The following is a 105927-nucleotide window of genomic DNA, read 5'->3' as shown; positions in this document are numbered from 1 at the left end:
GTACAGGTCTTTCAGCAAGGTGATGTACCTATTTACTATGCCTCCCCACGGGACAGAGTTAGACACCAGGGTCGTTTTTTAACGTGGAGAAAAGGTACAAAAATAAAAATTGTCTCAGTCGTGAAGGATTTCTCCTCCACCGAAAGAGAACAAGAAAATGAAGTGCAGCATCTGAAGAACAGATACTACACTTTGATCTTTTTATTTATTTGCTTCCCCACTGAGCAAATTAGGCAGGAGGCCGTTTTTTAATGTGGAGATAGGGGGAAGGGGGAGGGAAAGGGGGATCCAGCTCCCGAGAGGAGGGAAGTGGGAGCTGGATTAGAAACTGTTGGTATGAAGGGTTGCCCCTTCAGTGACCAAGGTCAGATATGTGGGGTTACCCCCACATATGGTCTTTGCTAGTCATAGCTGGTCTGTGCTAGTCATAGCTTTGCAGCATCTGCCGGAACAGATGGTATTTATTTGCTTCCCCACCGAGCAAATTAGGCACAAGGCCGATTTTTAATGTGAGTTAAGGGGGAATGGGGACCAACTCCCCGGGGAGTAGGGGAGTTGGATAGTGACAATTGGTATGAAGGGTTGCCCCCTACATTGACCAAGGTCTTATATGTGGGGTCGCCCTCACATATGGTCTTTGTTTGCAGTATCTGCCGGAACAGATACTACACTTCCTATTTACTATGCCTCCCCACGGGACAGAGTTAGACACCAGGGTCGTTTTTTAACATGGAGAAAAGGTACAAAAATAAAAAATTGTCTCAGTCGTGAAGGATCTCTCCTCCACCGAAAGAAAACAAGAAATAGAAGTGCAGCATCTGAAGAACAGATGGTATTTATTTGCTCCCCCACCGAGCAAATTAGGCACAAGGCCAATTTTTAATGTGAGGAGTGAAGGGAGGGGGAAGGGAAAAAGGGGACCAGCTCCCGAGAGGTGGTAAATGGGAGCTGGTTAAAGGTCAGGCATGTGGGGTTGCCCCCACATCTGGTCTTTGCTAGTCATAGCTAGTCATAGCTTGCAGCATCTGCCGGAACAGATAGTATTTATTTGCTCCCCCACCGAGCAAATTAGGCACAAGGCCGATTTTTAATGTGAGGAGTGAAGGGGAAATGGGGACCAACTCCCCGAGGAGTAGGGGAGCTGGATAATGACAATTGGTATGAAGGGTTACCCCTACATTGACCAAGGTCTTATATGTGGGGTCGCCCCCACATATGGTCTTTGCTTGCAGTATCTGCCGGAACAGATGGTATTTATTTGCTCCCCCACCGAGCAAATTAGGTACAAGGCCGATTTTTAATGTGAGGGGTGAAGGGGAAATGGGGACCAACTCCCCGGGGAGTAGGGGAGCTGGATAGTGACAATTGATATGAAAGGTTGCCCCTACATTGACCAAGGTCTTATATGTGGGGTTGCCCCCACATATGGTCTTTGCTTGCAGTATCTGCCGGAACAGATGGTATTTATTTGCTCCCCCACTGAGCAAATTAGGCACAAGGCCGTTTTTAATGTGAGGTAAAAACCAGCTCCCCTAAAAGTAGGCAAAAAGGGGGCACTCTGGTTACCAAAAATAATAATTGTCCCAGTATAGAGGGTTTCCCCTCCATTGACTGGTACAAATTATCTTAAGTGCAGCATCTGCCGGAACAGATGGTATTTATTTGCTCCCCCACCGAGCAAATTAGGCACAAGGCCAATTTTTAATGTGAGGAGTGAAGGGAGGGGGAAGGGAAAAAGGGGACCAGCTCCCGAGAAGTGGGAAATGGGAGCTGGTTAAAGGTCAGGTATGGGGGGTTGGCCCCACATACCTGGTCTTTGCTTGCAGTATCTGCCGGGACAGATACTACACTTTGATCTTGGCCCGAAGGCCAAGGTGATGTATATAGAGTCAACTCCTTGGTTCTCAAGGGCAGTGAACAGTGAATCAAACTTTATAGAGTTGAAATCACAGAGGGATATTGTATTCATCGGCTTTTTTTCTTGCAATTGACTGACAGTCTGGATATGGTCAATGGTGGAGTAACCTGCTTGTTCTCACGATTGATGGCTGTCTAGTGTTCCTAGCATACGTCTTAGCAAGACTTGAGAGAATAACTTGTATGTCACTGGCAGAAGGCTGATTAGCCGATAGTTCTTAATATCTCCTTTCTAATGAATGATGACCACTGATGCATTCCTCCATTTATCTGGAACTTTTCCACTGGAGAGACACTTATTAAACAGTCTTGTAAACATCTCAACAATGGGTTCACTACCGCTCTGTAGAACTTCTGCAGTAACACCATCCTCTCCTGCAGCCTTGCCTGACTTCAGTCGCTTAATAGCTGCTCTCACTTCCAATGGGAGGATGGGTGGAGGATGTTCCTCAGATGTGCTCATGCCATGAAGGATTGGAGTGTGTCCTGGTTGCCTGGTGACATAGGGGTTAGCATAGAACTCCTCACACCTTGAAACAATTCTGTCTAGGTCATGGATGAGAGTGCCATCTTCTTCTTTGTATAGTATATATTCATTGAAGATCTCCAATGAATATCTACTACCTGTGATGATCTACAGTAGTGAAACATGGGCCCTGACAACTCGCCTAAGTGAAATCTTGACAGTGGCACAAAGGAAAATGGAGAGGATAATGTTAGGCATCACTCTACAAAACAAAAAGACAAACATCTGGATCCGCCAACAAACAAGAGTTATTGACATCAATACTGTCATCAATACATCCAAACACAGATGGGCAGGGCACGTAGCCAGACAACGTGACAACAGATGGTCCATCAAGATAACAGAATAGACACCTCGCGAACATAAAAGGCCAAAGAGAAGACAAAGACCAAGAACAAGATGGAAAGATGACCTGATACAATAGATGGGTTCCACATGGCAGCGGATAGCTTGGGGCAGAGATAGAGCGCTAAAGTCCAGGGAGGGGTTCCTCATTGAGTGATAAAACCCTTATTGATATATATATATATATATATATATATATATATATATATGATGATGATGATGATGATGTTTGTCCATCGCTTACAAAGATAACCGTGATCATACAATTGTTCTGTGGGTTCGAAGATGGCTTGTTAAACCAATTCGAGTTCTGAAGTATTTATCGCATGTTAGACACCTGTGGTATAATTCTGTATCAGAGATGTTGATTGCTCTGTCTTTTCTAATGTCACATTTTCTCTTGTGTTCTTCATTGCATGCAAATTCAGTAACTGTAGCCCCTTTTTGAGTTGCGGCACACAAGGATAGTTTTCCCATGAAAAAACAAACAGTTCACCGTAAAGGAGCTGTTTTGGGAGCCTTGAATGAGGCATGTGGCATGTGTGTTCTGCCCAATGCACCTGGCACTGCTGTAACATGGTGTGTACTGAATGAAGGGTCAACCGGTCTAGAACCTCTGTGTCTGGTATGTTGTCTTGCCACTTGATTTTTAATAATCTATGGAGGCAGCTCATATGAAAATGGTTCAGTTTCTTGGCATGCCTGGCATATCCAGTCCAAGTTTCGCAAGCATACATAAGGATGGTAAGAATCACAGCTTGGTATACCTACTTGGAGTTTGGTCCACAGCCTTTTTGTTCCAACACGGTGGTTCTGAGACATCCAAAAGCAGATCTTGCCTTGGCTATCCTGCAATAAACTTCATCATTTATGTGTACTGCCCTTGAAAGAACGCTGCCCAAGTAAGTGAAGTTTTTAGGTTGGTTTCACAAACTGAGCTCTGAGGCTCAACAGACCTTTTTCCAGGAGCAGGCTGGTCCATTATTTTAGATTAATAGTCTTTTTTTTTTTCATAGGCATCACCACTTATCAAGGCCAAGACGCCACTCGAGGATAAGGGTTAAAGAGTGTACGGTAGAAATTGGACAATATAGTAACCGTAAGTAATGGAGATTCGGTAAATTTGTTAACTTATATGGAACAGCTCATCAAAAACTTCTTTACGTTAGACTTGAAGACAACCATATTGTAGTCAGCTGGAAAGCAGAAAAACGGAAGACAATTCCATAGGCCTGCAGTTCTAAGAAAGAAGCTTTGCTCATGGAATCTACATTTAGGTTTAGGCACAGATAAAGAGTGGGGGAAATTAGTGATAGTGTTTTCTGCTAGATTGGTGTTCCTTGTGAAAGTTTGGCGAGGGGGGGGACCATAGAATGGAGCTCAGCCGAGCACTTGCTATGAAAATGATGATAAAGCAGAGACAAACTCGCAACATCTTTTCTGTGAGAAAGAGGTTGCAGGGAAGAGAAAAGGACATCCCCCACAAGGCTACAAAGTCTATTTTGAACTGTATCATTGCAGGATAAGTCCTTTCTAGCAGCTCCTGCCCAGATTTGGCAACAGTACTCCATCCTTGGACGTACCTGGCTGTTATATAGATAGAGAATTGCATCAGCGGTGAGATATCTACTGGATCGATAGAAGGACCCCACCATTTTTCCAGCGGCCTTGGCAACGGATTTAATGTATGTGTTCCATTTAAGATCAGGAGTAAAGGTCAAGCCCAGAAGCTTGTCAAAACATGAGGCCTCCCCAAGACGAGAGCCATTCATTTCAATTGATGCCAGACGGAGATCAGAGCGTTAATGATGTCAAACCAAAATTGTCACATGCCTTAGAAAAACGATCAACAATATATTACATGCTTGCCTCTGTGTTGGCATTGGTGGCATAGTCACCAACAAACAAAAAGTTTTGTATGATGGTGGTCTTAATCCTGGTGACAGCACTAAGTTGTTTTAAGTTGAACAATTTGGCATGTATCCGAAAGTTGATGCTTACTCCTGGATCTCATGCGTTGAATGCATCAATTAACACCACTGAGAACATCATGCTGAATGCATTGGTGCAAGTACACAGCTCTGTTTGACACAAGCATTGACTGGGAAGTCATCGGAAGCCTCTTCATCCTCTATGACACAAGCCATCATCGCATCATGAAATTGTTTGATGAGTGAAATGAATTTGTCAAAACATTCAAATTTGGCCATGATCTTCAATAGACCTACCTGGTTTACAGTGTCAAAGGCCTTAGTCAAATTGAGATGTTGTGTAAAGGTCCTGGTATTTTCTTGCCATTTTTCCTGGATACCATATCAACTGTACCACACCCCATATGAAAATCACATTGACTTTCCAGATGTTTGGTCAAACGCCTGAGTAGCAGCCTTGCAAGAATTTTACCATCTATGTTGAGAAGAGATATTCTTCTGTGGTTGTCACAGCTCTGTCTGTTTCCTTTCCTCTTGTAAATATGCACTATGGATGCAGCTTTTAATTCCTGGGAAATTAGGTCCTTCATCCAGAATAAGAGAAATAACTCATGTAGCTTTATATATATACTAGCAGGGCAGGTGAGAAGCTTTGACTTATCATAAAATATGCTTAAATATGATATTTTAATTCGTCCAGATTTCATATATATTTTTATCGAGTTATGATTTCAATATTTAAAAAAAAAAAAACGCATTTGGGTGCCATCAGCTAGAATCGAAACCGAAAGCAAAACTGTAGCATTCAAAGCTGGTGATATACCATTGTACCAACGTGATACGTATATTAATTAATTAAAAATAAACTAAGATGTATGTACAAAATGCATAACTATTTTTTCAATTTTGACCCCTTTTCGACCTCTTAAAAACTATTTTAACTGGCTAAAGACCAATAAAAGAATGGTCTATAAAAAATCCAATCATTTGAGGCCACTAGTGCCACTCTGCGATTTTTAGTTTTGAAAGAGATAGAGTTTGAAAATATGGAGGCAGACAGACAGACAGACATAGTGAGTTTTATAAATTATATATATATATGTTTGGACCCTTGAAATGCCCGGTTTATTTGAAATTACCGTGGATAGGGGAGGGGAGTAATATAATTTCAAAAAAGATTCAAAGTATTTACGATTGCTTCAATTCGGTGACCTTGCGTGTGGTATATACTACGAGACCTGCTTTTCCGTCTTTCCGCAAGGATAGTTTGCCTTACATCCAAAATAGTAATATTGTATATCAGTTTAAATGCCAGTGTGATGCTGGTTATGTTGGGCGAACATCCTTGCACCTTTTGACTCGTATAAACCAGCATGTTCCATCGAAGATCAGACACGGGAGGATGGGGTTCGGAGGTCTCCCTCCTTCTGCAGCCTTGGACTCTGCTATTGGCCAGCATTTGGTTGACAACCCGTGCTGTGCCGATAGATATAAAATAGATTGGTTCGAGGTGCTACATAGAGCGGACTCCAAAAACCATTTAAAGATTTTGGAGGCTGTCTCTATCGCGGTGCGTCAACCTTCTTTGTGCCGGCAAAAAGAAACATCTAACGCATTGTTTCTCTTTGGGGAACTTTGAATTTTTTCTCCCGCTTTTTTTTTTTTTTTTTTTTTTTTTTTTTCTCCCTCGTTGTGCCAACATTTTTAATCGTTTTTTAAACGTAAATAAATTTAATTAATGCCCCCGTACGTTGGTACATAAAATAAGTTCCCCTATAGAACTCTTTATTTTCGCCACAATATTATTTAGATTGCTATCGATTTGCTCCTGAAGAGATGATAGCCGAAAGAGCTCTCGAGAAACTGCCGCCTACCATTTTATTTAAAACCATATATATATATATATATATATATATATATATATATATATATATATATATACAGGGTGTCCACAAAGTCTGGCTACATCCTCCTGTAGATTATGTAGCCAGACTTTGTGGGCATCCTGTATACATACACACACACACACGCACATACACACACACACGTGTGTGTGTGTGTGTACATATATACAGGGTGCCCACAAAGTCTGGCTACATAATCTTCACAGTGATGACCCCGACGTGATGTGCCGGTTGTCTGTAAAGGAAAAGAGTTCTGGAAAAACGAGGAAAAAAGGGGGTTCAATGCCATTGTTGTTTGTTGAGTTTCTTGTCAGTAGTAGTTCACTTGTTGTTTTTCTCTGTTGAAAAGTTAGCTTTTTGGGGCCGAATTTTAGCTCGCTGGTTTTTCTGTGCTGTGTCGGGTTTTACAAAAAATGAAGAAAAAATGTTCGCCATTCAGAATTGCTTGTATATCACGTCGGGGTCACCATTTTAGGGTTTTAAATGCTTTTAGGGCACAACCTAATGAAATAAATAATTCAATACAAACTTCTGAAATGACGTATGCAACAACTTCATAAAAGGTAACACAGGAGAATATGATATGTTCCTTGTCAAAAGCTGGACTCCAGCTACTTGGTGCTATCGCGGTAGTTATTCCCAGTGGAGTCGTCAATACCATTAGAAATAACACAGAGGTGGAGAGAGCGAAGAAAAAGGGTTTGTTCTGTTTGGTGTCTCTCTTAGTAAGGACGAATTCTTCTTCCTTAAACCGGATGCTGGCCGAATTCTTTAGAGGATAGGAAGGATCAATGTGCCGTACCCCTGATTGGTCAGTATGTGGCCAAATAACACAGGGGAGAGGCATTGATTCGTTAAAAGAAAAAAGTCCCATTTGTTTCTGCTACACAGGTTCGCAGTATCTCTTCTTTAGTGCAAAAATGCATGTACGAACAGACCTGCCATGATTGTCTTACACATTCTGGTTTAAGAAATAAAAATTAACTCATACCCAAAAGTTCATATCTCATAGAAAGGTGTTACAGGCAGACATGTTAAACCGTTTGTTTGTAATTTCGATTTCCATCTATTATTTCTATAAATAAAATAGAGTTGTGTCCCTTAGATTTTTGTCACAGACAGCATAACGACCGGAAATTCACTTGTTGATGAGGACAATAGTTCAAAGAGAATATTATTCCTATTTACTTGCCTCTCCACGAGGGCAGAGTTAGACACAAGGTCAGATTTTAAGGTGGGGTAAATCCATCTTCCTAAAAAGGGGCCCTCTAGATAGGAACAAAAATAAAAATTATCTTAGTCATGAAGGATTTCTCCTCCACTGACCGAGAGCAGAAAATATGAAGTGTGGCATCAGAACAGATACTACACTGTGATCAAAGAGAATATTATTGCTGAAGCCTGAGAAACAATAAGTAACACCCAAGGAAGTTTCAAATTACTACATAGGAACAGAAAAATTGCTCTAAATATCGACCCCTCTGAATAATTCTGTTTCAACTGACCGCCAAAAGAATGAATGTTAAAATAATAATAATCAAATACAGTAGAACCCCAGGATACGTTTTTCCTAGGCTACAATGTTTTCTGGGGACCCCCTGGTTACGGTATTTGCCTCGCCTTACGGTATTATTTATGATGTTATTTGATGATATACATGTGTATTATATACTGTACTGTATTTTGGGTCCTGGATATGACCTTAAACTATATCCAGTGGTGAGGCCCCAGCTTGTGGGCTTTGGGGAGTGTGGAGCCACCCTTCAATTACCATTGCTCTCAGGTCCACTCTGACCCGGAGTGGTAGTACCTGTTAGGGTTCCAACTATGGGTTAAATAGAAACTGACTTGAAAACAACAAATATATTCTATTAAAAATTTTTTCTTCAAAATCTTTGGATTCAGCATTAAATAACCCGAAAACAACCAACCAACAACAACAACAACAACAACTGTATTTTGTTACTCATTTTTCATGCTGTATCCCGGGGTTCTACTATATATAAAAGGCCATATGTCTGTCTGTTTGTCTCCATATTTTCAAACACCATCTCTTCTGAAACTAAAAGTCGCAGAGTGGCTCTTGGGGCTTCAAATGATCGGATTTTTTACAGATCATTCTTTTATGGGTCTTTAGCCATTTAAAATAGTTTTTAAAGGGTTGAAAAATGGGTCAAAATTGAAAAAAATCATTGCACAATTTTGTATATTCATCTTAGTTTATTTTTAATTTTTAATCATTGGTACAATATGCAAGTGACCTCCCTTGAGTGTAGGGCGATAATATGGATTTACTCACGAAAAATGATAGCAGAAATTAGTAACATACCATAGCCTATGTATCAATGTTTTTATTTTAGTAAGAGTGGAGGCAATAATGTAAGTTAAATCATGGTTGTTGAAATTAGTAACAAATCAAAAAATTTTTAATCAGTTCATATGCGTGCCATGTTTTTTTTTTTTTTTACAGTGATCACCACTTATCAAGGCCCGGAAGCCACTCAGGGATAAGGGTTATTGCAAGTACATTACGTTAGTGTGGAGATTTGATGAAGTGTTTACTTAAGGGGGCGGTTCATTAGGAATTTGTTAACGTTGGACTTGAAGACATCCAAGTTGTAGTCCGGTGGGAAGCAGGCAGACGGAACAGAGTTCCACAGGCGTGCAGTTCTAAGAAAGAAGCTTTGTTCATGGAATCCGCGTTTTGATTTAGGCACAGATATAGAGGGGGGAAATTTTTCACAGTGGATTCAGCTAGACGGGTGTTTTTCGTGAAAGATTGGCGAGGGGGGACCAGAGATTGGAGTTCAGACGAGCACCTGCCATGGAAATAACGATAAAACAAGGATAGGCTCGCAACGTTTCTTCTGTGGGAGAGAGGTTGCAGGGTAGAGAAAAGGGCATCCCCCACTAAGCCACGAAGTCTATTTTGTACTCCGTCAAGGCAGTTGGTGCAGTGGTAACGTCACCAGCTTTGAATGCTACAGTTTTGCTTTCAGTTTCGATTCTAGCTGATGGCACCCAAATACTTTTTATTTTTACTTTTGAAATCACGACTCTATAATAATATATACGAAATTTGGACAAATTAAAATATATTTAAGCATATTTTACGACCGAGCAAAGGCAGGCACCCCCGTTCCCCGCTAGTGTGCTTAATATTGAAAATGGCTATATCTGCTTTGTGGGTGGATCATGTATAGTTTTTTACTTTTAGGTGGACACACATATGAAGATGGACATGTGCTGACTCACTCGCCATGATTGTATTACAGTCTTCTGACCAAACAAAACCTGAAGTTTATAAACGAATAATAGACATTTATTATTTTCTGTAGTTTACAAATGGTGTCCGTCTACTTAGGTGAATGATAGACTTGCAGAATTGAATCTTTGTTCAACCAGACTGATACAGAAGCCCCGTTAACAACTACCTCTTAATTTTTTTTTTTTTGGATTCTTTTCACCCTTGGCTGATTCTGGCCCTTTTGTTGATGGCCATTGTTCAGACACCCGGAGGAGATATTCACTGAAGATAATATCTAACTGATCTTCGAACATTGTTTCTAGCACAAAGCCAAATCCTAGAGGTGTTATAATATGAGTAAGCATAGAGAATGTAGGTATAAATTTTACTTGGGGTGTTTTCGTGCGTGCAAATGTATACGCTCTTATCTGTCGGTTTCTCTGTATGTTAGTGACACACGCTGATTGAAATATCTGCCGTAGTTCAATAACAAATTAACAAATTCAATTTATCAAAAATATCATTATTTTGACAACCAATCGTCAGTTGTGGAGATAGAAAGATGTGGGTGGGCTTGGCGTGGTGGAGATGGTGGTGATGGAATGCAATTACACACGTGCCTGGTCTGCATTGACTCATCTCTGCCTTTCTGCTGTTGATTCAAAATAATCCGTTTCTATTGTCATTCCATAAATCAGAATTCCCATTGTCATTTTGTTTAGGATTAACGTCACACCCTAACCCGACGGTCAGTTTATGGGATGTATTTACGTCATTGTTCTGTTGGATATTCTTTAGGGAAATCTGGTGTTTTCTGTATTGGTCCGATTCAAAAGCCCAACCACAATCCAACATCAGGATTCTTCCCTCAAATGAAGCACTTATTTCTTCCAAACAAAGAGAATACTTTTTGCATGGTCTGACTCTGGTCAGAGATATTTTCAACTCTCTGCACCCCATCTTCTTCTGGCCAAGCTTGTTCATTAAATCCTTTCAGTTTATAGAGACGTTGAATCTCTACGGTTCCAGGTGATGATTGTCTGAAGATAGCGATTTCAATCCTGCCCAAAGCCGGCCAGAGGCTTACTTGGCCAAAAACGACTACGGAAGACAGTAATTGCAGTGAATGCAGTCAGGAGATTCAGAGTTCCTATCCGACGAAGGCCAGAGGAATAGTTGGCAGAAACGTCATGAAACACCTAATAAAAGATGAGGATAATTGTCTGCAATAAATAAAATTAATAAATAAAAATTAATAAATAAAATTAATAAATAAAATTAATAAATAAAAATTAATAAATAAAATTAATAAATAAAAATTAATAAATAAAAATTAATAAATAAAATGAATAAATAAAATTAATAAATAAAATTAATAAATAATACTCATTTCAATGAATTCCAATTAAATAATATAAATCCTTTCAGCTTGCAGACTCATCCATTTTTTTTTTTTGTCTCTGAAATCTGAAAGAACAGAAAAGTAATACTAAAACACACTTACTCCGTTAAGACAAATGGCATCAACATGAGTTTTGCAAAAAAAAAAAAAAAAAAAAGCAGTCAATTTTTTTAAAATTCACTCCTATTATGACCCCTTAAAATTTATTGTTTTGGGCTCAAATTAAGTTATTAAGTTAGATTCATGTCCAAGGAACCTATATCTAAAATTTCAAGTGTGTAGACCCAAAATTGTTGGAGGAGTTTGGTAGAGTTCTCAAAGGCCAAATCGTTGAACTTTGACCCCTTAAAAGCCAAATTTCTGGCCAAAAACCGATCAAATCGATTTTCCCAAATCTCAGTACCCTGTATATCCAATTTGGAGTCTGTAGACTAAAAACTGACAGAGTTATTGCATAGGGAAATGTACATAGACACACACACACAGACACTTTCACTTTTATACTAGCATGGGTGCCCGGTGTTGCCCGGGTGTTTGAAGGTGTATGCTGAGCAAAAAAAAAAAAAAAAAGTCAATTTTTTTAACTTTGACCCCTATTATGGCCCCTTAAAATTTAGTCTTTTGGGCTCAAATCAAGCTATTAAGTTAGATCCATGTCCAAGGAACCTTTATCTAAAATTTCAAGTGTTTAGACCCAAAATTGTCGGAGGAGTTTGGTAGAGTTCTCAAAGGTCAAATTGTTGAACTTTGACCCCTTAAAAGCCAAATTTCTGGCCGAAACCGATCACATAGATTTCCCCAAATCTCAGTACCCTGTATATCAAATTTGGAGTCTGTAGACTTAAAATTGACAGAGTTATTGCCTAGGGAAATATACACACACAGACACAGATACACACACAGACAGACAGACACTTCCACTTTTATATATATATATATAGATAGATAGGTTTTATACTAGCGGCAGCGCCGCGTCGGCACACACAACGCCTACACAAACACAAAATTGAGTACACTCAACATTGTCTTACCATCATCAACGCTTACCCTGTGAACTCGGAGTATGGAAAATTCTTATATGCACAAAACAAAATCACTGAAAAAATAAAAATACCCTAAGGGTAAGGATAATGAGTAAACGTTGGATAAAATGATGGTTAAAATTATTACAAACTTGCCAGGATTCGAACCTAGAATCTTCTGATCCGTAGTCAGACACATTATGCATTGCGCAACAAGTCATGTCCGTATGCTGAAAGATATTACCGCGACTGTATACAGACAGTGCTAAATTCCATTGATATGGGCAGGTAACTTTTTTGACAATTGCACAAAACGCCCCAAAAACCCTTATCTCAGGCTTTTTGTGTGACTCGGCGTTGTTCGTTACGAACCATGTATAGATAAGGACAATCTAGGGACTCACAACTTTCAGGGGAAAAAAAAATTTTCAATTCGGTGGATTTTTTAGAAAGTTTTATTGGTACACAGACACACACACACACACACATACAGAAATAAGTACCTATTTACTATGCCTCCCCACAGGATAGAGTTAGACACCAGGGTCGTTTTTTAACGTGGAGAAAAGGTACAAAAATAAAAATTGTCTCAGTCATGAAGGATTTCTCCTCGACCGAAAGAGAACAAGAAATGGAAGTGCAGCATCTGAAGAACAGATACTACACTTTGATCTTGTTGTATTTATTTGCTTCCCCACTAAGCAAATTAGGCACAAGGCCGTTTTTTAATGTGGAGAGAGAGGGAGGGGGGAGGGAAAGGGGGATCCAGCTCCCGAGAGGTGGGAAATGGGAGCTGTTTATTTATTTGCTTCCCCACTGAGCAAATTAGGCACAAGGCCGTTTTTTAATGTGGAGAGAGAGGGAGGGGGGAGGGAAAGGGGGATCCAGCTCCCGAGAGGTGGGAAATGGGAGCTGTTTATTTATTTGCTTCCCCACTGAGCAAATTAGGCACAAGGCCGTTTTTTAATGTGGAGAGAGAGGGAGGGGGGAGGGAAAGGGGGATCCGGCTCCCGAGAGGTGGGAAATGGGAGCTGGATAGTAACTGTGGTCGTAGGGTGATCCCTACCTTGACCAAGTTCCGATACGTGGGGTTACCCCCACATATGGTCCCGAAGGCCAAGTAGTAAGTAATAATAAATAGTAATAAGTAAATAAACATTTAGAATTTTATTAATAGTATAGATTAATATCAACAAGCTACAAGTGATTCAAACTGTTCAACAGAAACTGTAGATATATCCTGAACCAGCAGGATAACTATATTTTCCAAAATAATAACACTATAAACATTTTTGTATTGGGGTGCATAAACACTCCATGGGACTAACCATGTGTTGAACATCCAGGTGACTAATGCAGGGTTAATTCTCGCATTAAATCAGCAATATGTGTGACAAAGGGGTAAGAACTGCTGTTTTCTAGCTCAGCTGCTTGGCCTGGGTCGTACGTGAAGATTTGCAATTCTCTCATAGCATTCATCATCATCCAATTGTTAATTTATTCATCTCATTAACCTTTTATCCTCGAGTGGTTTTTAGCCTTGATAAGCGTGGACCTATATTAGTGAAAAGATTAGGTTGGAGAAGGAAGTTCTTGCAGAATTTTTAATTTTGATTTCAAATGATGCATTTTCAAATAAGCTTTTGTTATAATGACATAACCTTATATATCATTTTAAAGAGCGCTAGTCGCTCTATCTAATCGTTTATATATTACAATAGTTTTAAAGCTATTATGTCTTCTTTTCAGAACGTTGAATACCAGATGAAAAAATGAAAAAAAAAAGAAGCAAATTCGCCTAATTTTCTAATTTCAATTCAAACTAGGCCAAAAAGCTGCTGAAACAGCTCGCGATATATCAACAAAGGATTAGGTCCAGTGCTGAATGGACAGCACAAGGATAGTTTAAGAAATTTTATCGTGCCAATGAGTCGTGAAGATGATGAACATAGTGGTCGGCCATTGGAGGTTTACAACGATCAGTTAAGAGCCTTAGTCGAAGCCAATCCATGCACAACTGTTTGAGAACTTGTTTCTGAATTATATTAAACATGAATTTATATTATATGACGATTTTCAACCACTTGAGAGAGATTGGAAAAACAAAAAAAACTTGATGAGTGCCTCATAAATTGAGCGACAATCAAAAGAAACGCCATTATGAAGTGTCCTCTTCCCTTCTCGTTTTTACACAACAAGAACGACCCATTTCTCGACCGAGTTGTGACTTGTGATGAAAAGTGGGTTCTTTACAACCATTGGCAACGCTCAGCTCAGTGATTAGATGCTGACGAAGCTCCACGACACTTCTTGAAGCCAGAGTTGCACCAAAAGAAGGTCATGCTGACTGTTTGGTGGTCTGCAACCAGTCTCATCTATTAATTTTGTGAATGCAAGGAAAACCATTACGGTAGATAAGTACTGTCGACAAATGGATGAAATGCATCGGAAACTTCGAAAACACTATCCAACATTAGTCAACAGAAAAGGCTCAATTCTCCTCCACGACAATGCTTGACTATATTGCTAAACCGATCCTGCAGAAATTGAACTAATTGGGCTATGAAACTGCCTCATCTGCCGTACTCTCCAGGCTTTTCGCTTACTGACTACCACTTTTTCAAGCCTCGACAACTTTCTGTATGAGAAATGCTTTATCAACCTAAGCGATATTAAAAACTTAAAAATTAGAGACTTCATCGCCTCCAGAACAAAGTTTTTACGTTACTGGCATAAAAACCACTTGTTTTGCATCGGCAAAAGTGTGTTGATTCCGATCAGTAAACTTTTGTTTAATCCGAGATATGTTCATCTGAATTTAAAAAGTTAAAATCTGTAGGAACTTTCTTGCCAACCCAATTTCAAAAAAGAAAAAACAAAGAACAAATGATGTGAAATTGTTGAACTTTATTTAATTCCAAAGTTTTGATCACATTTACAAATAGGTGGAAGTGCAGATGAAATTAATATTTTATCAGCAGGTGCATAAAAAAAAAACAAAAATAAATAAAATGCCATACGTATCAGTCATCTCCCACCCTAAAAAAGAATTTACCAAATTTATTTAATTCTCTTGTGATAGTGAGATCAACAATTTTCGCAGAAGGTACAAAAAAAAAAAAATCTTAAGTTTCCCTGTAAAGGCTTTCACAAGAAATTGCATTGCACGATGAGGTCTCAACTGGTGCGGCCACGTCACCTGGCATCAATCATCTGAAACGCTTGGAAGTGTCCGTCACATCGATGTCGTCCAAAGCTACTTATGACATGAAATTCAGTTGATAATGACCTGACCTTAGCAGGAAGCACAGGCAAAATAACAAGACAAAAATTGCGAGTCATTTATGAAGCATCTAACCTCATCATGAGACACAAAGATGAAAATTAAAAACAAAAACTTAAGCAGAAATATATTATATATATATATATAATATATATATATATATATATGTGAATAAATTTTTGGGAGGGGGGGTACAAAATTTAATAATGGCTGAAAAAAAGCCCAATTAACATGATGTATTTTAAAAAATAAAAATGAAAAAGGGCTAGCTAACCGGGTTTTGTGCCTCGCTCAACAGAGCTAAAATCAAGGAAAAATTGCGATTAAAAGAAAATGTCATCATTATGGCAGGGGAATATATAATTAAATAAATAAACAGAGAAACAAAAAGAAAATCTTTTAGGACTTAAAATGATTTCTATCTGATTCTTTCCCCCATTTATTCATTGTTTTTAAATATATATTTTTTTCTCCCCCGCCATATTCATGGCAATTTTTTTTTATTTAAAAATTGCAATTTTTCCTCGATTTAGCTCTGTTGAGCAAAGAACGAAACCTGGTTAATTAGCCCTTTTTCATTTTTATTTTAAATTCATCATATATATATATATATATATATATATATGTATATATATATATATATATGTATATATATATATATAAGGTGCCCACAAAGTCTGGGTACATAATGTAATCAGACGACTTTGTGGACACTTTATGTGTGTGTATATATATATTTCATTAGTTCTTGCCCAAAATTCACCCTATATCAAACCAAAATTAAAAAAAAAAAAAAAAAAAAAAAAAAAATTTATGATGTACTTATAACAAAATGAAAATATATTCCAAATAATACGTAAATTGATCAAGCAGTTTTATTTTTAAAAAAGAAAAACAAATTTTATGAGTAACTAAAGAATGACTGTGTCGCAATGCTATTTTGAAAACAATCTAAATTATTTTCTATTTTTATTTTATTTTTTTTTTTTTTCCAGATATAATCCGAAAATTATTTTTGCCCATAGAAATTTTTGTGAAGCCAATGCAGAAAACAGGTTCAGTACTTAACTGACTGAATAACCTGCAATATAAAAAAAAAAAAAAAAAAAAAAATTTTTTTTTGAAGGATAGGGTGAGAGATGTGTATATGCATCCCTAAAACATAATTACACTAAAAAAAAAAAAAAAAAAAAAAAAAAAAAAAAAAAAAAAAAAAAGAAGAAGAAGAAATACAATGTGTTAAGATTTTGATAATTTGGCAATGATTGCTTTGGTTTGGAAAACAAAAAAAGAAAGCAAAGTAATCGACCATAAAGAGCAACCCAAGGATTCTATCCAAGAGGTAGGGTAGAGCATCACTCCTTTCCCAAGATTACACCACTTTCTCTTGATTCTTACCATATAATGTTGAGCGTTTAGCAGGTACCATTTTTTGAGTTTTTGGAATAACTCAACTGAAGATTGAAACCTGACGTCTTAGCATCATGCTAAATAAGAAATAATGAGTTTAATTTGGAGTTTTTAATGCCGCATGAAAATAGAGGAGAAAAAGGAGAACTGAAAAATATAATGCCCTCAGCAGCTTAGTATATAATAATATACGCATCCCTCCATTCAGTCTGACCAGTAGCTGCACTTGTAATTGTGAGGCAAGGGTTATGCAATTCTAAACCATACCTGTCCTGAATTGGCACTGCTTGGGTCCAGTGGCAAGGAGAGGCCCGAGACTGACTGGAAACAATGCCAAGATAAGCAGAGAGCACATACAGTACCTGAAATTCCCAAATGGTCACCCATTTTAGTACTGACCAGGCTCAACATTGTTTAACTTCTGGCGTGTCAACTTGATTGTGCTTTATATATATATATATATATATATATATATATACATATATACACACACACACACACATACTTACTTACATATATAACAAAGAAATTAATAATGCTGTTAATAGTCTGAAAATTAGAGAAAAAACGAATCTTCTAGAAATATGTGTATCAGTTTATCCCCCCCCCTCCCAAATTGTAATTGAATCATAAAATGATAAAGCCTTGAATTTAATACCTTATTTATTAACTCTATTAGATATTTTAAATATAAAATGTTGAGCTCCATTTTCGCTTTTGAAAATCGATTCCTATTAGAATGGATTAGAATAATATAAATTTGTTTTCATATAATTTTAAGCCATTTACTGCACTAACAGCGAGATTAAAACACCACATCCACAATTAAAAAACAGCTTTCTAATATACTGATCATGTGTATGCAATCGGTGACCAAAGATTTACTAATTTGCATATTGCTTAGCAAAAGGACATCTCATTAATTAGTTTTCTAATTCAAGGATCGTTTTCATTTCAATATAAGTTTTATTTAATATTTTTCATATGGTTTTATTTTGAAATTTATCTTAAGAGTTTGTACAAAATTTTGGCCAATGTCACCTCCAACCTTCTACAGGTGTATAATATTTAGGAATCTGCACGGAATTGCGAATGGAACACTTCATTTAGTCTACGGATATAGCATCGATTGTTTTGTCCTGCATTAAAGATTGAACCTTCAACTGGCAGAAGAGGTTCATACTTTATCTGGTCCTTGCAGACAATTCTCCTATGAATTTTGAGAGTTTTAAAACAGAACGCGAGCATGCTACCCCTATGGATTGAATAAGGGTTAATTTTGAAATTTTTTTTTTATTCATCTGTACATTTTGTTTGCTTCATTCAATTTTTTTGAAGCCGAAAGGCGAAACATGTACATAGAATATATTACAACCTCTTTCCCGTCTTGTGAGCTTAGCTCTGTTTCAAACTATATCGGGAACTTTTTTTCTCTTGTATAACAAAACACTACATCTATTATATAAATAGTAAATGTCTGTCTGCCTAGCTAAAATTTGAAAAATACACAACGAACACCCACAAAGTTGGTTAAAAAGAAATAAAAGAACCAGTGTAACCCTGGATATATAATATCTAAAAATTTAAAGAAAAATACCCACTATTTGGAGGTCAATCCAATACCAATCATATTGTGGAGTTTACGATCACATTTGAAATTTATAAACAGGAAATAAGTTTTATTTTAATGCATATACAATGTGTCCCAAAATAATCTGACACATTTGTTGGTCAAAAAAAAAAAAAAATAAATAAAAAAAATTAAATAAAGAAAATATTTATCTATTTTTTAATTGTACATAGAATGCCATTTTATTTTAAGTAAGTCAAAATTCATTTATATATGTATTTATGCATTTAAAATTTCTTTTGAATACCCTTATGAATTGGCCTGTTAAATGTGGTGATATTAGTTGGCCTGGAAGATCACCTGATCTAAACCCTTGCTTTTTTTTCTTGTGGGGATATTTGAAGTCAAAATTATTCAGCCACCACCCTCGATATCTTGAAGAATTAAAACGAGCTATTTGTTCTGAAATTGCTGCTATTCCATCCAAAAATAATCCATCAACTTATTAAAAAGTTTTGTGAACATCTACAATCGTGTGTTGGCAATGATGAGAAAAATTTGGCCGATTTAATATTTAAGACTGTGAAAAATAAAATGGTATTCTACTTCTACCTATATAAGAGTCAGATACTTCTCAACAGGGAGTACTGCTGTTAGATTATAAAAGGTTCCACTCAGAGTACTCTTTGTTTCCGATAAGTACAAAATCAACTTTGTAATCTCATACAAGATATCTCTTTACTTATCTACAATTCCTTTTTCACAGAAAAGACATTATTAGTCTTTCTATTTCTCGTCAAGACTTCTGGTTCCTCCTTGTAAAACATTCACAGCAAGAATTTATCAATCACCAATGCAAAAAAAAAAAAAAAGAAAGAAAAAAAATTAATTTCTCCCTCATTAAATAGAATGTTCATGAATAAAGTTTATTTCCAAGAACTTTTCATCGGGTAAACACATTGCCACAAGATTACTTCCCTTATGGCTGCAATACCGCCATCGTCAAATCTAATGCAAATTAACTTTTGTCATAAAATTTTACACAACTTATCAAATTTTATTCACCATTTCTAATCCTCTCATAATACTTATTTAATTGACAATCTATCTATCTTGTTAACTCTTATCCTCCAGTGTTTTTTAGCCTGGATAAATGATGCATCCGTAAATCTATATAAATAAAATAGTAGAAGTATGTTGTTGTGTCTGTCTAAATATTTAACCGATAAACTCTTAAACTATTGGTCACATATGGAATGGAAATGGCATTATATGGGTTTAACCAGCTTTCTCCAAAGGCGGAAATTCCATGGGAGTATGAAATTCACAAGTGGTCCCCAGTCACATGTATATTCTCCATTAGGGGAGATGACGATGTTAGGATTTTGCAACTCTTGCAGGAAGGTGTCGACGTCCTCCTACATGCAGCACCTGGAATTTCCTAAATTGGTCACCCATCTGGTACTGACCAGGCTATATGTTGCTTAATTTTGGTGATCTGACGAGAACCAGTGTGTCAACGTGATTATGCCATATATGGTCACACAACACTGAAATTAACAATAAATAATAATCTCGTACACCAAGGATGGTTTATAACGAGTAAAATCTTTGTTTGGATGGATAACACGGACAGAAATATGTCAGCAAGTTGAAAAATAAAATGTTTGTTTCAATTTGCCAATATATTTCTATTACTTTTGCACATCGAGAAATCCATTCAAAGCTTAAAGTCGTTTAATTTTAAATCTTTTATCTATCTTTTGGTTAGCTCAAATGGTAGGGAATATGGTTAAATGAGGGAATGCAGCTGGAGTGCAGAATGTTTTGGTTTTGATTCTAGCTGATGGCACCTAAGTCATTTTATTGTTTAAACTTTTGAAATCAGTACAATATATAGAAGTTATAAAGATATATATGGCAGTTAAGCTACACAGAATATTCCGCGTTTCATCCACACTAGGATTCGTCAGGCTTATGCAAAGAGTTGTGGTTGTCTTGTGTTTTTTTATACACACATTCTATTGTCATCTTGCATTGTTTTGGAAAACTATCTACCCCTTATGATACGAAGTAAACATTATAGACAGAAAAACGTTATAGATTAAGATGACTCAAAGACGCAGTACATATGCTGGGAAACGATGACCTAAGAAGACAGTATAGAATTTAATACAAAACAGGAACCATTAATTCTAAATAATAGATTAGAATATTATGTTTAAAAAAAAAAGTCAGTTTGGATTGACCTTGCATGTCCTTTGGTGTCAGTTGTTGCCTCCATACAAGGATTTGAAAGCTTAACCTTATCATTAGAGTTGAAATTAAAAGTTAGTTGCTGCAGGAATTTTAGATTAGCTAGATGTTATGCAAGTTATCAATAAATAGGAGCATTTAGACATGTTGGGGTTGGTTCTGAAAGAAATTAATAATAAAATAAGAAATTGGAGCTGCAATAGTTGGTGGGGTGTGGGGGGGGGGACACCTAATATTTCTGAATTTTTTAAAAATGATTGGTTATTCATATTATTTGGATTCTTCAGGCTACTGTTCTCATCTTGAGTGTCATTTTCACAATGTTGAAGAAGGTCGGAGGTTACATTGATTGAAATGTGAAAATGACATTCAAACAATAGCCCGAAAAATCCAACTAATTTGAAAGACTAACGTTTTCAACCAGAGTCAAAAGGCACCCTTTTCATTAGATACTACATAGAGATGTAGAGGAGGATGTCATTCCTTTCCCAGAATTATAAAATGAGGATCAAAGGTGAGTGTTTAGCAAAAAAAGGCCTCGAGTTATTTTTATTTTTTAGTTTGACTCAATCAAGGATTGAACTTTGGTCTTCCAGCTAATTAGCGAACACTAATTATTATGCAAAATGTGTAATCTACTTTATGGATATACAAGTGTCAAAAAAGACCATACGTCACTGATAGCATGAAAAGTGATCTTTCAATAGCTCAAAGCTCAATACTTATAATGCCTCAAAATACATATGGATTTTATTAGTAAATGTGAATAAAAGGTAGTGTATGAAGATGTGTATGATATCACAGAATCCACCTAAATTTCACCATGCTGAGTTTTATGAAAAAAAAAAAAAGACATAAAAATAACATCATTGAATATTAACATTCACATCAGGCATTTTCTTTAAATTCTTCACATCAAGCTTAACATATTAAATGGTGCCAGAAGTGGGATACTTACGTACCTATAACATTTAAGAACTCATAATAGAAATATCAGATAATAATAATGTGCTTGAGATGATGAGCTGGAAATTAGGACTAGAATAATTACTACAGCAATAATAAAAATGATTTGTATTTTATTCAAGAACAAACAACAACAGTATTGGTTTACAGCATAAAAAGAAATAGCTTTTTTTCTTTGCTTATATATATATATATATATATATATATATATATATATATATATATATATATATAATTACAAGTATAAAAGCTATAAATATTACTTAGATTTACTATAGAACAATATAGTAAATTTAATCCATTATATACATAAATTTGGATTATCTGAAATGTATAAGTAATACATATATATATATATATATATAAGTAATGTATATATATATATATATATATATATATATATAAGTAATGTATATATATATATGTATGTATATATATAAGTAATGTATATATATATATGTATGTATATATATAAGTAATGTATATATATATATGTATGTATATATATAAGTAATGTATATATATATATGTATGTATATATATATATATATATATATATATATATATATATATATATATATATGCAGCATTATTTCTTTTAAGCAGGTTGCATTAAATAATATAAACAATTCCTGTTTGCATATTTTGGTTTTGATCTCTAATTTACTTGCTTCAGGCAAGAACTGGATGATGTAGCTAGCTGCTGTAGACTTTTTTTTTTTTTTTGAGTACTTTCAGATCCATCTGGATCAATCGTCAGGGATATTTTTTGCTTGAAGCAAGAAAATAAGAAAGAATGAAAACCAAAATATGTAGACAGGATCTGTCTATTTAACGAAACTAATATATATATATATATATATATATATATATATAAATTATTTTTTTAAGCAAGATATAAGCGTGTCTATGGATATATTTCATGTGCGTAAAAATATTTCAATAAAATATTTGAATATTTTATAAATAAAATAAAATAAATAAAAATATGTCTCATCAAAAAGAGAGTTTGTGACATAAAAACAAAAAATAAAAGGGGAAGTAATCTTTCTTTCCTACTTAACACTTAGGAAGCAATAATTAAAATACAAAAATAAGCGACAGTTCAAAACTGCTTATATATTGCTTAACCCCCCCCCCAAAAAAAAACAAAAAAAAAAACCCAGGTGTTTTATATATATATATATATATATATATATATATATATATATATATGAATATACTAATACACTTTTGAGGAATAGATAATCTGCAGTAGAGTGTTCAGATAAGCTCAATTTATTGATATATATTTTTTTTTTGAGGGAGCAAGGGGAATTTTTCTCGGATTGTGTTTTTTCTAGTGTTCAATAGGTTTTTACAATAAAATATGGTAAATTGCTTACATAAATGTTGATAATGAGATCAATAATTGAAACACTAACATTTATGTAATCAATCCACATTATGTATGTATATACATACATACACACGCGTAAGCAATATTGTAACAAAATAATGGCTAGGTGAGACATAAAATAAAAAAACAATTTGTGCTCATAGTTAAATTTGTGATTATAGCCATGCTAAACAAACATCTCAGAAGTGATTTATTACAAATATATGTTATGTATAAAACTGTTTTATTTATTTTTTTTTATTATTGTAGATACTATTGTTTGCACTGATAATATAACTAAAACGATTTATCTAATCCACAAGCCTGGATATAAACAAAGACCACAAAACAAAAAGTGAGACTTGGAGTCAATTTTCACATCTTTTATTTCATGGTATTCTGTTTAGATCCAAGCCAGCGGACAAAATAAATGATTTAGCAATAGCGTGCAAAAAAACCCCCCAAAAAACAGTTCCATACATAATATACCGTTAGTAATTATAAATTTCCAATATTAAAATATATAAACATACAGATGGTTGGTGGGAGGGATATATTCAACAGTATTATATTAATAACGACTGGATTTCCTTTCTTTCTTAGCAGTTTATCTTTATTCATTTGTAATGTTTCTCACGGGTTAATAACAGCTTTTTATTTTTTTATTTTATTTTTTTTTAACTTCTACTTATTATATCTCAAGATATATTTTACCGAAATATAATATCGATTGAATAAAGCGCATTTCACATAAAAGGATTTTTCCAGTTTTTCATTTATATATAAATATAAACTTTGAGATATGCACGCCTTTACATTGAAAAATGTAAACTTCATACTAACAAAGGGTGACTAGAAAACAATTGCTAACAATGACAATAATAATAATAATGATGATAATAATATGATTTGTAGAATTCAGCAATGAACCATGTGTTTGTCAAAGAAAGCATGAAAAGCTGCTTAGCATCCATTTGTAAATTTGGAAGAAGAAAATCCACAAATGAATTTTCCAAAAATGCAAATTTCTTTTCTCACTGAACGTGTTACGTTTGTTTTAAGCTCATTCTTCGAGGATTTTTATCACAGAATAGATTTTGTTTATCAGAAATTCATTCAAGCAAAGGGCATTTTGAAAATATAAGAGTAGGGAGGCAAAAGAAAAAAAAAATGAGTGAAAAGCAACAAAGAAAGAAAAAGGAGTGGGAGAAGAAAAAAGAGGGCAAAATGGCAGAGGGAGAGAGAGACAAAGAGGAAGGATGGAGAGAGAGAGAGAGAGAGACAAAGAGGAAGGATGGAGAGAGAGAGAGAGAGAGAGACAAAGAGGAAGGATGGAGAGAGAGAGAGAGAGACAAAGAGGAAGGATGGAGAGAGAGAGAGAGAGACAAAGAGGAAGGATGGAGAGAGAGAGAGAGAGACAAAGAGGAAGGATGGAGAGAGAGAGAGAGAGACAAAGAGGAAGGATGGAGAGAGAGAGAGAGAGAGAGAGAGAGAGAGAGAGAGGAAGGATGGAGAGAGAGAGAGAGAGAGAGAGAGAGAGAGACAAAGAGGAAGGATGGAGAGAGAGAGAGAGAGAGAGAGTGAGAGAGAGAGAGGAAGGATGGAGAGAGAGAGAGAGAGAGACAAAGAGGAAGGATGGAGAGAGAGAGAGAGACAAAGAGGAAGGATGGAGAGAGAGAGAGAGAGACAAAGAGGAAGGATGGAGAGAGAGAGAGAGAGAGAGAGAGAGAGACAAAGAGGAAGGATGGAGAGAGAGAGAGAGAGAGAGAGAGACAAAGAGGAAGGATGGAGAGAGAGAGAGACAAAGAGGAAGGAAGGATGGAGAGAGAGAGACAAAGAAGAAGGATGGAGAGAGAGAGACAAAGAGGAAGGATGGAGAGAGAGAGACAAAGAGGAAGGATGGAGAGAGAGAGAGACAAAGAGGAAGGATGGAGAGAGAGAGAGACAAAGAGGAAGGATGGAGAGAGACAAAGAGGAAGGATGGAGAGAGACAAAGAGGAAGGATGGAGAGAGACAAAGAGGAAGGATGGAGAGAGACAAAGAGGAAGGATGGAGAGAGACAAAGAGGAAGGATGGAGAGAGACAAAGAGGAAGGATGGAGAGAGACAAAGAGGAAGGATGGAGAGAGACAAAGAGGAAAGGGCTAGGGAGAGAGAGAGACAAAGAAGAAAGGGCTAGGGAGAGAGAGAGACAAAGAAGAAAGGGCTAGGGAGAGAGAGAGACAAAGAAGAAAGGGCTAGGGAGAGAGAGAGACAAAGAAGAAAGGGCTAGGGAGAGAGAGAGACAAAGAAGAAAGGGCTAGGGAGAGAGAGAGAGACAAAGAAGAAAGGGTTAGGGAGAGAGAGAGAGAGAGAGAGACAAAGAAGAAAGGGTTAGGGAGAGAGAGAGAGAGAGAGAGACAAAGAAGAAAGGGTTAGGGAGAGAGAGAGAGAGAGACAAAGAAGAAAGGGTTAGGGAGAGAGAGAGAGAGAGAGACAAAGAAGAAAAGGCTAGGGAGAGAGAGAGAGACAAAGAAGAAAGGGCTGGAGAGAGAGAGAGAGACAAAGAAGAAAGGGCTAGGGAGAGAGAGAGAGAGAGAGAGACAAAGAAGAAAGGGCTAGGGAGAGAGAGAGAGAGACAAAGAAGAAAGGGCTAGGGAGAGAGAGAGACAAAGAAGAAAGGGCTAGGGAGAGAGAGAGACAAAGAAGAAAGGGGGAGGGAGAGAGAGACCTAGAAAAAAGGGGGGAGGGAGAGAGACAAAGAAGAAAGGGGGAGGGAGAGAGAGAGACAAAGAAGAAAGGGGGAGGGAGAGAGAGAGACAAAGAAGAAAGGGGACAGAGAGAGAGAGACAAAGAAGAAAGGGGACAGAGAGAGAAAAAAGGGAGGAGAGAGACAAAAAGAGGCTGGAGGAGAGAGACAAAGTGAGCAAAAAAGAGATAAGGGCGGAAGAGAAAATAAGTTAAGAACAAAGAACTGAAAGAAAAAAAAGCATAAAGTCATTTCATTTGATGTGTATCAGTGTAACAAATAAAATAAAAATATTTCTAAGAATTCTTTTGTTTTGAAATCAAGCCCTTTTGTCACAACATGGTTCCCTTTAAAAAAAATATGAATTTAAAAAACTATTTGTGCATAACTTGGCCAGTTCTTATACATGTACCAAATCAAGGGTACATGTATGAACACAAATTATATATATATATATATATATATATATATATATATATATATATATATATATATATATATGTGTGTGTGTGTATTTAGGCAGCATTTTTTCTCTTAGGTATATTTCATTAAATTTTTTGTCTATTCTATTTTTCATCCTTTTTAACTTCTGAATAATGGTCTTCACTTCTGGCAGGAACTGGCTGATGTAATCGCCATATTTATCATAAATCTGAGTACTTTCCAATCTCTGATGATGAATCCCGAAGGATTGAAAAGTACTCACTCATGATAAATATGACAGTTACATCAGCCAGTTCCTGCCAGAAGTGAAGACAGTTATTTGGAAGTTGGAAAGGATCAAAAATAGAATTAATAGAAAAAAAAATGTCTATTTTAATGATATATATATATATATATATAGATCATTAAAATAGACGTTATATATATATATATATATATATATATATGGCATCAGGATGTGTTGAAAAGAAATCATTAACATGCTTGATCACAAATGTGAGAAATAAATGACAGATTATTTAAAAACTATGTTCCATGTTTCAGAGACGTACGATAGGGTTGAGCTGATATACCGATAGGCATTTACTGATGGATTTGTTTTTAGACTCACTTTGATTTGTTTCTATTTTGTGAGGTGCTGATGATTTGAATGGATTTTTAATGGCCTTTTAAATGGTAAAAGATCAACCCCCTCCTCAATGAAACCATGGTATGTCTCTGAAATATGTACCATCGTTTTTAAATAAGTAACATATACACACACACACATATATATATACATACATACACATTTTTTATTGGAATTTGATTTAAATTTAAAGAAATGGTAGATCAAAAAGGCATGATTGAATTAAGCACAAATTACAAAAAAAAAAAAAAAAATTTGTAATTTATATATTCAAACATTATCGCCATTTAATTGTTTGACTATGATTTGTCTGATATGTTCTATGGCCTTCTTCAGATAAAAGGGAGCACAAGAGAAAAAGAGGGAGGAGGGAGAGCGAGAGAAAAAGAAGGAGAGCAAGAGAAAAAGAGGGAGGAGGGAGAGCAAGAGAAAAAGAGGGAGGAGGGAGAGCAAGAAAAAAAGAGGGAGGAGGCAGAGCAAGAGAAAAAGAGGGAGGAGGGAGAGCAAGAGAAAAAGAGGGAGGAGGGAGAGCAAGAGAAAAAGAGGGAGGAGGGAGAGCAAGAGAAAAAGAGGGAGGAGGGAGAGAGATGTTGATTAAACAGATATTCTTTAAGTGAATCCATTCAATCAACATGTTCAGTGATAAAAATTCTATTTCAATAATTAAACATGCCAGAAACAAAAGGATTTAAATAAACAGTTTACAATTCGGATGATTGATTAACCCTCTTAGCTCGGCCGGTAGCAAAATTGCAACAAGTCTACCCCCTCTATTAGAAGGCAAGATTACATGAAAAAAAAAAAAAATCGATATTATTTGAAGACAAAATAGCAGAAATATTTACAATAAATTCAACAACTGACTAATATGTGCACAAAAGTGCATGGTCATCCCTATTATAAATTCAAGATGACCACTATCACAATATGCAAATTAGTCAAATTTTAAAATTTATTTTGATAGTCCTACTTATTATGCTATGAATGTCCTAAACATTGTTTGTGTATACAATGAAAAGTTAAGCTTAGTCATTTTTAAAAATAGGTGTAGAAAAAAAAAAAATCGTTTTTCTACAAAAATTTGAAGGATTAAGGAACGTACAATGATACAAAAATGTGTTTCTTGTTCAGAATGGCCCTTATATTGAAAACAAAAAAATAAGTATGATATATATATACCCATGATGAAATAAAAATATATTCCAAAAACCATATAAATCGTGCTTATTTTTATAAAGAAAATCATTTTAAGTGGTTTATGGGAATTATAACACAAATCTAATAAGTATGAATTGTTGAGTTATCTCCCATTGTTTCTTGACATTTTCTTTCAAAATAGTGAGCGAGACGATCACTCTTTGAATACTCATAAAATTTTTATTTTCTTATATAAAAATAAAACTACTTGATCAATTTATGTGATTTTTGGAATATGATATTTTCTTTTCACCATGAGTACATACATCATACTGATTTTCCTTTTTTTTTTTTTTAAGTGGGGAAGTTCTGAGCAAAAAGCACAAATTTGAAAATTTTCATTAAAAGTGCAAACTATGGGTCCACAAGAAGTGTAGCTGTCTTACTTGGAGGCTCATGAATGTTGGGGGTGTTGCCCATTCAATTAAGAGTCAAACAGAGGGTCATAGGAATGTAGAATGAACTTAGAATGTGGTTTGGGAGATCATTGATGAAGATAAGGAAAAGAGTTGGGCCCAGGATGGATCCTTGAGGCACATCAGCATTGATACTTTGAGCTTCGGACTTCTGCTCAGTCAATAATACTATTGAAGAGCAAGGATTCGATGGTTGAGAAGACATTTCTAGACATTCCATAGCTGGAAATCTTCTGAAGTAGACCTTTATGCAAAACTCTATCTAAATGTCTTTGATATGTCAAGAGCTATTGCTCTAGAGAGGAATTGCCAGCTGATAGATTCACTGAAATTACAGTCAGCACATCAGCTGTAGATATTGCAGGATGCAAACCATATTGCTTGTCACTTAGGTTATTTTTGCTGAGGTGGTTGACAATTTCTCTATCACGAACTAGCAGGGAGACCAGATGTTACCTAGGATTGACTGATCAACGAATGTTTCACCCTCTCATAGTTTCGTTGTCATAAAAACCGGTGAAATAGACCAGTTTTAAATCAAATCAATTGATTGCCTGCTCTTTTTGGGGACACATCACGGTGTACCTGGAGGAAGCTTCACATGCCTCCCCTGCAATAACTTAGTCCAAAATATATTGTAATCAAAACCACATTTTAGAGAACTTACTGTTGATTTTGTAAAATTATTTTTTTACATATGATGACTTAAATTAAAGTTTAAAATGCAAAAGTCAAGTATCATGGTTCAATTGTGCGCTAAACAAAAACATTCATTTTGCACGCGTCCCTGTCATATCAAAGAACCTGTTAATTTTATATGCCTACCTTGTATGGTGATAATGGCTTGAATTTAAGTTTGAAATTAAAAAGCATCATGGTTCAATTATGCTTTAAACAAAAACATTCATTTTGAATGCATCCCTGTCATATCAAAGAACCTACAGTTGATTTCATATGCTGGACCTTTCTGCTTGTTTGGTAATACAACTTCTCAAATGCACTTGTGATGTTAGGCAGTGTAAGGTGTTAACTTTGGTCAAAATTGCCTATTCCTTCTTTCATCGGATTTTTTTTTATCATCGATACTTATTGAAGGCATTTCGATACAAAACCTATTTAAGAACACTGCCAGGCACATAAAGTAAATTTGTGTGAAATTTCATAAAAATTGGCCCAGATTTTTTCGAGTCTATAGAAAACGAACTCACACAAAGTTCCTTTTATATAATAGTAGAGATATATAAACTTTTTTTTTGCCAATCAAAAACTTCATTATGGATGAAGAAAACATGTGAAGAAGATCGAAGGTCATATCAGCCAAAATGTAATCCAAAATTAAATAGTAACGGTGACGAGAATAGCTTGAAAAAAGAAAAAACATGTCAAATATAAAGGATGATAATTCCTCAAAAATCCAGACACAATTTGAATATACTGTTGTTACTGACATAGCAATATTAACACTTAATTTTTAAGGAATAATTTTAGTCTAACATAATCAGTCATATAGTAAATACTGCAGTTTTTTAAAGAGAAAGAGGTGCTCAACTACTTATATAATATATTCTTTATTAAACAATTACTATAGAATGATTCCAACAAAAATAGATACCAGCTTCACGGAGCCAAGTGGCACTTTGCCCATCCGTTTGACAGCAAAACATGAAATTCCCTCCCTGTTCCTCGTTTCCCTGATTGCCCTAACATACAGAAATTTAAATGTAATGCGTAATATCTTGCTGCACAACTCGCACATTTAGGGCATTCCCCTATAAATCTAGCGCTTAATGACAGTAGCCTCTTAAGTTTCAGTGCCTTATTTGGAATGAAAAATAAAAAGTTTTCCAACACATGCCAGCATGCAACACGGACGTTAAGCAAATCTGGCAAACACAGAGGCACATTTTATTTTGTTATCCCAACATGGCGAGGTATCGTGTGGCTCCGTGAAACCAATGGTATCCAGATACGTTGGAATCATTGTACTGTAATTATTTAATAAAAACAAAAAAGTATATATTTTTTTTCTCTTTCAAACTATGAAGCCTGGGAATCGGAGACATTTTCCAAACTGTTCTGTTTCGTGCTGGAACCACCGTTGCAATCAGAATCACCAGAGTCATGTACTAAGCCAACGTCTGACCAACTGGAACTTCCAGTTTCAGAATCAGAGTGACCATTATTCGGCTCAAGGATACCGACAGCGTCCTTTTCAGATTTTGCAGAAGAATCTGCCTGCTCCTGCTTGGGATTTGCAGCAAGTTGATCCAACGGAACGCTCCTTTCCAGCTCCATCATCTCATAGCTGTGTTCCGGAACTTCATTTCCATTATCAGAAGCTTTTCTCTCGGGCGAGATAACTTCACTGTTGCCGTTGTCAGCTGGGTCACAAAATGCAACCAAGTCAGGTCGAGCGATATCATGCAGGCTGCCTCTTGCTGGCCTGCTGGCTGTCGGTGACGATACAATGATGTTGGTGACATTTTCACCCTCGTCTCCGTCCACCTTGGTAACGTGCTTTGGAGACCTGAGCATTTGCGCCTGGTGGTGTTGCCGCGTCATCTCGCTTGCAGCACTGCTTGGAAGGTCACTGTCACTGTCTAACGCCTGGGAAGTTCCAGAGGGCGCAGACATCGGCGTATCGGTCAACTTCATACTCGCTTCGGATGAGAACGAACCGGCCAAAGGAACTAAACTCTGAGAATCTTCTTTCTTCTGGATTTTATACATGGGCACTGTCAGAGAAGACTGACTGCTGATGCCACTGCTGTGCCGTCGGGATGACTGCCCCAGGCCAGGTGTCGAGTCAGGCGACACATAACTTGATCTACAAAAGATAAAAACGCATAAAGCAAAATAGACATAAGTATTTGTAGCAAACAAAAACAGCATTTTCATTTTTTTTTTTCTTTTTTTTTTTATGGCATTCATTTAGTTTGTGTTCTTTTTGAAAAGGAGATTTCATTCTTGAAATATCAAAGACATTTGCTATCCCGATGATACTAAACATTAAGTCTGTATATACTGATTTATATATGTGATTGAATTTGAAAAATATCAGACATACAAAGATTGGTAAAAATCAGCAACACTTTCGTTCATTTGTCTATGTTCTCACGTTTTGATGTCCATTCCCGGCAGTTTCCCAAAGCAAACTAAAGACGAAAGCATTTGTAACAAAAAAAAAAAATGCCATTTTATATTCAAGTGTAATCAATAGATGAAAAAAAAAAAAAAAACTTGTAAAGATATGTGATATATTCTACAAAATGGATATATTCGTTTGAAGTAACTGAGTGTTCTTTGCTACCTTTCGATTAATAATCTAGCGAGTTGCCTTATTGAACGAGTGTTCATAGTCTGAGCTGGTATTCCTTAGCGTGAGGATTTTAGCATATCCTTCGACATCTCTCTCCCAGTTGTAAAGCAAAGTTCTTAAAGGTAAAATTTTAGCTTTGCTTTATGCCAGTCATGGCATATTTTCTCTCTTCAAAATTTGAAAAAGTCTGGAACCTTTTTAATTTCTGTATTTTAATTTTTCTTGCCTGATGAAATAAAATATGATGGAAATGGTCTGCACATCATAGCAAGATATGACTATTTACATAAAGAATAATAAAAATATGATAATTTGCTCTCTTTGAGCACTATCAAGGACCCTTGTTGAAATTCAATTATTTTTAATTTTTGGATATCTTTCTACCTGGAATACGGGGGGGACCCAAAAAAAACAGAGGGCATTCAATTGTTTTTCTGAACATTTTACAGTCAACGGAGAAAAAAAGGCCAAAGACCCTAGTGTTTTGATGTGATGTTTTGAATATAATAAACTAGTTATGACCAAAGTTTCATTTCATTCGGACAAAACACTACGAAACGGAGCCTAATTAGAGTTGGGGCCCGTTTTTTTGGGGGTCATACTGTATATATATATATATATATATATATATATATATATATATACATACATACATACACACAAACAAATGTGGGTGTTTCTTTTTTCTTTAAATTAATTTTGTTCGATTAAACGACCCAATAATTGAATCCAATCAATAAGAACATAGCAATTTTATTATATTTTATTTATCTATTTTTTTTAAAACACATTTCCTTTTCATTGACTGATTCACAAATGGGAAGAAGAGGAGGAATTATAAATTCTACAAAGAGAACAGTAGCACAAATCTTCACAAGGTGGCAACCTGTAGTATCGGATAACAGGTCGGGGGTGGCTGTCCGAGCTGATCAGATGAGTAAGAACTAAAAATCGACAATGATGACAGCAATCATCACTGAGGACCTAAACGCATTTGGACGTATTTTGCAACAAAATTCAAGAAACATACTCCAAGCCAAAACAAGTTTTGGCAAAAATATAAATGTTAATTTGCATCTGGTATTACTAGCCATCTAAGGAAGACCAAGGAAAAAAGGATAAATAAAGACCTGGTAAAAGATAAAATAGTTTGAAAGTCAATTTCAGACAGCTGTTCAACACATGGCAACATGTAAAAGAAATGTTGAACTGAATATGACGAAGAACAAGAAATAAAAGGTTTTCACAAACAAATGCAGTGGGGGGGGGGTTAGGGTTAGGGTTAAACAAATACAGTGGGGGTGTTACATTTTCACTCGGACTCAAACGTTACATGCAGAGACAGTCACAAAGGAACAAAAACGGAAAGAAATTCGATTCAGCTATTTCTGTTGAAATAAAAGGCATTGATTAATGGTACTTTCCAAAACAATGCATTGCATCTTGTTTTAAAAATCTCTTAGTTCACCATGTAGTTGACAAACGGTGTTGAACAAATGCTTTTTCTTCTCTTGCGTTGATACGTATGCTTGACTTGTCGCGACGCAAATTTCAAATTTCCCACGCTGGCCCATCTTCGCCTTGTTTTCCTGCCACACACTTTTTTTTTTCTTTCTGCTGCTATGTCTGTAGCTCGCCACACGGTCATCCAACCATTTTTTTTTTGTTCAAAGTTCAGATTGTTCCTTCTTTTAAAAGTTCCTCTCGCACTGACATATGCTTCCTACTCGCTCACCACATGGTTCTGTCTTTTTCTCCGCTTTTTTCTTTCTCTTCTGTGACGCCACCTTACGGCAAGATCATTTGCATATGTGTCATCCCGCTGCTACTGCTGCTACTAAATATGTGCCATCCGCTGTTACACAAATTATTGCTCAAGAAATTGATATCCTTTTGTCTTTAAGTTTAAAAACATGAAGATGTAAATAGGACAATAGCGACAAAAGAAAAAAACAAAAAAAAAAAACATTACTCACGGTTCGCTATCCACTTGTTGGATCCGTGCAGGCCGTTCCTTGGGTGTGGGCAAAGTTTCCAATGCTGGTGCTAAAGGCATCATTTGTTGACGAGACATCAAAAAGAGTAATTCTTGTTGGAGTGAATGACTGTAGTCTTTCATTGCACTCCTTAAAAAAAAAAGAAACTTAATTCAAAATATTATAGCAAAGAAAAGTTATCGCTATTACAAATATACAGTAGAACCCTGGGATACAGTGGTCCTAGGATACGTTTTTTTCAGGTTACAATATGGCCAATGGATACAGTATTTTCCCCATGTTATGGTGTTATTTATAATGTTGTTTGATTATATGCATGTGTATTATATACTGTACTGTATTTTGTTATCAATTTTTAATGTTGTATCCCAGGATTCTACTGTATCTCTACTTCTATATAAAAGGCATTTTGTGTTTACTTTCTATATTATATTGCTTATTATATTGTACCCAATATACAGTAGTGATTTCAAAAGTAAAAAAAAAAAAGACTTGGGTGCCATCAGCTAAAATCGAAACAAAAACATTTTACTGGCTAAAAACAAAATAGAATTTGTTTCACAGGTCCAAATCCCCAATATAATATTTCAAGTCTGTAGACCAAAAATTGACAGAGTAGTTTGGTAGAGACCGTTCCACGCACAGGCAGACAAGGTTATATATATATATATATATATATATATATATATATATATATATATATATATATGAGATAGATAGAGATAATAGATATACTTACAATTGTCCTTGCAATTCAATTATCACAGACTCAAGTTGGCGCCTCTCACGAATTCCATCAGACTCCATAGAGTGTAAGGTTTCCACAAGCTTCTCATACTGCTTGTGGATTTCATGAAGTTGGTCCTCTCGTAATCTTACGAGTTCTTCAAAGTAACCCTTGAAAAAACAAAAGAAATTCTAAATTATGCAAGCATTCTAGTGGAATGAATTCATTTTTTAAATTATATATAACACATCACTTAATAAGTAGCAACAAAACCTTACATAGATGGCGCCATTAAAAAAAAAAAAAATTTATAAAGTATTAACCTTGAAATGATGTGTTAAAATTTGATCCAAATTAGATTATTAGCTTACAAATTACAGTTATTTATGTAGTGCTACTTGATTTTCAAAACAATAAAAGAAAATCTGAATTTTGTATGTTAATGAAGCATTACTTTCTGATGGGAAAAAAATATCGCTCAAGCAAAGCATTGGCTTGATAAGTGTTATTCTGATTGTCCCATTGAATACAACAGTTAAGAGGTGGTTTACTGACTTTAAATGCAAATGTACAGACACAAATGATGCAGAGTATTTAGTTTGTCGAAATTTGGCAGTTGCCATGGAAAACTTAAAATATAGTCCACTCGTTTTGGCCAATCATAAACTGAAGTTATGTAAGATAGCGGTGAAGCTGAAAATACCAGAATACAAGTTTGTAAGTTTTGATTTTCCCTACAGAACCAAAGATTCAAACATCAACAGGTAAGGTTTTGGTATCTGTACTTTGAGATGTGCAAGGTAACTTGTTCATTGCAAGAGCAAATATTATATAGCACTAGCCTGGGTTCCTGGCATTACCCGGGTGCTTGGAGGTGTGTGTTGATCAAAAAACAAAGTGGTAGTAGGAAGGCAGGCTCGAACCCGTATCGCGAATGAAGGAAAAGAATGTGAAAAAATAAAAAAGTGATGTTTTAGCCGTTATGTCCATCACCAAACCGGAAGTGGCAAAGGTTTAAATTAAGGCTAGTCAATCTAAAAGAGGTGATGATTTTCGAAAATATCAGTGAAAAAACCGACCCCTCCCTGTAGAAAAGTGTCCAGGAATTAATGTTTTTGGCCAATTTTTCGATATTTGTCGTTTGAAAGGCGGAGCTTCAAAACGATATTGATCTCATGAAAATCCATCGCCTCTATCGAAAGTTTAGACAGACACACAAACATACATTTAAACAGACAGGTGAGATTTATATTATTGAAGATTATAGGTGCATTTAAAGGGGGGGGGAAACAAAGAAAAATGTCCACAAGTGAATAAAATAGTACTATTTCATTAAGACAATGCACCATGTCAAAAGTTGATTGCAACACTCATAAAACGACATGAATTGATGAAGTATTGATGAAAATTCCATAGTTATCACAAGTGCTTTCGATTCGACTGCAAATCATTTTCAGGTGTTGATGAGGTGAAAGAGTAGGAGCAAAAATTAGCATTAAAAAGAATGAAAAGTAAAATAATAAATTGCATCGAATGATGGAAGGTTAAAAGTATATAAAAAGTCGATTAAAAATCCGAGTCAATTAAAATCAATGACTCCGTGGGCCAATACTAGCAAAGCCCGTCATTCATGCGTTGATTTTGATACTCAAGTTTTTAATCAACATTTTTTTTTTACTTTTTATATACTTTTAACCTTCCATTGCTTGATACAATTTATTGTATCTTTTACTTTTCATTCTTTATGATATCAATTTTTTGCTTCTACTTACTTCCACTTCCTTAACACCTGAAGATGATTCGCAGTCGAATCGAAAACGCTTGCGATAACCATGGAACTTTCATCAATATTTTCGATTTTGATATTAAAAATGATTATATGGAAAAAATGAAAAAAAGGGATCATAAAGCAAAGTATCTCCGTTGTAATAATGTCTGCCTGAATGAAAAATTCTGCCTAAATATACCAATTTCATATATATATATATATATATATATATATATATATATATATATGTGCATATGAAAGAAGAATTATAATTAAATTTACCAAGATAATCCAAAATAGAAAACTTAAAATATATTATAAATATTAAAGACTTAATAGACCTTTTTCTCACAATTTCCCCTGAGCTATGTTCTATATCCTCTGAGATCTGCCGACCACTCGGTTGTATCAGTTAAGATAAAAATGAAATGCAACAAGTCTTCAGACATACCTCTCCACCGTACAGTATATCGATACTCTATGGCTGACTAGGAGAGCTTCTGTACATTTCTATCTGATCTACCTCTGCATTCCATGTTTAAAAAGGATGTGTCCTCTATAGTATCAGACCTGACAGAATGGTTAATTGTAGGTATAGACAGATTCATACCATCCAAAAAATTCCAAAAAAACCTAACAGCCAGAAATGGTTCTCCCCTGAATGTGCTGCTGTCATCGCGCACAGTAATCACTTTTTCCATAACTACCAACGTAATAGATGCACTGAGACTAAAGCTGCTTTCAGAACTGCCAGCAACCACTGTAAAAGAGTAATAAAACATGCAAGAGAGCTATATGCTCAGTCCGTTAGATCCAAAGTAGCTGAGCAGCGGCTTGGTTCCCACCAGTTTTGGCAAATAGCAAACAGGATCCTGAACAGAAGCGTGCGTTCTATCCCAACCATCATCAATAGACCTGAGGCCATCTCGCCAGCATCAGACAAGGCCAAACTATTTGCCAAGAACTTTGCAGCTAATTCTACCCTATGCGACGAAGGCCATCAACTCCCCGTACTTCCTCCTATAACAGACAACACGCTATGCAACATACAAATATCTGTGTGTGAGGTCGGCAAGCTAATCAAAAACCTTGATTCCAGTAAAGCAACTGGCCCTGACGGCATTTCAATTAGAGTGTTGAAAAAGCTTTAACCAGAACTTGCCCCATACTTACAAAACTGTTTAAGCATTGCCTTAAGGAGAAGTGCTTCCCAACACCCTTGAAAACCTCATCAGTATGCCTTGTATTTAAGAATTCAGGTGATAGGTCATCTTCCTCTCAGTACAGACCAATAAGTCTCCTGTGTGTCATGAATAAGTTGCTGGAATCCATATTAAATAAAGTAGTAGTCAACCACCTCAACAGAAACAACCTTCTTAGTGACATGCAATATGGTTTCTGTTCTGCTAGATCTGCAGCAGATGTGCTAACGATTATATCTCATAGGATTAGTGAATCTCTTGACAAAGGCTTCCTTTCTAGGGCAATTGCTCTTGACATATCAAAGGCCTTTGATAAGGTGTGGCATAAAGGCCTACTTCACAAGATTTCCAGCTACGGTATAACTGGAAATGTTTTCTCAATTATTAAATCATTTCTCTCTGATAGACTCATAAGAGTAGTGGTTGATAGGCAGAAATCAGAAGCCTATTAATTATTAATGCTGGAGTCCTTAAGGGTCCATCCTGGGCCCAACTCTCTTCCTGATCTACATCAACGATCTCCATGTTTTGACAAGCTTCTGGGCTTGACCTTTACTCCTGATCTGAAAGTGAACACGTACATCAAATCTGTTGCGAAGATTGCTGGGAAAATGGTTAGGATCCTTCTATCGCTCCAGTAGATATCTCATTGCTGATGCAATTCTCTATCTATATAAAAGCCAAGTACATCCAAGGATGGAGTACTGCTGCCATATTTGGGCAGGAGCTGCTAAAAACAGCCTATCCTGCCTTGAGAGATTACGAAGTAGACTTCATAGCCTAGTGGGGGATGCCCTTTTCTCTTCCCTGCAACCTCTCTCTCACAGAAGGGATGTTGCGAGCCTGTCGTTTTATTGTTATTTCCATGGCAAGTGCTTGTCTGAGCTCCAATATCTGGTCCCCCCCCTCGCCAATCTTTCACGAAAAACACCCGTCTAGCTGAAACCACTGTCAGTAATTTTCCTCACTCTTTATCTGTGCCTAAATCAAAACATAGATTTCATGAACAAAGCTTGTTTCTTAAAAATGCATGCCTGTGGAACTCTCTTCCGTTTGCCTGTTTCCCACCTGACTACAACTGGATGTCTTCAAGTCCAACATAAACAAGCTCGTGATAAACCCCCCCCTCCCTTAAGTAAGACACTTTATCAGCTCTCCATTACTAAGGATTATTACGATATTATCCCATTGATTACTGTACACGCAATAACCCTTTTCCCTGAGTGGCCTCCGGGCCTTGATAAGTGGTGACTTCCATGTGAAAAAAAAAAAAAAAAAAAAAAAAAAATTATAAAGTAATCCTAACCAGATGTAAAAACTCAATAAAACCAAAGAGGAAATAGAGCTTATAGTATAAGCAAAGAGTTAATAAAACATGTTAAAAACTGTTTAAGAAGAGTTAAGAAAATATTTAATTTTCAAAAAGGAAACACAAATCAAGTGAATTGTCCTTAATCTGTGGAGTTTTGAATCAAATTTTACTTGCAAAGTATTTCATGAAACTACAAGTAAGCAATAGAGCTTACTTGTAGTGTACCTAGCAAATTTACGTAAATTTTCAAATTTTGTTTTGTTTATTTTACAAAAATAAAATACATTTACATCGTATTTATATGTACTTATGATCTATATATTCTAGTCTTACTAATTGTTTAAAAACATTTACATCGTATTTATATGTACTTATGATCTATATATTCTAGTTTTACTAATTGTTTAAAAACATTTACATCGTATTTATATGTACTTATGATCTATAGATTCTAGTCTTACTAATTGTTTAAAAACATTTACATCGTATTTATATGTATTTATGATCTATATATTCTAGTTTTACTAATTGTTTAAAAACATTTACATCGTATTTATATGTACTTATGATCTATAGATTCAAGTCTTACTAATTGTTTAAAAACATTTACATCGTATTTATATGTATTTATGATCTATATATTCTAGTTTTACTAATTGTTTAAAAACATTTACATCGTATTTATATGTATTTATGATCTATATATTCTAGTTTTACTAATTGTTTAAAAACATTTACATCGTATTTATATGTACTTATGATCTATAGATTCAAGTCTTACTAATTGTTTAAAAACATTTACATCGTATTTATATGTATTTATGATCTATATATTCTAGTTTTACTAATTGTTTAAAAACATTTACATCGTATTTATATGTACTTATGATCTATAGATTCAAGTCTTACTAATTGTTTAAAAACATTTACATCGTATTTATATGTACTTATGATCTATATATTCAAGTCTTACTAATTGTTTAAAAACATTTACATCGTATTTATATGTATTTATGATCTATATATTCTAGTTTTACTAATTGTTTAAAAACATTTACATCGTATTTATATGTACTTATGATCTATAGATTCTAGTCTTACTAATTGTTTAAAAACATTTACATCGTATTTATATGTACTTATGATCTATAGATTCTAGTCTTACTAATTGTTTAAAAACATTTACATCGTATTTATATGTACTTATGATCTATATATTCAAGTCTTACTAATTGTTTAAAAACATTTACATCGTATTTATATGTACTTATGATCTATATATTCTAGTCTTACTAATTGTTTAAAAACATTTACATCGTATTTATATGTACTTATGATCTATATATTCTAGTCTTACTAATTGTTTAAAAACATTTACATCGTATTTATATGTATTTATGATCTATAGATTCTAGTCTTACTAATTGTTTAAAAACATTTACATCGTATTTATATGTATTTATGATCTATAGATTCTAGTCTTACTAATTGTTTAAAAACATTTACATCGTATTTATATGTACTTATGATCTATAGATTCTAGTCTTACTAATTGTTTAAAAACATTTACATCGTATTTATATGTACTTATGATCTATAGATTCTAGTCTTACTAATTGTTTAAAAACATTTACATCGTATTTATATGTACTTATGATCTATATATTCAAGTCTTACTAATTGTTTAAAAACATTTACATCGTATTTATATGTACTTATGATCTATAGATTCTAGTCTTACTAATTGTTTAAAAACATTTACATCGTATTTATATGTACTTATTATCTATATATTCAAGTCTTACTAATTGTTTAAAAACATTTACATCGTATTTATATGTACTTATGATCTATAGATTCTAGTCTTACTAATTGTTTAAAAACATTTACATCGTATTTATATGTACTTATGATCTATAGATTCTAGTCTTACTAATTGTTTAAAAACATTTACATCGTATTTATATGTACTTATGATCTATAGATTCTAGTCTTACTAATTGTTTAAAAACATTTACATCGTATTTATATGTACTTATGATCTATAGATTCAAGTCTTACTAATTGTTTAAAAACATTTACATCGTATTTATATGTACTTATGATCTATATATTCTAGTCTTACTAATTGTTTAAAAACATTTACATCGTATTTATATGTACTTATGATCTATATATTCTAGTCTTACTAATTGTTTAAAAACATTTACATCGTATTTATATGTACTTATGATCTATAGATTCTAGTCTTACTAATTGTTTAAAAACATTTACATCGTATTTATATGTACTTATGATCTATAGATTCTAGTCTTACTAATTGTTTAAAAACATTTACATCGTATTTATATGTACTTATGATCTATAGATTCTAGTCTTACTAATTGTTTAAAAACATTTACATCGTATTTATATGTACTTATGATCTATAGATTCTAGTCTTACTAATTGTTTAAAAACATTTACATCGTATTTATATGTACTTATGATCTATAGATTCTAGTCTTACTAATTGTTTCAAAACATTTACATCGTATTTATATGTACTTATGATCTATAGATTCTAGTCTTACTAATTGTTTAAAAACATTTACATCGTATTTATATGTACTTATGATCTATAGATTCTAGTCTTACTAATTGTTTAAAAACATTTACATCGTATTTATATGTACTTATGATCTATAGATTCAAGTCTTACTAATTGTTTAAAAACATTTACATCGTATTTATATGTACTTATGATCTATAGATTCAAGTCTTACTAATTGTTTAAAAACATTTACATCGTATTTATATGTACTTATGATCTATAGATTCAAGTCTTACTAATTGTTTAAAAACATTTACATCGTATTTATATGTACTTATGATCTATAGATTCAAGTCTTACTAATTGTTTAAAAACATTTACATCGTATTTATATGTACTTATGATCTATAGATTCAAGTCTTACTAATTGTTTAAAAACATTTACATCGTATTTATATGTACTTATGATCTATAGATTCAAGTCTTACTAATTGTTTAAAAACATTTACATCGTATTTATATGTACTTATGATCTATAGATTCAAGTCTTACTAATTGTTTAAAAACATTTACATCGTATTTATATGTACTTATGATCTATATATTCTAGTCTTACTAATTGTTTAAAAACATTTACATCGTATTTATATGTACTTATGATCTATAGATTCTAGTCTTACTAATTGTTTAAAAACATTTACATCGTATTTATATGTACTTATGATCTATAGATTCTAGTCTTACTAATTGTTTAAAAACATTTACATCGTATTTATATGTACTTATGATCTATAGATTCAAGTCTTACTAATTGTTTAAAAACATTTACATCGTATTTATATGTACTTATGATCTATAGATTCAAGTCTTACTAATTGTTTAAAAACATTTACATCGTATTTATATGTACTTATGATCTATATATTCTAGTTTTACTAATTGTTTAAAAACATTTACATCGTATTTATATGTACTTATGATCTATAGATTCAAGTCTTACTAATTGTTTAAAAACATTTACATCGTATTTATATGTACTTATGATCTATAGATTCAAGTCTTACTAATTGTTTAAAAACATTTACATCGTATTTATATGTACTTATGATCTATATATTCTAGTTTTACTAATTGTTTAAAAACATTTACATCGTATTTATATGTACTTATGATCTATAGATTCTAAGTATTTATCAATAGTACCAGTAATGGAAACTTAAGTTTTCAAAAAATGCAAAAAATCGTTCCCGGAATGAAGAACTGGATTTTCCTTGCAAAGTATTTAATGAAACTACAAGTAAGTTTAAAAAGTAGTGAAGCAGAGGGAATGGGGAAAAAAAGAAAAATGATTTCACGTGAATGGACCATCCATTCACCAGTCACGTGAAATCATTTGATTTCATTGATATATATATATATATATATATATATATATATATATATATATATATATGTCTGTGATATAATAATAAAGAAAATAACTTTTTTTTTTACATAGGCATAACTACTTATCAAGGCCAAGAGACTACTCGAGGATAAGGGTTAAGAGTGTACAGTAGTCAATTGGACAATAGAGTAATCGTTAGTAATGGAAATTCGGGAAATTTGTTAACTTAAGTGGAACGGCTCATCAAGAACTTGTTTACGTTGGACTTGAAGACAACCCTATTGTAGTCAGCTGGAAAGCAGGAAAACGGAAGACAGTTCCACAGGCGTGCAGTCCTAAGAAAGAAACTTTGTTCATCGAATCTACATTTAGGTTTAGGCACAGATAAAGAGTGGGGGAAATTATCGATAGTGTTTTCAGCTAGACGACTATTTCTTGTGAAAGTTTGGTGAAGGGGGGACCATAGATTGAAGCTCAGTGTTTCACTTTTGCATTAGTCATGTCTTACTTTCAATTTTATAGCTGAAACATCCGTGCTTTGTAATGGATTCATATAAAGCATCTACACACAAGAAAAGAATAAAAATTCACCTTTTGTTCATGGATAATTTTATAATTGGCTTCAAGCTTGCAATATTTGATGCGCCAGGATTCCTCGTTCAAATTCTCTTCGTTCATCAAACTGCTGCTGCTATTGGAATTGCTCAAGTCTCGCAGGTCAGCTTCAATACTGTCAGAACTATTAAAAGATTGTAAAAAATTTCTTTCACTTCTAATAGACTCAAAAAAATTTAAAAAAATTAAAAAAAAAAAAAAAAACCTTTATTAAAACATAAATGGAGGGAGAGCAAGCTAAAGAGAGGGAATGGAAGTGAGAGGCTTCGTATTCTTTTCATTTTTTTTTTACTCATATTCATCCCTTATAAAGCATATTGTCACTTGGATGTAAGGGGCTACTATTTGGGGCCATGCCTAGGAAAGATTAAAAAGATATTTGCTTAGGTTACATTTAAACTTTTGCATATCAGTACAGCCAGGGAAGCAGGCAGCAAGAAGGGAATTCCAAAGTCTAGCTGTTCGAGGGAAGAAACTATTAGGATAGAAAGCTTTCTGGCATTTAAGGAAATCAACAGTGAAGGGGTGAGATCTTATTGCTAAGCGGGTTTGTCAGGGATATGTACGTCGAGGGGGATACAGGTGAAATCAGTTCATCAGATCGATTGGTTTTGCCCGGGCGTAAAATATGCTTAAATATGATATTTTAATTTGTTCATATTTCATGTATATTATTATAGAGTTGTGATTTCAAAAATAAAAAAGTATTTGGGCGCCATCAGCTAAAATCTAAACCAAAAGTTGGTGACATTACATTGTACCAACATGACACGCATATGAAAGGATTAAAAATTAAAAATAAACTTAGATGAATGTACAAAATGTTTAACGATTTTTTTTTCAATTTTGACCCATTTTTGAGCCCTTAAAAACTATATTAACCGGCTAAAGACCCATAAAAGAATGGTCCATAAAAAATCCAATCATTTGAGGCCCCTAGCGCAGCTCAGCGATTTTTAGTTTTGGAGGAGATAGAGTTTGAAAATATGGAGACAGACAGCCTTTTATACATTAGATTTCTTTAAATCTTTCCTTAAGATATTAAAAGATGATATAAAATATTAACAAGTTTGGAAAAATAAAAAAAAAACTTATGAAAAAAAAAAAAAAAAAAAGATAATACACCAAAATAAAATTTCATATAAAGAAAACAAAAAGCCATGAAATTTTAAATCAGTTTATGAAGGAAATTTTAGTTATAGTCAGCTAACATACTTCCTAATTTCCAGCATAGTGCTATCAAAAGCAGTAACAAGGCAAATCAGCTCCTTCATTTTTATTCTTCAGTATTGTGATTTTAATAATTTCATGAACATATATTTCTTATAAAATTTCCAATAAAATAAAACGTCCATTTTTTTTTTTTAATTTTGTTATCAAGTTTTTATTTCATCAGTTATAAAGATTAATTGTGTTATTTTTATCTGTATAAGTTTGTTAATTCTTATTGTATAGTTTTCAATAACATCCTTTTCTTATATTTTATTTCAATAAATCACTTCACAATACTTAAGAACAATAAAATTGAAGGAACTAATTTGCCTTGTCATCGCTTCCAGTAGTGCTACTCCAAAAATTAGGAAGTACATTAGCTGACTATACCCAAAATTTTTTAATATCAGCAAAAAATAGAACTAATTACATTTGGAACACGACCAAATTAAGGTAGTGGTGGAGTAAGTGTCAGTTTATTTATTTTTAATGAAAACACTGATGTCCATAATTACAATATGTCAACTGATTTGAAATATCTTCATTAAAAAAAAAGATACAAATCCATTGCTTGTTGTGCCATCACTTCACAAATGCCGAGTGGGACTATGATAATTTATTTATCTATCTAATCAAGTTTGTAATGGCCAAACATTATAAGTTGTAACCTCTAATCAGAAAAAAGTTAGTTTCAACAGTTATGGATGGCTCATTAATCTTATTTTTTGTTACTTAACTTTTATACAGACAATTTTAGCAGTAACATTAAAATTGTTACTTAACTTTTATACAGACAATTTTAGCAGTAACAACATTAAAATTGTTACTTAACTTTTATACAGACAATTTTAGCAGTAACAACATTAAAATTGTTACTTAACTTTTATACAGACAATTTTAGCAGTAACAACATTAAAATTGTTACATAACTTTTAATTAAGTCAATTTTAGCAGTAACAACATTAAAATTGTTACTTAACTTTTATACAGACAATTTTAGCAGTAACAACATTAAAATTGTTACTTAACTTTTATACAGACAATTTTAGCAGTAACAACATTAAAATTGTTACATAACTTTTAATTAAGTCAATTTTAGCAGTAACAACATTAAAATTGTTACTTAACTTTTATACAGACAATTTTAGCAGTAACAACATTAAAATTGTTACTTAACTTTTATACAGACAATTTTAGCAGTAACAACATTAAAATTGTTACTTAACTTTTATACAGACAATTTTAGCAGTAACATTAAAATTGTTACTTAACTTTTATACAGACAATTTTAGCAGTAACAACATTAAAATTGTTACATAACTTTTAATTAAGTCAATTTTAGCAGTAACAACATTAAAATTGTTACTTAACTTTTATACAGACAATTTTAGCAGTAACAACATTAAAATTGTTACTTAACTTTTATACAGACAATTTTAGCAGTAACAACATTAAAATTGTTACTTAACTTTTATACAGACAATTTTAGCAGTAACATTAAAATTGTTACTTAACTTTTATACAGACAATTTTAGCAGTAACAACATTAAAATTGTTACTTAACTTTTATACAGACAATTTTAGCAGTAACAACATTAAAATTGTTACTTAACTTTTATACAGACAATTTTAGCAGTAACAACATTAAAATTGTTACTTAACTTTTATACAGACAATTTTAGCAGTAACAACATTAAAATTGTTACTTAACTTTTATACAGACAATTTTAGCAGTAACAACATTAAAATTGTTACATAACTTTTAATTAAGTCAATTTTAGCAGTAACAACATTAAAATTGTTACTTAACTTTTATACAGACAATTTTAGCAGTAACAACATTAAAATTGTTACATAACTTTTAATTAAGTCAATTTTAGCAGTAACAACATTAAAATTGTTACTTAACTTTTATACAGACAATTTTAGCAGTAACAACATTAAAATTGTTACTTAACTTTTATACAGACAATTTTAGCAGTAACAACATTAAAATTGTTACTTAACTTTTATACAGACAATTTTAGCAGTAACAACATTAAAATTGTTACTTAACTTTTATACAGACAATTTTAGCAGTAACATTAAAATTGTTACTTAACTTTTATACAGACAATTTTAGCAGTAACAACATTAAAATTGTTACTTAACTTTTATACAGACAATTTTAGCAGTAACAACATTAAAATTGTTACTTAACTTTTATACAGACAATTTTAGCAGTAACATTAAAATTGTTACTTAACTTTTATACAGACAATTTTAGCAGTAACAACATTAAAATTGTTACTTAACTTTTATACAGACAATTTTAGCAGTAACAACATTAAAATTGTTACTTAACTTTTATACAGACAATTTTAGCAGTAACAACATTAAAATTGTTACATAACTTTTATACAGACAATTTTAGCAGTAACAACATTAAAATTGTTACTTAACTTTTATACAGACAATTTTAGCAGTAACAACATTAAAATTGTTACATAACTTTTAATTAAGTCAATTTTAGCAGTAACAACATTAAAATTGTTACTTAACTTTTATACAGACAATTTTAGCAGTAACAACATTAAAATTGTTACTTAACTTTTATACAGACAATTTTAGCAGTAACAACATTAAAATTGTTACATAACTTTTAATTAAGTCAATTTTAGCAGTAACAACATTAAAATTGTTACTTAACTTTTATACAGACAATTTTAGCAGTAACAACATTAAAATTGTTACTAAACTTTTATACAGACAATTTTAGCAGTAACAACATTAAAATTGTTACTTAACTTTTATACAGACAATTTTAGCAGTAACAACATTAAAATTGTTACTTAACTTTTATACAGACAATTTTAGCAGTAACAACATTAAAATTAAAAAAAAAAAAAAAAAAAAATTGCATATGCCTCAAACTGAAATTCCACCAAAATCCGATTCTTTTTGAAAATTCTTTTGATGTTAAATTTGGAAAACTTGCACTCCTTAATAAATACATTTTATTGAATGAATGTTGAAAATTATTACGTTGAAAAATTCTACAAACGGAAAACATTTAAGGAATAAATTTAAAAAATTTAAAGCATTCGTTTGTTTTCTCCACAGAAAATTAAAGCATTCGTTTGCTTTACTACAGAAAAATTAAAATATAAATATTTACCTTTGAAAATACTGCAGATATGGAGTATAATCTACAGCGATTGGCCCAAGTAGTTCTATGTTCTCTCCTTTCAGACAGAAACTAATTGGAAAAAGGAAAATAATAAAAGATTAAATTGCATTCATAACAAAGAAAAAAAAGAAAAAAGAAAAGCAAAAAAAAAAAACCTGAAATAATAGTAGTAGTAGTGTAAAAAAAGAGTAAAAGATTTTGTTTTTTGCATATCAACCATCTATGAGTTATCTAATGCCAAATAAAGTTGTCAAATATAATTCTATACGTATGGTAATATATATAAAAGGCAAAATGTGTGTGACCATTTTGTGTATGTCTCGCAAAGGCTTCTTTCGCACACGCTCACGGGGTCGTTACTATCGCTTAGAACTGTTTATATACCCCCTACATAATAATATCTACAATTTGGCAACGTGTGTAGCGTCTAGATTTGGCATTTCTAAAATCCAAACAAAATTTTTTTAAAATTCCAAGATGTCTGCCTTCAACGTGCTGTTATAAAAACGTGTTTTCCGCTGTAAAAAAAAAAAAACAAAAAAAAACTACTCGATCAAATTAAGTGAAATCTTTTTTCAGAGATCTTCAGTTAAAAACGGATACGTACAATATAATCTTTTTTCGATATTTTCATTTTTTAATGCCTTGATTAAACTGTACAAGTACCAACTATTTTAACTGACTAAAAATCCATAAAAGAACGGTCCATATAAAATCCAATCATTTGAGGCCTCTAGCGCTGCTCTGCGATTTCTAGTATGCCAGGTTGTTTCTGGTATATATATATATATATATATATATATATATATATATATATATAATTATTATTACAATAATATATTTTTTTAAAATACTTACAGACACTAGTGTTTCATCCTATCGGAAATCATCAGTGCAAGGTGACACGATTACTACCGGAGGGAGATTCAAACCCAGCTATGAAGCCATCTCTGACTTCATTCACCACGAGAAATATTGTTGAAATTTTAACATTTATTTTTGAAATATTGTAACATCTGGCCAGAGTGATCTAATGATTATATATCATAATCTATGCATATATATATATGAACTATAAACAGTTCCTATAAAATTCAACTTTTATGATTTCGGGTTCAAATGGACATCTACAGCAGGAGTTGGAATACACCCTACTAAAGCCTGATTGTTACAGCTGTTGAATTTCAAAAATGCAATCTGGACGGGAAGACACTTTAGAAGAACGACATGCAATAAAATTCTGTTTTAAACTTGGAAAAAATGCCACAGAAACATACGGAATTCTTCAGACTGCTTTTGGACTATCTTGCATGAATCTAGCATCAGCTTTTGAGATTCAAGCAAGGCAGAGAATCTGTGAGGGATGATGAGAGGTATGGGAGGAGTAAGTCAGAACAGCAGAGTTGATTGGCCAAATAAAGAATTTCATGGATAAGGACCGTCGTGTGTCTATAGAGACAATAAGTGCATAGTTTGATATTTTTATTTTATTTTTTTTTTTTTTTACATGGAGGTCGTCACTTATCAAGGCCCGGAGGCCACTCAGGGATAAAGGTTATTGCGTGTACAGTGATCAATGAGATAGTATTGTAGTAATCATTAGTATTGGAGATTTGATAGAGTGTCTTACTTAAGAGGGCGGTTTGTCAGGAATTTGTTTATGTTGGACTTGAAGACATCCAAGTTGTAGTCAGGTGGGAAACAGGCAAACGGAAGAGAGTTCCACAGTCGTGCACTTCTGAGAAAGAAGCTCTGCTCATGGAATCTACATTTGGATTTAGGCACAGATAAAGAGTGGGGAAAATTATTGACAGTAGTTTCAGCCAGACGGGTGTGTCAGTGTAGGAACTACACCAGTTCACTATTCCATCCTTGTCACAGACTATTTCACCCTCCTTATAGACCAGACCTTGCTCCCTGTGACTTTTGGTTATTCCCTAAGCTTAAAGAAAGCCTTAGAGGCTGTCGTTATGAGACAATTGAGGCGATGAAAAAGGCTGTGACGAGTCATTGACACGCTCATACAAGGGGACTTCCAAAAGTTGTTGAAACGGTACAACAAGTGCATTGCAGCCAGAGAAGATTACTTTAAAGGGGACAAGAGTTTCATGTGCGTACTACCAATAAAAGTGCCTATATGAAAAAAGGTAAGGAAACTTATTAAAGGCACCTCATATTTCAAAAGGAATATTATTAACAGTATATTATACAGGTTGATGTAGAAAAAAATTGTTTTAAAAAAGAATTAAATTACTACAATTAGAAATAATGAAGAGACACTAAGTTTGTTTAAATATTTAGCTTATGATGACAATTATTTTTATGGAAGAAAAAAGTGCCATTTTTTTTTCTCTCTGAAGTATTCACTGAAAAACATTTTAGGAAGAGTTAAAAAAACATTTATTATTCGAAAAGGACTCACAAATAAAAAGGTGAAAGTCCTTAATCCAGACCTTGTAAGAAATACTTTCCTTCTCGTCAGAGGGGGAGAAGTTAGCAAAATGCATAAAGAAATTTTGCTTGCCAAATATTTAAAGGATCATACTAGCGTGAAAATGAAACACAGAACAATGAAACAGATGGAGTGGAGTTATATATATATATATATAGCCAACGCCATTTACTCTAGGTGGATCTAGGAGGAAATGTCCACGCAAGATCAAATTCATACGCAGTCACATGTATCTTCTTACCAGGAAGTTGCAGGGAGAAGTCAACTTCTTCACTTGGTATTCTCAAATGATCATCCATTTGGTACAGACCAAGCTAAACTTTGCAGATTGATGAAGAATACATTGTAGAATTTCCACGGGGTCCCACCAGTTCAAAGATATTTTTAGGAGACTATTTTACTAGCAGCGGTCTACAACTTCAGTCTTTTTTTTTTTCGTTTGTTTTTTTTCTTTTTATAATAAAACATCTTAGAGACAAACCTGAAATCAATAGCATTCATCCCAAGCAGGGTATCACACAGCATTTTTGCATCGTCAGAAAGCATAACTGCTCCTTCTTGATAATAATTCCTGAAATATAGAAAAAAACAAAAAAAAAAAAAACAATACTTAGATTGTTCGAGTGCATGTCTTTTTTGGAAATTTCTCAAATTATTTTAAAATAGAAGAACAATCGAGAATTGCTTTTTGGCTAGGAACAAATTTGTTTCTCACTTACTTTGTTATTCTTGTCTGCTTGAGGGCTTCTGACAAATACTCGGACAATCTTTTTTCCATCAAGACAACTCTCAGCCAAGCTTGACCCTAAAGAAAAATATAACAAATGTTATAAAATGTTCTTTTCTGTGTATGTAACAGACTATTGTCCTCATCCCTTAATACCTATTTATGGCCCGTGACTTATCTAGTGATCAGGTGTGTGTGTGTGTGTGTGTGTGTGTGTGTGTGTGTGTGTGTGTGTGTGTGTGTGTGTCTCACGTTACATTTATAACGACATACCCATTACTGCGTGGCCTCCCGTCTTGTGGCCGTTGCCTGGGAGATTCACCAACATCTTGGGGAGCTGGGTTCTGTTATAACAAGCCACATGAAAGACAGATGCAAGACGATGTATGTTTTTATATATTAGTTTATTTCACTCCCAGCATCTCGTCTTCCGCAGCATTGAGTGAAATCAATGATCTCGAGCTTGTGGTGTTTCTCTGCATCCATTTGGAGACCGTCGCCCCCTTATGGGAAGACTTTGGGGTCTCAAATCCAACTCACTAAACTTAACTCAGCTTATTCAAACCAGAACACCTACACATTACATCCAATCCCCATTCGAATACTTCCGGTGCAAACTGATCAGTCAACCCAATTTGTTACATGTCACAACATGACCCTTTGACCCTTTCTGCACCTGCAATGTTTGCTCAACATCATTTCCCATGATTCAGTCTGTTGTTTACTCTGCTAGATAAATAATTAGATAGACAGATAGATAAACAAATAACAGATAAATGTTTCTACCTGGCGTTTACCTAACACAAGCACATGATAGAAAATTAAGACATGCTGAAGATTCAAATTTTGACAGTAAAAAAAAAAAAAAAAAGAAAGGATCTTATATATTTATTCATTTATTTGCAGACTTATCGTCTTCAAAGTTGCTGTCTCACCACGTCTCATCTGAAAGGATCCCCCCTCCCCCCCAAAAAAAATAAATAAATAAATAAATTAAAAAATGATCTTGTTTGATACTTAGGAGTCTCAAAGACATCTTTCAGAGATCCATGGGAAACCATTCTTGGAACTACTCATCATATTCAGCATTTATTGAACAACTTTTAGAAATTCATGTTCAAATTAAACTTCGGCCATTTTAAAAAAAACTTTTGTAATTCTTTATTTATCCCTTTTTTTCTAACATTCATTTTTCACTTCCTTTCAGGTTTTCCTTGTCAACTGGCCCTGTTATATTTACTGACCCAAGAATTCACGTCCATTCTTTTAACATGACCATACCATCAAAGTCTACTCTCCTGTACACATTCCCCTATACTGTCTTGATCTAATATTCCTCTGAAGTCATCAGAACTAAGTCTGCCTTTACGATTCACATTACGTACCATCGTATCATTCTCATATCTTTCCATGTAAAGCATATTCACTTCCTCTAAGGTCATTAGCACTAAGCCTTTTCTTAAGACGCGCATTAAAAATCTATCTTATCATTCATATTATTTCTCTCCATGCAATGCATATCCTCAACCCTCACTTCCTCTAAGGACATCAGAGCTAAGTATGTTCGTAAGACTCATATTAAACATCCATCATATCAGTCTCATATCATTTCTCTCCATGCAACGCATCTGCTCAACACTCACAGACCAGGTTTCACTTTCAGACATCGAGTTGACAGTTGTTATCGACATGGACTGACGACCTGGGGTCACAAGTTTGAATCCAGCTTGTTTCACGAAACTCGTCTTCACTTAGGATTTTTGTTTTTGGTTTTGCAGAACATGATTAAGTTTTGCAAAAGGAATTAGAAAAACAAAAAAGCATCAATGTTAGGTGCATTTTGCCCCAGGATTGGTTGGTTGGTTTTGTTTTACAGCATATCAATCCTTTTCGGGTTATTTAATGCCGAATCCAAAGATTTTGAAGAAAACTTTTTCAGAGAATATATTTGTTGTTTTCAAGTCGGTTTCTATTCAACCCATAGTTGGAACCTTAACAGGTACTACCACTCCGGGTCAGAGTGGACCTGGGAGCAATGGTAATTAAAGGGTGGCTCCACACTCCCCAAAGCCCGCAAGCTGGGGCCTCACCACTGGATATAGTTTAAGGTCATATCCAGGACCTTTGCCCCAGGAAGCCAATATCTTCGGACAGCCTGATCTGGTAGCACCAGGACTTCAGAGGAAGATTAAATCTGGGCAGTTGTTGAAAGAAAAGGTGAGAGTTCTTGGGTAAGTAGCGGTAGAACAGTTGAAGTTGAAGGTCCACAGGGAAACACCAAAGAAAACTTGGGAGGAAGTAATAAAAATAGATCTGATGGAATGAGGGCTAAATAAAGTCCTGGCCAAAGATAGGTTACTGTGGAAGTATAATTCATAAAGCAGTCCAACACACGCCAGCAAATGTAAAGGATGTTAAACCGAAAACGATAAAATAAATTATTAAAAATGAATTTTAAAAGAAATCTATATATCTATAAAAGTGAGAATGTGTGTGTGTGTGTGAGAGAGAGAGAGAGAGGACATTTCTCAACCTATATACTCAACGAATCTTTGGATGTACAAACTTGAAATTTGGTATATAGGGTATTCAGATACGTGGACAACTTTGTAATCCGTTTTCATCTAGAAGAAAAGGGTTGCTAAAGGGGTTAAAATTGAAAAAATTGGTACATTGGGTTATCAGATTTTTATCTATTTGTTAACTGTTTCATGAATGCGCATGCGTGAATGGTTCACATAACAGTTTCCTTAAGTTAAAAAGAAGTAGATTTGAAAACACTTAAAAACACTGTGTGAAGCTGGCCTAATGGTTATCATACTTGACTCACTGTCTTAAGCTTGAGTATGTTGTTTTTTTACTTACAAGAAATGAACTATTTAGAAAAAACATAATACTCGCATGCACATGTCTCAATGTCTCTTTCCGTTGTTTTTTTGTTTTTTTTAAAAAGGAATTTAACGTTACATTTAATAACTACGGTGTTTTTTATTATAATAAGAAATCTGCATTAATTAAAATATTATATTTATGCATATTTTATGACCAGGCAATGCAAGGTGGCCTGCTAATATATTATAAAATACATTTCTTATACTAAGTTCTTTTTTTTCAAATTTCTTCTCTATATTAAAAAATAAAAAATTTAAAAAAATCTGATCAATTTATGTGATTTTTAGAAGATGATATTTTTCGTTTTGTCACAGATACATATATCATACAGATTTTTCTTTATGGCAGGAATTTTGGAACAGAATCCTTATTTTGTAATTTTACTCTCTCCACCCAGGGAATGCAGGATATTTTTCAGGTAATATATAAAATCTTTGGATATCTTACCTTTGCATGAGGGGAACGAATATTCTCAATCGCGTTGATGCTATCAATGCAGTTATGAGGGACACCTTGACATGCCACACGGATGTAATCCCAAAAGGGGCGAGTGCCTTCACTACCATACCAAGTCTTGTGAGCTGAAATGAAAAATAAATCTAAATTTTAGTTTTCACACACACATACTTTTAATTGGGTGTAAAAGGGGAGGCCTCATGTTTTGACAAGCTTCTGGGCTTGACCTGTACTCCTGATCTTAAATGGAACATATTAAATCCGTTGCTGAGGCCGCTGGAAAAATGGTGGGATCCTTCTATTGATCCAGTAGATATCGCACTGCTGATGCAATTCTCTATCTATATAAGAGCCAGGTACATCCAAGGATGGAGTACTGTTGCCACATCTGGGCAGGAGCTGCTAGAAAGGACTTTTCCTGCCTTGATAGAGTTCAAAATAGACTTTGTAGCCTTGTGGGGGGTGTCCTTTTTTCTTCCCTGCAACCTCTTTCTCACAGAAAAGATGTTGCGAGTTTACTTTATCGTTATTTTCATGGCAGGTGCTCAGCTGAGCTCCATTCTAAGGTCCCCCTTCACCAAACTTTCAAAAGAAACATCCGTCTAGCAGAAAACACTATCACTAGTTTCCCCCCACTCTTTATCTGTGCCTAAACCTAAGCGTAGATTCCATGAGCAAAGCTTTCTTAGAACTGCACACCTATGGAATCGTCTTCCGTTTTTCTGCTTTCCACCTGACTATAATATGGTTGTCTTCAAGTCTAACGTAAACACGTTTTTGATGAGCCGTTCCATATAAGTTAACAAATTTACTAACGGTTACTATATTGTCCAATTTCTACTGTACACTCTTTAACCCTTATCCTCAAGTGGCCTCTTGGCCTTGATAAGTGGTGATGCCTATGTAAAAAAAAAAAAAAAGTCACTCGCCTAACAACAACAACTTCCCCTCTCTCGATCTGTTCTTAAAACTAAAAAAAAAAAAATCTATAAGCAGAGCTCTGTTATGTATTCACTGCGGCAGGTTGTTCTAAAATGAGTTTTCCAGTCTATAGAATTGTTAAATCTACTTTTGTCATTGATCCAAGATATATACACACAGACAGCGAGTTAAACACAACACAGCTGATCTAAAAAATATTTTGTTTTTATTTCACACTGACAATCAGCTTTAGATTTAAATTTATTACTGGTGTTTTGACATCTCTGAAGGCACATGTGGGTGTGGATGCTGGCAGTAAAGAAATGTCAAGCTTGCTCTCTCTCTATCTCTAACTGAACGCCTCACTTTCTCTTTGTGACAATTTATATAAACATTCTTTTACTTTGGAATGTTTAATATTTCTCCATTTTCTATTATTTAATATTTCTCTTTGACAGATATCCTCTCAGATACTTCAGAGTCAAATTATGCATTCCAATAGACAATGGTGGAAAATCCCGCATTCCTCATATGGAATCTATCTACGTGTGTGCAACTCACTGGATGCTTCTCTTCCCGAGGGTCACTTGCAAATATCAAACAGATTTTTTTATGGAAATTGCTAGAGACAAGGCATGAAGCCACTTGATGTAAATACTCAACACGAATAAAAGAGGATTATTGCAAAAACAGGAGATGACTATTGTTATGGATTTGTTCCTAGTCTAGGCATATAGGAACGTCGTAAACATATCAATGAAAAATAAAAGAGTAAAAAAAAGATAATTTGAAAAGAAAAGCAAATTTTTATTAACAAAGAAAGAAACAAAATCAAAAATAGTAAAGAAAACGAATGTCTAATAATCTGTTTATACTCAATAGTGTAAGGAAGATAACCGTTTTTCTAGTTATTTCCCTTTTAATAGAAGTCAATGTTTTTATACTAATGTTTGTTTTTATCTTTAGACATAAATGCTTTTTGGTCAAATATAATTGATAAAAATCTATAGTTTACCAGTTTATTGATGAAAGAGATGTTGTTTAGTTCATCTGTTATTTTAACGACTCAAGTTTTCTTGTGTTTTCCTTTGGTTGGAGTTATAATAGTTGGTCGCCTCTCATTGCGTCCCAAACTCTGCGTTACACAGGAGTTAAAAATAATAATCATTCGCTAGTTATAGTTATCGCTAGAGAAGGTTCTAGAAAGAACAAAAACGAATATTTTTTTGTTCCATCTTTTGAAAGTCTCCAGAGACGCTAAAAAAAACGTTTTACATTCAAATTTTGAAGTAATACTTTTTATATTATTTTATATAATCTTTTATTGTTATTTCCTTTTAATTAAGTAATTTATTATTTTTATTATACCATATGTTAAGTATTTTTATTTTGTTATAATTAAATAATAATATTAATAAATATTTTTATTATATGTAATTATTTGGATAATTAATATTATCTTTTGTGTAATAAATCATAATTTCTTCATATCCTAAAAGGAAAATGTATCATCCCATGGTACTATTGAACTTTAGTCTTGACAAAACCAAGGCTATAGGTAAAAGGAAAACAGTGAGCAGAAAGAGAGTTCCACAACCTTGCAGACCTCTTTCCTTTTTTTTGGAACAAAATACTGTAGAGCTGCTTCCCGGTTGACTATAACATTTTCAAGTCCAATGTAAATAGCCATCCTCTTAAATAATCAAGCCCTACCTTCACTGACCATGTTGTCTCATCATCTACCTAACACTTATTAACCTTCATCCTAGAGTGACCTCCTGGCCGTGATAAGTACTGACCCTCAAGTAAAAGAAATTTTTAAAAAATAAATAAAAAAAAGTAATGCTCTACTGGAGGTTAAAATTCCAATCCTCAGTGTAGGCTATACTCTAAAAAAGTAAATAAAGTTAAAAAAAAAAAAAAAAAATTATATATATATGTATATATACATATAAGGCAGAAAATACTAAAGCAAATGACCCCAAACTCAAAATAAAATTAACTGCAGTAACAGCAGCTGTTCAATCTCCCAAAGAATTAATTGTATTGTGAAAAAAAAAGAAAAAAAAGAAAAAACAAAAACAAAAAAAAGCCTCATGACAAAAAAGCAAAATTTAAGATGTGAGCAAAAATGCATTGCTCGAAAAAAAAAAAAAAAAAATTTGAGCCATCCTCCTAAATAATTAAGCCCTATCCAAGTTCCACCATTACTGATCATGTCTCACACTTCTTAATCCTTATCCTAGAGTGACCTCCTGACCTTGGTAAGTGGTAATCCTCAAGTAACAAATAAAAAAATAAATAAATAAAAAATGCTCTGCTGGAGATTGATGGTTCAATCCTTGGTGCAAGCTATACTCAGAATATAATTGCGAATTATTTAAGAATTCTATCCAGTCATGGTTGACGAAATGAGCGTATGCTACTGCCATGAATTAAATAAAGGGTTCCATTCAAAATTTTGTGCAGATTTCCAAGTTTAATAAGATACACCTGAAGAAGGTCAGAAATTAAATTGACTAAAATGTGAAAATAACACTCAAGATGAGAACAGGAATCCGAAAAATCCAAGTAATACAAACCAAAGTAGATAAAAAAAAAAAATATAAAAAAAAAAACCAGATTCTGACACCAATACGATTCCTAAATATACAGGCTGTAAGACAAAAAAGTCCATTTCAAGCTAACTTTATGCAGTAGCAGAATAGATTATCTTCCAAGTGAATGTTTTCTAACTCTTATTAGTCGTCTGAACTATAAAAAAAAAAACCTTTAAAAGAATGATCATTTGTAGTTTTAAAATTAAAAATTAAACTGATTGCTGGATCATATAAAACCTTTCTAATACATTGTTACCTAGCATATTGTTAACAGTTTATTGCAAAAAGGCTTTATGAATAGAAAATATTTATCTTTTGTGATTAGTGTACCATGATAATTAAAAAAAGTTAATAGTGTGCCACCATATAAAAAAGGTTGGGAACCATTGCCCTAGACAACCCCCCCCCCTTCTAATATAATCCCTGATAGGTCTATTGTTATATGTTACATCCTTATCTTGTTACCTAGCACAGCCGTGCCTCTTGATGAGAAGCATTAAGCTTTGAAATGCCTAGTGTAAAGAGTTTTTATAGCCGATACACACTGTATTGATTCCCTTGTTTCAAATCGGTCAATAAATCTATACCTACATGTCGAGCTTTTTATCAAATCGACAAATCTCCATTTAAAGTATCCTTATATACTTTTTTTTTTTTTTTTTTTTTTTTTTTTACACAGTGATCACCACTTATCAAGGCCCGGAAGCCACTCAGGGATAAGGGTTATTGTAAGTACATTACGTTAGTGTGGAGATTTGATGAAGTGTTTACTTAAGGGGGCGGTTCATTAGGAATTTGTTAACGTTGGACTTGAAGACATCCAAGTTGTAGTCCGGTGGGAAGCAGGCAGACGGAACAGAGTTCCACAGGCGTGCAGTTCTAAGAAAGAAGCTTTGTTCATGGAATCCACGTTTTCATTTAGGCACAGATAAAGAGTGGGGGAAATTTTTCACAGTGGATTCAGCTAGACGGGTGTTTTTCGTGAAAGATTGGCGAGGGGTGACCAGAGATTAGAATTCAGACGAGCACCTGCCATGGAAATAACGATAAAACAAGGATAGGCTCGCAACGTCTCTTCTGTGGGAGAGAGGTTGCAGGGTCCTCTCCAATATATATCCACAAACAAGCGTTTTGTCATTTCTACAATTCATCAGTGTAGCTAGACCGACAGTCAAGGCTTCTCACCATTACACAATTTGGCTGCTGCTATACCGGGTAGTGAAGTAACAATGTTTTGATATTGTCCAAATGCCTAAGCTCAATTTGTTTACACAAAGAGCATCGCTTAATACACTAATGGCAGTATGTATATCATTTCCCAATATGCTCAACCGAACATAGGGAGCATAGTCATCCACATACAGTACTGTTTCACAGCTCATCAGTGCGGATAGACAAGCAACTATTTCAAGCCAGGATCGAAACTCGACCGCCTGAACAACAGTCAACGCCTCTCACTATTACGTTATTCGGCTGCTGCTATGCAGGTAATGAATTAACCTGATGAGAAGCATTAGGCTTCGAAATGCCTGGTATAAAGTTTTCATATCCCCCCCCTACACTGTATTGTATTTCCTTGTTTCAAATCGATCAATAAATCTATATACACCAGTATATAGATTTTTCTATTATCAATATATTTTCCTCTTATCTAAGCTCCACCTGCATGTCGATCTTTTTAATTATATCAAAAAGTTTTAATTAATCAACTGACCTTGACTTCTAATGCATACTTAAAAGCGCTTTTATGGGTAATCAAAGTAAAATGAGTTTTCGTTAAATTAATTATTTGCCTAGAAAGCAAAAACAGTTTTTTTTTTTAATGTTTGCTCATTTAATGATGTGATGAAAATTATTAAAACCATTCTTAACATAAAGATGGGTGGGTAATTGATCCTAACCTTAAGTCAGAGGAAAAACGAAAATTTATTGAACGTTGTTACTAAATTTTTTTTTCTACCTTAGCCACCACTTATCAAGGCCTGAAGGCAACTAGAGGATAAGGGTTAATGAATGTAAGGTGACAGTGTAATTGATTGCTGACAGATCAGTCATTTCTGGTCTGTTCTATAAATCGCAATCAGAAACATTCAAGCCAACATGGATCCCTGGCGCTTCTACACTCTTGGGACAAAATTTCGGAAATCGTAAAACTGCATTTCACATGAACACAATTGTATCTACGCATTCCTCATATTTTTAAGATGATTATATCCAAAAATTATGAAAATCGATAAGGTAGAAAATTATCTATTAAAGAAAATGAAAAAGAGAATTTGACGAAAACGATCGTAAAACACGGGAGAATTCAAAAGGAAGGTAATTTTCCGTTTTGATTTTAAACAAGATGGCGGAAATTTTTCACCTGCTAACACGATTAAAGTTGTTTTTTTTTTAATAATTCAGTAATATTCGGGTAATTTTGACTGCATAATTTGGAAGCTACCATTGTAACTTATTAAAATTAACATAAAAAATCAGTTGAAACCATTGTTTTTTATCTGAAAACTTCATTTATCGACTGCAAAATCTCGTCCCAATTCTGTAGAAGTGCCTGGATACCCTGCCTAGAAATATACTTTTATGCATAGGATAGTCAAATGTTAAGAAAATAAATACACAAATTTTTTTACCAATTAAAATTTTTTTTTTTTTTTAGTTTTAAGTAAAAGTTAAAAAAAAAAGTGCAACCAACGAATTCTGAGCAACACAGGGTAAGTACAACTCTTAATTAATAAAAGAAAACTCCCCTGATGAAGTTTAAAGTTTAAATTGCTTCTATAGATTTCCTCTAGGATTTAGGTCAAGTGGGGAAAAAAAAAAAAAAAAAAAAATCAATATCATTTGCCTTTGATCACTCATGTTTTTTACTGCAGTAAATCTCAGATCATTCATTGAAAAGTTAAACCTGTCGCCAGACGAAAAGTTTTTTTACAATATGAGTACAGGTGGGTTGCTTTTCCAAATAAAACTGGTAGTCTTCAACAGTGCTAATGGAAAACAACAAGATGGTATTCATAATGTTAAGATGTCCACGATGTATGCTTCTAGAATAGAAATTTCAAGGTTTTTTAAACATGAAAACTTGCTTTTTATAATTAATATTTTATTTTTATATTTCAATAGTCCTTTGTTCTCGATTTCAAAAATTAGTGGAGAGGGGGAAAAAAAAAAAAAAAAAAAAAAAAAAAAAAAAAAAAAAATCAAAATTTTTATTTGGCTACATTTTATGATCAAGATCAGAGGACTGCTTAAAATATAAAAATAAAATATTAGGTTGACAAGAAGGTTCTTACGTTTTTTTAACTTCTAAATTCAGATGAACATATCTCAGCTCAAACAAAAATTTATTAATCGAAATAAGCACAATCAGGATCAATGCACTTTTGCCAACACAAAACAAGTGTATTTATGCCAGTAACATAAAAATATGAAGGCGTTCTTGATATAGTTTAGGTTTTTAAAGCATTTCACATGCAGAAAGTTGTCTAGATGCTTGAAAAAGTGGTAGTCGGTAGGTGAGAGGTCTGGAATGCATGGCAGATGAGTCAGAGTTTCGTAGCCAAATTTGTTCAAATTCTGCTGAGTCAGTTTAGAAACATGCGGTCGAGCATTTTCATAGAGGAGAATTAGACCGTTTCTGGTTTTGGGAAGTGTCGTGGAGCTTCATCGGCATCTCACCACTGAGCTGAGCATCGCCAGTTGTCATAACAAACCCACTTTTCATCGTAAGTCACAACCCGGTCGAGAAACGGGTTGTTCTTGTTGTATAAAAGAAGGAAAGATGACGCTTCATAACGGCGTTTCTTTTGGTTGTTGTTCAATCCGTGAGGCACCCACTTATAATTTTTTTGTCTTTCCGATCTCTCTCGAGTGGTTGGAAATCATTGTATATGTTTTGTCGAATCCAGAAGCAAGTTCTCGAACAGTTGTGTGCGGATTGGCTTTGACTAAAGCTTTTAATTGATCATTGTCACCATCCCATGGCTGACTATTACACGCATCATTTTTAAGACTCTCGTCGCCGCCACTAAATTTCTTAAACTACCATTATGATGTATGTTCAGTAGTGGTTCCTGGGCCGAACACTTTGTTGATCTCACAAGCTGTTTCAGCAGCTTTTCAGCCTAGCTTGAATTGAAATAAGAAAATTGTGCGAATTTGCTTTTTTTTTTTTTTTTTCCATCTTGTATTCAACATTCTGAAAAGAAAATTGTTTTAAACCGATTGTAGTTTAAACAATTAGATAGAGCGAAAAACACTCTTTAAAATGATATAAAGTAATGGTAATATAAATGATATAAAGTAATGGTATTATAACAAAAACTTATTTGCAAATACATCATTTGAAATCAAAATAAAAAAATTCCGTAAGAACTTTCTTGTCAACCTAATACTTAGTTGAATTTATTTATCCATGCAGTAACAGAAACAATACTTTGTGTGTACAAATTTACTCTGGCTTTGACTCATTTGCAATTAGATTGCATTCTACTATGATTGTAACTATGTCTGTTTCTTCAGCAGGGGAGATAACTGCATGAAGTCAGGGGAGGGAACTGCAGTAATGGATCGTGAAAGCAAACGTTTTATGTAATAATGTAGTAACATGCTACTAATTTCAACATGACATTTAAGTCGATAACATTGCTTTTAGTTGAAATTCAATTTTTTGATTTTTGTTATAATTCTGAACAGGCACTGCTGATTGTATTCAGTCAATTTTTTTAAGCTATGGTTTGACCTCCCATCACAAAAAAAAAAAAAAAAAATTACACGTCACCTACATAATTAGACTCCATCTGCCCACATGAAGAGTTGCTTCTTCTATTAATTTAGCACCACTTTTAGCCGTTTTTTTTTACTTGGTAGCTACCACTTACCAAAGCCCGAAGGCCACTCGAGGATAAGGGTTAATGAATGTAAAGTTGTAGTGTAGTAATGACTAATGGTGTAAATCAGGTAAAATTTTATTAGTTATGGGGACGGCTCAACAAGAATTTGTTATATTGGATTTGAAGGCTACCATGTTGTATTCAACCGAGAAGCAGACCAGTGAAACAGTGTTCCAAAGGCGTTCAGTTCTGGGAAAGAAGCTATATTTATGGAATCTGTGTTTAGATTTAGGCACAGATAGAGAATGAGGAAGATCATATATAGTGGTTGTAGCTATTTGAATGTTTTTTGTGAAAGTTTGGCAAGGTGAGAGGACCATAGATTCTTCAAAGGTTAGGGTTAGGTGCTTTCTGATATTACTCTTGTGCTTAAGCAAGTCGACTCTTTACAGATTTCATTCTGTGTGTGTGGGTTTGTCTAATCACCTGAATTTATTTATCGATGCAGTATGTGTGTATACAGACTCTGGTTTTGACTCGGTTGCAATCGGAACCATGTCTGCTTCTTCAATTTTAATGCTACTGTACTGCAAATGAAAAAAAAAAAAAAAAAAGAAAAAGAAAACAAGGAGGTGGAAGGAACTTACGTCTTAGTCTGTGCATTAATATTTGTTCCAGGATGGCCAAGAGGTTAATAAGCTCCTCGCAATCATCATCAATAATGTCTAAAGATGCCATATCAATCAGGCTCTTAACAGCAAGTCTGAAAAATAAATAATTTTAATTAAAAATCAAATTCACTTTAATGTTATTGGACACATATGGTATTATGGTTAATGTTTGCTAATAGACCGGTATCAGAGGTCCAATCCTCAGCCAAGTCATATTACAAAGACTATAGAAAGAAAAGAAAGAAAGGAAAGGAAACCAAAAAAGGAAAGAAGAAAGGAAACCAAAATAGGAAAAGAAAAAGTAAAAAATAAAAAATAGAAAAAGATTATATCTTGTGGCGATTGAAAAATCAGGTTAATAAATAAGAATCATGCGATTTAGATCAGGGGTGTTGGTAGTAGTCTTTAGAATATGACTATGATTGTTTTGATGATTTCAAAATTATGATGAAAATACAAACATTTTGTTACAATATTTTTGATAGAATGTGAGGATATTTACATGCTGCCCACCTCAGCATCATGTGACACAAGGTCAGAAAGTGGGGATGTCCAACTAGCTCCCTAAAGGAGAAGCATTCCAGCCTAGCAAAATTGCCATCAGCATTTCCCGGGTGCCTCAGACAACAAGCAATAAACTTAACCCACCTGAAAGCCAGATGGTAAGGCCTGGAAGGGTGAACCTCCTAGGTAATACCCAGGCAGTGTACCTCATCCAACAGGTACTAGGCCAGTTCCTAGTCCTGCACCTGTCGAGGTGATTGCCAAGAATGGATTATTGACAGGTATTTTCTACAAAAGTCTCCAAGAAACCGAAGTAGCAAGAAGACTCATCCTCCAACATTAAAAATAATGTGAGGGTAAGATTAAAGAAAATTGGAAGGTTCTATATTTAGACACTGGTGATAAGAATTGACCAATCAAATGGAGCCACATTCTGCTAGCAACCAATTAGAAACTGGAATCACTCCATAAAAATACTGGATCTTTGAATTCCTGCACATAATTTTTCATCTTCACACAAGAAGGAACTCTATTCTTAGTCTCAGGACTTAGATTAGCTGCCCACCGAAAACTATTCTTTAGATTAGACTAGTCTGGGTGCTCGGCATTGCCTGGGTGTTTGGAGGTGTGTGTTGAGCAAAAAAAAAAAAAAAAAAAAACTGTTAGTAGGTAGGCAGACTCAAACCCCGTACCGTGAAGAAGGAAAAGAAAGTGAAAAAAAAAAAAAAAACATGAGGTCTTTGCCGTTGCGTCCATCATCAAACCGGAAGTGGCGAAGGTTTAAATTAAGGCTAGTCAATCAAAAAGAGGGGGATGACTTCTGAATATATCGGCAAAAAAAGCGACTCCTCCTTGTAGAAAAGTGCCAAATTGAAAGTGAAGGAATTAATGTTTTTAGGCAATTTTTGATATTTGTTGTCCGAAAGGTTGAGCTTCAAAATGATACTGATCTTGTGAAAATCCGTCGCCTCTGTAGAAATTTTTAGGCAGACATACAAACATACATATATTTAAACAGACAGGTAAGATTTCTATAATAGACTAGCGGGGGTACCCGGCGTTGCCCGGGTGTTTTTAGGTGTGTGTGGTGTTAAATAAAAATGAACTCGGTTAGGATCGAACCCGAAGCCCTGAGGCGAAGTTTGAAAATAAAATCGGCCAGCCAGGATGAGTTAGTGAAAGATGTTTGAATTTATTTAAGTAAGAATCAAATTGACAGGTGCGTGACCGGAAATTGTCGAGCGTTACGACGACGACGTAGGTTTGTTTGTTATAAGCGAAGTAAAAAAAGAAAACAACGTTAACACTTAAGCGGGAAAAAAAACACAAAAAAACTAACGTAAGGCAAACGAATGATGAAAACAAAAAACGAACACGTGAAAAATGGCTTAAATAAGCCTGTTTCGATATTAAAATTTTTAAAATCGGTGGGTACCTGGGTGTTTTTGGGTGTCACTAAGAATAAGCGAAGTATAAAAAAAAACAGAAAAACGAACGTTACGTGTAAAATAGCTTAAATAACACTGATTCAATATTTAAATTTTAAAAAATCGAAAACAAACAATAAAAAAAACATCTCACACCACGATTCAAACCCAAAACGTTTAGATAATGAACCAACGCATTAACCAACTGAGCTAAAGCGACGTACATTAAGTTTGTTCGGTTTTTCAACTATTTAAAGTAAATCAGGTCACGACGTCATCTGATGCATGCGTAGAATCGGTCATCGTCACGAGAGGACCGTTTTGTCTGGTACTTTGTTGCAAAATAACAAAAAAATGAAAAGAAATAAAAAATCCAACGCAAATTTCTTTTAAAATGCAAACAAAATGCATTTATTTGTGGCTCTTCCAGCAACAACATATTTCATTATCTTTCAAAAGTCTTTACACACACACACACACACGTTTTACAATGCTCTGCCATATAACATGTGCTTTTTAAAAGTCTTTCCCTGCCGCTAGCCATAGCCACTGCTTTCTCGCCCTGGACTTCACATGTCCATCTTCTCCAGCACACACCTTTCTTCTACTCGGCCATGTGCTACCTTTTTTTTCTCCTTCCTGTGATGTAAGCACATGCACACTTGCCAATTTGCATATAAACCTTAACGGCTGCTTCTGCTAATATTTTTGTTGGTCAGCTATTCTTGGGCTGCTGCTGATTTCCTCACATGCCCAAACATGTTATGTTACCAAGAGAGTGCACCGCTTCGTTAAAGTGATATGCCATAAAAAAAACCCCAAAAAACAACCAAACCCTTTGATTGGGGAAAAAAATAAGGTGGCATTGTTAAAAAAAAAAAAAAAAAAAAAATCAATAAATACATTAACGAACAACACAAGCTATGTACTGTTAGTAATTATACTAGATTAAATAAAGGAAAATAACTGAAGCTGAAATTTTACGATAATTTATAGGTGTATCGTTATATATTATTTAATTGGAATTCATTGAGATGAGTATTATTTATTAATTTTTATTTATTAATTTTTATTTATTAATTTTTTATTTATTGTGGACTATTATCCTCATCTTTTATTAGTTGTTTTCACGACGTTTCGGCCAACTATTCCTCTGGCCTTCGTAGAGATTCAACATCTCGCAGTTGATAGAGAGACGTTGATTCTCTACGGTTTTAGGTGAGAATTGTCTGAAGATAACGGTTTCAATCCTACCCAAAAGCCAGCCAGAGGCCTACTTGGCCAAAACGTGGTGAGACGACAACAACTACGGAAGGCAGTAATTACAGTCAGGAGATTCAGAGTTCCTATCCGTCGCGGTTACCATCTGACGAAGACCAGAGGAATAATTGGCCTAAACGTTGTGAAAACAACTAAGAAAAGATGAGGATAATAGTCCGCAATAAATAAAAATTAAGGTGTATCGTTGTCGTTAATCTTCTCCAACAGTGATGCTACATTTTAACTCTCGGACCCAACACGTTGTCCGAGACAGTTGCAAAGGAATAAAAAAAATAAATAAATAAAAATTTTCGACTAAGCATTTTCCGTTGAAAGAAAAGGCATTTATTCATGGTACTTTCCAAAATAACGCATTACATCTTGTTTAAAAAATCTTAGTTCACCATGTAGTTGACAAAACTCGGCAATGTCATACATATGCTTTTCCTTCTCATACGTCAACATGTCTGTTCCCTCACCACGCAGGTTTCAAATCTCTCATACCGGCTCATCTTCGCCTCATTGCCTCACCATATTGTTTTAATCTTTCTTTTTTTTCCTGCTGCTCCTATGCCTGCAGTTTGCACAACGGCACATGGTCGTCTAACCATTTTTTATTGTTCAAAGTTTGAATTGCATCTGGTTTTAAAAATTTCTCTTGCACGGATGCGTGCTTCCAAATCCTCTGGTCACCACGTAGTTCCTACCTATCGCTGCACATGTGCTTTTCTGTTACTTGCCGTTCACATTACCTTTTTTTTCTCTCCACTTTCCTTTTTCTTCTCTTCCTCCGCTGTAACATCAGCTCGCACACTGGCAAAGGTCATTTGCATACATGTAATACAGCTGCTGCTGCTAAATAAGCACCAGCAGCTCTGTTACATAAGGATTATGAAATATATTTTTGCAGAATTGATAATTACACATTGAATTATAGAAAAAAAAAAATAATCCTATTTTGAGTTCCATTGATAATCACCGATTTCCCCTTTGATTACAGGGTGGAACGATAAAATTGTTACCCTAGAAAAGACGACACGATTCTATTTCCGTTTGATAAAAAACAGTTTTCTTTTCTTGTTGCAGACCATCTACTAGTTGGCTACATCCCAAGAGCGATAGGAGCCTTCTATCGTGTCTGAAAGTAACGCAATGTTCAATGAGAGAGATTGGAGATGCGCCGCTGTACAACTCATGCTCTCCACTGATCCAAGTTATGACAACAGGACCATTGCCAGCACCTTAAAAATGAAAAATCCGGATAACAGGGATGTGCCTAGTTTCCGGCCATGATTATGGCCTTTGGTGTGGTTTCAAGTGAGGGCCACACCATTCTACCTCAGATTTCCAAAGTTGGCTTGAAAGATAACACCAAAGTGTACCTGGATGTGCTGAAGAGTGTGGTGATCCCCTGGTGCAATCAGGTGGCCGCTGGCAGACCCTGGCTATGGCAGCAAGACTCGACGCTGACCTACAAGTCCAAAGAGACTCAGACTTGGTTTCAGAAGGAGTGATACGGCTTTGTACTCTTCTCTCACTGGCCCTTTCCTTCCCGATCTGAACCTGCTGGACTACTTAGTTTGGTCATACATCAAGAACATCACCAACATGACCTATTACAACACCAAAGCCAGCCTGATAACCGCTATCTGCCAAGTATTAGCCAAGCTCCCATTAGTGCTTGTAGAAAAGGCATGTTCCCAGTTCCAGACCCATATCAACGTGATGAATGAGGCTGAAGGTGGCTACATTGAATAGATGTCAGCTCAACTACATAATCAAGTTACCTGAATGGATTTTTTCAATAAAAGTTTTAAAATAAAGTTGTAATGCTGTTTTCTTTAGGAGGGGGGGGAGACAATTCTATCGTTTCACCTTGTACATGTAGGGCTGACATTAAAGCCAGCTTGCCCCTTCCTTGTATTAGCCATATAATCAGCATTAACTATCAACCAGCTTGCTGATGACACCTCTCGTCCTTAGATTCTCGTCAGTTATAAATTAAAGAGTAAAAAAATGTATTCAGTAAAAACACTTAACAAAAATCGACGAGTTGCAGTGAAAATCAATGCGAAATATGTGAGGAGATATTGATGAGTGGCTGAAAAATGTATTATTTGGACTATTTTTCGTCTTGATTGTTCCTATTTACGTGCCTTCCCACAAGGGCAGAGTTAGACACAAGGCTGTTTTTTTTAATCTAGAAAAAAATCCAGCTCTCAAAAAGGGGCACTCTGGATAGAAAGAAAAATTAAAATCGACTCAGTCTAGGATTTCTCCTTCACTTATCGAGGACAGAAAAGGTGAAGTGTCATACCAGAACAGATACGACACTTTGTTCCTAGCAAAATAAAGTTATTTTTCGCAATATTTAGGTTGATAGAACCTCCAACCTTCTTCAGGTGTTTATTGTTGAATTTAGGAATTTTCTGTTGAACTTGAAAATCTGCACGGAATTTTGAACGGAGCCCTTGATTTTATCTATAGGGATAACATGTTCTCGTACCGTCAGCCATGACGGAGTAGAAGTCCTAAGTAATTTGCAACTGTATTTTTAAATGTCGCATACACTTAGGGATTGAGCCTTCAACCTCCAGGAGAGTGTAATTTATAACTGAATTTTACCAAGTACTTTACCCACTATGCCGTGGGTCCTTGCGATCAATGCAGGCGACACTCAAAGATATAATTGCAAATTACTTAGAACTTCTACCCAGTCATGGCTGACAGAACAAGAGCATGCTATCCCCATGGATTAGATAAAGGATTAAAACTGCAATTTCGTGCAGATTTCAGAGTTCGACAAGATACACGTAAAGAAAGTTGGAAGTTACATCAACGAAAATGTTGTGCGAACATCACTTCAGATGAGAACAGTAGTCTGAATAATCCAAATAGGAATTATGAATTCTCATCTCCAAAATTCTGAAAGATAAAAAATGTATCGTTCTCTAATTTTCTTTGCAGTCACTTCAACATCAGTCATTTTTCTTTTGGGTCACATGCGGATCGATTGTAAACACCACACATGTTACATGGTTCAGAATCCTGTTTTTTTTTTTACGTTTTTTTTTTATTGTGTTGTTAAAATCAGAAATAACAATGCATGAACCATGGTGTTAACAGTCCATTTAAACGTCCCTACTTCTACAAGTTCCATTTAATATGCAACAGATTGAAAACATTCGAAAGATGTTCGTTTTGTAAAATAACATTCTATTTTTACGAAAATTGTCCAACATATGCTTATCTTCCAATAGGAAGCTTAGTTTTTTTTTTTTCGTTCGTTTTTACCTTTATATAACAGGTATACATTTCTGCGACAGTTAATTTGCTACTGGATGCTGATGGTTTAGTTTGTTGTTTGGTTTTACGGCATATCAACTCTTTTCGGGTTATTTAATGCCGAATCCAGTTATTTTGGAAATAGTATACATGTTGCATCTGATTATTTTGTAGAAGGTTTTTATTCTTCAAACTATTTGTATCTTCAATCGCTAGTTTGTAGCGTTTGGTTTGGTTGTTTTATAGTGGATTTTATCGTTTTTGTTTCCTGCCCTCCAAAACATGAATGAATCTTGCAGTGGGAGGGGGAAAAGGGTTACAGTATTAATGTTTGGTATAATTTAATTTAAGAAACCAGTCAGGAAGTGGGGGGAGATAGAAAGAGAAAGGGGAAATGGGAAGGGGAGAAAAGGTGGTTTGTTGTTTTGGTTTTGCAGAACATAATAAAGTTTTGCAAAAAGAATTAGAAAAACAAAAAACATCAATGTTAGGTGCATTTCATCTCAGGAAGACAATATGTTCAGACAGCCTGATCTGGTAGCAATAGTGTGTATTTGTGTATGTTTGTGTCAGTTTTATAATGTGTTTGTATGCAATTGCGCATTTTTATTTCTGACTTATGTGTGCATGTATATGCATGTTTATATGCATGTCTGGTTTTGAAACCGACGGTACCAATAACTTGTCTCATCTAAAAACTTTCTGTAAACACAAAATATATATATAAATACGCTCTTGGGGGGGGGATAGAAAGAGAAAGGGGAAATGGGAAGGGGAGAAAAGGTGGTTTGTTGTCTTGGTTTTGCAGAACATAATAAAGTTTTGCAAAAGGAATTAGAAAAACAAAAAGCATCAATGTTAGGTGCATTTCATCTCAGGAAACCAATATCTTCAGACAGCCTGACCTGGTAGCACCAGACTGGATGTTGAAGAGAAGTTCAACAGTGGTGATTTTTGATACGACCAGTGCCTGGCACTTTTAGGAGAGCAATATACATATATTTTTTTCTCTCTTAAACTTGGGTTTACTTTCAGCCGCTTTGTAATTTTTTATTTTGTCCTTCAGTCCTCATATTCCATGAGCGATGTTTGTAATAATGAAGGAAGAATTGCCGTTTTCTGGGTTAGAATTTATTTGATCTAACGCTCATCATGCGCAAGTTCTTTTTGACTTTGAAGTGGTACTTTTTTTTTTATAAGTTCCTTACATCAAGTGGCTTCATGCTTTGTCTGAAGCGATTTAAAAAAAAAATGTCTGTATTGCTACCTCTTGAAACTGGATAAAAATAACTTACTTATCGTACACGCATAGACAAGCGAGTCACATTTGAAACGATTGAGACCTCTCGTCACAGGATTCCTATTAATCTAATTGATTTTTATCTTTAAACGCTAATCAAAAAGAACCATCGACTTTTTATGGAAGGCAGTTCAAGAGGTACTCATCCTTGATACAAATGGACCTCCCTTGACTAATGATCTCTGCTGTCTATGACTAACAAGGAGAGATTAATACTTTTTATGGAAAAGAGTCAACATTAAATTTTATTAACCTTAGTCACAAAGTCAATCTATTTCACTTTGATTTGTTTTCCCTGGGCCTAAAAGTACCTCTTCATGGTTAGAGTGAAATGCAAAAATCGAAATATTGAATTCCAAATAAAACTGAATTGTCATGTCACAGTAATGAACATATCCAAAAATGACAAAAAACAATAAAGTAGAAAATTAAATATTAATGAAAATTTAAGTAGTGGTCAAAGAGAAAAGTGCAAACAAATGAACAGACGAACGATTTGGGGACATTTTTACCCCTATAATGGCCCCTAGGGTGAGCAATCAGAGTCATCCCGAAAAATCCTTTCTGGCAAAAGTTTATTTTCACCATGACTAATGTTTGTGCAAAAATTTTTTTAAATTCAAGGCGTGGTTATTGAACGAGAGTGAATTACTAGGTCCTTTATTGGGGGTCAAACATTTATATTTTCGAAGAGTATCATAACAAACTAAGGAAAGAAAATACAGAATATTGTATAGAATAAGAAAAAAAAACGTGTAAATCTACTGTAGTCATAATGGAACACAGCCTTCACGATATCCTTTTGGAGATGTCTGAATATCAGCTTGATCCTGACAATCACCTCATTGTAAGGGTTACAAGTGATACAGTTGGTATCTTTCTCAACTGCGCCACTTGCATAATAGTTCATGAAGTCGTAGCTAAGCAAATTAGAAAGGGGGGGAGTGCTGATATTGAGATTAGTGAAGTTGTAGCCATCTGAAAACTTACACTTTAGGTTTTCATAGAAGTGTGTGACACGTATGGCCTTTCCACAGACACCCAATGCTTGACAACAGTGGACAGCAACTCAATAGAGCCAACAGAATTAAGTTAGAGTGTACGAGGGGCGTGCAATAAGTAATGCCCCTGACCCACTTCCAGTTGTCTGATCTAGCTGAAATTTTGCATGTGCAATGATTTATATCTCTACGGGTTATGTGGCAAATTACAGCTCTGAACTAATTGTGGTTTTTGTTTTACAGGTGTTTGAGTCGAGTCAGGTGTGAAATGGAACCTGTTGAATGTTGAGCAGTGATCCGGTTTTTTTTTTGTATTTGAAAGGATGCATACCACAGGAGACTTTTGATTAAATGAAAGAAACGTATGGTGATAATGCCCCATCATATGACCTTGTAAAACGCTGGCATCGTGAATTCAAACATGGCCGGAAGTCTGTGGAAACAGCTCCCAGACCTGGTTGCCCCCCTTCTGCCATTGATGAGGCATCTGTCCGTCAAGTTGAGGCTGCCATTTTGGAAGATCGGCGCATTACTATTCGCCAAATAACCTAAGATGTCAAGATTAGTACAGGGTCTATCTGTGGAAACTATCATTCATGACCATTTGCATATGCATAAGGTGCCAGCCAGATGGATTCCCAGGTTGCTCACACCATTCCAGAAGCGAGAATGCGTTGAGTGCTTGAGGATGAATTTGGAGATGTGCCAAGAAGATGAGTCAAAGTTTTTCAAAAGACTGATTACACAGGATGAAACCTGGGTCCATCACTATGATCCAGAGACCAAAGCCCAATCAATGCAGTGGAAGCACTTGGACTCACCACCACCAAAGACGGCAAGGGTGCAGCCCTCCGCTGGCAAGGTCATGCTCACAGTCTTCTGGGACCAGGATGGAGTAGTGATGACAGATTTCCTGGCAAAGGGTACCACAATTACAGGAGCCTATTATGCTTCACTTTTGAGGAAATTAAGGGAAGCTACCAAAATCAAGAGGCGGGGCAAGATCAGCAAAGGTACCCTCCTCCTGCAGAACAACGTTCCGGTCGACATTTCACATGTCGCCAGATCAGAAGCATGGGCGCGTTGTTATGAAATCCTCCCCCATCCTCCCTACTCTCCTGACCTTGCACTCTCTGACTTTCACCTCTTCCCAGCCATGAAGTTGTTTTTGAAAGGAAAGTGTTTCCCAGATGATGCAGCCTTGATTTATGAAGTCACGTTGTGGTTGGAGGATCAACCTGGGGTGTTCTACAAAAACGGTCTCCAGAGCTGCATCAAACGATGGGAGAAATGCATAACTCTGGGTGGTTCCTATGTAGAGAAAGACTAATAACTGTGCCAAGTTTCGTTGCTCTACTGCTATGGGAAGTGGGTCAGGGGCATTACTTTTTGCACGCCCCTCGTAGCCTTCAGATTTAAAAAAAAAAATTTTTTTATTTATTACATTTTCACCCCAAACAAGGCACAGTGACACTTTGATGTAGGGGGCTACTATGAGAGACATAAGTTGCAGGGATACTATATAGGGAGTTGAGCAGCAAGATGCCTGTTCACATTACACTTGAACTTCTGCATGTCAGTACAGTTGGAGAAGCAGGAACTCGGAAGGGAATTCCAAAGTCTAGCAGTTTTGGAGAAAAAACTAGAGTAGAAGACTTTCTAGGGATCTCTACTGTGTAGGGGTGGGACTTTGCTCCTTCTTGGGTTTATCGGGGGTATTTATGTTGAGGGAGTTCAAGGGCTTTAGTTCGGAGCATCCATCATTAAAATACTTGTAAAATAGGCAGAAGGATGCAACATTTTGTCGATGAGACAGAGGCTGAAGCTTAGATGACAGTTCAGAACCTATCAGGTTGGCGACTCTTTTGAACCTTGTCCAGGAGTGAAAGACTAGTAGCAGATGCACCAGCCCAAACGTGACAACATTCCATACATGGGCGAATAGTATAGTAATTCTATTTACAAAAGGCCATGTTCATTTTAAACAATATGACACGGCATGACATGGCTTTATCTGGAACCACACCGAAAGACTAGCTTGAGGGAATCTGGTCTTCATATGCTAGACTTTGCAGACAATAGGTTAGCTACTAATTATTGTATTGTATAACTAGTCCTGAGAAAGACCTGAGCATCCCTGGCTCGACTGAGCATTTGACCTTATTGAGAAGTTTCTTAGCTTTTGTAAGGCAGTCTTCTTATGCTTTGGTGGCGAGTACTTGACCTCTGCGGCTTTTATATGAGGAATACAGTAGCAAAGATTCTTCATTCGGCACTTTCATCAGGGCTGCCAGTCAGACACCTATCTCTTTTGTATTGGCATGTCTGAATCTTGCCACACTAAAAAAAAAGAAGCAGCCTCAACAGATGAATTGTAACACCTTGATTAACAATCCTATTTAAGCTTTCTTTTGTGTGCCTTGGTGAACAACTTCCTCTTCATTGTCTTTATATTAATCTCACTTCCTATACCATTTGTTCTGTTGATCAACTTATTTCCTGTTTATATATATATATATATATATATATATATATATATATATATAGTTTCTCCTGTTTTTCAATTCCTAATATATTGGGGGGGGATAAAAGAGGATCACAGTATCACATGAATAAAATAAAAATACATAAAAAAGCAGGCGATACTAAAGCAAATTACTGCAAAATCAAAACAGCTAATGGAACAAGAGCATGCTACTGCCGTGGAGTAAATAAAGAGTTCCGTTTGAAATTATGTGCAAATTCCCTGAGTTTGATAAGAGACTCATAGCAACACAAAAAATTCAGATGTAAACAAAAATGCACTGTTTGTAAAATTCTCGGAATTGTATCCAGTGATGGTGTGGGATATGGAGACAGCGATGCACATTTGAAAGCAGAAGTGTGCACACATGCACATTCCAGATGGATTTTTCTCTACATTCTTGTGTCCCATAAAAAATGACCACAATTGTACTTATCATGAAAACAAAGAAAGGTTTACATTCCAAGTCAGGAGTTATGAATTGTGCAATGCAAAATAGAAAAAAAACAATGTAATATCTTAATATTTACATTTCCAACAATGTCGATTGATGTCCATATAAAAGATAATAACAGAAGGAAGAAGAGAGCAGACTGACAGCATGCCCCACACACCTACCAAACCCCTACAACTAACGTCTCTCTCTTTTGTCAATGGCAAAAAGCTTAATCTATAATATAAATCTCACCTGTCTGTTCAAATGTATGTATGTATGTATGTTTGTATATCTCGCAAAAACTTTCGACAGAAGTAACGGATTTTCACAAGATTGGTATCATTTTGAAGCTCGATCCTTCGGACGAAAAATATCAAAAAATTGGCCAAAAACATTAATTCCTTCACCCTCAACTGGACACTTTTCTACAGGGAGGGGGTCGCTTTTTTGCAGATATTTTCAAAAATCATTGCCTCTTTTTGATTGTCTAGCCTTAATTTGAACTACGTCGCTTCAGATTTCACGAGGAGCACAGCAGCTAACACATCACTTTTTTTTTTCACTTTCTTTTCCTCCTTTGCGGCACAGGTTCGAACCTGCCTGTCTCCTACAACTTTTTTTTTTTTGATCAACACACACCTACAACACCCGGGAAACGTCGGGCCCCGAGGGTAGTTGTAAATAAAACTTATATGTTGATAAATTCATCTCTGTGTTGATTTTGAGAATAACGGTAAAAGAATTGTCAAGTGTATATATGATTTTAGTAAGCATTTAAAAAGTGAAAGCTAGAAAATTATATATACATTCAACAATGCAACAACGGCTGATGGAATAAGAGCATGCTACCTCCGTGAATTAAATAAAGTGTTTCATTCAAAATTTTGTGCAGATTCTCAAGTTTAATAAGATACACCTTAGAAGAAGGGTGGAGATTAAATTCACTGAAATGTTGTGAAAATAACATTCAAGATGAGACCAGAAACCAAAATAATCCAAAATAAATAAAACAAAGTAAATAAATAGAATTAAAAATATATAAAAAAAAAAAAAAAGGCAGACGATACTAAAGTAAATGACTTCAAATCAAAATAAAGACCAAGGCTGTAGGTAGAAAGAAAACGGTTAGCAGAAAGAGAGTTCCACAACCTCGCAGTCCTTGGAAAAAAAAAGCTACTAAAATAGGAAGCTATATAACAACGAGGTATAAAAACAGTAAATTGATGGAGGCTTCTAGACTAACGATTAAAACGAGCTAGAACAAAGGAAGCAGGGAAGAGATCAGACAATTCTGAGGAAAACGTGTCATAATAGTATTTGTAGAAAAGACTGAGACCAGCAACATCACGTCTGCAAGGCAAAGGGTGCAGTGAAGAAGAAAGTGTAGGGCCAATCAAATTACAGATACATTTCTTTTATGGAAATAGATGAGACAAGGCATGAAACCACTTGATGTAAGAAGCTAACAAGAACGAAGGCTGATTATTACAAAGACACTTGACCTTAGTTTTTAAAAGACCCAGGCTGTTTCATTCAAAATTCTGGGCAGATTCTCGGCATCGGTAGGAATGTTGGTCGGATGTTGATATGAACTCGGCAACGATCTAAGTTATTGTCAGGCTGAGGTGGGCAACGATGGCAAGAACGTGGCTTAGCGTTCTGGTGTCTGGGATATGGGTGCGGCGATTCTTAATAGCTGGTGTTGCTGGCGATGGGTTGATGGTTGGTGAGCTGTGGTAATCTGGCGGCGGCGGTGATGGCGGAAGAGAGGATAAACTTCAAGTCCAGTAACATGAGTGGGTTGGCGGCAGCAGTGGCACAGTAATCTCAATAGCTGGTGTCGCTGGCGAGGGGTTAACAGCTGTGGTGACCTGGCAGTGCAGGTGGCGGAAGAGAGGTAGCTGACCATCACGAGTGAGATGGCGGCGGTGCGGTGGTGGCGGCTGTGTGGTGCAGTAATTTCAGTAGCTGGTGTTGCTGGCAAGGGGGTAACTGCTGCTGATAGAGCGAGATTCATAGCTTGCCACATAGGGGCCGATCTGTTTGCTTGTTGAAAAAGCCGACATTTTTATACTCCCAATGCGGACGTAGTAGTAGGCAAAACGCAGCTTTTATCACTGGTCATAGTTTCGCGTTTTATTTGTGTTTGTTTTTTGCGTTTTAATGTATTGTAGGGAGTCGTCTGTTTGATGTTTGTATACATGTGTTATATCGATTTAAAGCTAAGAAAGTTGTGAATGTATTCTAGTAGGTGTTGTACTGTTGCAGTGTTTCGTGAAATAATTATTTGTGTTTATATGGTGCCGGAGATGCGTCTGCTGTGATGTTTGTGTTTTGTATTTTGATTTTTCTTTTGATGTGCGGCTTCCTCTGGCGGTTTTCTTTGTTGAAGTGAAGTGCGAGTTATTCTATTGATGTGTGTACATAAAAAAAATGGGATTTGAAGTTGTCGTATGTGTTTAGTGTATTCATTTGCATTGTATCGACGTATGGGCTTTGTCTTAGCGTCACCATTATTATCACTTTCGCTGCTCCTGCTGGTTTCTGGTTTATTCACGTAAATATGGATGGATATGCGATATAACAATTATAAGAAGACTATAGCAATGCAGAGAACTGGCTGTTGTATTCATGTAATGCATGAACAAAAATGGACAAACGAAAGGTCTTATTTGTTGTTATTTTTATCTTCATATACCCATTTATTTTTCAAGATAATCACATTACAAATCAGTAAACATGAACTTATTGTTTGATATAACCGGGATGGTGGCGGTTTTAATATTTCGAGAATATAGTCTCTTTTTCAAAAGAAAAGGGACGAAAGAATGTCCTTAAAAAAAAGGAAAACATATCTAAGGAAAAAATATCTAAAACAGGCAGGTGATGAAGTAAATGACTCCAAAATCAAAATAAAATTAACTGCAGTGACAGCAGCTGTTCAATCTCCTGAAGAATTAATTATATTGTGGGGGGGGGGGAGCCTCATGACAAAAAAGCAAAATTTCAGATGTGAGCAAAAATGCATCCCATTCATAGCAAAAACAAATTCAACAAATGTTAGTAAAAATGCACCCTTGGGAATTTTTATTTATTTTTTTATTTTCAAATAAAAGTTTATTCAGTTAATTATTCAACAAAAATTATTAAACCTTTTCTTAACAGATACAGATAGATGACTAAATAGATCTTAACCTTAATTCGGGGGGGGGGATGAAAATGTCTTCAACATTGGTACTAACTGACTGTTTATCAACGGCTCGGCAATTTCCGGCAAGTTCCATAAATCCCAATTAAAAGCATGCGGTCCTCAGTTGCTTGTAGATCTTGGTCAGGGGAGAGGACGACACTAGGCTTTTGTAGCTCCTGAAAGGGGGGGTCTTAACACATACAGCACCTAGCACCCCTCAAATGGTCACCCATCCGTTGTCCTACTTTGGTGATATGAGAACGGGTGGATCAACGAGATTGTACCATATATGATATAGATGTCTCTATTCAGTCTCAAGAGACAATGGATATAACCTGTAAGGGTAACTGCACGTGTAATTGTGAGAAAAGTTTTGCCCAATCCCGAACCACACCTCTCCTGGATCGACACTGCTTAGGTACACTGCCAAGGAGACACCCAAGACTGACTGGAAACAATGCCAAGATAAACGGAGAGCACATACAGCTCCTGGAATTCTCAAATGGTCACCCATTTAAATACTGACCAGGCTCAACGTCGCTTAACCTCGATGATCTGATGAGGGGGGGGGATAGGATCAGTATCTCAAGGTGATTAAGCCTTATATAAAACCGAGATACAATTTATATATATATATATATATATATATATATATATATATATATATATATATATATATATGCTAGAAAAGTAGTGAGTGTTCTAAGAATATAAGAAAATGATGAAAACAAAATGAAAAAAAAAATATGAAAGAGCTTGAGGGATTAAAAGCAGGCAGAATAAAATAAAAAGATATAAAAGGCCGAGGGGGGGGGAGAGATGGTGTGATGGAGGCGAGTATTAAATTTAGAAACAATTTTCTTAAGGGTAAAAAAAAAAAAAAAAAAAAAAAAAAAAAAATCAAGATTTGTATAGACAGGCATCAATCAACATAAGTGAATTCAGGAGTTTGTAGACAAAACAAAAAGTTTTATCAGAAACGAAGGTGGGGTGGGGGTGGGGAAGCAATTGGTATTTTTAACATTTTTAGAAAATGATTAAATGGATTCATTTGCGTTTGTGAAGGATGGGAGGTTGATTGAGAACAAAGATCAAGGAGTTTGAATAAAATGCAGCAGCATTTAATTTTTAACTTTAAGTATTCAAAAAGTTTAACATGAGATAAAAAAAAAAGAGGGGGTGATTAATTAGCAACCACTCATCTGTATCAGGGTTGTGTGTGTGTGTGTGTGTGTGTGTGTGTGTGCGCGCACGCGCGAGCTCATATTATACACACACACACTTTGCTTTACAAAGAGCTCATGTTTACAAAGCTGAAAAGAGAAGCCATTTACACATTTTTCTTACAAAAAAAAAAAGTCAATGTTTAAGCTACTTAATAAAAAACGGATGAATAAAATACACTCATTAAAGAAAAAAATTTTAATGGTAAAGTAACTTATGTGCCATGTTAGGTTAACTTATGTGCCATGTGTATGTTAGGCACCGCCAAAAATGGCCGCAAAATCAAGTTGTTGTTGTTTTTTAAAACTAAATTACATTTATTAAAATCCATTATTTCTGAGTAACTTTTTTTTTTCCAGAAAGATAAAACCCTGAATTTTATCATATAGAAAACAGAATAATGTAAAACTTTTTCTACTATTTTTAATTCAATTTTAAATGTTAAATTTTCCCAAAAAGTTAACAATTGATATTTTTTGTCTTGCACAAAAAACGTACTTAAATATTAAAAAAAAAGGGTTTTTGAAATAATTTATTTATTCATTTATTGTCTAACTAAGATTTAGGATGATTTTCTAAGAGAATATGCAAAAATATTATAATATAAGTACCTGAATTTCAAATAATTCCACTTATAGGTAACCAGATATTTCGCGTCGCCGTAGAGTTCAGATCGACTCTGTTTACGTTTTCTTTTGATGAGACGAAAACTATGGAAGACCAAACAGGCCAAAAAAACTTATTTTTCAGTGACGAAAATTTCAATGTATTATTAAGCTGAGGCTGGCCAGTACCAGATGGGTGACCATTTGTATGAGTTTGGTTTTTAATGTGTATGTGTGTGGGGGCCAGGCTCCCCAAAATGGGGGGAGGGGGCAATTTAAAGCAGAATAAAAAAAAATTATTTCAGCGCGTTTGGTCCACCGTAGTCGAAAGGCGGCAAACGTTTTCAAACGAGATCGAAAAAAATGATGCTATTTTTAACACAAAGGGCACAATATTTATCGAATTTTTTTTTTTTGTATCGATTATTCAAAGCATGCTCTGTTTAATAATGGTCATGCATTATTCGGCTCGCTAAAAAAAAATTGTTAATTTGTTTATCAAAAATTTTAAAATGGCTTTTTTCGTATAAATATTAAAAAAAAATTTTTTTGTTTTGCTTAACTTAAATTAATTATTTTGCTTAACATATTCACCGAATTTCACACTTCAAAACTCAAAAGCGGGATAATTAAACACAATCGAAGTTCTGATATTCAGACGTCAAAATAAGGTATGCAAACAATTTTTTTTTTTTTTTTTAATCTATAATTCTGTCCCTTACAACAACACAATATGTTTTGTTCAGTTTCAGATGATTATTTTAAGCATATTTGTTCCCACTTCAAAACAAGGGGGGGGTTTTGTAAGCAAAAAAATATATATATATAAATATCGTTTATGAAAAATAAGTAGACTGTTATAAAGTTCATTCTTCTCTTAATAATCGCTGAAAATTTCGTATTGATCGGATAATTACCTGATTTTTGGTAGATTTTTAAAAAGACGGTCTGTCAAAAAGTACTGACCTGCCCCCCCAGTTTTGGCGGTGCCTAGATGTTCGCTTTTTGTGTATGTCTGCAAAAGGCTTTTTTCCGAAGACTGCTCGGTCGGCTCGCTCCTTAAAACTTTTTACATCACATCTAAATGATATCTACGACTTAACAACGGGGGTCACCTGTCTATTTAATTTGCTCGACTTTTACCAGCTCGCCGCGTCTTCGAAAAATGAATGATGGGGCGCGGGGAAACAATAACTGGCTTGCAGCGCAAAACTAGGTCAAATATCACGCCACTTCCTCGCACCTGTATATTTCAGTTTATAGACCTTAACTGATCATACTTATCAATTCCTCTCCTTCATGGCCGAGATGGTTAGGTGGTTGTCATAAAATATTAACCATAGAATAGTATTAAAAAGCCTTCAAATTTTCATGTAGTTTGGTCCAATAGAACCAAAGATATGAGCATTTCAATATAGCTACCAGTTTATATATATATCCATCCATAGATATACCACTTTTTTTTGTCAATTTTATATACGTTTGAAATCTCAGCGACCATTGGTCAGAATTTAACAAAGGAAGGTTTGTTGGAAAGGGAATGAGCTGAATTGTGTAGTGCGCCATATGCTATTTGCGTATCTGATATAAATATAAAAAAGAATAATATACAGAAATTTAAAATAATATAATGAAAGTTTAGAATCAAGTCTTCCCTGTTATTTCAAATCATTTGAAATCATTAACAAGTCTCCACTTCATCAAGGCCAGAGGTTTTGGGGGGAAATATGTATATTTATCATCCACATACAGTACTGTTTCGTTGTATCACAACGAATCAGTGCGACTAGACCATACACTTTTCCCCAGCCGTGGATCAAACCCACAACTGTTGCATTGACAGTCAATAGCTGTAACCATCGGACCAGGAATCAGTACTGTAAATATTTCTCCTCGAGTTCACACCCGCCTATCGCAGTCAGTGCTCAAACCATTCATTTACAAACAAATAAATAGTGGGCTTCGCATAATTGCTTAAATACGCGTTGGGTGAAAATATATTTACAAAGTGCTCAACCCAAAGAGAGGGGCTATATATATATATAGATAGATAGATAGATATGATATAGATAGATATGATATAGATAGATAGATATAGATAGATATGATATAGATAGATATGATATAGATAGATAGATATAGATATGATATAGATAGATATAGATATGATATAGATAGATATGATATAGATAGATATGATATAGATAGATATGATATAGATAGATATGATATAGATAGATATGATATAGATATGATATAGATAGATAGATAGATAGAGAGGTTAAGCCTGCATCTCAGCTCATTAAGAGAGATTCTATCAGCAAGCTTTGAGGATTATATCCATCGTATCATTGCATAAATGCTGTTAGTCTGGTAATGTCCTCAACTATTACATTCCAAGTCTCACTGGCATACAGGGAAATGCTTCTAATACAAGTTGGTGATTCCATGTTAAGATACCAACAACATTCAGTCATTACTCAAATGAGTTTAGATTTTAATATAAAAAAGAAACTTGACAAATTTTAAAATCAGCTTCCAAATCTAGTAGGCGATGCCCTTTTCTCCTCCCTGCAACCTCTTTCCTACAGAAGAGACATTGCAAGTCTGTCTCTGCTCTATCGTTATTTTCACGGCAAGTGCTTGTCTGAGCTTCAATCTACAGTACCACCTGCCAAAATTTCACACAAAAAAAAAAAAAAAACACTCGTCTGGCTACAGCCACTATTAACAATTTCTCCTCACTATCTGTGCATATAAATCTAAATGCAAATTTCATGAATAAAGCTTCTTTTCGAGAACTGCCTGCCTGTGGAACTCTGTTTCACTGGCCTGCTTTCCAGCTGACTACAATATAGTTGTCTTCAAGCCAAATGCAAACAATCCCTTGTTAAGCTGTCGTTTTAAATAATCACATTTGACCCAATATCCACAACTAATGATCACTGTACACTCATTAACCATTATCCTCGAGTGGCTTTCAGACTTTGATAAGCGGTGACTCCCATATATATATAAGTTTTCCATGTCATTCTTTGTCAAAAATCAAATTTCTGAATTTTGCTTTTAAACATCCTTAGATTTTTTTTCCCCCATCATCATCATTGCAGTATCACCGCTAGCATCCTTTTGAAACCTCTTGAGGTGCAGTATTGCCAACTCTGAGAACCTATGGTTTGAATAACTGGAAGGAAACAGTTACCATTTAAACTAAGTGATCAAATTTTCAACTCTCTTTGTTCTTGTATTATTTGGATTGGATGTTCACATCTTGAGTGTTATTTGCACACGTTTCGGTCAGTGTAACCTCCGACCTTTTCCAGATGTACAAGTCCGGTTAAAAAGCAAGATTAATCCAACGAACACAATCATTCCTAATATCAAAAATTCATAACTGTAATCTCTTTGTTCTTGATAGTCACAAGTGGAAAATTTTTTCTCCGTTAGGCAAACAAATAAACGAAAGCTGACAAAAAAACATTTTGGTCTAATTTTAAAGCATCAAAAAAAAAAAAAAAAAAAAAAAAACCCCAATGTTTTTCTCCCTTTTTTTCACAAACCATGGGAGGGGCTGTAATGTAGAGAGTTGATCCCACCCCCTACTCTTGATAAAACAGATGAATTTTGACCTATATTTAATATTCATTGGCATATAACATAGCTACCCTCAAACCACTGACCGAGACAGGTAGGATAAAACATTATAAAATACATTATACACAACAAAAATAAATAAATAAAAAGTGCTTGTGTAGAGAAGGTACCGTGCTTTTTTTTTTAAATAATATTTTCAAGTTAAATTCAAGTTTTACGGTATCTTTTGTTTATTAAATTGTTAGATGAAAGTACAGAATAGTTACAAAACACCCTCCCCCAACAGATTAAGAATGGGCTTCTAGATTATATTATTATTTAAGAACAGTAACACAGATGCATGAATACCAAATAAATAAGCCTACACATAAAACAAAAGAGCTGAAAATAAAAACACAAAACCAGATATATATATATATATTATATATATATATATACACGCTCGCGCGTGCACATACATTACTAGAGCGAATAAATTTACAAAAGAAAAAAAAAGGAGACGAAATCTACCCCATTCATTAATTTTCCATTAAAAATTTTGGATGAAATTGAAAAACTACTGAATGAATGGTAATCGCCGTCAAAGAATCGCCACTAACGACAACAGACCTCGTATTTTACCCAGAAAGTCACCGATTCGATTCATAAAATCTAATTCAGAACGAAAACTTATCTCTTTTTCCATCTCTTAATTTTATTTTGACTCAAACAATTTTTTTGATGGCGTTTAACAGTAAGACATAAAATTAATATAAGATTGTATTCGGTCTAGATAGTAACACGAAGAGTAGTCGCTTTTGCTCGACTACGTTTTAATAAAACAGCTGCTACACAAAGTCACATTCACAAACAATGAATGAAAGGAAATGGATGAATGAATGGTCATTCATGGGTCACATGAGAGGGAAAAGAATCGATTTCATTTTTTTTTTTTTTTTTAACAAATTGAAAATTTGACTCAACAGAATTATTAAAAGAAACTAAAAAAGAAAGAAAAAAATAAAAAGGAAAAAATTTGTTTTACAAAATTTCAGTTTTATGCCATGAAATATTTATTTTAAAGAAGGTCTGGAATAGAAGTTATATAGGTCAGAGTTTGGTTTTATAGTTCACTTTTGCGCTTTGATCAAAAAAGGCCACCGATCTATATATATATGCCCCAAAAGTCCCCTATTTTAAGGCCTTTGATTTTAGACATCCGGTCGAAGATCAAAACGATGCGGAATCAAAAACGTTCATCATATATATGGAACAAAGATTATTTTGATTTTGACACAAAAAGAGATAATTAGAAAAATTGAAAAAAAAAAAAGCTATAACTAATTAAGCAGAAGATCTATTATTTTTAGCAATGTTTGCTTAACTAGCATGCCGTCTGGCATTGTCCGGTCGTAAAATGCACTTAAATGTGATATTTTTATTTATGCAGATTTCATATATTTTTTTATAGAGCAAATCTCTATTGATTATTATATTGTACCCAATATATAGTGATTTCAAAAATTTGAAATATCTATGTCTTTATCATCAGCTAGATTGAAACCAAAATATTTAGCTTTTAAGCCGTATTAGCTACCATCTGAGCTAAGGACAAATGAATATCAAATCTTCATAAATTAATGTAGTTTAACACACACACACACACACACACACACATATGCACATGTGTAAAGGGTCACTTTGTCGACTTACACCTGCCAAGTTCTAATTTTTCCATTTTTAACTCTTAGCAACTATTTTTTACTGGCTAAAAAAACAAATCGAATTTGTTCCACAGGTCCGATTCTCCTATATATCAAGTTTCCAGTTCCATTCTGTAAACCAAAAATTGACAGGAATTTGGTAGAGACCGTTCCGCACACACAAATATATATATATATATATATATATATATATATATATATATATATATATAGAGAGAGAGAGAGAGAGAGAGAGAGAGAGAGAGATAATAAAACTTTTCAGAACATTGGGTATATTTTAAGTAGAATAGTCCATGGAGTAAATGCGGTATTTTGGTGATTTCTGAAGTGTAGGTGACGGATATTGCTTGCAAGAATGGGTCAAAAATATATAGTTAAGGTTAAACAGAGCGACCCTCTTTCCATACTTTTGCTGGACTTGTGCCTAACGTGTAAATGAATAACATATATATATATATATCTTGCCTTCACTGAGGACAGAACAGCTACTACACCGATTCAAAATTGAAAAGATCAGAGTCATGGTTCCCAAAGAAGTAATCCAGGGAACTTCACTGTCATGTGTGTCAAATCTGGTTTCAGTGTAACCCAATGCGACCTGATGATGCTGTATCTAAAGAACCCAGAGCAGAAACATGTATGCACATATGTAGCCAATAATGTTTGTATAAATAAATAAAAAAAATTATACTATAATGATGCTCTGCTTACCATTGCATACTTTTTGATAGACACTGGAGTTACAAGTTTCTAGGAAAACTACAGTTCAATTGTACAATATTTGACCTAGTGGCCTGACTTTTGATTTTTGGTGCCATTCACCCAGGATGGGTTGAGTCATCTCTTCCTCTAGAACACACAGCATCCCGAATGAATGCAGTCAACACACTACTCATGTTCTTGAATCTAATCAAGGAATAACGAGATCTCAAAACAGTTCCATTTAAGCCGTGCCATCCAGCCGTTCATAACATTGAATCAGTGTAGTATCTGTTCTGGTGCTATATGCAAGTTAATTTGCTCTTAGTCAACAGAGGCGAATCCCTTCTATACGAAGACAATCTTTATTTTTGCCTACTTTCAGAGTGCCCCATTTTGGGAAGCTGGTATCCCCCCACATTAAAAACAACCTTGTGTCATAATTTTGCTTTTGTGGGGAAGCAAATAAATACCTATAGAATCACCCTTTTAAAAAAAAAAATGGAAATTGATGACGGTCTGCAGCAGTCGAGATAGTTATGACCAACCAATCCTAAGATGAGTAGCAAACACCGTAGATCTGTCGACCGGAAATAGGTTCTGCATTGGCTTTGATGGGGTGTAACCACGTCTTCAGCTGGGTTCCCAGACATCTTCGCTAATCTTGAAGTGGTTCTAGAGCTATTGCTTTGTGAATGATCTCTCCTGAGTTGTGGCGCGCAGTGTCGCTGTACCAACACAGTCTCCTCTTCAAAAGTGCTCGGTTAAGTGGAACAATACTGCAGCCTTAAGGGCAGTGATCCTGCAGTCTAATGGGTGATAGCAGGCTAAAAATTTTTTCATTATTAACTAACTGAATTTAAACTGAATTTATTTTTGTTTTCTTTAAAAGAAAAATGGAGTTAATAACGTAATATCATAGGAAGAAAGCGTTATTACTCAGAAAATGATTAAATTAAAATATAAGCCAATTTACATAAAATAAGTCATATGTTACAATATTTTTTACTATATAATGGGGGTATGATCTTGCACAGATGGGAGATTCTATTTATAAACGATGCTGCTAGGAACTGAGGAATCGAATTAATTCACGTTCTGCTACCAACCAATCAGAAACCAGAATTGCTCCATAAATATTAAACCTTTCTGTAGCAATTTCGCATATGTTTTTCTTCTTTGTGTCAACACGGAAAGAATCTTTTGCTCTGTGGATTCTAACTTGAGAAATGTTTACTGCAAACCAGTCAACTCCCAGGACTTGTGTAGAACAACGAACCATTGGAAACTGTTCTGAAACTAAACATGGCTTATATACTTCTAGATCATAGAAATTGGATTTTATTGGGCACTAGCAGGCTGTCCAGCATTGTCAGGTCGTAAAATATGCATAAATATTATATTTTAAATTCATACAGAAACTGAGACATGTGCATGCGAGTATTATGTTTTTTCTAAACAGTTTACTTCTTTTAAGTAAAAAGAAAAATACTTCAGCTGAAATCGAAACTAAAACCTAAAGACAGGGAGTCACGTACGATAACCATTAGGTCAGCTTGACACGGGCTTTAAAAAAGTATTTTCACACCTACTTATTCTTAACATAAGGAATCTGTCATAAGAATGATTCATACATGCCATTTGTGAAACAGCAAACAGATAAAAATCTGATGAGACCCCCACCAATTTTAACCTCTTAGCACATTTTTTCTGGATGAAAACCGATTAAAATGTTTTCAACACGTCTGAATACCCTATATACCAAATTTCATGTCTGTAAATCAAAGATTTGTATAGTATATAGGTTGAGAAATGTCCTTTCACACATACACATTCTCAATTTTATAAATAGACTAGCCTAAGTGCCCAGCATTGCCTGGGTGTTTGTAGGTGTGTGTTGAGCAAAAAAAAAAGTTGTAGTAGGCAGATGGCTCAAACCTGTGACACGAAGGCGGAAAACAAAGTGGGAGGCGTGTGTAAGGGTGTTGGCTAAGCAAAAAAAGTGGTAGTAAGCAGGCAAGCTCAAACCTGTACTGCGAAGGAGGAAAAAAAAGTGAAAACATGACGCGTTAGCTGCTGTACTCATCGTCAAACTGGAAGTGACATAGATTCAAATTAAGTCTAGACAATCGAAAAGAGGAAGTGACTTTCAAAAATATCAGCGAAAAAAGCGACCTCTCCCTGTAGAAAAATGTCCAGTTGAAGGTGAAGGAATTAATATTTTTGGGCAATTTTTCGATATTTGTCGTCCGAAGGGTCGAGCTTCGGAATGATACTGATCTCATGAAAATCTGTCATCTCTGTTGAAAGTTTTTGCGAGACATACATACATACATACATTTAAACAGACAAGCAAGATGTATATTACAGATTCTTTTGGTGAGTTATAAAACAATAATGAACGTTATTTATATCTTCTATTTAATAAAATAATATTTTTTTCTGTAAAACTACATTACAGGAAAATATGCAAATACTTCCTCTGCAAATCTTTTAACATTCACCACTTACCGCAAATCCTAATTGTTACATGAACAGGGCTGTCCCCTTTTCATGTAAGTAAAAAAAAGAGAATTAGTTAAATGAAAATGATATCAGATAAAAACAAGGATCGAACCCTGTAGATAAGTTTTAAAGAGCTATAGGTTTTAAATGGAATGTCCAGCTAAATTGTTAATTCTTTTAAAATATTTTATAAATAAAATTTGGCTGGAAAATCTATTCACATTCTTAGAAAGAATGCATAATAAAAATATCAGTTAGAGAATTAACAAGTACGTTAAATTCCTTTGTAAAACAAAGAGAATAGGAAATTTCCTGGTCGTCAGAAATGTTTAAAAATATGCAAATCGCGCATGTTTGAAACACGTGAGTTGTGGTCACGTTTGCCAGACATACGTATGACGTCATGGCAGAAATGATTTCTCAATATAGGAAAGGGTTCGAAGAGTTAACAAAGAGAATCAGATTCAGATCAGAGAATGAGAGAGGATCGGACCGATTCTCAGTTAGAGTCAGGGGACCCTCTTGGAAGTGGGAGGCTAAGAAGGAACCATGTAATGACTTTGAATTCCTGAAGTACAGAATCATTTCCGACCGGTCGAAGAATACGATCATTGCTGACTTAAAAAAAAAATTATTTTTTTATAGTTAACTATATTTTACGTTTATATTTCACCCCCCCTCTTATAATAAAAATATATAAAAATATGTAAACTTTCTTTATCGATTGATTTTGTGTTTTTTAATCGCATTGAAATATCCGAATAATCTGACAAAATATAAACAGTTATTTGAAAATGATATGCAATTAAAAAACACAAAATCCATCGATAAAGAAAACTTACATATTTTTATATATTTTAAAGGGGGTGAAAAAATAAACCTAAATTATAGTTAATTATAAAAACTAACATTGTTTTTAATCGGCAACGATCATAATAGACTGCACAGGTTTAAATAAAGTATATTTAAATATAGTAAATTTAAATAGAGTAAATTTAAAAACAAAAACATAAATATGTTAGAAAAAATATATTAACAAAAAAAAAAAAAATCTTAATATTTTGCCCAAATATATAAGTAAGCAGTTTTGAAGAATAGCAGAAGTATTGTATCAATTTTGTGCTTCCATAACTCACTTGACATACCTGCCGCCATCTTTGAAACTTAGGATCTCGTTTTATGCACCATTACCCCTTCTAGCAATTCATAACATAGAACTGCTCTTAAGAATATGGAAATTAATTACCGGAATACTCAAATCACATTCCAAAAGGCATCTTAGCCTGATGACATATAAGTTATTTTTTTATATTTTTATTTTTTTTTCACTCATGTTCACCCCTTACAAAGCATATCACCACTAGGATGTAATGGGGCTACCATTTGGGGCCATGTCTAGGAAAGATTAACAAGATATTTGTTTATGTTACATTTAAACTCCTGCACGTCAGTACAGCCAGGGAAGCAGGCAACAGGAAGGGAATTCCAAAGTCTACATGTTCGAGGGAAGAAACTATTAGAATAGAAAGCTTTCTGGCATTTAGGGACAACAATAGTGAAGGGGTGAGATCTTATTGCTAAACGGGTTTGCTGGGGATTTGTACGTCGAGGGGATACAAGTGAAACGAGTTCATCAGACACATTTCATTGAACTATTTGTAAAACAGGCACAGTGATGCAACATTGCGGCGATGGAACAGATGCTGGAGCTTAGTTGATAAAGATATTTTTTAATGTATTAAAGTTTTTTTCTTTTTTATAAACAAACGTAAAAAACAAAAAAAACAATTAAGTTTCAGCAACAGCTTACTTTTTAAACAACCACTATTGTTTACACTAACAAAATTACTTGATAATGCTAGTTTTCAATATCATGTATTAAGATTTTTTTAAATTAAAAAAAACTTCAAAACTTATAATTAACTTTCAGTAACTGCAACCTTTCCAAATGACAAATTCTGTTTTAACTATAACAAAGTAAATTGATTACATTGTTTTTTTGTTAAATCAAGTTCATAACGTTTTTTTTTTTTTTTTGATAACCCAATCCACAAAACCAATCATCATCATACCGTATAAAATCAATAACTAAGTTTCACCCACAGTGTTCTTTTTAAATGACATCCCCCCCCTTTTTTTTTTAATTAAAAAAAGAAAACAAAACTGAATTACCAACAGAAAATCAATTACTAATCTCTGTACTTCTACAGTTTATGGACCATGCTATTTCTTAGAATTATCAAGTTAAATTTTAACAGTACCTTGTGTTTGTTAGCTATTCTATACTTGCACATAAAGATTTAACTTTATATTCAGAATGGGTTTCTAAATAATGACATTATTTCAACAATATCTGTTAAACTGCACAGATAAAAATATCTTTTAAAGACTTCTTTTTCTAAAATAAAAAATCACATGAGCAAATTTTTACTGCTTTCTTTTCATTACGATTTCTTTAACAAAAACATTTTTTTTTCATTACGATTTCTTAAACAAAAACAAAACAATAAACAATTTTACCTTTATTTGTGAAACTAATATGTAACATAAAAAAAAAATGACAGAAATTTCTGCTTTTAACATTGTGGAGTCTGTGTTTGTGATAGATCGTTCAAGATTGGGTAAGGAATTTTTACAGTTACTCTACTTTCCTAGGCAACCCTGGGACACAGGTTTGCTAGTTTTAAATAAATTATCACAATTCTTAATAAGAACACATCAATATGTTAATTCTTTAAATAATTTTAATTTAACAGACAAACAAAAACCTTGAATACAAAAGTAATTTTTTAATTCAATTTATTACTCAATTTTTAAAAAAATTTTTTAAAAAAATTAAAGAAAAAAAAAATCAATCTTTTCTAATATTTGTTTTAAATTTTAAACTAAAATTTTAAAAGTAAAAGGATTAGGCCAAAACGTTTTTGAACTTAGTTTGAAAATCAAAATGAATTTGAAAAAAAAAGAAAAAAAGAATGAATTTAAATCCATCCTTAATTGTAATTTAAATTTTAAAATAAAATATTTACATAAATCATTAATTTTTGGAGTCAATTATGAAGTTTACAATTTTCCTATTTAGTTATATAATACTAGCAGGCCACTCGGCATTGGCTGGTCATAAAATATACATAAATATTATATTTTAATTAATACAGAAATTGAGACATGTGCATGGGAGTATTGTTTTTTCTAGAAAGTTCATTTCTTGTAAAAAAAAAAAAAAAAAATACTCAAGCCAAGATTGAACCCAAACTCGAAAAATGATGAGTCAAGTACGATAACCATTAGGCCAGCTTGACAGGATCTTTAAAAAGTGTTTTCAAATCTTCTTATTAACAAAGGAATCTGTCATGTGAACGATTCATGCATGCACATTTGTGAAACAGATGACAAACAGATAAAAATCCGATGGCCTCCTCCCCATGTAGCAATTATTAAATTTTGACCAGTTAGCAGCCCTTTTTCCGGATGAAAACTGATTAAAAAGTTTTCCACGTATCTGAATACCCTATATTCCAAATTTCGAGTCTGTAGATCAAAAAATTGTTGAGTATATAGGTTGGGAAGTGTCCTCACACACTTTTATAGATATATAGATTTGATTCGATTCTTTGCCAGGGTTTCACCAAAATTGTATATGGATGTCAAAGAAAAGAAAAAACAAAACTTTTATGATGTACTTGTGAGAAAAAAATAAATATAACCAAAAATCACATCCATTCATCCAGTAGTTTTGCTTTTATGAGTTCCACTTTTAGCTGTGCGTGGAACATTGCCCACATTATTGGTGTCATTATAAAGAATAAGGAAAATAATTTAAACCTTTGAGGAAAAAAAAAAAAAAAAAAAAAAAAAAAATCTCCCTTGAATATCATGAGAAAGATGGAGATATTCCTCATACAGCTAAAAGTTAAATTTATTTTATAAAAAGAAAAAAAAAAAATTATTGGAGGAATTTCCGTAATTTTTGGTGAACAGTATTCATTTTTCCTCCCAACTAAGTACATCACAAGTGTTTCTTCCTATTTTTTTTTCATGAAATTCCTATTTAACTTAGGTGGACCTCTAGAGAAGCACAAAATATATATTTTTTTTAAATTTCATCAATTCCCTTTTTTTTTTAATTTCATATATATTTTATATTTATGATAAACATTTTACTGTATGCTATATGTCTGAATACTCTATATACTAAATTTCAAGTCTGTAGATAAAAAATTTGTTGAGTATATATGTTGAGAATGTCCTCACACACATTCTCACGTTTTTTATATAGATTTGATTTGACGCTGTCAATGGAAAAATAAAAATGATTTTATTAAATTTTATTTATTTCTTTTTCAGTCTACAGATTAACGCCTTGCAAATATCTGAAATATATGCATTTTTTTATAGAATCATTTTTAAACTGATCTTTTCCCTTTTTTTTTTTTTGCAGTAAGAACTGCGCATCATTAGAGTTTGAGACAAGAACGATTCTATAATTACAATAGAAAAATGTGAGCATGAAAAGTAATATGGTTAAGCTTAAAAATGGAAAAAAAAGGACAAGATATTCTAGTAAAAAATATAATAAATTTATAACTTAAAATATTGCAGCATTAAGAATTGATTATATAATGTTGAATCGAATTAAAAAAAAAATTATTAATGTTGCAATATTTTAAGTTATAAATTTATTATACTTTTTACTAGAATATCTTGTCCTTTTCTTTTCTGTGTTTTAACAACTAGTCCTTTACTTTTCCATGTTTAAGCTTAACCATATTACTTTTCATGCTCTCATTTTTCTATTGTAATCCATGATTTTTCTAGGCTTCCAGTAAATTCACTTGTTCTTTGTTTGATTTCAATCTTATTTTTTTGTCCCGATAAACATAACATACACATATGTAATAACAATGTACGTCACTTGTCTGCTTTCAATAAAATTCCCTCAATTATCTCCCTTTCATTCTCTGTGTCACTTGTTACTTCTCTTTTCGCAAAAGGGGTGAATTGGTAGCATGTTCAGTAGTTGCTTAAGCGACGTGGTTGCTATGGAAACCAGTCAAAAAAAAAAAAATGTCGCTCACCTAACGTTTTTTTTACAATTTTGAACACCAGTAAATTCATTATAACTTTTGTTTTACTGAACGAAAATTGAAAAAAAAATTTTTTCACAATATAGCTGAGAAGGTGATCTATAAACTGTAATAATTGTTTGAAATCTGGTGGAAAATGAGGGAGCAGTGAAGCTTTAAAGCAGTTCTAAATGATTAAAACTGCCACTTAACCATATATTCAAATACTGCCACGTTTGAATGATATTAGCAAAATATGATTTTATAAAAAATAAATAACGAAACAAAACGTAGTTTGATCTTCCATCAATACTTTTGGTTTCATGGAAACAACGGGTAGATTTTAAGAGCGCAATGTACACGGGTAAAAAAAGTATGAAAACTTTTTGGTTTCTCTCATCAAATTCTTCTTGGAGTTCTTTGATCCATTACTTTCTGCTTGCGTCAGTTTTCTCACTCCAAACACTTTCTCACACCTGGAGCTATTCTCTATCTATACAAATCGATCAGTTGAATCAGACCATGTATGGAGTACTGTGGTCATATTTGGTCTGGTGAATCTATCCCATCTGAGGGTTCTCTCACAGACATGATGTTGCTAGGCTCAGTCTTTTCTATAAGCACTATTATGATGTGCAATCTTCAGAATAGTCAGATTCATTCCTTGCTTCATTTGCTTCAGCTTGTTTGGCAAATGGTCTTCATCAATTTGCTCTTCTGATACCTCATTGTAGTACAGCTTCCTATTTCAGTAGATTCTTTTCAACAACTGCAATATTATGGAACTCTTCCTGCTGATTGTTTTCCTCCTAAAGTCAATGTGTATTTATGGACTTTACAATAGGCATCTTTCATTCTTTATAATGCCTTATATCAAGTGTTTTCATGTCTTGTCAGTCAAGGTCTCCCCCACAACACCAAAGCCAGAGTCTTGGCCATTACTGGGATGACTTTTTCCCTGTTGACCGACATTTTGATTCTTTGCAGTTCGAGGAGGTCTACTCTCCTTTGAGAATAGTAACTAGGCTTCTCGGGCATTTTCTGCAGGCCAGAATGCTCTTCCTCTAAAATGCTGACTTTTCAAATCTCATTTTCTGACCCTTGTGTCACATCATCCTAACGTCGGTGAGGTGGGGAAATAAATAATATCATGCTTTGTTTGGAGCGATTTTCATAAAGCAAAACAAAAAAATTAGATTAACCCTATGCTGTGATTTGACTGAAGAACGGATACATTTGGTGTCTTTAGCCCTGTAAACTAGGTTTCCAGAGTTTCGGAGAAACCAAATGGACGCTATGTGATATATGTATATCTGTACGTGATGTTGCCAAGCTAATCAACAACCTTGATTCCAGTAAAGCAACTGGCCCTGACGGTATTCCAATTATAGTACTCAAAAAACTTCAACCTGAACTAGCGCCCATACTTACAAAACTGTTTAAACGTTGTCTTAAGGAGAATAGTTTCCCGTCTCCCTGGAAAATTTCATCAGTATGCCCTGTATTTAAGAATTCAGGTGATCGCTCATCCCCCTCTCAGTACAGGCCAATAAGTCTCCTGTGCGTCATGAGTAAGTTACTGGAATCTGTGTTAAATACAGAAGTAATCAACCATCTCAACAAAAATAACCTTCTTAGTGACACTCAATATGGTTTCCGTTCTGCTAGATCTACAGCTGATGTTCTTACAGTTATATCTCATAGGATTAGCAAATCTCTCGACGGAGGCAACCTTTCTAGGGCAATTGCTCTTGACATATCTAAGGCCTTTGATAGGGTATGGCATAAAGGTTTACTTCATAAGATCTCTAGCTATGGTATTGCTGGAAATGTCTTCTCAATTATTAAATCATTTCTTTCTGATAGGTTCATAAGAGTAGTAGTTGAGGGGCAAAAATCAGAAGCTCACAGTATTAATGCCGGTGTCCCTCAGGGATCCATCCTGGGCCCAACTCTTTTCCTGATCTATATTAATGATCTTCCAAATCATATCCTTACATCATTTGTAGACATCTATGCTGACGACACTACCATTTATGGTAGCACATCTAAGACAGTAAACGACCAAGTTCTCTCCAATTCTCTCTCCTCTGATCTTGAGCACGTAGTACAATGGGGTAAGGAGTGGCTGGTTACTTTTAATGCATCTAAAACCAAGCTTCTCTCTTTACATCATCAACATTCTGATCCACATCTGGCATCAATTGAAATGAATGGCTCTCATCTTCAGGAGGCCTCAAGTTTTGACAAGCTTCTTGGCTTGACCATTACTCCTGATCTTAAATGGAACACGTACATCAAATCTGTTGCCAAGGCCGCTGGAAAAATGGTCGGATCTTTCTATCGATCCGGTAGATATCTCCCTGCTGATGCTATTCTCTATCTATATAAGAGCCAGGTACGTCCAAGGATGGAATACTGTTGCCACATCTGGGCAGGAGCTGCTAGAAAGGACTTGGCCTGCCTTGATAGAGTTCAAAATAGACTTCGTAGCCTCGTAGGAGATGTCCTTTTCTCTTCCTTGCAACCTCTATCTCACAGAAGAGATGTTGCGAGTTTGTCTCTGATGTATCGTTATTTTCATGGAAAGTGTTCGACTAAGCTTCAATCTATGGTCCCCCCTCGCCAAACTTTCACAAGAAACACTCGTCTAGTTGTAAACACTATCAATAATTCCCCCCACTCTTTATCTGTGCCTAAACCTAAACGTAGATTCCATGAACAAAGCTTCTTTCTTAGAACTGCACACCTGTGGAATTGTCTTCCGTTTTCCTGCTGACTACAATATGGTTGTGTTCAAGTCTAACGTAAACAAGTTCTTGAAGAGCCGTTCCAGATAAGTTAACAAATTTACCGAATTTCCATTATTAATGATTACTATATTGCCCAATTTCTATTGTACACTCTTTAACCCTTATCCTCGAGTGGCCTCTTGGCCTTGATAATGTGGTGAAGCCTGTGTAAATAAAAAAAAAAAAAAAAAAAATTCTCCTTTATGTCTTTAAACATAAAAATAAAGATGAAATAAAGAATTGGCATCTAAAGTATTTCAGTTGTTATAGAGGGAAGTTCAAAGTATTGACAGGGAATCCCTAGTCAGTCCTGAAAATGGCCGAAATAGTTTATGGTATGAAAACTTCTTTTTTTTTTTTTCGTAGGATTTTGAAGTTGGTATTTATTTGCTTCCCCATGAAAGCAAAATTTGACATAAGGTCATTTTTAATGTGTGTGTATGTGGGGGGCAGCTCCTTAAAAAAAGGGGCACTGTGGCAGTAAGCAAAAATAAAAATTGCCTTAGTATAGAAGGATTTCCTCTACATTGACTAAGGACAAATTAATTTAACCGTAGCATCAGAACAGATACTACACTTGGATCTTAACCCGGAGGCCAGAATTCAAATTTTACAGTATCTTGTTTATGAAATTGTAGGTGAAAGTACAGAATAGTTAACAAAATCCCCCTCCCCATTGTTAAGAATGTCTTTCTAAATAATGGTATTATTTCAGCACGGTCCGGAAACTGCACAAGTACATTTTTTTCGCGGTTTTCAAATCATAAACTACTTCGACCATTTTTAGGACTGCCTCGGAATTTTCCATGAATACTGGAGACTGACCCCACAAAAACTGAAAATATAAAATTACAAGTACCATACAGTTAATTGCCTCCGCACGAGGACAGAGTTAGTTAGACATAATGTCGGTTTTTAATGTGGGGAAAATCCAGCTCCCTCAAAAAGGGGCAGTCTGGATAGAAACAAAAATAAAAATTGTCTCAGTTCAGAAGGATTTCTCTCCCCACTGACAGGACAGAAAAAGTGAAGTCAGAACAGCTACTACACTTTATTCTAAGCCAAAAGAAGGTCGAATTCTAATTTACTAATTTCCTTATTTTAAATAAGTAATTATTTAAGATTTTAAAAATAGTAAATAACTTATTTACTATTTTTAAAATCTTAAATAATTACTTAGGACAAAATAAATACATGGACATAAAAAGAAATCTTTTTTCCTTATTAGGTATTTTATTTATTTCCTTATTTTTTAAATTAAATTTCAAATTGAGCAATAATAGGCAAGACTTTAATCTGACTAGAAACATTATTTAAAGAATAAATAAAACGGGAAAATTTTTATTTATTAATTAAATATTTTAGTTTTTTAATAACAGCAATAATCGATGCTGGGTTTCAGTAAAAATCGATTTTTCTTAGAAAGATCAAATCTTTTTTACTTCCTTCCAGAAAATAAATAAATTAACACATTTTTTTCAAATTTCAAAATGAAAAAAAAAAAAAAATGAAAATCATGGGATTTTTTGACAGGCGGATATTTGGACAATGGACAATTTAGTCATGGACAAAATAAAATCTATGATGAAACAGTTTTTTAAGCAGTTGATAAACTTTAAACGATTGTATGGATTAAACTAGTTTTTCACTTCGCTTCGTCAATTATCTATAAACAAAAAAAGTAAAAAATATCGTTTTTATTCATATAATGTCAGGCACAGGCACTTATGCAGAAATACAGACAGAGCTGACTGAAATAATAGGATTATTATTATTTAGAAACCCGTTCTTATTTCTTAACATGAGAGGGAGGACGTTTTGTATCTATTCTGTACTTTCACCTAACAATTTAATAAACAAAAGATACCGTAAAAATTGAATTTAAATTGAATTCCATGAAAAAAGAAAACACGATCCGTATTCTTCATTTCAAATGAATGAAGTTTGTATATTTTTAATTATGCATAAAAAAGATGGTAAAATTAATCTTATAGGTTACATGAAATAAAATAAAATTTTATTTAATTATTTGCCCAATTGTCTTCTTTTTTTTTTTTTTTTTAAATAACAATAAATAGAAAAACATTTTTAAAAATTGTTGGACAAAATGTCCGTTTGCCAAGAAATCCGTTGACCAAAATGTCATACATTCGGTATTTCCAAAGATAAGTTAAATTATAGGTAAACAAAATAATTTAATAACAAATAACAATTTTTAAAAGGCCAAGATCTTGTTTATTAAAAGTAAAGACAGAGAAGCAGAAGAAAAAATAAGAAAGATGGAGTGTAAAAAAAAAAAAAAAAAAAAAAAAAAAAAAGAGTTTTCTTCTTTTTAATAGTTCCTTACCTGCAAACATTTACGAGGTTTTTTCTCTGAACAGTCCATTGTCGGATGGCCAGGGCCTTCCTTCGGGAAGATAAGGCTATATCCATAATGTTAAAGCAGCTATCGGCGTCAATTCCCTGTTATTTTCCACAATAACAAGTCGCCACTAGCCAACTCTTAAATAAAACCTATTTAATTACTTTATTTATTTATTTATTTTTTTTTTTACTATGTCGCCGTAGCCGTTGTCGTGGTGACCGCTGTCGCCGCCTCTGCTTCTTGTATCATGTGCTAATTTAGCTACGAACCAAAATGCTTACAATAAAAATAAAAAATAAACATTTTTTTTTTTAATCTTAAATACATAAATTAAAGCAGTCATATATTTATACTGAACTAATTAATTGTACAAAAAATAGTTGTAAAAAAATATATATATACTGTACGTTAACAATGTGTCATATGATACTTTATAATAACTGAATGTTTTGGGTTCGAGATTAATGGTAACTATTGTCATAGACTTTCGTTTTTATCTTTCTAAATTTTCGCTTTTAGCTTCTTTTTTGTTTGAATATATAAAATTGAATGAATTAAAAAATGTTTGTAACATGCTTTAAGTGCCTTTTGGATTATTAGATCTGTTTACTTTTAATTCATAATGATTTTATCGTGTTTTTTTTTTAAATCAAATTCTCAATAATATTACGTTCTTCCGCTTTCGGCATTCCATTCATTGATTCGTTCATTCACTCTGGTTCTTGTCCAATAATAGTTCAATATCGTCATTACTCAATAATTTGAAGAGGTCAAAAACGAAACTAAAAGTACGAATAACCTTTACTTATATATAGGGAACTATCATTTGGGGTAATCGTGTAGTTTCCCGAATCATGTAATTATACCGAAAAGACAATATGTCGCAGCTCAATTTTTTTGTATTATTATTGTAAGATTATGAGTTATGACATGCTGAACGTGTTGACATTAAAATCAATTTAATATTACGTATGAAATAGAGAAAGGCGGCGGCGGGGAGGGACACTTTAACTTAGAAAATTAGTAGACATTACAAACTATTCTTCCTGGCCATACAGATAATATGCGCCAGCTGATTTGAAAATGGTAAACGTTAAAAAGTTAGGGACTGCCAAAATTCATCACAGAATTACCCCACCCCACCCTATATGTAACACGATGTAACTTTATTATGAATTAAGATTATTAGTATAACTTTTGTACCATTTAAAAGAAGAAGGGCAAAATAAACCAGTAATAATTAAAAAAAAAATTTTTTTCATCGAACGAAAATAATGAAATTGCGAGATGAAAATCGTGTTTACATAATTGTCGCTTTAAAATAACGTTCCCATGGTAGACATTCCGAACGTGAAAACATGCCCGTGTTTAATAAATCTAGCAAAAATCAACTAATGGTTAGATTTTCGTAGAATTTTCGATTCTTATCCATTTTAGAATGAAATAACATATAAAATGCAGTTTCCGTAAAATATATGAGGGGAAATATTTTTTTAGTGCGTGTTCCCCTCCCCCATATTTATTTTTTAGAAATTCGAACAAAATATATTTAAATCTAACGAAATTTCTATTTATTACGAAACATAAGAGTTTAAACAAGTAAAAAATATATTTATTTTTTAAAAGTTTAAATGCACGTATTGAACAAAAATTTACCTTGAAGTTGCAATTAAAAAAATGATATGAATTTAATATTATTATTTGTTTTTAATAGCGTTTTTTCGAATTAATATATACTTGTAATCAGTTGAATTGTCAAAAAGAAACTTCGTAAACATTAATTAATTTTTAAACGATTAAAACGATTAAAATTCCATTATTTCAAAATGTTCCGTTACAACATAGATTTTTAATTAACTGTGTTTAAAAAAATTTTTTAATATTAAGTTTTACATGGCTCTTGTCAGCTATTTCATCGCCAGATTAAACCCGATTTGAAAATATTATTGCACAAATATTAAGCATTTTGTAACCCCTCATATTTTGTTCGTCTCTTTTTACCGAACAAAATATGGAAGCCCGTAGGTAACCAAAAGAACATTCATATTTAATATACAGATGTTTATAATATTATTAATCATTAAACTGTGTAAATCTTAAAACCTAACAAAATTATAACAAAGATTACTTATTAATTGCAGTTTGAAGAAGATAAACAAAGGTTTAAAAAAATAATTAAGTCGCTTCTGCTTTTCCTTAGTTTGTATAGTTAATACAACTCTGACGTCACGGGAGCATGCGCTCCGTTTTTCACATTGTTTTAGGGATATCTAAAAGTCACGTTCCTCAGAATAACGCTAGAAAAATTCTGTATAGGCGTTTAAATGGTTTTATGTTGTTTTTTCTTATATGTTACTAAATTAGAAATCATTTCCATTTAAAATCCAGTTAGTATTATGCATGTAAAATTAAAAAAAAAAAAAAAAAAAGAGCACGCTTGGAATGGGTCAACATTATATGAATAAACTAAATCAAATGAAAATGGTTACCGAATTTAACTTTTCCACCTTAACATTTTCGGTACTTGTACAGTTTAATCAAGACGTTAAAAAAATTGAAAATATCAAAATTAGGTTATATTGCATGTATTCGTTATGGAATGAAGTTCCTCGAAAAAAAAATTTCACTTAATTTCATCAAGTAGTTTTTTTTTACAGCGGAAAAACAATTTGTTATGATACCGAGCAAAAGGTTCGAGTTTTAGGAAGAAAAATAGTATTAAACATGGGGAGGAAGTGTCGGCGCTTTACATTGAGTTATCTCCCCATTGCGCGTTCAACAAATTTCACAATGGCTGACTTCAACGCGCTCTCATAAGAATGTGTTTTTCTGCAGTAAAAAAAAACTACTCAATCAAATTAAATGAAATTTTTTTTCAGAGATCTTCAGTCCAAAACGGATACGTACAATATAACCTTTTTTTCGATATTTTCATTTTTTAATGTCTTGATTAAACTGTACAAGTACCAGATTTTCCTCTAAAATGACGACATAACTCTCGAATATGCTGAAAACGAATATCGCATTTAAATTTTCCGCAAATAAATAGTTCTCTGGATATTAAGCAAGGTAATTCTGTATGTCATAAGTGGTGTCCATCATTTTACATGCAAGCATGCATATTTTTGTTGCACGCAAGGCATAAATATGCGCAGCCTTATGCTGACAATAATGGACACCACTTATAACTTATCACATAAAGAATTACCTTGCTTAAAATCTGGAAAACTACTTAAATAAGTAATTTAAAAATTTAAATGCAATATCTTATGTTATAAGTGGTGGTCGTTGTTGCATGCGCAAGCACGCATTATATTCTTATATATATAAAAAAAGAAAAAGATTAACTCTTCATTATCTTGAAAATTCATGACGTCATTTCTGTTTTGGACAAATATGGCTGCCGCATTAATACATGAAATATGCAGAAAAGTATCTTTTCAATATCATGAAAACTAGTTGCCGGCCCCAATTTCTTAATGTGATATTCGTTTTGAGCACACCCGAAACTCTCTAGAAAACAAGTTTTGGAAGGTAGGTTCTGTGTTGGTTTACCAGTCTAGAAGTGTAAGCCATTTTGAGTTTCAGAACAGTTTCAGATGGTTCGCTGTTACACACAAGTCCTGGGAGGTGACTTGTTTGTAGTAGACAGTTCCACAGAACAAAATATTCTTATCGTGTCGAAACCCGGGAAAAGAACATGTGAAATTGCTCCAGAAAAGGTTTAATATTTATGAAGCAATTCTGGTTTCTGATTGGTTGGTAGCAGAACGTGAATTAATTTGATTCGTCAGTTCTTAGCAGCATCGTTTATAAATAGAATCGTCCGACTGTGTGGGATCATACCCCATTACAATACTGTTTTGATGGGATGTGTCTCCTAGCGGCTTCGGCTGCAGGGAGACAGGGTAGGTACTGTTGGACTGAGGTACACCGCCTGGGTAATACCTAGGAGGTCCACCCTCCCAGGCCTTGCCACCGAGCTTTCCGGTGGGGCAAGTTTATTGCTTGCTGCCTGAGGCGCCCCGACCAGGGAATGCTGACGGGGTTACTCAGGCAATTTTTTAAATTGCAGGAGTGCCCTTCCTTTAGGGGAGCCTGCGGGGTTCCCACTTTCCAGGCCTTGTGCCAAATATTGCCGATGAGGGCGGCAATTAAATAACTACCCCATTACAACTCCAAAATATTGCAACAATAACCTATTTATATACTAGCAAACCACCTGGCGTTGCCCGGTCGTAAAATACGCATAAATATTATATTTTAATTAATACAGAAACTGAGACATGTGCATGCAAGTATTATGCTTTTTTCTAAACAGTTCAGTTTAAGTAAGAAAAATACTCGAGCTGAGATCAAAATCAAAACCTAAAGACAGTGAGTCAATTACGATAACCATTAGACCAACCTGACACAATCTTTACAAAGTGTTTTCAAACTTACTTATTCTAAACATAAAAAGCTATCATGTTTCACAGCTGTGCATGTGCATTTTTCAGTTTTGACCCCTTGGCATCCCTTTTTGCCAGATGAAAACTGATTAAAAAGTTTTTCGCGTGTTTGAATACCCTATATTCCAAATTTCAAGTCTGTAGATCAAAAATTCGCTGAGTATATAGGTTGAGAAGTGTCCCCCCTCCACACACACACACACACACATTCCCACTTTTATAGATATATAGATAACCAAAAATAAAATATTTCTATAAGGAAAAAAACATTTGTTTATAACATAATTCGTTTGTTTTCACCATATATCAAAATCAGTTTTATAAAAATATCTTTTCACTTCATCTGAAACAGTGTTCATTCTAAGTTTTTATAGCAACTGTCATAGATATAACGTCTATTACCAGGATGAGCCGTGTCGGCTAGTTTACTAATTTTTCAAAAGTGTTTTTTTTATATATATACAAGATGTTCCAAAAGTCTTGGGCACATTTCAAGTCCTCATATCTATGAAAAAGATAAAAGTGGCTCCCTTTTTAAAACTAAATGTATTAAGTTTTTTGTAAGTTTTTTTTTTTAATACGATATTCAATGTCAAAATGTGCCAAAACTTTTAGAATACCCTGTATTTGCATTCTATGTACATTCAGTTTGAACAAAGATCCTATTATATTATTATTGAATCACTTTTATTACGGCATAATAATGTTAATATGGGTTTTAATCGTAATTAGTAATACGTTTATAGTAATATACAGGATGTTCCAAAAGTCTTGGGCACATTTCAAGTCTCATATCTGCTTAACTACGAATGGTAGTAAGATTAAAATGGTGACATTTTAAAGCTAAATGCATTAAGTTTTTTCTTGTAAGACTGCTGAATTTTTTTTTTTTTTAATTTCTTTCCAGATCCAGTAATGGCGTTCATTCAACCAGAAAAGGCGTTTTGTGTCTATGAATTTGCAAAAACTGAATCATGGACACTTGTTCAACATGCATTTTGCAAAAAAAAAAAGATCTCACACCCTGTGATTTTTTTTTTTTTTACGGCGATTTGTGAAAGGGCTGCTTTATGTGCCTCCCATTCCAAAAGATGTGGATGAGCTGAAAGCCCGAATAGCAGAAGCTGTCGCAAACATTGACAATGCAATGCTGGGATGCATTTAGCAAGAATTGGACTATCGGCTTGATATGTGTGGTGCAACCAATGGTGCTCACATTCGAACGTCTTTGAAAATTTCATACAAAAATTGAGATTACAAGCTTTCTGAATATACCAGATGCATTTTTATATCCTTAATAGTTCTCGAGATATTCAAGGTCAAAATTTGTCCAAGACTTTTCGGACACCTGTATATTTCATAGATTGATTTTAACGGTAACATGTGATATGTGTACGCGCTTCACTGGCATTCAAAACTTTGTGTATGTCTCTCGTCATGCTTGTTGAGCTCCTTTGCCCCAAACGAGCCCAAGCTGGATTGCCACATGTGCACGTGTATTGTTTGTAGAAGAAAATAGAAAAGAGAATGAAGAACACTGTGTTTGAGTTTTTATAGTATGTGCAGGATTTAGACATGAATATTCTATAGAAATGAGGTTGCTGACTTGTGATTGGACAAGCCAGGAGAAAATGAATTTCAAATCTCGCAGTTGTGAGATGTAGCTTGTTAGTAGCGGCTGTCGGCTGCTACAATTCTCACACATTTTGATTTGCTGAAAGAAACAGCTGATTGGCGATTTTTACCAATCAAAAGTCAATATGTAATTATACCATTCACTCCTGCTGCTACATCTCAAAATTTGATTTTGAGAACAGATTGAGTATATTAATGCTCAATTATGAAATGTGATAATTTTTTAGCTTAATCCTTAAGTCAACCTTTTTTTGGCTTAAAACCTATTGGTATATGAAAATTTACTGAATTACACGAACTCAGTATATTACATATAAGTATATATATATATATATATATATATATACTTATATGTAATATATATATATATATATATATATAGTTAATAAAACATGTTAAAAAACACTTTGAAAAAGAGTTAAAAACATATTTAATTAACATGCATGCAAAATCCGATTACACATTTTGCTTATTCCTACCCCCTGATGAAGAAGGAGAACATTTCTTCGAAACTCTGCGGATTAAGGACTATCCACTTATTTAGTGTTTCCTTTTCAAATTAAATATGTTTTTAACTCATTTCAAAGTGTTTTCTAACATGTTTTATTAACTATTCGCTCTATTATAAGCTCTATCTCCTATTTGGTTTTATCGAGCTTTTACATCTGGTTGAGAATACTTTATAAATATTAATTCTTTAATATTTATAATATACTTTAGTTTTACCATCTTGGATCATTTTGGTAAATTTAATTGTAATTTTTTATTTTATATATATATATATATATATATATATATATATATATATATATATAGTAAGTTATACATAAGCTGGACGAATTCTCACGAGAATGAAACGCAGAATATTATGTGTAGCTTAATTGCCATATATATTTTATAACTTACTACCTAGCTCTACCTATGTATTGAGCACTGTTGAAGTAAATACTGAAAATTTACGCATAAAATTGTATTTTCGTATATTAATTTATGTGAT

At 34.0% G+C, this 105927-nt stretch overlaps 1 protein-coding gene across 1 annotated transcript; it reads right to left on the bottom strand.

Moving 5' to 3' along the window:
* Window positions 1-28435: 28435 nt before the first annotated feature.
* Window positions 28436-99114, bottom strand: LOC145258151 (RUN domain-containing protein 3B-like). The gene is made up of 10 exons (XM_080115939.1): window positions 98827-99114; window positions 63341-63456; window positions 54329-54462; window positions 50982-51067; window positions 50744-50833; window positions 47799-47879; window positions 43406-43553; window positions 34625-34782; window positions 33865-34014; window positions 28436-31396 (listed from the first exon to the last, which is right to left on the bottom strand). Exons 1-10 carry the CDS (start codon window positions 98910-98912, stop codon window positions 30607-30609), a joined length of 1839 nt encoding a protein of 612 aa, XP_079972065.1. The 5' UTR covers window positions 98913-99114; the 3' UTR covers window positions 28436-30606.
* Between the last annotated feature and the right edge of the window lie 6813 nt (window positions 99115-105927).

Source organism: Euprymna scolopes, chromosome 33 (genome assembly GCF_053919585.1).
Source record: "Euprymna scolopes isolate OS-2025 chromosome 33, ASM5391958v1, whole genome shotgun sequence".
Taxonomy (NCBI): Eukaryota; Metazoa; Mollusca; class Cephalopoda; order Sepiida; family Sepiolidae; genus Euprymna; species Euprymna scolopes.
The sequence above is the reverse complement of the archived record's forward strand: the minus strand, read 5'-3'. Positions and strand labels throughout refer to the sequence as shown.

Excerpts from the sequence above, each read along its gene's own strand:
- LOC145258151 (XM_080115939.1), bottom strand. The coding sequence starts at position 98,912 with ATGGATATAGCCTTATCTTCCCGAAGGAAGGCCCTGGCCATCCGACAA. Across the intron at positions 63,457-98,826 it reads AACCTCGTAAATGTTTGCAG|ACTTGCTGTTAAGAGCCTGA; the intron begins GTAAGGAACTAT and ends TTTATTTTTCAG. Across the intron at positions 31,397-33,864 it reads CAACAAGTGGATAGCGAACC|ATCAAGTTATGTGTCGCCTG; the intron begins GTGAGTAATGTT and ends TATCTTTTGTAG.